Source organism: Ambystoma mexicanum, chromosome 6q (assembly GCF_040938575.1).
Source record: "Ambystoma mexicanum isolate Mex_15411 chromosome 6q, UKY_AmexF1_1, whole genome shotgun sequence".
Lineage (NCBI taxonomy): Eukaryota > Metazoa > Chordata > Amphibia > Caudata > Ambystomatidae > Ambystoma > Ambystoma mexicanum.
Genome location: NC_090937.1, coordinates 1,607,670,208 through 1,607,814,386, shown reverse-complemented (window position 1 = coordinate 1,607,814,386; position 144,179 = coordinate 1,607,670,208). Strand labels below are relative to the sequence as shown.

The window sequence follows — 144,179 nt, the reverse complement described above, 5'->3', positions numbered from 1 at the left end:
CACAGAGGACCCCTGCCAAGATTCTCAATATTGGTAAGTGGTCGAGCAATCAAGGCCCAGCTTCTCAGGAGGTGATGTGGGCTGGTTCTTAAGTACAGTGTAGTCCCCTAGCACTCTCAAAGGAACGTCCGCACAGTGTATCAGTTAATACACAGTCTTTATATAATTAATATGCAAGGTTATTTACACTATCATGATAACTCACTTTGTGCTCAAACAATGGTAAATATATACAGTTCTATAGTGGTACCACAAATATTAAAGTGCATCAACTATACTGTCAAGATGTCACACAGATCAACAAAGAGGAAACCAGCAGTAGAGAGGGGAAGGAAAGCAAGATATGAACAATTGGCAGAAATACTGGTCACTACCGTTAAACACAGTTCTGTGTGGAGATCCCCCCACCTGGGCAACCTGTAGAATAAAGATATATCACAAGCCCAGTCCATGGATTGTTCACAAGAGACTTCCCAATAGTTCTGCAACCCCAAAGTACCTGGCGTTGTAGCGTTCCTCGTCGGGAAATCGACAGCCCTTCTTGAGTGTCCTCACTTTAAGCAGGAGTCACAGGTCATCGAAGGTCCGACGGAGAACCGGGTGAGCTACGACGATGAAGTGGCTGCTTCGTTCCTAGCAGTGCTCGTTGACTGGGAAGCGTAAACCTCCTGCAAGGAAGAGGCGTGCGGGGCACCTCGGTGTCGATAGTTCTGGACCGCAAAGACTTTGAAGAACTGTGGCCCAGCAAGGGCGTCGAGTCGACGGCATCTCTGTGGTCTTTGGGTGGCGGGAAACCCACCGGTGGATGCTCCTCGACGTGTCGAGGGTCAGGCCTTCTCTAGCAGGATACAGCAGTGATGATGTGGACGAGAGTGTCCTTGGATCAAATTAAGTTCTTAGGCAACGGGAGCACGGCAGCTCCGGTCGGCGACGGTGGTTATAGACAGTGGCAGAAAACAGTCTGGGCGCTTCTCCTTGTGATTCCGCTGCAGTCCCCGTTTCGGGTCGGCAGCCTTTCGTAGGTCTGTCTACCAGGGAGCTTTGGCAAAGATCAGCTGGAGCACAATGGTCCCTCGTAGCTCGGGAAGAGGGCGCCTTACCAGGTCCTCTCTGGGTCAATCCGTGGAGGCACAGCAGCTTTCAGATTGTGAAGGAGAGCAACAGCAATTCTTCTCGCCCAGCAGGGCTTCAAGGTTAAGCTTCAGTTACTCCAGTTACTCATCGTAGTGGACTTCAGCTTCTGAACATGATTCCTAGCAGTGAGAGGTCCCCAGATATACTGTTGATCTCCCATTCATTCCTCTGGGTCATATTCAAGCATCCAATCACGGCGAAGGGCATTCATGCAGGCAGGCAGCCAATCAGGCACACAGTGCATTCAGGCCATTCACATCTCTCCAGACACTCATATCAAGTTATGTGTATTGGGACAAGTACCCAGCCATCCAACATTCTACACTGCATTCATACCGGTTCCGGGCAGGGCTGTCTCAGTCTTTTTGTCAACCACCAGATACTAGACACCCACAACGCAGAATGCGTATTTGTCACACACTCCATTCACCCTGGTCTCACCCATAGGCATACCCACAACATACGGTCGTTGGGAAGGCTCCAGCCAGTCTGGTCAGCACTTCCCCACACTACCATATAAGGAACTTCCACCCAACAGCCAGTCAGGGGGAAGGGACAGAATCAGGGCTTCCCGGGACTTCGGGAAGATCAAGTTAACAGGCGATGCATGGCAAGAGGCCTTGGGGCCATCTTGTCTCCATCAGGAATCTACCGTTTCAAATGACAGGGCCTGGGCATCCCAAAATGGAGGACGCTCAGGGCACCAGTCAATTCAGCACGGAGCTGCCACCAGCCCATACCCTGCTCGGTGGGCCACCCACAGGTGCCCAAAAACATATACTAGGGGCACAGAGTTGTACCCCCACTCATGGGTGCCATAAGGGTATCCCATGAGTCTGTCCACCAAACCAAAAGAGAGAGAGCTGCACCGCCAGGAGTCCCACATGAACTCCTGCGCGGAAAACACGACAGAACACACAATAAAAAGCAGTAAAGGACAAGGATATGCAGGCCCTGTCCCACCGATGCATTTCCAGCATCACAGTCACCCACTTGTCAGCCAGCCTGGCCAGCTTAAAGGGATCCAAAATGTTCTGGTCACCAACATACTGACGCAGCTCTGGTGAACAGGCTTCAGAAAAATGCTCGAAAAACAAAAGGTGGGACAATGCAACAAAAGTTTTCACCTTGTATCCATCAATCCACCCCATCATGTACATATGTAGAGCACCCGCCCAGTCAAACCAAGACACATTCTCTCTTTTCTTGAAATCCCTGAACCTTTTAAGATATTGGGTAGGTGTCTTGCCAAACTTGGCAATCAAAGCAGACTTCATGCACTCATACTGACCCCTTTCTTCCACACTCAGTTTCAGAATACAGTCATATCCAGTCTTGGCACTCTGCTTAACAAACACTCTCCTATCAACATCATGAATTGCACAAGCCATTTCAAACGCTTCAATCCATTGGGGGATTTCAGAACCCTCCATATACACACCAACCAAATCTTTCATAAACTTGGTGGCTGGGGACTTGACACTCTCAACTGGTTTAGCTGAAGTCTGCACTCTAGCTTTCTCTAGCTAGATTCTCTGGTGCTCAGTGTCCCTATCTTTGAGTGCTACTTGTTGTGCCAACTCCTCCTTCTTTAACTCAGCTTCTGTTTCCAACTTTTTTTTATTGAAAGGCTAACTGTTCCCGTTGTAGCTCGAATTTTAAAAGTTCAATCTTCAGGGCTTCCCCCTGAAGAGCAGTGCTGGGATTCGGAACAGAGGCAGCAGGACTGATGGCATTCCCAGAATCTGATTCAATGGCAACCCCAGGGGCAGGGGCCTCAATGATTGCATCCCCCCCTTCAAGAGATTCACAATCAGACTGGTAGTCCACCAGGGCAGCTATCAGCTCAGCCCTAGACTTATCCTCAAAGTCTTACTCCCTGGCTTCACAAGCAATCTTGAGAGCCTCTAAGCTCATCCTAGTCAATTTGCCATTCACAATAGATTCCATTGCTTGTAATGCAGTTATCTAGCACACAACTAAACCTCAATTCAACAAAGTGTAGATATTTTGTAAGTGGCAAGGTTGAACACTGATTGTCATGAACTACAGAACACACCCCTTTTGGACTTCCTGGTCCATGTCTCAACGGGGCTTACACTCCCTTATACTTCCAACATGGTCGTCCACTGTGAAACACCTTCCTCGCTCTACACCTTAGACGTTCCGTGTTCTATTTATAGACCACGCCTCCCGCAGCTCCGCGTGTCTCAATGCTATTGCAAAGTAGAGACCAGACGTTTGCTCCGTAGCTCGTGGTATTGTTTCCCTTGCTTCTCCCAGCCTACCCCATTCCTAGTCCCTTTCCTTCCTTTCTTGATTCCTGGACTCGTGTGCTAGTTGCGCACTCTGTTAATTTCACGGATTCCTGGATCCTTGCATCCCGGAACTTTGAACGCACGCTGGAGTCGGAAGAGACTCGTGCCGCCTTATTCAAGACTCGATCAGTCCGCAAGAAGACATCGATCAAGAAATCCAGCAAAGATCGAACTCAGGTGAGAAGGGGGGAACTCCTTGACAGTTTGAGACGCCAACCAACCAAACTCGATATGGACATGGAAGCGGCCGTCCAGGACCTGATGCATGGCATGCAAGAGCTTTCAACCGAGGTGCAGAATCTAAAGGCGGAAAACGCCGCTCTCAAACAATTAGTTCTATCCCGTCAATCTGCCACAAATGAAAGTGTGTTGCTGGGCGGCATAGTGGACAAATACGATGGATCGGCAAAAACCCTTCGCGGATTCCTGGATTCATGTTTGGTCCACTTTACTTTTAAGCCCTACTACTTTTCAACTCCCAGGGCTAAGGTGGAGTTCATAATTTCCAACCTTTCAGGAAACGCCTTAACCTGGGCTACACCCCTCCTTAATTCCGGCGATGCTCTTCTAGATGACTATGATGGCTTCATAAAAGCCCTTAAGACCATGTTTGACCGTCCAGAGCAGGTTTATAGTGCCCAGGAACGCCTGTTAGACTTTCAGCAAGGATCCCAGGATATGCTCACCTATGTTACCCAATTCAAGCAATTAGTCAAGGAAGCTGATTGGTCCCCTGAGGCGAGTTTTACCCTTTTCAGGAGAGGACTGAACGAGGAGATTAAGGATGAGTTGGCCAGAGTGCTCGCCCAAACTCATTCCAGGCACTAATGGACCTTGCCATGCAAATAGATTTCCGTATCCAGGAAAGGAAGGCAGAGAAGAAGAAATCCAGGGGTAATCCTTCGAAGTTGTCCTTTGAGAGTACTATCAAGACGGACACAAACCCAGGCTCAGTCTCTGAACCAGAACCCATGCAGATAGGAGCCTTCCGTGGACTTATATCTCCACAAGAAAGAATGAGAAGGATTCATACGGGGTTGTGCATGTATTGTGCCTCAGACAAACACTTGCTTAGGGACTGTCCTCTAGCCCCTCCTCGGTGTTCGGGAAACACCAGCTCCCGATCCTAGATGGAGCAGAGCTTCGGGAGAGAGATGTTTGCTCCACATCAATTCCATCCTTGAACTCTCCTGGACAAAACAATTTGGTGATACTACAGGCCTTCCTGTCGCCCTCCAAGAATAAGACCTATCCCATTCTGGCCTTGGTAGACTGCGTAGCTATGGGAATTTTCATTGATCAAGACTGGGTTGTTAGTCATCATATTCCGTACGAGACACGAAGCATCATGCAGCCGGTGGAAGCAATCGACGGACGACCCCTCACTTCAGGACCCATAAGCCTGCAGACAAAAGAGATCCAACTTTCCATAAACCATCACCAAGAGCGGATTACATTCGACATCATTAAGTCATCTCATTACCCCATGGTATTGGGTATGCCCTGGTTACAGAAGCACAATCTGTATATCAATTGGACAGCAGGATCACTATTCCTTGGCTCAGAGTTTTGTATGTCCCACTGTCTATTCCTGGATCCCTCCTCAACACCCTCTAAAGAACCACTAAGAGACCAGAAAACACCACTCATGGTTTCCAACATCATACAAGTCCCAGAGGCCTATCAGGGATATGCTGATGTATTTTCAACTGCCATAGTCCAGGCCTTAACCCCTCACAGACCTGAAGACTGTGCCATAGATACAGATCCCTCAGCAGTGATTCCTTTCGGCAGAATGTTCATCCTTTCTGAACCAGAGAAATAGGCCCTCCGAGAATACCTGGATACCAACCTTGAAAACGGCACCATAAGACCCTCCAAATCTCCAGCGGGTTTTTCGTTGTTCTTGGTTCCCAAGAAGGACACCAAGGAACTCAGACCTTGCTTCGACTATCGTGGCTTAAATCAATGCACCCTCAAAGATTGGTACCCACTGCCCCTGATCTCGGATATCCTGGAAGCTGTGAGAGGCGTCGTAATAGTCACGAAGTTGGATCTCCGGGGTGCCTATCATTTGATCCGTGTCCGGGAAGGAGACGAATGGAAAACAGCCTTTAGAACACCCTTTGGTCACTATGAATATCTAGTCATGCCCTTTGGACTAGCTAATGCCCCCGCAGTTTTTCAACGTTTTATGGGTAGGGTGTTTTCTGACATGTTATTCCTCTTCGTCATTGTCTATCTGGATGACATATTGATCTTTTCCAAGGATCCTCTAAAACATGAAGAACATGTAAAGGCAGTATTACAACGACTCCGTGAACACAAACTTTTAGCCAAACCCGAAAATTGCTTGTTTCACATTACTTCTGTTCACTGCCTAGGATTCATCCTCAGCCCAGAAGGGATTGGTATGGACCCTTCAAAGGTAAAGGCCATACTAGCATGGCCCGCTCCCACATCTGTGAAACAAGTTCAATCTTTCCTGGGGCTTGCCAACTTCTACCGGAAGTTCATTTCTACCTTTTCCGAGATCGTTCAGCCGATCGTTGCCCTCTTGAAGAAAGACACCCCCTTTATCTGGTCTACACCGCAAGATAAGGCATTTCAACGTTTAAAGACAGAGTTCACGCAAGCCCCCATCTTGGCCCAACCCGACATAAATCGGCCATTCCTAGTGGAAACGGATGCCTCTAACACGCCATAGGAGCGGTCTTGAAGCAGGAACTTGAGGATAAACTGGAACACCCCATTGCTTACCTCTCACGAACCCTGACTCCCAGTGAGACACACTATTCCGTCCTGGAAAAGGAACTGTTAGCCATCCGCCAAGCCTTCACTGAATGGCGACATCTACTTCTGGGTGCTAGATATCCAGTTCAGGTCCCCATGGACCATCGGAATCTTCAAATTCTACAGTCGTTGGAGTGCAGGAACAGTCGTCAGGCACTTTGGGCCTACTTCTTTGCCCAGTAGCAATTCCAAATCGCTCATGTTCCCGGATCACAAAACATGATTGCTGATGCCTTATCTCGACGTCCTGACTATGTAACCACTGAAGACAAGGCCTATCCTAAGATGTTTCCCCACACGATCTTTGTAGCTCAAGCAGTCAACCTCCTGGAAGAAATTTGAGTGCAAACCCAATCCTCTGACCTCTGGAAGGATATTTCAAGGAAGAATCCATGGAACCTAAGACTTAAGGAAGGATATTTATTCAAGGACAATGCTCTGGTCATTCCTACACAGAAATTACAACAAAGAATAATAAACCTCTGTCATGATACCTTTCACTCCGGACATTGTGGCATAACCAACACCCTCCGTTTTATACAAAGACAGTATTGGTGGCCTGGAATGAAGACCAACGTACAGCAGTACATCAAAGCTTTTACTGTCTGCAGTCAAAATAAACATGATAACAAGAGACCGGCGGGTCTTCTACTGCAACCTACACTGCCAACAAGGCCATGGGAATTCATTGCTACAGACTTCATTGTAGAATTACCACCTTCCCGAGGGTACACGACCATCATGGTTACCATTGACTTGTTCACTCATATGGCTCATTTTACACCCCTGTGTAAGCTGCCATCCTCGTCCGAGCTTGCTGGAATCTTCCTGGAACACATATTCCGTTTACATGGACTTCCTTCCAAGATCATATCTGATCGAGGACCTCAATACGTCTCTCAATTCTGGAAACATCTCTGTCACATTTTGGGAATCCAACGCGCCCTCTCTTCTGGTTATCATCCCCAAATCAATGGGGCTACAGAACTTACTAATCAGACCCTCGAGCAGTATCTTCGATGTTTCGCCACCAAGGTTCAGGATGACTGGTCGCTCCTGATACCCGTGGCTGAATTCGCTTACAACAATTCTGATCATTCAGCACTTAAGACCAGTCCCTTTTATTGTAGCCAAGGTTTCCATCCATCGGTTCTACCCTCTGTTCTCCCTCATCCTACACTAGTACCTACTGTCGACTCCTGGATAGAAACCCTCATCAACGTACACCAGGAGGCCAAAGAAAACTTAGAGTGGGCCAGAACACAGACTAAGAGGTATGCAGATTTCAAAAGAAGACCAGGTCCTTTTTATGCAATCGGTGATCAAGTCTGGTTGCCCTCGAAATTACTACCCCGACATCTACGGCCAAACAAGTTGGCCCCTCGGTACTATGGTCCATTTCCCATCAAGGAATTTATCAATCCAGTTTCATACCGGATCAGACTACCAGACTCCTGGAAGAAAATTCACCCAGTATTTCACACATCCTTATTAAAACCCTACACCCAATCCTCCCAGAAATCCTGCCGACCTCCTCCTCTACTGGTCGACAACCAATTGGAATATGAAGTATCCCGAATATGCGATTCCAGGTATAAACGGGGTCAGCTTCAATACCTGGTTGAATGGAAAGGATATCCTCCTAGTGAAAGAACCAGGGAACCACTTTCTAATCTCAAGAACCCCTCGACTACTCAGATGATTTCACCTTATACACCCGGGCAAACCCGGAGGAACGGGCCTTCGGAGGAGGCATGCTGTCATGAACTACAGAACACGCCCCTTTTGGACTTCCTGGCCCTTGTCTCAACGGGGCTTACACTCCCTTATACTTCCAACATGGCCGTCCACTGTGAAACACCTTCCTCGCTCTACACCTTAGACGTAGCGTATTCTATTTATAGACCACGCCGCTCGCGGCTCTGCGCTTCTCAATGATATTGTGAAGTAGCGACCGGACGTGTGCTCCGTAGCTCGCGGTATTGTTTCCCTTGCTTCTCCCAGCCTACCCCATTCCTAGTCCCTTTCCTTCCTTTCTTGATTCCTGGACTCGTGTGCTAGTTGAGCACTCTGTTAATTTCACGGATTCCTGGATCCTTGCATCCCGGAACTTTGAACACACGCTGGAGTCGGAAGAGACTCGTGCCGCCTAATTCAAGACTCGATCAGTCCGCAAGAAGACATCGATCAAGTAATACAGCAAAGATCGAACTCAGGTGAGAAGGGGGGAACTCCTTGACACCGATTCTTAAAACTATAAGCATCCCACCACTGCCACCAGTGTAAAGACTAGAGGGGGGTGTCCATACTCCTGGTCTCCATATGACAGAGGAGAGGGACAGAGAACCCCAGCCAAGATTCTCTATTATTGGTAACGTCGAGCAATCAAGGCCTAGCTTCTCAGGAGTTGATGCAGGCTGGTTTAGTACAGTGTAGTCCCCAAGCACCCACAAAGGAATGTCCACACACTGTATTAGTGAAAACACAGTCTTTATATAATTAAGGTTCAAGGTGGTTATATACACAATCACAATAACTCACTTTGTGCTCAGTTAATCTACAATGGCAAATATATACAGTTCTAAGTGGTACCACAATTATTATCAGATTTCATTAAAGTGCATCAACTGTACTCTGGTCAAATGTCACACAAATCAATTAATAAAGGTAACCAACAAAAGACATAGGAGGAAAGCAGTTGGTTTAGAACAATTGGCAGTATACTGGGCCCCGACCGTTAGACACAGTTCTGTGTGGAGATCCCCCCACCTGGGCAACCTGTAAAATAAAGATATACCGCAAGCCCAGCCCATATATTGTTCAAGTAGTCTTATCCCTTCTAAAATGTTTCTACCACGCCAATGTACCTGGATTAGCAGAGTTCCTCGAGGAGGCATTGATTGATCTTTCTTGAGTGACTCCCTTTAAAGCAGGATCCACGGATCGTCGATGGACCTCGATGAAAGTGAACCCGGCGTCGAGATTCCTCAATGGAAGTTCGGTGGCGTTGAGGCAGCAGCGTCGGTCCTGGCGCTGCTCGTCGACGACGAGTCGAAGACGCCCTGCAATGGAGAGGCGTGCGGGGCACATCGATGTCGATAGTTCAGGACCACAAAGAGTTTGTGAAGAACTTTGGCCCAGAAAGGGCGTTGAGTCGTCTGGCGTCTCTACGATCTTTGGGTTGGCTGGAAATCCACCGGTGAATGCTCTTCGGCGCGTCGATGGTCTGGACTACTTCGGCGGGATAAGGCGGTCGGCGGTGCGGACAAGCACGTCCTGGAATCAAATGTCTTAATCAATGGAGCATTGCTGCTCTGGTTGACGGTGGCACGGCGTCAATCGGTCCCCGATTCTGGGCAACACAGCTTCGACGGGCCTCCAGAGGTTATAGCAAACCTGCATTCCCTGGTTGACGACGGTGGACGGAATGTCCGGTGCTTCTGTTTGTTCTCCTCGGCGGTCCCCATCTCCCATAGGCAGGCTGTTGAGGGTCTGACTTCCAGGGAGCTTCGGCGAAGGCTAGCGGTGCTCAATGGTCCCTCGGAGCTCGGGAAGAGGGCGCTTAACCAGGTCCTCTCTCGGATCAGTCTCGACATCACATCGGCTTTCAGATTGGGGTGAAGGTAACATCAGTCAACCTTCTTCTTCGGGCTCGGCTTTGAGATCAAATATCAGTTTTGACTTTAACCCTCCTTACACCACATATATATGTGGGGGGTATGGGATATCATAGTAGTATGGGAACTGTGAGGGGTCTCCCCACGCATATCTATGTGGTGCAAAGAGGGTTTAATAAAAAAAGAAAGTCGGCATTTTCGAACGTCGCAATTATGTGTGGTCTCAGTGATCACATAGATCCAATTCTAGTAGTGAGAGGCCCCCAGATATACTGTTGATCTCCCATTCATTCTGCTGGGTCACACTCGGGCAACCAATCACTCAGAATGGCTTTCAGCAGTCAGTCAGCCAATCAGGCATACAGTGCATTCAGACCATTCTCCTCCCGCTCAGGCACTCACAACATGGAATGTGTATTGGGACAAGTACCCAGCCATTCAACACTACACACTGCATTCATACCAGTTTCGGGCAGGGCTGTCTCAGTCATTCTGTTTCATACCAGAAACCAGACATCCACAACAAGAAGTGCATATTGGCCACCCACTCCATTCAACCAGGTCCCACCCACCGGGTGTACCCACAACATACAGTCACTGGGAAGGCTCCAGCCAGTGTGGCCTGGACTTCACTACAATACCATATATGGAACTTCCACCCAACAGCCAGTCAGGGGAAAAGGACAGAGTCAGGGCTTCCCAGGTCTTTGGGAAAACAAGGCAACAGGCAATAGAAAGCAATAGGCCACAGGGGCCATCTTGTTTCCTATCAGGAATCAACTGATTCCAATGGCAGGGCCAGGGTATCCCAAAATGGATGATACTCAGAGCACCTGTCAAATACAGCATGGAGCTGCCACCAGCCCATACCCTGCTCTGTGGGCCACACACAAGTGCCCAAAAACATACACTAGGGGTACAGGGTTGTACCCCCAGCCATGGGCACCATGAGAGTATCCCATGGATCTGTACAACAAACTAAAAATAGGAAGAGCTGCTCTGCCAGAAGTCCCACAGGGACTCCTGGGCAGAAAATAATACAGAACACAAATGAAAAAGGACTACAGGACAAGGAAAGGGAGGCCCTGTCCCTCCAATGCATTTCCAGCATCACAATGAGTGATAGAGAAAGAAAGATAGCGATAGAGGGAGAAGTGTAAGAGAGAAACGGAGAGTTAAAGTAAGACAGAGCATGTCTTTGGTAGGGTGTCTAGTCAAATGGTCGACAGCCAAATGGTCGACAGCCAAATGGTCGACACAATTTGGTCGACAGGACAAATGATTGAATTTTTTTATTTATTTATATATATATTTTTTAGGTTTTCGTTTAGGGAAAAAAAGGTGTTTTTAGCAACAAAAAAAGGGGGTTGGAGGAAATGTGAAAAAACAAAAAAAAAAATTCGACCATTTGACCTGTCGACCTTTTGGTGTCGACCATTTGTCCTGTCGACCATTTTGATTCGACCAAATGACCTACAACCCTTTGGTGGTAGAGATGGAGAGAGTACAATGCAGCAGTGGAAGTAGTGTTGAGCGCAGAGTGAAGCAAGAGGGGGATGAAGGTAGTGATGATAGATGGAGAGTGTCTGGCAAGGCATAGAGAATAATAATAATAATTTGTTTTTTATATGTTTGTTTATTCATTTATAATTGGTTATTTATAACATGCTTAATACCCAGAGGTGTCTAAGCGCGGACCCAGGGATGGAACCTGTGTTGCTTCCAAGGCAAGCGTGTTGCCCCTGAGCTATCCTCCCGAGACTAGCACTTTAATCTAAAGAGCTTTACATATGACATATTTACATACATTACTATTATTACCCAATCGAAACTGATACTCATTTATCGACCTCGGAAGAATGCCAAGGCTACGTTGGCATTGCCAGGACTTGAACCTGCAACCTGCAGATCAAACACAGATCACAACAAAAAGCATGTAACCTGCTGAGCCATTTTACCAAGAAGAATGGTATAGTGAGGGGTAAGGAGAGAGGTGTAGTAAGGGATGCCTAGTGGGTGTACTGAGATGTCTGGAAGGGGGGGTGTAGTGAGAGGTGAGGAGAGTGGTGAGGAGAGTGGTGAAATGACGCTAAGGGAGGTAGATGAGAAGAGAGAGTGGAGAGAGCTAGAGGGTGTTAGAAGACTGGGGAAGTAGGAAGGGAGCGTTTCCAATTGGAAAAAAAGAGAGGAAGAAGGTAGTAAAGTCAGAGAGAGGAGTGAAAGGGAGCTACTGAGGGTGGCACTGAATCAGAGCATCTGAGATTGGCACTATTCACATCATGACAATCCTGGGAAGTGTTAATGTAGAACATCACTAAAAAATACCCAGAGGGAGCCGGATAGATAAGGCTGTTCCTTTTAGGCCATCATTATCAACTGGATGTAGATAGTGTTCTCCACACCCATCTCCAGCCGGGTGCATTACTCTGAACAGCTGCTAATTGTAACATCGAACCACCTGAATAACCTGAGCTTCGTAACAGTGAATATTCTGCTCAATTTCTTTTGCTTAAAATTAAAGACCTTTAAACTCTTGAAGATCCAGCAAACTCTTAAGGCTTTCTGTGACATCATGCACATTCAGCCCCTTTCCTCTGAATGAGGTCTCCTCCATAGGTGTAGTGCACGCTCTATTTCCACATATATCTCTTTGTACTAATCCATGTCCAATTGAGCCGGACTCCTCCCTCCACCCCATTCGCCTTCTCTGACATTTGTCCTGCTCTCCTATCCACCCACCACTTCCGAAAAAAAAAAACAATTATCCATCAGCATCACTCTCATGCACTTCCCCAGTATAATCCAGCTGACCGATAGGGTCTAATTATGCTAGCATTTTATTATTATAATGATCTTGCTTTATTAGCTGACCTCTCATTGGGACTACGAGCATTTTATAGGCTATGGGTTTAGACAGACACTGGGAGAAACACATGAAGTGAAAACAAAGAAAAACGTACTGCAGGGAAAAACATGCACTTGCAAGAACCACGAAAAAATGTGGTATTGTCCCATCATTTCCCTGAATACTTTCCGAGTTGGAATGCAGCTCAGGCAGTTCTTTGTAGGTTCAGATATTGGGAACGTTTTCTTTCAACTTGAGCATGAGTTGATGTTGGGTGGGCTATAGCAGCCAATGGCGTGGCACTGTTCTGCCTCAGTCCTGTGTCTGACCCCAACTATCAACTTGGTCTGATCACATTTATGAACGGTCACTTATAACCCAAGCAAGATTCAACTGTCTACCCCTTAGAGCGGTCACAGACATGTGGTTGAGAATAATTGCTGATAATTCCTGTCTGTTGTGTGATGCTGCTAACTATTAGGCATAATCATATGCAGTACCCTTTGGGAACACCACACACAATTAAGACTACAAGTGACAGTACAAATTCACCTTTGGTACAAGCCTTTACTACACAGTAAAGTGGTAGCGATCGCTGAGCAGCCATACTTCTCTCAAGAGTAAAGTGAGCAGTATCAATAGTTATACAAAGGGCAGCAATGACTATGGTTCAAACAAACACTGACTCAAGGTTTCTGAGTTAAAGAATATACATTTATTTACACATCAGTTATAAAACATTTCACTATTATCAAGCAGTTGAAAAATCACAATCTTAATACACTACACCACACCCAATAGATTCTGGACAAGTTAAGCTCAAAATGAAGTGTGAACAAAATGGCACTCCAGTAATTAAAAAGGGAGGGAAAGACAAAGTTAGACAAAAGTTGAGCAGCACCAACAAGTAAGTAAGCAGGGCAATCTAGAAAAAGTAACTACAGTGAGGCAATCAAATCAAGAGGCCAGGGCCAAAGTCAATGGACCAAAGTCTTTGCAGAGGATCACACAGTCAGAGTAGTTCGCGGTGAAGTCTTTGCAAAGAGTTCAGAACGAAGTTGGTTGGATGAAAAGTTACTTTAAAGAATAGAGAAGGACAAGCCCTCAGATTGGCAAAAGATTTCAAGCACTTTTAAATGGTGAAGAAGGCTGTAGCTGAGGCGGACGTTCCTGGCAGGCCCTGCAGGCTCACGGTTCCTGAAGTGACTGTCGAACTGACACGAAGTAGGAAGACTGGAGGCTCCTGCACTGCCCAGGGAAGAAACCAGCAGCAGAGCAAAGCAACGAATGAAAGGTGTGCTCCTTAAAACCCAAGCAGGGTCCGATCCTCCTGGCTATCCGGTTCACTGTAGCTGTGCACAGCAAATTCGACCAGAGGAGGGAGGCCTGGCTTGTAGTTTGGTGAACTGGTTAATCCCACCAGCTCAAGGGGAGAAGATTCCTTGCAGATCTTCCCTGTCGTCGAAGTTTAGAGATTCGGACCCGCAGCACGGCTTCACCGAGAGGTTCAGTCGTGGTAGAGGTCCTCATCTTTCAGCTTCTTAGCTTCATTGTATTCTTGTTTTCCTGGCATTTGCCCATATTAGAGTTACTTCATTAATTCCTCTTCTCGGAAATAAGGTTTTTCTCAATGTCGAGTTGCTCTCTTTTACCTATTGATGGAGGAGACCCTATGATGGGATGGTCAATGTTAACATTCCTGAAACAAGCAGATAAGAGTAGAAGGAACCTCCTGGCATTGCTTTAATTGAAAGTTATCCCTTGATGCTATATATGCATCACCAGCATTTTACCAAAATTGGATATGTAGAATTTGTCGTTATTTGTGACTTGTCTCCTTCAAAGTTTCAAATCTGGGTAAACCTTTTAGGAACTGAGAGTCTTTGCTGCTATATATGTATGCAATACTGGCACTTTACCAATACTGGATTTTCAGAATCTGTACATTATTTATTATTTGTGTGGGTTTAAATCTGTGTTTTCTCTTTATTTTATGTAAACTTTTATGGTGCAGTAGCCAAAATAAAGTATAAGTGACACTATCTCTCTCAGGATTAGTGACCTGGCTCTGTGGAAAGCCAGCAGCTTACACCGCGTGCCAGCAGACAGTGCTGGACGATTCAGCCCAGCTCACAAACATTTGCCAGACTGGCACTACAGCAGGACTCTCAGCAACATGCTGTCTGTAGAGGACTAAGTAATATAGCTATCGTAGGTCAAATATAGGCAGCAAGGAAGATGAGCGGATGTGGATGGTCTCATCATCATGAGGGTGTGATCACCAGGCCAGCACACGACTCCAATAGGATTAAAGTTTATTTGCCAGTGTATTAACACAGAAATAAGGGAGGCTTGTACAGACTGTTTAGGGGCGGGGGGCATACTCTTCAGAGAAGCACATGATATGATACGATATGATTTAGTATTTATAACGTGCCTATACACAAGTGTTTCAAGGTATCACAAGACAAGGAGGGGAGAGAGGGATAACAAGAGAACGATCTTACTAAACCTTGTGACATTCAGATCGTGCAAGTGTAAATGAGAAGTTCATGGGAAGGTGTAAAGGACCGGTAGGGTGTGTCTGTACTTCTACTCTCTATATGGTAGAAGAGAGGCACAGAAGACCCCAGCCAAGATTCTCTATTACGGTAGCAATGGACGAGCAATCAAGGCCTAGCTTCTCAGGAGGTGAGGCTGGTTCTTAAGTACAGTGTAGTCCCCAAGCCCCCACAAAGGAATGTCCACACATTGTATTGGTTAGAACACAGTCTTTATATAATCAATATTCAAGGTTATGTACACTTATCATAATAACTCACTTTGTACTTAGGAAAATCAACAATGGCAAATATATACAATTCTAAAGTGGTACCACCCTTTGTATTAGATCTCTTTAAAGTGCATCAACAATACTATAACAATGTCACACAGATCAATAGAGTGAAACCAGCAATAGAGAGAGGAGAGAAAATAAGATGGTTGAGCAATAGGCAGAATACTGGCCCCTATCACTAAACACAGTTCTGTGTGGAGATCCCCCCACCTGGGCAACCTGTAAAATAAAGATATAGCACAAGCCCAGTCCATATATTGTCCTGCAAGTCTTATTCCCTCCTATAATGTTTTTACCCCCCCAATGTACCTGGTGGAGTCGAGTTCTTCGAAGAGGCGTCAACAGATCCTTCTTGAGCGACCCCCTTTCAAGCGGGAGTCACGGATCGTCGAGAGGCGTCGAGAAGCGTCGAGGAACTCGGCGTTCGGCGGCGGGGAATCGACAGCCCTTCTTGAATGCCTTCCCTTTCAAGCGGGAGACACGGGGCGTAGAATGTCCGTCGACAAACAGGGTAGAACGGCGTCGATGAGGCGGCAGCTTCGTCCGAGCGGTGCTCGTCGGCGTCGGCGTCCTGCAAGGCAGAGGCGTGCGGGGCACCTCGGTGACAATAGTTCTGGACCGCAAAGATTGTGGAGACGGAGGCCCAGCAAGGGCGTCGAGTCGTTCGAGTCTTTGTGGTCTTCGGGTGGCGGGAAACCCACCGGCAGGTTTCTCCTCGGCGCGTTGGTCGTCCTCGACTTTCTCCGGCAGGATAAAGCGGTCGACGGTGCGGACGAGGGAGTCCTTCGATTCAAATGTTCTTAGGCAAAGGAGCGGGCGGCTCCGGTCGTCGGCGGCATGGCGTCAAGTGGTTCCCACGGCTGGGCAACACAACTTCGACGGGCCTCCAGCGGTTACACAAACCTGCGAACCCTGGTCGACGGCAATGGACTTCGACGGCAGCGATGTCTGGGTGCTTCACTTCGATCTCCTCGGCGGTCCCGTCTCGGGTCGGCAGCCTTTCGAGGGTCTGTCTTCCAGGGCGAAGATGGAGCGGTGCTCGATGGTCCGTCGGAGCACGGGAAGAGGGTGCCTTACCAGGTCCTCTCTCGGGTCAGTCTTCGACGATTTCGGCAGCCTTCGGATCGGTCGAAGCAAATACAACAGAAAGTCTTCTTCTTCCAGCTGGACGTCAAGGATCAGCAGTTCCAGTTACTCTTAGAGTGGAGACTCAACTCCAAAACGCTTCTGAACGCTTCTGAACCAATTACCAGTGGTGAGAGGTCCCCAGATATACTATTCTGTCTCTCATCCACACTGCTGGCACACACTCAGCAGCCAATCATACAGGAGGGCATTCATGCAGTCAGTCAGCCAATCAGGCACACAGTGCATTCAGGCCACACTCCTCCCTTTCAGACACTCACAACAAGGAATGTGGATTGGGACAAGTACCCAGCCATTCAACACTACACACTGCATTCAGGCCAGTTTCGGGCAGGGCTGTCTCAGTCTTTGTCTCTCATGCCAGAAACCAGACAACCACAACAAGGAGTGTATATTGGTCACACACTCCATTCACCCAGGTCCCACCCACAGGAGGTACCCACAACATACAGTCACTGGGAAGGCTCCAGTCAGTCTAGCTGGGCCTTCACAACAACACCATATATGGAACTTCCACCCAACAGCCAGTCAGGGGGAAGGGACAGAGTCAGGGCTTCCCAGGACTTTGGGAAACAAGGTAACAGGCAATAGAAAGCAAGAGGCCACATGGGCCATCTTGTTACCTATCAGGAATCAATTGATCCCAATGGCAGGGCCTGGGTATCCCAAAATGGAGGATACCCAGAGCACCTATCAAATTCAGCATGGAGCTGCCACCAGCCCATACCCTGCTCTGTGGGCCACCCACAGGTGCCCAAAAACATACACTAGAGGTACAGGGTTGTACCCCTACCCATGGGTGCCATAAGGGTATCCCATGGGTCTGTTCACCAAACCAAAAGAGAGAGCTGCACTGCCAGGAGTCCCACATGGACTCCTGGGCAGAAAACATGACAGAACACACGATAAAAAGCAGTAAAGGACAAGGATTCAGAGGCCCTGTCCCTCTGATGCATTTCCAGCATCACAGTCGCCCCCCCAGACTGAGGTGGAGGGTGTCTAATCTCCCACGGGATAGACACCCTCATCCAGACGGTCAACATACCTTCTGGAAAGGCCATCTGCATTATCGTGACTCTTCCCTGGTCTGTGCTCTATGGTGAAGTCTAGCCCTTGCAGGCTAATGGACCACCTGAGCAATTTCGTATTCTCACCCTTCATCTGCATAAGCCACTTCAGGGGCTTATGATCTGTTTGGACCTTGAAGGTAGACCCCGTAAGGTAGGGCCTAAAACGCCTAAGGCTCCAAACTATGCTAAAACACTCCTTTTCAACAGTAGCCCACCTAAGTTCTCTACCCTTGAGTTGTCTACTGATGAATATGATAGGATGTTCTCTCCCTTTGTCATCTAACTGGGACAAGACAGCTCCAATTCCGGTGTCGCAGGCATCCGTCTGGACGATAAAGGGTCGGCTGTAGTCAGGCGCACACAACACAGGTGCCCTACACAGACTTTCTTTCAAGCCATCAAAGGCCCTCTGACAGTCTCCGGTCCAATTAACCTTCCTAGGCTGTTTGGGTGAAGTTAGAGCTGTCAGAGGTGCAGCTATGGTTCCATAGTCTGCCATGAAATTGCGATAGTACCCAGTGAGGCCCAAAAAGGCTCTCATCTGGGTTTGAGTAGTGGGAGTCTCCCAGTTCTGTACATCCTGTACTTTACTGGAGAGAGGTTGGATTTGACCCCCTCCTACCTCATGACCAAGATAGGTAACTTTCCCCTGAGCTATCTGGCACTTGGTGGCCTTGATAGTGAGGTTAGCCCTTTTCAAGGCCTGCAACACCTTATCCAGATGTGTCAAATGCTGTTCCCAGGTGGAACTGTAGACGGCAATGTCGTCTAAGTAAGCCACACAAAAGGCTTCCAGCCCACTGAGCGCATGGTTGACCAATCTCTGGAAGGTGGCAGGGGCATTCTTCAACCCAAAAGGCATGACCCTAAACTGGTAGAGTCCCTAAGGTGTTGAGAAGGCCGTCTTTTCCTTGGCATGGTCCGTCAGAGCTATTTGCCAATAGCCTGAGGTAAGGTCAAAGGTGCTCACAAATTTGGCAGCACCTATGGTGTCCACGAGCTCATCAGCCCTGGGCAATGGGTGCGTGTCAGTTTTGGTAACGGCATTGACTCCTCGGTAGTCCACACAGAACCTCCAATCCTTGCTACCCGCCTGGGAACTTGCCTTGGGGACAAGGACCACTGGACTGGACCAGGGACTGGTTGAGGGTTCAATAACACCCAGATCCAACATCTTGGCGACCTCAGCCTGGATGTGGTTCTTGACGGTATCTGACAAACGGTAGCACCTGCTTTTGACAGGCACACTGTCACCAGTGTCAATTTCATGCCTACACCACAGTGTAAGGCCTGGCGTCAGTGAAAACAGAGAGGCATACTGTTGGAGCAAAGCCCTGCAGGCCCTCTGTTGCTCTGTTGTCAAATCCAGAGAGAGATGTACTCCCTCCACTCAGCCATCCTGAGGGTTGCTATGCAGCAAATCAGGAAGGGGCTCACTCTCATCCTCTTCTTGCCCTGAAGCTAGCAAGAGACATGAGACTTCTGCTCGCCGGTGGAAAGGCTTGAGCCTGTTGACATGGAATATCTGAGGGGCTACCCCAGAGGCTCCCATGTCAACCAGATAATTGACTTCGCCCATCTTGGAGATGATCCTGAAGGGTCCAGTCCACTTGTCTGCCAAAGCTCTAGGCTTGGTAGGCTCCATCACAAGGATTTTCTGTCCCGGAGTCCAATCCACTTGCGAGGCTTTAAGGTCATGCCAGTACTTATTCAATTCCTGGCTGGCCTTGAGATTTGCTGTTGCCTGACCCATCATCTGTGTCATCCTCCGTCTGAGGCCTAACACATAGTCCCCCACTTGCTTGGCGGGACCTGGAGGGGTGGCTTCCAAGCCTTCTCTGATCAAGGCGAGGGGCCCCCTCACGGGATGTCCAAAGAGTAACTCAAAGGGGCTGAAACCAACACCCTCTTGAGGTACCTCTCTGTAAGCAAACAGCAGGCATGGCAGGAGGAGATCCCATTTCCTCCTTAGGGGTTCTTCCAAAGCCCCTAGCATGCCCTTGAGAGTTTTATTAAATCTCTCAACCAGACCATTGGTCTGGGGGTGGTAAGAGGTGGAGAACTTGTAGGTTACCCCGCACTCTTTCCACATGGTTTTCATGTAACTAGACATGAAGTTGGATCCTCTGTCAGAGACAACCTCCTTGGGGAATCCAACACGGGTGAAAATGCCCAGGAGAGCCCTGGCAACCACCTTGGCAGTAACAGTCCGAAGGGGTATTGCCTCAGGGTACCTGGTGGTATGATCTACCAAGACCAGGATGAACCGATGTCCACCTGAAGTGGGAGGGTCAAGGGGACCGACGATGTTGATGCCCACCCTCTCAAATGGTGTGCCAACCACTGGCAATGGCTGCAGTGGGGCAATGACACTGCCTCCAGTCTTGCCAGACAACTGACAAGTTGGGCAGGTCCTGCAGTGGGACTCCACCTCTACTCCCATCCGTGGCCAGTAGAAATGGGCAGAGAGCCTCTGCTTAGTCTTCTTGGTCCCAAGATGACCAGCCAAGGGCACCTCATGCGCCAACTGCAGTAGGAAGGGCCTGTAAACCTGGGGTACCACCAACCTCTTGAGGGCACCAGGTTCAGGCTTAGTGGGCTCACTAACAAGGAGCTCACCCTCCCAATAAATCCGGAATGTCCTAGGCACTTCTCCTTGTGCCTGGGACAGGGCCTGTTTCCTCAGTCCCTCGAGAGAGTGGCACTCTCTCTGTCCCTTACAGAAGTCTGCCCGGGAGGGTCCCCCTTCAGCTAACAAGCATTGAAGGTCGGGATGATCCTCCAGGTTGAGAACCTCTCCCACAGGAGAGTCTTCTGTCTCTTCTCCCACAGGAGTTGAGTTTGGGTTTTCCACTGAACCCAGCCCGTCCGGAGCATGGATCCCAATGGGTGCTGTCCGAACAGCAGGAAGAGACGGTGTTCCCTCCACAGAGGTGGACTTCTTGGTCTTCCTTCTTCTTGCCTTATGCCTCGCCTTTTGCTCGGGTACCTGACTCACAGCCAGACCCGGTGTCACCTGTGACCTAGTGACTGCAGCCGCAGTCATGGGAAGACCATCCGAGATCAACCCTAACTCTACTAGATCATTTCCTAACAGAATGTTAGCAGGGACATTGTCCTGAACCAGGACAGGAAGCTTTGCTGTCTTGTCTCCAATCATGAGTGTGACTAAGGCTTCAGGCTTCAGGCGATAATTTGGGAGGCCCACCAGCTAACCTGGTGGTTCTCAGAGGAGCACCTACATAGTCCTCTGGCTTGAGCAGGGTCCTGTCCACCACTGTCATGCTTGCCCCAGTGTCTCTCAAACCAGTAGAAGGCTGGCCATTCACAAGGACACTTCTCAAAAACCTACGGGTGTTCTGTGGGATAGTCGCCAGTACTTCTGCATATTGGTCCCAGGCCCCAAGGGACACTAAGGAAATCTCTACCGGAGCACCAAATGTGATCCCGGTAGAGGAGGGGAGGACAGTGGCCTCCACCTCAGACACGGGGTAAGGGTAGGTCAGGCTGACAGCCTGTACTCCAAGTGCCTTACCTTTACACTTGGAGTCACCCCTTTTGTGATCCAGAGCCCCACAGTCCCAACAAGCGCCAGGAGTGCGGGGTACGGTACTGGAACCACTGGGAGCCTGCTTTGCAGCAGGTGGACCACTACTCTTATTCCCACCCACAGATGACTTATCCCCACTAGATTTTTGGGTCTTGGGAGAGGAAGGTTTAGGTTTACCCGACTGTGACTGCTTGTGGGACTCCTCAGCTTTCTGAGAGGCCCCCTTTTCTTTGTCCTTGTCCTTCCCACTGGAGTCCTTAGGGGACACCCGGTGGGAGACCCACTTGTCAGCCAACCTAGCCAGCTTAAAGGGGTCCAAAATGTTCTGGTCAGCCACATACTGACGCAGCTCTGGTGAACAGGCTTCAGAAAAATGCTCAAAAAACAAGAGGTGGGACAATTCAACAAAAGTCTTAACCTTGTATCCATCGATCCACCCTATCATGTTCATGTGCGCAGCACTAACCCAGTCACTCTCACTGGTTTTAGCTGAAGTCTCCACTCTAGCTTTCTCTAGCTGGATTCTCTGACATTCAGTGTCCTGGCTCTTGAGTTCAAGGTCCTTATTTCTGAGTTCAAGATCCCTATTCTGAGCTCCACTTGTTGAGCCAACTCCTCTTTCTTAAGTTCAGCATCTATTTTCAACTTGCGGTATTCAAAGGCCAATTTCATCCTTAATAACTCAAGCTCCAAGGAATTGCTGGGGTTTGGAACAGAGGCAGCAGGAATGGCGGCATTCCCAGAAACAGATTCAGCAGAAACCCCAGGGGCAGAGTCCTCATTGGTTGCATTCCCCCCCTCATCAAGAGTTTCACCATCAGTCTGGTAGTCCACCAGGGCAGCTATCAGCTCAGCCCTAGACTTATCCACAAAGTCTAACTCCCTGGCTTCACAAGCACTCTGGAGAGCCTCCAAGCTCATCCGAGTCAATTTGCCATTTGCAATAGACTCCATTATTTGTAATGCAGTTATCTTGTACACAACTAAACCTTCATTTAATAAAGTGCAGATATTTTGTAAGTGGCACGGTTATACACTGATTCTTAAAACCATAAGCATCCCACCGCTGCCACCAGTGTAAAGGACCGGTAGGGGGTGTCTGTACTTCTGCTCTCTATATGGTAGAAGAGAGGCACAGAAGACCCCAGCCAAGATTCTCTATTACGGTAGCAATGGACGAGCAATCAAGGCCTAGCTTCTCAGGAGGTGATGCAGGCTGGTTCTTAAGTACAGTGTAGTCCCCAAACCCCCACAAAGGAATGTCCACACACTGTATTGGTTAGAACACAGTCTTTATATAATCAATATTCAAGGTTATGTACACTTATCATAATAACTCACTTTGTACTTAGGAAAATCAACAATGGCAAATATATACAATTCTAAAGTGGTACCACCCTTTGTATTAGATCTCTTTAAAGTGCATCAACAATACTATAACAATGTCACACAGATCAATAGAGTGAAACCAGCAACAGAGAGAGGAGAGAAAATAAGATGGTTGAGCAATAGGCAGTATACTGGCCCCTATCACTAGACACAGTTCTGTGTGGAGAACCCCACCTGGGCAACCTGTAAAATAAAGATATAGCACAAGCCCAGTACATATATTGTCCTGCAAGTCTTATTCCCTCCTATAATGTTTTGACCCCCCCAATGTACCTGGTGGAGTCGAGTTCTTCGAAGAGGCGTCGACAGATCCTTCTTGAGCGACCCCCTTTCAAGCGGGAGTCACAGATCGTCGAGAGGCGTCGAGAAGCGCCGAGGAACTCGGCGTTCGGCGGCGGGGAATCGACGGCCCTTCTTGAATGCCTTCCCTTTCAAGCGGGAGACACGGGGCGTCGAACGTCCGTCGACAAACAGGGTAGAACGGCGTCGATGAGGCGGCAGCTTCGTCCGAGCGGTGCTCGTCGGCGTCGGAGCGTCGGCGTCCTGCAAGGCAGAGGCGTGCGGGGCACCTCGGTGACAATAGTTCTGGACCGCAAAGATTGTGGAGACGGAGGCCCAGCAAGGGCGTCGAGTCGTTCGAGTCTTTGTGGTCTTCGGGTGGCGGGAAACCCACCGGCAGGTTTCTCCTCGGCGCGTTGGTCGTCCTCGACTTTCTCCGGCAGGATAAAGCGGTCGACGGTGCGGACGAGGGAGTCCTTCGATTCAAATGTTCTTAGGCAAAGGAGCGGGCGGCTCCGGTCATCGGCGGCACGGCGTCAAGTGGTTCCCACGGCTGGGCAACACAACTTCGACGGGCCTCCAGCGGTTACACAAACCTGCGAACCCTGGTCGACGGCAATGGACTTCGACGGCGGCGATGTCCGGGTGCTTCTCTTCGATCTCCTCGGCGGTCCTGTCTCGGGTCGGCAGCCTTTCGAGGGTCTGTCTTCCAGGGCGCTTTGGCGAAGATGGAGCGGTGCTCGATGGTCCCTCGGAGCACAGGAAGAGGGCGCCTTACCAGGTCCTCTCTCGGGTCAGTCTTCGACGATTTCGGCAGCCTTCGGATCGGTCGAAGCAAATGCAACAGCAAGTCTTCTTCTTCCAGCTGGACGTCGAGGATCAGCAGTTCCAGTTACTCTTAGAGTGGAGACTCAACTCCAAAACGCTTCTGAACGCTTCTGAACGCTTCTGAACCAATTACCAGTGGTGAGAGGTCCCCAGATATACTATTCTGTCTCTCATCCACACTGCTGGCACACACTCAGCAGCCAATCATACAGGAGGGCATTCATGCAGTCAGTCAGCCAATCGGGCACACAGTGCATTCAGGCCACACTCCTCCCTTTCAGACACTCACAACAAGGAACGTGGATTGGGACAAGTACCCAGCCATTCAACACTACACACTGCATTCAGGCCAGTTTCGGGAATGGCTGTCTCAGTCTTTGTCTCTCATGCCAGAAACCAGACAACCACAACAAGGAGTGTATATTGGTCACACACTCCATTCACCCAGGTCCCACCCACAGGAGGTACCCACAACATACAGTCACTGGGAAGGCTCCAGTCAGTCTAGCTGGGCCTTCACAACAACACCACATATGGAACTTCCACCCAACAGTCAGTCAGGGGGAAGGGGCAGAGTCAGGGCTTCCCAGGACTTTGGGAAACAAGGAAACAGGCAATAGAAAGCAAGAGGCCACAGGGGCCATCTTGTTTCCTATCATGAATCAACTGATCCCAATGGCAGGGCCTGGGTATCCCAAAATGGAGGATACCCAGAGCACCTGTCAAATTCAGCATGGAGCTGCCACCAGCCCATACCCTGCTCTGTGGGCCACCCACAGGTGCCCAAAAACATACACTAGGGGTACAGGGTTGTACCCCTACCCATGGGTGCCATAAGGGTATCCCATGGGACTGTTCACCAAACCAAAAGAGAGAGCTGCACTGCCAGGAGTCTCACATGGACTCCTGGGCAGAAAACATGACAGAACACACGATAAAAAGCAGTAAAGGACAAGGATTCAGAGGCCCTGTCCCTCTGATGCATTTCCAGCATCACAGAAGGGTGCAGGGAGAAGTGCAGGGAAGGGGTGTGAGGGGGAAGTGCAGTCAGGGTAGCAGAGTCCTGAGTAAATGCGAGGACGGCAGAGGACTACACGGGTGCAGTCCCAGACTGTAAGTGCAGGTAGGACAGAAGGCAGTACAGGGTGATTGGTCGAGGGGGGGCTTAGAACCCTAAGTGACTCTGAGGGCAACCACGCCACCAGTGAGGACAGGTAGACAGGAATATTGCAGGGGAGAGGGAGAGAGAAGGAAGAGAAGAGGATTAGTATTGAGCAGTTTCCAGAACTTCAGGTGATTCAGCTAAAGTCTGAGAGGGGCAGGGAGGCCATTCCAGAGAGAGGCACCTGCAGAGGATAGAGATCTACCCCCCACTCTCTGTTTGTGGAAGCGTCTGTCCTGCAGAGAGTTTGAGGTAGCTGAGCAGAGGGCTCTAGAAGGAAGCTATTTAGGCAGAGAGTGTTGGATATGGAGAGGACCACGGCCCCAGAAAGCCTTGTGGATTATGCAGAGGGCCTTGAACTTTATCCTCGCAACTACTGGGAGGGAGAGATTACAGAGCTGGAGAGATGCGTTCCCTGGGCATGAGGCCAAGGATAACTCTTGGAGTCCTGTCATGGATTAATTTAAGAGGGCGAAGAGTAGAGTTAGGAAGATTGAGAATAACACTGTTGCAGTAGGCCAGCCTTTAGAGAACCAGAGCTCTGGAGACAATGAGCTTCTGGAGGAAAGTGCGAAAGGGAAGTGCGCCTTCTTGGCAAGGTCTGTGATGTGAGGAGAAAAGGAGAGAGTGGCGTTGAAGATGACATCAAGGATTTTTGCCTCACAGGTGGGCAAGGGGAGGGGGCCAGGGAGGACGGCCAGAGGGGGAGAGGAAAGGTAGGAGCACGGATCCTAATGAGGAGAATCTCGGTTTTCTGGCATTAAGACAGAGATCATTAGAGTGCACCAATAATGAATAGCGGATAGACAGGAATGAGCGAGGAGGGAGACGAGGCTGAGGGTAGCCTGAAGGAGAGCTGAGTATCATCTGCATAACAATGAAAGTTAGAGGAGAGGGTAGATATCAGGTCGGCCAAGGGGGCCACATAGATATTGAAGAGCCAGGGAGAGAAGATATGGCCCCAGAGAACACCACATGTGGAGAGAGGTGGTGGTGGAGAGAAAAGACCCAAGTTGGACCCGGGAGGGTCAGTCTTAGAGGACGCAGGTCAGCCACGCCAGAGCCTGACCAGTGATACCGAGGTTCATACTGAAGCAATGGATCTGGGTGGTGTGATTGACTGTGTCAAAGGTGGAAGAGAGATCGAGGAGGATAAGGACAGAGTGAGAGCTGGAGTCAAGGTTGGAGAGCAGATCTTCAAAGGTGTTCAGGAGAGCAGTTTCTGTGCCTCTGGCCGATCTGTAGCCAGACTGATGGTCCTGGAGATAACCACAAGATTCAGTGTGGAGGTTGAATTGAGAGATTGGCAGTTTTTCAACGAGATTGCCCAGGAAAGGAGTGATAATGTTCGGGTGATAGTTGGCCAGACAGGAAGGATCAGCAGAAGGCTTTTTCAGGAGCGGGTGCATAAGGGAGTGCTTGAAAGGAGAGGGGAAATTTCCAGTGGCAAAAGAATGATTCCAGAAATCGGCCATGGCTGGAGAGAGGGAAGCAATGATGTCCTTGGTGGTTCTGGAAGAGCAGGGGAGCACTTGTTTGGATGAGACTTTCATAGACAGGACGTGTCGAGAAACATCATCAGGTGTTATAGGAGTGAGAGAGGACAGGAGGGGGAGGGTGGCCTCTCTCACTGCAGAGGGAGCATGAGAGAGGAAAAGGGGAGAAATGAGAAGAGGGGGAAAGTGTGGGCAGGATGTCCTGAGTTTTAGAGGTGAAATGAGAAGCCATGGCCGTGCAGAGAGCTTGGAAAGGAACGGAAGAGGTAGAGGCTGCAGTTGAATCGGCCAGCTCCTTGCAGATTTTAAAAGATTTGGCTGTTGGAGGCCGCAGAGATGCAGTCTTGGAAGTGGACCTTCTTCTTGGAGAAGACGGAGAGTCTGTATTGCCTTTGGAGCAGGCGGCAGGCCAGTTTGTCAGTGGAGGTGCTCGAAGCCCTCCACTTCAACTCAGCCCCTCTGCACTTGCGTTTCAGAGTGTCCAGGTCGGAGTAATACCAAGAATTGCACTTGGAGGCAGGCTTCAGGTGGATCCTCATGACAGGGGCAAGGATAGAGGCAAAAGCGCCAACTGACACACGCTTCATAGATCCAATGATCGAAAAGGAGGGTGGCAGTGCTGGGGTTGGTTTTGCCAGTGGTACAGACAGCTTCAGGTGAGAGGAGAGCAGAAAGTAGTTAGTCCAAGTGAGTGGAGTAGTGAGAGCGTTGGCGAGAGGGATGTCAGTGGAGATGAGAACATCCAAGGTGTGTTCGGCTGAGTGCGTCAGATCAGAGGGAAGAATAGAGAGGGTGAAAGAGTTATAACAATTCGGAAAAGCCAAGAGATGCAGTCAGAGGTGTCCAAGTGGTTGGTGAAGTCCCCAAGGAAGACAAGCTTAGAGGTAGAAGAAAGGCGAGAGTGAGAGAGATTATCCCATTCAAGGAGGAAGAGGGCAACCTGGCTAGGTGGCCTGTAGATAGTGGCCAGAGTCAGAGAGAGGCCCGGAGAGATAGAGAGCCTGCAGACTAGGCATTCAAAGGAGGAGTAGACCTGAGGGGGAATATAGAGACAGGGGTCCACTCAGAAATGATCAGGGCCACTCCACCTCTGGGACGGTTTGTCCAGAATTCGGAGAGGATCTTGAAGTCCTCAGGGAGGAGAGTGTCAAACCTTGTGACTGAGCTTGCCGTGAACCAAGTCTCAGTGAGAGTGAGGGTATACAGGTTAAGGTCTTCGAGGAGGTGGCAAATGTAAGAGGAGTATTTGACAGCAAAGCGAGAGTTGAGAGTAACTACTTGGATCAGGTTTCCACTTTTGAAAGACTTCCGGGGCAGGGTACAGGAGAGAGGTGCACCCAGTGGATGAGGGGCCCGAGAGGGGGCAGAGGTAGAAGGCGGGTGCAGATGGACCAGAGAAGAGGAAGAGGGAGGCGCAAGAGACGAGGCAGCAGAGGAGGAGGTGGCAGAGCCGGTGAGGTAGCAGAGGGAGGTGGCAGAGGAGCCGGAGAGGTGGTAGAGGTAACGCAAGCTGGCACAGGGCCCAGAGAGGAGGCAGATGGGAGAGCCACAGAGGAGGCAATGGAAGTGGGAGTGGCAGAGGAGCCAGAGATGTATCAGCGATAGGTGGGTGAGGGGCCAGAAAGGTGGAAGATGGAGTAGCAGGAGAAGGGAGGAAGTTGATAAGATGTGGGAGGTGCCTATCAAAGAGGAGGAAGTTGGGCTGTGTGCCCTGGACCATGATGGTCCCATTTAGTTAGACATTAATGATAGTTTTGTAGGACAGGAAAGAGGCCAAGAGGACCTCTCATATTGTGCCACCATTAATGGGAGAAGAGGAGAAAGGAGAGAGAACAGCAACCATATGTAGGGGCCATAGGTCGGGAGAGGGAATGACAAAAAGGATATCAGTGAGAGTCTGTCTGAAGGCGGCACTGACGTAGGTATCATCAATGGGAAGGCCTGGATTGGAGACCGGGATGTTCTTCTTGAATGCCTTCCTTCCAGACTTAATGAGAGGAATAAGAAGGTAATAGAGAAACAGTTAGAGAAGATGGTTGAGACCGAGAGCCCCATAGAGGGGTGTAGTCAGAGAGGATAGGGAAAAAGATTAGGGGGAGGAGAGGAGTGGAAACACAGCACAGAACTACACCAAATAGGCTGCACCGGGTGGGGTCTTGGCAGGGGGGTGACACAGAGGGCGGCACAGTAGGGAAGCAACGGAGAAACACAAGCATGTAGACTCAACAGTAGGAACGAGCACGCAGGGGACGGAAATTAGAGAGGGAAAAAGGCCTCAGGGGCACAGCAGAAGCAGAGAGAATACAATTAACAATACCCAGCAATGGACACCGGGGGATGGTGCCTAGAGAGGTAGAAGGCCTAGGGGGCACAGCAGAAGCAGAGAGAAAAACAATCAACTATAAACCAGCAGTAGACACAAGGGACGGAACCTACCGAGAGAAAAGGGCCTAGGGGGCACAACCGGAAGCAGTGTGTAAGTACTCCCTGCAATGGAATGGAAAATAGAGAATGGAGAGGGAAGTAGACAGGATAGGAGAGTAGAGAGGAATGAAGAGTAGAGTGATAAATATCCGATGGCGGGGGGAGAGACAGAAAGAGTGTAAGAACATCAAGGGACAGAGGTAGAGGGTGAGAGGGGGTGAGGAAATCAGAGAATGGGAGGAGTAAAGATTGAGATAGAAGAACGAGGGGAAACATCAGACAGGTACAAGAGAGTGTGGAACAAGGAGATCAAGTGAAACAGGGAGGTTGAAACACATCACGCCTCATAGTGAGACCCAGTCTAGGATCTAACTAGAAAATGCCAGAGGGTGTAAGTGAGAGAATGCTAAGGCCTTTAGGCCCTCACCTCAGTTAATATTCTACCAGGAGAGGGTTACCTCTAGTACCAACCTATGAACCTCGGTTAGGGAGGAGGGAAGCGCATTGGAGATATATGATATGATATGGCATTTATAATGCACCTATACAGAAGTGTGTCAAGGCGTGATGAGGCATGGGAGGGGGAATAGAGGGAAGACAGAGACAACGATCTTACTAGGCGAGGTGACATTGAGATCATGCAAGTGCAGGGGAGGGGGAAAGAGGGAAAAGTGCGTGGGTGAAGGGGGAGCTAAAGTGCAGTACAAGGGATAAACAGTAAATAAATAAAACAATAAATAAAAACAACAAATAAGAAGTTCGGTCAGCTGGTGGCTGGTGCAAGGGTGAGTGCAGACATCAGGTTTCAGGGGCTTTAGGGATACAGAAACCGCCCCAGAGTGCAAGGGTTGCCAGGGGGGTAGAGCAGGTGTCCAACTGGCAGGGAGGGGACCTGGGCTCAAGAATAGAGGGTAGCCAGGTGACCAGTGCAGTTTCAGTCATGAATTCAGCACGGGAGAGGAGGAGAGAAAGCTGAAGCAAAGACAAAGTTCTTGAGTTGCTCAACCAGAGATCACCAGCCTCAATTAAGTTTCGTAAAATAAAAACTCTCAATCCGTTTCTTGAGTATTAGCATTCTCATGACCATCTGTGAAACGTGATGTGAGAAGTGGGATTTGTTAAGACTACGATACAGAGGTCTTTCACAGTCTACGGATAGTTTATCTACTAAGATTGCCCGAGTTCCTTCAAGGACCACCCCTATACAGAGATACAAGAGGTGCTGGCTCCACCTAGGAGCATGCCCTGGTTAAGATCGGTTTACGAGTTGAGGTACCAGGTGGTAGGTATATTCGGATTGTGCAAAGGACTTATAGTGGCATCTTCATGTTTGTTGTATGATGCACGACATGGCTTGTGCTAAATAAATCTGATGGCATAAGCTGAATCCCACGTCCTTGACAGCAAGATTCATCTTATTTTCTGGGTGTAGCAACAGGAGAAAGATAGCAGAGTTATAAAACAGTATCATGAAGGAAAACGGTTTATGCAGCAGTTACATTGAGTATGAGCTATGATTCAGATATTTTATTGCCTCTGCTCTGGCACCTCTCCTGCGTGTTGTATTTTCCTGCGATAGTGTGTAAAAAAATGTGTGTCACACTAGATATGTGACTTGGCAGTTCCGACCCCTTGCCAAACCCATGTCTAGGCTGGCCCCAATCTGCTGTTACATGGACTTTGTCACTAGCACTCCCAGCCTTCCTCAGGCCCACATCCATGGAAGTCAGGAGACACATGTGGGGTGAAACAAGCACAGCACTTTGATAAGAGGACACAATAACCCTGAAAGAATGTGTACTTGACAGGAAAATAGATTTTATAGCAAATTGTAAATCCACTTTATATTTGTTAGGATTTTGGAGCGCAGGGGGTTAACGTGGCTTCTTGAAATATAGTGTAGCCACACTTGGGAGCACACAAAAATGAGTAGTGCATGGAGTTTAATATTCACATTCAGTGCATGCCCGCCTCAAATCTGGTCTATGCCACTCTCTCATACTGCCTGAGTCCTGCTCGGATGGATATGCCACCCCTCCAGGTCGACCTAACGCCTGGTTCCATCAATATGCCAAATAGGATGATTCCAGCCTGTATCAGGTCCATGGGACGCCTACTACCACCCTGGCTCAGGCCTAGTGCCTGGCTAGGCCACGCCTCCTTCCCTGCCTGCCTACCACCACCCTGGCTCAGGCCTAGTGCCTGGCTAGGCCACACCTACTTCACCGCCTGCCTACTACCACCCTGGCTCAGGCCTCGTGCCTGGCTAGGCCACGCCTCCTTCCCTGCCTGCCTACTACCACCCTGGCTCAGGCCTAGTGCCTGGCTATGCCACGCCTACTTCACCGCCTGCCTTCTACCACCCTGGCTCAGGCCTCGTGCATGGCTAGGCCACGCCTCCTTCCCCGCCTGCCTACTACCACTCTGGCTCAGGCCTCGTGCCTGGCTATGCCACACCTACTTCACCGCCTGCCTACTACCACCCTGGCTCAGGCCTAGTGCCTGGCTATGCCATACCTACTTCACCGCCGGCCTACTACCACCCTGGCTCAGGCCTCGTGCCTGGCTATGCCACACCTACTTCACCGCCTGCCTACTACCACCCTGGCTCAGGCCTTGTGCCTGGCTATGCCACACCTACTTCACCGCCTGTCTACTACCACCCTGGCTCAGGCCTCGTGCCTGGCTATACCACACCTACTTCACCGCCTGCCTACTACCACCCTGGCTCAGGCCTCGTGCATGGCTAGGCCACGCCTCCTTCCCACCACCCTGGCTCAGGCCTAGTGCCTGGCTATGCCATACCTACTTCACCGCCGGCCTACTACCACCCTGGCTCAGGCCTCGTGCCTGGCTATGCCACAACCACTTCACCGCCTGCCTACTACCACCCTGGCTCAGGCCTTGTGCCTGGCTATGCCACACCTACTTCACCGCCTGTCTACTACCACCCTGGCTCAGGCCTCGTGCCTGGCTATACCACACCTACTTCACCGCCTGCCTACTACCACCCTGGCTCAGGCCTCGTGCCTGGCTATGCCACACCTACTTCCCCGCCTGCCTACTACCACCCTGGCTCAGGCCTTGTGCCTGGCTATGCCACACCTACTTCACCGCCGGCCTACTACCACCCTGGCTCAGGCCTAGTGCCTAGCTATGCCATACCTACTTCACCGCCGGCCTACTACCACCCTGGCTCAGGCCTCGTGCCTGGCTATGCCACACCTACTTCACCGCCTGCCTACTACCACCCTGGCTCAGGCCTTGTGCCTGGCTATGCCACACCTACTTCACCGCCTGTCTACTACCACCCTGGCTCAGGCCTCGTGCCTGGCTATACCACACCTACTTCACCGCCTGCCTACTACCACCCTGGCTCAGGCCTCGTGCATGGCTAGGCCACGCCTCCTTCCCACCACCCTGGCTCAGGCCTAGTGCCTGGCTATGCCATACCTACTTCACCGCCGGCCTACTACCACCCTGGCTCAGGCCTCGTGCCTGGCTATGCCACAACCACTTCACCGCCTGCCTACTACCACCCTGGCTCAGGCCTTGTGCCTGGCTATGCCACACCTACTTCACCGCCTGTCTACTACCACCCTGGCTCAGGCCTCGTGCCTGGCTATACCACACCTACTTCACCGCCTGCCTACTACCACCCTGGCTCAGGCCTCGTGCCTGGCTATGCCACACCTACTTCCCCGCCTGCCTACTACCACCCTGGCTCAGGCCTTGTGCCTGGCTATGCCACACCTACTTCACCGCCGGCCTACTACCACCCTGGCTCAGGCCTAGTGCCTAGCTAGGCCACGCCTCCTTCTTGTCTTCCTGTGGCCCGAGAGAGCGACCCTGGAGAGGCCACGCCCCCTCTCGGCCTGCCTCTATGGATAGCCACACCCACTCCTAGCGGCATTAGTGAGTGCGACGTTCTCACTCGAGAGGCCTGGTCACATGACGCCACGCGCTCCCAGGCTGCCTCGGCAGGCCTGGTCACATGACGCAACGCGCGCCCAAGCTGCCTCGAGAGGCCTGGTCACATGACACACACATGACACACGCGCTCCGCCACGTGCTCCCAGGTCGCAAGAGGCAGGCGCCATTCCTCTTCCTGTCCGGCATTTGAGAGAGTGATGCTGATTTGCAAAGTATATCGAGGCACAGGTGAGAGAGTGGGTTTCATTTCATGTAGTTTTCAAACAAAGATACGAGGCCTGGCAACCGAAACAAATGATTCCACCCTCGCTCACATCAGAGGTGTGATGCGGCCTCTCAGAACTCCCTCGCGGTCAGGGTGGCCTCGCTTCTACTCACAGGGCCAGGCCTTCACTGCAACAACGCTGTTTTCAATTCTGACAAAAAATGTGCTTTTTATTGTGCGCACGATACAGGCTGTCTTAGCTGGATGGTTTCCCCTTAATTCCAGTCTTTACGTGTGCGTTTTCAAGTGAGCACGCTCAGACTAGCTTTGCGAGGGCCCAGAATCCAGCAGCATTAAGTTATCACTTTGTCACAGTCTCGTCTGTTGACAAATGTTCATCCGGCCCAGGTAGTTATTCCACGTTTGAATTCTTTAAACCTGAGCAGTATGGTTTGTTGCAGTTGCACTTCATGCAATAGAAATAATTGCCTTCACATTTTATATTCTATTTACAAACTTCAAATGGGACAATACATCTAAAATCCAATTGAAATCTCCCCAAAGTATGATGTCCTTTATTTAGAGCGTTCTCTTTGTGCTGGAACATGAAGCCTCAGAGAGAGGGCATCAGCATTGGTGTTAGTGAATCCAAGTCAGTAATGTAAGTTGAAACAGTATTTGGACAATGTGACGAGCCATCTGTGTCTGGCAGCATCCATCCTCTCTGACCTCAAACACCATACATTAGTGGGTTGTTATCCGTCCTGACCGCGAAATTGGTGCTGTAGACGTGATCTTGGAACCTCTCTGTAATAGCGCACTTTAATGCCCAAAACTGCAGCTTGCGGACTGGGCAGTTTTTCACCGGATCCGTTGTTCAACTTCGTGGGCCTTGCCGATGTCCCTGGAGCTGGTGGAGAAAACATGGTATGCTGGGCCAGCTGTTCCCTCCAAGATCGTTGAATCTCCGAAAGTTCAGTGTCTTCAGAACCAGTGGTGCCCCGAATGGGTGTATTACATCACTAGCTGTGACTACAAAAGCAGTCAGGTTCAGCTGTATGATGATTGTGCATCCTGGTAAGTGCACAGTCCGATTGGTCACATTTATGACTGGACCTGTCATCACCAGGATCTACTGTACCTGTAAAACCCCTGGGAGACCCCACGCTCTGGTGTCTCCATCAGCACGTGTCTGTGTCTCTCTCCACTCCCCTCCTGTGGGGTGCATGGACTGCATGCTGGCATATTGCAGTCCAGCCATCTCCCGACATAATGCAGCTATTGCGTCGGACATCGAGGAATTTAATTCTTCCCTCTAGCTGCTGCAGAACAGAGCCAGGTTTTCGATGGGAGGGCACTGACTTCAGCTACATCGTGTGGAAACTTCACTTACTTATTTAGTTGTCATTTGTATAGCGCCTATACACTTAACAAGTGTTTCAAAGTGCTCCAACGCAGGGAGGGTTACAGACTAAACAGAGAATAACATTTTTAATAGGCATTGGTACATTCAGAATGTGCAAATGCAATGTGTTTTAGTGGTACAACATAGGACAGGAGGACTACAAACTGTTACAACATATGACAACAAAAAAGAATCTCTGAACCAAACAAATCTGACCCAGATGCAACCCATTTAGTTTCATGAGCTGTCTCCCATGCTGAGAAAGTACAGCCCAGCGAAGGGTTCTAATGGGCTATGCGCCTAGTGTGTCAAGTATAACGGCTCAGACTTGGTGGGTTACCAACGAGCCACTATCCAGAAGCGCATGTGCCTACTGTCCAGCAGTAGTAGTTGTCGCCTGATTGAACTACATGCCTTTCAGGTACTCTCCAAGATCTTTAAGTGTTGCCCTGGCTGGCAGTGAGATTTCATCATCTCAGGTGGTCTTGGTAGATGGTGGTTCCCAGATTACTTGTCCGCTGGTGGTGTCACTGCAGACCTGGGCTTGTCTGGTTGTGCAGACTTGATGTTCCCTATCTCTACTCAGTCGGAGCATAGTACACAAGACGATTCAGGTTCTTAGCTTCCAGGTCCTTTCTGGCATTTCCTCCTTTTGTGCATGGTGGGGTCTTCAAAGTCTGTAACCTCACAAAAACGATAACATGCCTGCCCACACCTGTCGCAGAACTTCCAGGGCTGGCGCGGGGCGGTTTGCTGATGGCAATGCGGTAAAGGTGCAGATTGGAGCGGGGGGGTGCACCTAGAAATTATGTAACTAATGAGGGGGATGCAGCAGGGAAAGTGAAGGGGCACTCTTGGGAGTGAAGACATCATTGACCACTGCGCTATGTAACTTATGCGCAGGTGCGGGGAAGAATGGTGTGCTCTAGCATCTTGATGCATCTCTTGTGCTAGATGGAATTACCAATAAATATCTCGGACCAAATAACCGGACGACTCGCAGAATAATGCAAATAACTACTTTATTCTCAGTTTAATAAAGCAGGGTCAACTGGCAGACATCAGACAGATGCTTGCACACATACACAAACTTGATTACACGGAGGTCTTATACCACAATATATGTAATCTATGACGTCATCCTACATGGCAAACCATAAAACGTATTAGCGGGAGGGATTGGTATGGGGAACATGTCTACTTATAGAATGTATACCGGTTAGAACTTCATAGGCTGTCTCTTATTTGTAAGACACACCTCGAACTAGCACTACATACATATAATACTGATTGTAGCGAACAAAATGGCCGCAAATTGGTCTATGCAACATTGTATAGCAGGTTGCCCTATAGAGCAACTGATTGGTTGGCATTCTCACCAACTTTGGACTTTCGGCTCGGCTAGCAGCACGTAAGAAAAACGAAACTCAGGTGCTTGAATCACGTCAGATTACTCCCTACTTTCCCAATTAGTCCATCATCTCTCATCAGTCCGACCACATCACTATCTTCATCCAAGGCTTAATAAATAGCCATTGCCTTTGTCTTCCGAGTCACATGTGAAGAGACCACAAATGTTCCATTTTGGCCTCTTATTTCCTGCTTTTTGATTTAATTATACTGAGTGTCATTTCTCCTCATGGCCTCTAGAGACTTGCTCCCTCTACCTTATATAGACTTTAAATACTTTTAGATTGTCCAATAAGTGGCTCTTGCAGATGGTTTCTTCTTCTTTAAAAGAAATATGTCTCGTCCATGGCTTATCTGTCTGCCTCCCTTTGTGCTTTGCAGCTAGTGCTGGCTTTTTTTGACGAGCCAAGTACCTTTCCGCTATCCTCTGCACCTAACTCTCTGGGGGCACCGTTTATTACATCACGGTCCACGTGGGCCTTTTCACAATGGCCGCCAGCCAAAGCAGACCGACCAGCTTATGTGCACTGCTCTGGGCTGCCCTTGCCTGATTGTCTGGCCCTTGTTTATCTCTGCATTAACCCCCGGAGCCGGCAGGCGAACGCCGGGCCCCCTCAAAGGGCCTCTTGTAAGTATTGTCATCTTTTCTGTCCCCTCTCCTGGTCTATGGACTCCACAATTGATGTCCACACTCTCTCCTTCCTCTTCCCCACCCATTAATGGTGGCACTAGATGGGAAGTTGAGGCTGGCTTCTCATCCTTGAGGTGCATCATTATTGTCTATCACAATGGTACTATCATGCTCAGGGCCCTCAAACCAATCTCCTCCTCTTCGATAGATGCCTGTTGTCTATTATTAACTTCCTTCCCGCTCCTACTACCCCACCTTCCTATCTCTCATCTCCTCCTACACCACTTCTGACAGGCATACCACCCCCCTGGTATCCTCCTCGAAAAACCTTGGTGACCGGCTTCACTTAGCCACGCTTAACTCTTGTTCCGCTATCAAACATTCTTCGAACATCTTCCTCCTCCTTGAAGACATTGATCTCGACGTACTCGCTCTCACCGAGATGTGATTCAATGCCAGCTCAGTCACTGCTTTTGACACTATTCTCCCCGACGGCTACAAGATAATCTCAAAGCCTCATCCCAACCGCGGTGGAGTAGCCTTGATCTTCCCTGAGTGGGTCCCTTCTTCCCTCATACCCACACAGCCGCCCTACTCCTCCTTTGAAAGCCTGGTCTGTAAGCTTGTCATCTCTCCTACGTCCTCCTTAACCATTGCCACTATCTACAGGCCCCCAGGCCTTGTCACCTCTTTTCTCTCAGAATGGGCTGTTTTCTCCTCCTCACTCCTGACTTCCTCCTCTAAACTCCTCCTCCTTGGTGACAACATCCACCTGGATTCTTCAATCACTGCCATCACGCTCGTCCGTGACCTCTGCACCTCTCTCGCCCTCTCTATTCTCCCCTCTAGCCCCAGCTACTTGGCTGGTCACTCTCGATGACTTCATCCATACTGATCTCTTGATCCCTACCCCATTCAACTCCCCCCACTCCTGGTCTCACCATGCCCTCTTTTCCTCCCTCTTCTGACTTCTCTGACCTTACTTTCCCCAGCTCTGCCTGCCTCGTTTGCAGACATCTGTCCAATGAAACTAGTGTCAAATATGGCATTGACTTCCACCTTTACCCCCCTCTGCCACAACAACTGACTCAACTATTGACTCTGCTCTCAACAATCCACATCTTGCTATTACATACACGCTCGATATACTTGCACCTGTCATGAGGATCCGCCTGAAACCTGCCACCAAGCATAACATTTGCTAAGAGGCCGATCTAGCAGCCCTTGAATGGAAGTGGCAGACCTCAAGCTTATCCTCTGATAAACTGGCCTGCCACCTTCTCCAAAGGCAATACTGTCTCTCCATTTGCTCCAAGAATAGGGCTCATATTCAGGGCCGCGTCTCTGGATCCTCTAACAACACGGCTGAACTCTTTAAAATATGCAAGGAACTAGCCAATTCTTCTGCATCTTGAAGGGAAGCGCCCCCAATTCAGCACGATCCTCCCCGCAATGAGAGACAATAAGGGACTCTCCCGTAGTGGGAATAAGACCAAGACAGAGTGCGGGTGAGCGTAAGTGGGAGTTTATCCAAGGATAAGGCATGCAAAGAACTCTGCAACCTACGAGAGCGCTCTGCCTGACAATAGCAAAGACAGGCGTATTTCTAATACAAAAAACGTCATCAGCACCTAAACACTATAGGGGGCACAAGTCAATTGGGATTGGGTGGCATCAACTAACTATAGGTGTTGCTGCAGCGGGGTTGGTCCTGGCGGGACGGCGTCACTGGTCAGCCTCGTGGGTTGGGTTGGGCCTGGCAGGCCGGCTTGAGGTCATCCGTGCGGTGTTGATGTGCTGGGGCAGCCTGTGACAATGACGAATACCTTTCCTGTCTCATTTGCCCTAGGCCATGCATACTGCAGTTATTCAGAAAATGACATTTAAGTTCATTGATAAATTGCTTCAGCAGCTTATCTTATAAAAATAAACACAACACATGAGGAATGCACCTTGTGAGAGGTCTGGTGGTCGTCGGTGGGGGTGAGATTTACCTGTGTCCTATTGACCGGTATTTTAGGTCGCGGGACGGGGCTCTGGGGCCTGGGCCGAATGATACATGTCTGTCTGCTGCGTTAGAAGTGATTATATAGATGGGTCTCTGTGTCTTGTCCAAATGATGGGGGTCGTCCTTACACGGGGTCAGGATTCTTGGGGGGTTCGTGGGATTTATGAGAGGGTGCTGGTAGATCAGTGGGTTCATCCGTGGGTTTATTACCGTGCTGTAAATAACACAGGTGGTGGGCTGTGGCCTTGGTTGCGGCGCCGGGGCCTCTGACTCTCTGAAGTAGCGCCAGCTTGGTTGGGGGAGGTGAGGGAGCGCGGCACAAGTCTTAGCTTTTTTATCTGGCAGGCTTGGTGGGGTGGGAGAGGGAATGGCCTTGCATATATCCACAAAGGTATTTTCCTCGTGCGTTGCCGATCAGTAAATGCAGAAGTTCTATACTGATCTGCCTTGTTTTGACGTTATTTAGACACACATATATATATATATTTCAATTTCGTTACACATTTCTTTAATACAGTCGGTTCCAGTACCTTTTCATTAGCTAACATTAAATTCACTACATTGTGTGCATATTGTATGTACATTAGACGTTATACGAGAGATATCTAGGTTATGGCCTACAGAGATTGATGCTCGCCGCTTTGGGTGCATTGAAAAACATATATGAGTTCAAGTTTCTACATACTATTGAAAAACACTTTTACAGATAGAGGTTACACGTTTGGTCAACATCTTTCTCCGTGGTTATAGCAGCATTAGTCCAGACCTGGAGGGATATCATATAACGTTACATTTTTATGGCTTATTCACGTTTTAAACAGAGGTAGTTCATTAATACCAATACTTGAATTGTTTTCTACCTTCTTCAGATAATGATGCTTCAGCTTTTTCCCTCGCTACCCCGGCCTTGTGGTCCGGGTCATACGGGGTGCAATATCACATTGTTACTAATATAATGTTGCCGTGTTGGCGTCTCGGGTTTAGCTCATCTCCGACTTTCTCATGGGAACGCGCTCGCAGCGGATCTGCCAGGGCTGCTGAGGCGACAGAGATGCATGAAAGGCCCTCCAAAGGTGGGGGCCTCGTTACAGTGTGCTGAACTCACACCATGTTTTCTAGGCAAGATGGCGTCTAGGCCTAACTTAATTTTGGTAAATGCAAAGACGGGGCGCGTGTGGGCAATGTCGTCGGCGGGTGAACCCTCCTCCACCTGGGCCCGGGTGGCATGAGGGGGCGCCCACCGAGCCATGGTCCTCACCTGGGGAGGGAGCTGTAGGTGAGGAGGGCCTCATGGCCATTCCTCCCCTACATTTCCCCCCTTTCGTTACTTAAAGTAACGAATTTCTTTAGCTCTTCCAATCTTCTACATTCTTGTTCCTCTAACACTGCACCATCCCATGCAGGGGTTCCTTTTATAGGCATCCATGCTCTGCACACCCCCCTTAAGCTCTCACCTCTCCTAGCATACTCATCTGGTGTACATGTTAAATATATACAGTCGCCAGTTTCTTCCAGATCCACCCAGACCTCCTCATACCATTCCAGTTCTACGTCTCGGGGTTCTTTGATAGTGGTGTGCCATAGTTTATCTACTATGTACTTATCACGGCACATAGGCACTAACTGGTACCTGGGGGTGTTGTCTGCTCCTGTCTGCACATGTACTTCTTGTGTTGCTTTAATTGTACCACCGGAGTTGCCCATTGTCACCATCATCATTGCACCGTTAGGAACTGCATTAGCACAACATCGGAGGCCCACCTGGCACAGGCAGAACATCACAAGGATGATTACCACTATTGGTATCAGGAACTTCATTGTCACTCCAAGCCATGAGGGAACCCAAGAGAAGATATTGTCGAACCACGAGCTATCCTCAGCTCCACCTTCCATTTTCATCTTCTCGCCCAGGTTATGTACTGCTTCAATAACGTGGGACAGGGACCCATTTTCTGCATCTTCGGAAGGTACGAACGTGCAGCACGCACTTCCTATTTTTCGGCAAACACCTCCATCGATTGCTGTTAACAGGTCTAGGACATACCTGTTCTGCATGGTCATTAATCGCAGAGCTCGTAGTTCCACCTTTATTATGTTGAACCCTTCTTCAGTGTCATTGGCCAACTGGATCAGCTCCCACCGTGTGATCTGGAGCCATTTTGCATTTGCTCTTGCTTGGACACTTGATACTAGCGAAGCAAAGAATGTTTCCACGGAGCTGAATAGGCGATACTTGTCTGGGATCTGTGCCAATAAATCAGATGATGCTTGTGATATGTAGTTCGAGGCTCGCTTGTTCCTTGAGAGCCCTTCTTCCTTCCCTCCGGAGGACAGGACATAAAGGTGCGCTTGTGTAGTTGGAGAAGCTGCATTCTGGTTCATCATGTTGCTTCTGTCAATATGGCTTTCTGGAATCACCATTAGTGTTGAGTGCAAAGTGGCCATTGAACAGCTGCCACTCCATGATTGGGGAAGGTGCAGGTACGCCTTGTTTCCGCATACCCAGTAGGTGTCCATTAGTGCTGCTGTTCCTTTTTTCATATCTGGGATGGTGAGAGTTTTGTTACAGTTCTTGTTCGTTCCCATTGCCATTTTCCCTTCTCCCTTGAAACATAGTTCGTTTTGTATTTCACTTTGTAGCTTGAAGGGTTTCTCCATTGCTGTTACCCATGTTAGTTTAGGGATGTGTTCCTTCCATATTGGCAAGCACGTTCTTTCCATCCACCGCAACTTGTCCGGTTGGACACCTTTCAGTGCTTCTGCCTTGCACAGCACTTCTTCGTCTTTCCATTTGTTTTCGGAAAACAGTGTCCCTTGTATTGCAAAGAAAGGTTCTTTAAGACAGATCACTCCAGACGCCTGCGAATAGCACGTTTTGTTGTTCTGTAGCATTCTGAAGGAGACATCGTGTGCTTGGAAGGTGTTCTTTATTCTACACAGCGTGAGATGAAGGAGACATTGGGCATCCACAATGGGCAATTCTCGTGGCAACAATACTTTAGGTGTGCCTGATGCATGGGGAATAAGTGAGCAGACATAACAGCTTTCATTGGTTGTCTGTTTGGCTGTTGTGCTCATATCTGCATACCATTTATTTGCTTGGTGAGGGTGTCGTGGGTCTTCCATTTTGTCTAACCCTAACCCATAATACTCATCATACCCCTTTCCACCAGTCTCTCTTCTCCGCCTACTTTTCTCCCTTCTTCTGTACCTTCTCGTTATAGTAGGCGAAGAACCAGGGCTCTCTTCCTCCCTCCCACCCCCCTTTTCTAATTCTTCATATAGGGACTTGTGTTCTGTCATCATAATCACTCTTCCATCCTCCTTAATAAACAAAAGATCGTTGTTTGAAATTGGGGCGGGAGGGATTGTACGGTTGTTGTATGTTCCAGGTTGGGACATTGTGTCATTATTTACATTTTTGGTTCTCGATTGTGAGAGGACAGCAGTGGGTGGTGTAGTATAGTATCCCCACACAAAGTGTGATCCATCCCAGATCAAGAAATCACCTTCTTTGATCTTTACAGTCGGAATTCCAGGGGCAAGGGTGGTGTTGTTCCCCCCTCCCCCCTCGTTCATCTCGGTAGAGATGAACGCTATAATCCAGTGTAATACCAGACAAAACATTGAGATGAAGAACACGATAGCACACATTGATAAACCACATTCAAATGAATACATTAATCTAGCCACTAACATTTCTCTAAATCTAACATATCTATTAGTTGCAGGCTGCCCATTCGATGCCATGATAAATCCTGTTTGAGACACAAGAGTTCATTAAGTACAAACATGTAAACATTTCCACGTTGTAACGTTTCGGTGATAAAATATAGGGTTGGGTGAGGGAGGGGGTGTGTTGACAGACAAGGTAGCCTTTCAATCATTATTATTCGTACCTTACTATATATATATATAAATAATAAAAAAAAAACATGACATTTTAAAAACAACAACAATAATAAAAAAAAACATTTTTTAAAAAGCACAGGAGGGGAAAAAGAACCCCATGCAAAACTTTCAAAAATCGTAATAAAAAGAGAATTTACATATACATATGTAAATGTTTTAGTCCAGGACATTTGTTGCGCGCTGATTGTGTTCACTGTTCATCTCATAAAGCACACAAAATTCCAATCATTCATTCTGCACAACTTCATCGTCCGCTGTTGCCTGTGCCTCGTCCTGCACCTCACTCTCCGCAGCGCTGTACGCTTTACGTACGTCTGTCAAGTGCACCCAATATCGTAGCCCCTTAACTTTTACTGCTGTAGGCGTGCAAAACACTACCTCATAGGGGCCATGAAAACGCGGTGCGTTCCACCTTCGCACAAAACTTCTAACATATATAAAATCACCAGGCATTAGCTGTAGTGGTGTTTCAGGCAACCTGTTTGGTTCAGTCGTGTTCCCCTCCTCTCTTGTCGAGGGGGGGGCTAGTTGCTTTGCAATTACGCGCGCTGCCCGTGTCAGTTTTCGCAGGTATTCTGTGAACTCCTCCCCCAATATGGCTGCGCTTCTGTGTGCATCAGAACGCTCACGGAGAGGCGAATGCGCTGTGTGCATTCTTCTTCCCGTGACGATCTCGTGTGGGGACAAATGGTGATCCTTACTTGGCTGGTTTCGTAGTTCAAACAAGGCCAAAGGCAGGCAGTACATCCAAGTCTTTTTAAGGGAAAAACAAAGTTTTGATAATCTGCTTTTTAACAGGCCATTTATCTTTTCTACGACGCCATTACTTTGAGGATGATAAATCGAACATAATTTGTGCTTTATTCCCAATAATGTAGTCACTTCTTTAAATAATTCATTAACAAAATGTGTCCCGTTATCTGAGCGAATAACGTCGCAAATTCCCCAGCGCGGAAACACTTCCCGCACTAGGAACTTCGCGGCGCCCTTCGCGTCAGGGCGGGCACAGGGGCCTGCCTCCACCCACCTCGAAAATGGACATACAACCACAATCATGTATCGAGCTCCGTTACACCTTTCTCCCATGTCTACATAATCAATGTGGAGCTCTCTGAATGGACCACTTGGTTTTGGTATCGTACCCCTTAGTGTACGCAAGGTCATACCTGAGTTGTAAATTTGACATGTCGTGCATTCTAGCGCTAACTTTGTGACGTGTTCCTGGAGGCATGGTGCAAACCAATCTTCTTGTATTTCTGCCATTATGTGTTTCTTTGTGTTATGTGCGGGAAAGTGTAGTTGTTGAAATGCTATTTCTAACAACGTAATTGGCATTACCACTTTTCCTGAACTCTCTTGTCGCCACAATAAATCAGTCGGTGACTTGCTGCATCCTCTCTTGGTCCACAGCAATTTTTCCTCTGCACTAACTCCCTCTTGCAGCTCTATTATCTCCTGTGTGGACATCATGTTGTATCCTGTGGGGATCTCTTGGCTTGCTGTGTGGTGCAACATGTACTCTCCTATTTCACCCTTTTGTAGATATGAAGCTGCTTTGGCAGCGGCGTCTGCTGCCGCGTTCCCCAAAGATACAAAATCTGTATTGGTGGTATGAGCTTGACATTTTACGATGGCCACTGCCGTGGGGTCTTGCAGGGCCTCAATCAGTTCTTTCAATAATTCTGCATGCTGGACTGGCGTTCCGTCTGCTCGTCGGAACCCTCTCCGCCCCCACCGGGCCAATCCACCGTGAACTGTTGTTGTCATGTATGCTGAGTCTGTATATATGGTCACTGCGCACCCCTTGGCGGCATGCAATGCTTCTATTAGCGCTATTAGTTCTGCTGCTTGCGCTGAATAGTGTGATGGGAGGCGGTGTTGTACTAGTATCTCATATTCATCTTCCTCTAATCGTACCACTGCCATACCCACATGCTTTTCTCCTGTCTCCATGTCGATTGATGCTGACCCGTCCACAAAATACACCTCACCCTCGGTCAGGGCATTTTCAAAAATCACTGGATCCTTACTTTCGTCACCTGTGTATGTGGCGCAGTTGTGGTTTTGCATGTCCTCTACGGTGCATGCCTCTGTGATAAATGTGGCTGGGTTCACTGTTTTACATCTTACTATATGGATGTTAGCGCTGGACAGTATTATCTCATATGCTGTGGCGCGTTGTGTTGTCAATGTGCTCTTTGTTCGCTCTAATATTGCAAAAAGTGAGTGTTCCACAAACAGTGTCACTGGGCAGCCCATCACTATCGTGGCACTTTTCTCAATTGCGAATGCGGCTGCAGCTAGGGATTGCTCGCACGCGAAATGACCTTGCATTACTGCGTCTAGGGTGCCGCTATAGTAAGCGAGTGGTTTGTGCCCTAAAGATGTTTTCTGTGTCAGTACTGCTGTCATCAGTGTTCCTTTGCAGTGTGAAAATAAGAAGAACTCGCGCCCATAATCTGGGTTTGCTAGTACTGGAGCGCTTGATATGAGCTCTTTTAGTGAGTTAAATGCTGTGTTCATCACCTCCGTCCATTTTATGTGTTTGTGTTCTTGTTGTGCTTCTTTTAGTGCCTGTAGCAAGGGCCTTGTGTACGCCGCATAGTCCAATATCCATGCTCGGCAATAGTTACACATACCCAGAAATTTCTGCATCTCTTTTACTGTTTTGGGCTCTCCAATTGTTCTAATCGCCTGTGCCCTGTCTGGTATAATTCGCTTGCCATCCTTCGATATCAACTGACCCAAGTATAGGACCTCTGTCAGACAGTATTGCAATTTCCCCTTGTCCACCTTGTACCCTTTATTGGCCAATAATGTCAATAGTGTTATCGAGTCCTGTCTACACTCTTCCTCATCCTGTGCACAAACCAATAAATCATCAACGTACTGGATCACTGTGCTTTCTACAGACAAGTTCCCCAGATCTTCATGTAGTACCCTGTTAAATATGCTTGGGCTCTCGCAATATCCTTGTGGTAGTCTGCAGTGTTCGAACCTCCTTCCTCCCAATGTAAATGCTGTCAAGTACCTGCTCTCTTCTGCTAAGGGAATCGAAAAAAATGCATTTTTTAAGTCAATTACTGTGAAGTGTGATGCTGCTTTTGGAATGTTGCACAGTATTGTCGCCGGGTTCGGGACTAAAGGGAACTCCTTCATTACCACATCGTTCAGTGGGCGTAAATCTTGTATCATCCTCCATGAACCCCCCTTCGCTTTTTTGATTGGATAAATGCATGTGTTGCATGGGGAGTTTGAGGGCACTATTATACCCTGTGCTAGCAGTGCTTCTATTGTCTCTCTGATCCCTTCTTCTGCTTCTCGCGACAGTGGATATTGTTTCACCCGGGGTAGTATTGCTCCCTGTTTTACTTTTATCACCACGGGCTGAACTTCATGCAGCAACCCTACATCGTGGGGGCCATTAGTCCATAAGTTAGCAGGCACTGAACTCATGTCTTCATCAAAAAATGTGTGCGGTGCTCCTACTACCGCCATTAGTTCAACTTTAGTTTGTCTGGCTGTAACTACAATGTCGCAGGGCATTGCCAGTTCCATCACTACTTCACCATCTCCCTCAGTGTCAGAAAATAGCTCCTCGTCCGAGAGCTCTCTCAGCGGGATATTTGCATTTGTACACAATACTGTCCTCCACTCACACCCTTCCATGTCAATACCAATCACACATATTCTGTTTGCTGATACATGTATGGCATGCAAATCCAACGATAGTACTGTCCCAAGAGCAGTATCAGGGCTTGCTATGGGACGAAAAAGGAATTCTGCTGGGATCCTCCACTCCACCCTTTTTAGTTCTGGTACTATGAGAGCCAATGTTCTCATACCTTCAACAAACATCTCCTCATTCCTTGGTACCCCTCTGATCTCTTTCATGATTGTGTGGCCGTGTATTACTGCTAATATACGGAGGGGGCATATGCCTGGTGTTGAACATACGATACCGCTCCCTGTGAATGATATTGTCATGTTTAGTTTGCTCAAGAGATCTCTCCCCAGTAAGTTGATGGGAGAGTTTTCATAGTACAGTAAGGGTGCCTTCACTGTTTTACCCCCCACTGTCACATCCAACACCTCTGTGTAAGGAACTTCAATTACAGCCCCAGAGAACCCCTGCGTCTCTAACGTTCTATTAGATAACGGGAACCGGCCCTCTCTAATGCATGATTTCTCCGCTCCCGAATCCACCATGAATATGAATTGCTTGTCTCCTATCTGCGCTCCTATCAATGGTTCCTCTGATGCATTGTGGGTCGTAGACAGTACTGGACACGCAAGTGCTCTCTGTGGGCTGTCCTATGCGGGGTGTCTCATTGCCCCCCCTTGATCGAAAATGTTCCCCGAAACTACTGACACTCCACTGTAAGGTGCAGGGGCGGGTGCCCCGTTAGCTACTGTGGCGAAGGTGTTACCAGGCGTGTAGTGCACATTGTCATTGTTCTGTGGGCTGGTTTGTGTTCGGTACTGATGTCCGTGTAGTTGTGCGTTACTCCTTTGCACTGCATTGTCTGGTTGCTGGTATTGTCCCATGGGGAGGCCGTAGGGGCTTCCTGGATGGGGGTGTCCGTACTGTTCTATCCCTTGGAACCCGTTGTTTTGTCTACTCCTACATTCTCTTGAGTAATGCCCCCACCTCCCACAATTCCAACAGCTCCCCTGTGGACCTCTGGGACCCTGCCACCCATTTCCTCCCATTCCTCCATACCCTTGTCCTCCTCTCCGACCCCTGTACCCACCTCTTCCTCCTCTTGGGGCCCACTCTTGCCACGTTGGACCTCCGTTCTGCTCCTGCTCTGTCCACTGTCGTTGCCCTTGTCCTGCCCAATTCGCTGCTATTCTTCCTTGTATTGCTATTTGCCCCTCCTCTCCTTCCTCTCCCTCCCGTACGAGTGGGAGTCCCGCTACCGCTGCCGCGACCTTCACCAATTTTGATTGCACCAACTTCGCCTCATCCGCCAACCTTTTCTGTGCTACTTCCCTCTCTCTTTCTTTGATCCGTTTACAATGGTGTACTATTATGCTTTGGATCTCCGGCCAGCCTTTTGCCTCAACACCTGCTATTTTATCTAGTGCCTTTTGCACTTCCTTTGGGAGCCCTCTCTTAATGATGAAGTAAAATAGAGATGTGGATTGGTGCCAGGGCGTACCCGTTTCCGCTCTCCACATCTCCTGCACCCGAAGGATGTAATCCATAGCGTCCTCCCCGTCATTCATGGTACATTGCATTACTGACTGCAAATCAGGGGTATCTGGGAAGGTTTCCCGCAGTGCGTCCCACACCCTTGCTCGCACGGTGTTAAAAGAAGCCCCATCATGGCGATCACACTCTAAAGTCACAGCTGGAAAACCCGCTTTAGCCCATACTCTGTCTGCCTGATCCCCTACTGCGGACACTAGTAGGCTTTTCACATCGCCTACTGCCAGTGGTATACCAGCGGTATGTTTCTCAAATGCATATATCCACTTGCTTGCCCCTCCTGACAGCTGTGGTAGTAATTTCATTAAATTAGCCTTGTCCATCTGAGCCCACGGTATGTAGTTTGGCCTCCCACCTCCCCTGTGGAGTAACGGGAGTTGTAACTTCCCTTTTGCCGTTGCAGCTTCCTTTTCCTTAGTCACTGCTGACTCTAATGACGCCATCTTCCCCACCCTATTTCTTAGTCGTCCCATCCATTCATCTTCTATAGTCCCCAGTGAACATGCACCGTCTAGCTCCTCGCCGTCTCCTCCTACTGCCATGCTCAATCTATCACTCTCATCCCCCCTTCCTCTGACATCACATAACAAATCCTCTCTGATCCCTCTCTCTCGCGAGACATCACAAATGCTTCCTTCTGCTGTCCCTACTTCTATTATCCTGGTCGGTTCTTCCTCAATTCTGAACAATATTTCCCCCTTTTTCCATCCCTCCTCAATTTGTCTGCTTTCGCTTGACGCTCTAGATGTGCGTCCTGATTGTGTGGGGGCGCATGCTGTGCGTTCACATATGTCTTTTATTCTCGAGAGTTCATCTCTTGCCACCGTAAGCCTTGACTCTAGGTCACTCGTTAACTTCTCTATGTCCACCCTCTGTGTGTCTCCCTGGGCGCGCTCTCTGGTGTTTTCGTACGGTGGGGGTGCAGTTGGTCTTTGTGGCGTGCTGGTCGAAGGGGGAGGCACATAAATCGGGTCGCTATATCCTGCTGCAGGGGCTGGTTTAGGTAATATTGGGTACAACATAACCACTTCCGCAGGCTGTTCTGTACTTAACTGTTCCTTTTCTTCTCGCGGGATCAGTAGTGGATTGTCTGTAGTGGAGGGTAAATCAATATTTGGCGCTGGAGCTTTGGGTGGGGGTACTTCCTCAAACAATCTCCAAAGATCTAATATCTCCTTCCTGTTCTGCCATTGTTTTCCCTTATACTTGAGGCGAATACATGTACATACCATATCAAGAACGCTTTTGTCAAAAGACCCTCCTTCTGGCCAAATCTGGGGCAACCCCTCCCCTTTCAATTCTGTTAACCATTGATCATGATATTTATTTATGCGTTCAGCATATCCCGGCAGGCTCTTGCAAATGTGTGACAAGGGAGTTTCAGCCCCCATACTTTAAATCGCTAGCGCTACCGCGTTTGCTTTCGTTACTTTTTATTAGGTGCAAATATGCGTATGTATACCTTTATGGCACAGACAAGAGCGGACCTCTCAAAATTATCACCCACTGTTATTCACTGCACAAATCTCTCCTCACTCACCATATCTCATCTCTTTCCCATTCCCAGGCACTCTTGTGTGATCTCACTTGTAATTAATTAAACACTGGTTGTGGCCACACTCTCTGACACCACCTCGCGGCCACTCATCCGTCTCTAACACTCATACGGTGCGCGCACCCTTCGCAATACTTTCCACTCACGCTTTTGTCTTTCTCCTCCCTTTCCTCCCTAGCCAGCTGTCCCTGTTTTCCTGCTACGGTTGCTGTGTTCACGTCTGTACGTGCCACTACTTAGTCCCCACTTTTTAGGATGTTTTAACTTCTTTATACCCTTCTCGTTTTCGCCCCCTACCCCGTGGAAATAGAAAAAGAAAAAAATAGAGAGAGAGAGCACAATCACTAAAAAATATTCCCGGTGTCTCCTTTTGCTAGACACCAATAACTTATTTCTCACTTCTTCATATATTCCCAGTACTAGTCTAGATAGTACTATGCGGCGCCGCCTTCCACCCCCTCTCGGAGCTAGGTTCCCGTCACTTCTACCACTTCACTTATTTCTTACTCCTAATGGCCATATGCAAAAGAAAGAATAGAGAAAGTTTCAAGACCCGTCTGTAGTAGACCCCCGATATTCTTCTCCTCTACCTATTCCCGTTCTTTTTGTTCCCAATTCCCCTTCTTTTCCCCTTGACGATCACTCGCACTCGGTACTCACGTGCCCGTCTTGAACCGATACTCTCCGAAACTGGGTCCGTCCAGGCGGCGTCACCGGTAACTCAACGGTCAGCCCCTGGCTCCGGCGAGCGGCACTCAAAGGGGATTTTTTTCCAATCGGGATCCCGTACCCTTTCTCATTGAGTGCGCACTTCTTAGTGTGCCGGTCGCCGTTGGCGGGCGGCCTCCCGGAGACGGCTCACCGTGCGTATCCCTTCTCGACCGGAGATTCTCGTGCCACAAGGGGGTCGTTAAGAAGGAGTTAGGAAAAATAGCTTGGAGATATCACGCTATCGGGGTCACCACTGAAGGGAAGCGCCCCCAATTCAGCACGATCCTCCCCGCAATGAGAGACAATAAGGGACTCTCCCGTAGTGGGAATAAGACCAAGACAGAGTGCGGGTGAGCGTAAGTGGGAGTTTATCCAAGGATAAGGCATGCAAAGAACTCTGCAACCTACGAGAGCGCTCTGCCTGACAATAGCAAAGACAGGCGTATTTCTAATACAAAAAACGTCATCAGCACCTAAACACTATAGGGGGCACAAGTCAATTGGGATTGGGTGGCATCAACTAACTATAGGTGTTGCTGCAGCGGGGTTGGTCCTGGCGGGACGGCGTCACTGGTCAGCCTCGTGGGTTGGGTTGGGCCTGGCAGGCCGGCTTGAGGTCATCCGTGCGGTGTTGATGTGCTGGGGCAGCCTGTGACAATGACGAATACCTTTCCTGTCTCATTTGCCCTAGGCCATGCATACTGCAGTTATTCAGAAAATGACATTTAAGTTCATTGATAAATTGCTTCAGCAGCTTATCTTATAAAAATAAACACAACACATGAGGAATGCACCTTGTGAGAGGTCTGGTGGTCGTCGGTGGGGGTGAGATTTACCTGTGTCCTATTGACCGGTATTTTAGGTCGCGGGACGGGGCTCTGGGGCCTGGGCCGAATGATACATGTCTGTCTGCTGCGTTAGAAGTGATTATATAGATGGGTCTCTGTGTCTTGTCCAAATGATGGGGGTCGTCCTTACACGGGGTCAGGATTCTTGGGGGGTTCGTGGGATTTATGAGAGGGTGCTGGTAGATCAGTGGGTTCATCCGTGGGTTTATTACCGTGCTGTAAATAACACAGGTGGTGGGCTGTGGCCTTGGTTGCGGCGCCGGGGCCTCTGACTCTCTGAAGTAGCGCCAGCTTGGTTGGGGGAGGTGAGGGAGCGCGGCACAAGTCTTAGCTTTTTTATCTGGCAGGCTTGGTGGGGTGGGAGAGGGAATGGCCTTGCATATATCCACAAAGGTATTTTCCTCGTGCGTTGCCGATCAGTAAATGCAGAAGTTCTATACTGATCTGCCTTGTTTTGACGTTATTTAGACACACATATATATATATATTTCAATTTCGTTACACATTTCTTTAATACAGTCGGTTCCAGTACCTTTTCATTAGCTAACATTAAATTCACTACATTGTGTGCATATTGTATGTACATTAGACGTTATACGAGAGATATCTAGGTTATGGCCTACAGAGATTGATGCTCGCCGCTTTGGGTGCATTGAAAAACATATATGAGTTCAAGTTTCTACATACTATTGAAAAACACTTTTACAGATAGAGGTTACACGTTTGGTCAACATCTTTCTCCGTGGTTATAGCAGCATTAGTCCAGACCTGGAGGGATATCATATAACGTTACATTTTTATGGCTTATTCACGTTTTAAACAGAGGTAGTTCATTAATACCAATACTTGAATTGTTTTCTACCTTCTTCAGATAATGATGCTTCAGCTTTTTCCCTCGCTACCCCGGCCTTGTGGTCCGGGTCATACGGGGTGCAATATCACATTGTTACTAATATAATGTTGCCGTGTTGGCGTCTCGGGTTTAGCTCATCTCCGACTTTCTCATGGGAACGCGCTCGCAGCGGATCTGCCAGGGCTGCTGAGGCGACAGAGATGCATGAAAGGCCCTCCAAAGGTGGGGGCCTCGTTACAGTGTGCTGAACTCACACCATGTTTTCTAGGCAAGATGGCGTCTAGGCCTAACTTAATTTTGGTAAATGCAAAGACGGGGCGCGTGTGGGCAATGTCGTCGGCGGGTGAACCCTCCTCCACCTGGGCCCGGGTGGCATGAGGGGGCGCCCACCGAGTCATGGTCCTCACCTGGGGAGGGAGCTGTAGGTGAGGAGGGCCTCATGGCCATTCCTCCCCTACAATCTCCACCTCTCCTCTTCCCCCTCTGGCCCTCTCCACTGCACTGTCCCACTCACTTGACCGCCGAAACTCAGGACACCCTGAGCTCACTCTCTTCCTCCATCCCTCCATCCCCCTGCCACCCTAGGCCTGTCCTCCTCCCCCATCCACTCGTCCCTCCTTCTCTCATATCACATCGGACGAGGTAGATAGTTGTCTGCTCTATTAAGGTCTCTTCCAAACAGGTCTCTTCCCCTGTTCTTCCAGAACTATTAAGGACAAAATCGGCTCCCTTGCCCCTGCACTTACTGATTTCTGCCATCACTCCCCTGCTACCGGGTCTTTCCCCACCTCCCTCAAGCACTCCCTTGTGCGCCCTTCCTGAAGAACCCTTCCTCTGGCCCCTCGTGTCAGGCTAACTACCACCCCATCTCTATCACTCCCTTCCTTGGGAAACCTCTGCACAAGCTGGCCCTCCCTCCCAACTGACCCAGCATACTGAGCTAGTTGGTTGCCTACATGACCATCGATCTGCATTCCAAGCTTACAGAGGCACGGAAATTGCTCTCGTGAACACCCGTGAGGAACTGCTTGCATCCCTTGACTCAACACACCCGCTGCTCTCATTCTACTTGATCTCTCCTCTGCATTTGATACGGTTAACCACTCCATCCTCACAAAACGGCTCCATGATCCCCTTATATCTCGGAGCAGGCACTGGACTGGCTGACCTCCTTCCTCACTGACCGTTCCTCCGAGGTTATCCTGGGCTCTTGCTCCTCTCCCACTTCTTTCTCCACTTGTAGCGTTCCCCAGGGCTCCAACCTTTCACCCTCGCTCTTTAACGTCCATCTCGCCTGCTTGCTCACCGTAATTCCACTTTCTCCCCCACTTCCATTGTTATACAAACGACACCCAACTCTTCTTCCAACTTCACTCTGATCCTCTCCCTACTTCCTCTTCCATGCCTGACTACCTATCTGCTATCCAGACTTGAATTCATCCCTGTACCTGTGAAAGGATTTCCTCCTGCCACAGTCACATTCCCTAATTTGGGTGCAGGTGCTTTCTGGACTCCTGTAGTTATAATCCATTGTGGTACCATAGTCTGCAGTGTCTGTGCTGGCTGCGTTTGTACCTGTTGTGCTTGCATGGGTACTTGATGTGATTGCCATTGTGGCGATTTAATTTGTAATGGTGCTTGCTGTATTTGCTGTGGTTCCAGCACATATGTCTGAACCTGCATGTGATCTTTGGCATAATATTCCTCTTCCTCTGGTTCTGTATTATATTGCAGAGCATAGCCCAACCACCCTCTTGGAGTTTGCCAATTTTGCTGCATGCCTCCTGTACTTCTTCATGTTCTGGCTATGTGTCCTATTCTTCTCCTATTCCAGCATTGTTGCAATTGTCCTCCATTAAATTCTTCTCCCCTCCATGTATGTAAGGGGTAATGTCTCAGGGTCAACTTGTCAGAGGCCAAAGCAGTCTAGCAAGCAGGACCAAGCTAGGCCAGGGTCTTTACCCAAGCACTTCACCCGGCTGGTGTGGGACACTAGGGCCTCCAACAACTGAAGCACTCGATGGAGGCGTGCACTCCCAGGAGACAGCTCCAAATTCACTGCTTCTGTTTGCAGGGGAACCCCCAGCCCAGTTGACTTCCTGAAGCTGGTCCATAAGGATGGTTTCTGATTGTCTGGTGTGTTGTGAATCTGATATAAATCACAACACAATGATCAAAATACATACACATCAATCCCTATTTAAAATAACTTGTAGATGAATGAATGGAAGCTTACACTAGCAATAAATGCATTAAACCCTAAGATGGCAGATATGAAGGGGACAGGTAAGCAGGGTAGGTATAGGGACACTAAGGGTGATTTCAACAGTGCCTCCAAAAAATGTAGCTGGGGATGGTTTACTGTACACCTCCTGCCAATTGTACTGTAAATGGTCCCTTTCACCACGTTACATAGACATTGGGCCTCATTAGAAGTTTGGCGGTAGCAGGCTGCTGCCAAACTTCCGAAAATTTCCGGCACCTGCGAATGGGCAATTACTGGGTCATTACGGCCCTGCCGGACCCGATAATTGCCCTTTCGCGGGTCTCGGTATGGCATACTCCCCACTCCCATTTGAGCCCCATAGGGCATTGAGCCCCATAGGGCTCAATGGGAATGGGGAGGTCGGATGCACCGGCACCGTTTTTAAACGGTGCCGGTGCATGCGACATGCTGTGCTCGCGGGTGCCGCTCTGCCCGCCAGGTCAGACCTGGCGGGCAGAAAGGCACTTGCGAACAAAACTCGTAGTTTGCCGGTCCGGGAACTACGGTACCGGCAAGCTTATTGGTACCGTTCCCGGACCGGCAAACTTATAATGAGGCCTATTATCTATTTTAGTTGCCTTGTATCTGCTTGTTATGGTTAAGGTAGTAAAGTCAGAGAGAGGAGTGAAAGGGAGCTACTGAGGGTGACACTGAATCAGAGCATCTGAGATTGGCACTATTCACATCATGACAATCCTGGGAAGTGTTAATGTAGAACATCACTAAAAAATACCCAGAGGGAGCCGGATAGATAAGGCTGTTCCTTTTAGGCCATCATTATCAACTGGATGTAGATAGTGTTCTCCACACCCATCTCCAGCCGGGTGCATTACTCTGAACAGCTGCTAATTGTAACATCGAACCACCTGAATAACCTGAGCTTCGTAACAGTGAATATTCTGCTCAATTTCTTTTGCTTAAAATTAAAGACCTTTAAACTCTTGAAGATCCAGCAAACTCTTAAGGCTTTCTGTGACATCATGCACATTCAGCCCCTTTCCTCTGAATGAGGTCTCCTCCATAGGTGTAGTGCACGCTCTATTTCCACATATATCCCTTTGTACTAATCCATGTCCAATTGAGCCGGACTCCTCCCTCCACCCCATTCGCCTTCTCTGACATTTGTCCTGCTCTCCTATCCACCCACCACTTCCGAAAAAAAAAAACAATTATCCATCAGCATCACTCTCATGCACTTCCCCAGTATAATCCAGCTGACCGATAGGGTCTAATTATGCTAGCATTTTATTATTATAATGATCTTGCTTTATTAGCTGACCTCTCATTGGGACTAAGAGCATTGTATAGGCTATGGGTTTAGACAGACACTGGGAGAAACACATGAAGTGAAAACAAAGAAAAACGTACTGCAGGGAAAAACATGCACTTGCAAGAACCACGAAAAAATGTGGTATTGTCCCATCATTTCCCTGAATACTTTCCGAGTTGGAATGCAGCTCAGGCAGTTCTTTGTAGGTTCAGATATTGGGAACGTTTTCTTTCAACTTGAGCATGAGTTGATGTTGGGTGGGCTATAGCAGCCAATGGCGTGGCACTGTTCTGCCTCAGTCCTGTGTCTGACCCCAACTATCAACTTGGTCTGATCACATTTATGAACGGTCACTTATAACCCAAGCAAGATTCAACTGTCTACCCCTTAGAGCGGTCACAGACATGTGGTTGAGAATAATTGCTGATAATTCCTGTCTGTTGTGTGATGCTGCTAACTATTAGGCAGAATCATATGCAGTACCCTTTGGGAACACCACACACAATTAAGACTACAAGTGACAGTACAAATTCACGTTTGGTACAAGCCTTTACTACACAGTAAAGTGGTAGCGATCGCTGAGCAGCCATACTTCTCAAGAGTAAAGTGAGCAGTATCAATAGTTATACAAAGGGCAGCAATGACTATGGTTCAAACAAACACTGACTCAAGGTTTCTGAGTAAAAGAATATACATTTATTTACACATCAGTTATAAAACATTTCACTATTATCAAGCAGTTGAAAAATCACAATCTTAATACTACACCACACCCAATAGATTCTGGACAAGTTAAGCTCAAAATGAAGTGTGAACAAAATGGCACTCCAGTAATTAAAAAGGGAGGGAAAGACAAAGTTAGACAAAAGTTGAGCAGCACCAACAAGTAAGTAAGCAGGGCAATCTAGAAAAAATAACTACAGTGAGGCAATCAAATCAGGAGGCCAGGGCCAAAGTCAATGGACCAAAGTCTTTGCAGAGGATCACACAGTCAGAGTAGTTCGCGGTGAAGTCTTTGCAAAGAGTTCAGAACGAAGTTGGTTGGATGAAAAGTTACTTTAAAGAATAGAGAAGGACAAGCCCTCAGATTGGCAAAAGATTTCAAGCACTTTTAAATGGTGAAGAAGGCTGTAGCTGAGGCGGACGTTCCTGGCAGGCCCTGCAGGCTCACGGTTCCTGAAGCGACTGTCGAGCTGACACGAAGTAGGAAGACTGGAGGCTCCTGCACTGCCCAGGGAAGAAACCAGCAGCAGAGCAAAGCAACGAATGAAAGGTGTGCTCCTTAAAACCCAAGCAGGGTCCGATCCTCCTGGCTATCCAGTTCACTGTAGCTGTGCACAGCAAATTCAACCAGAGGAGGGAGGCCTGGCTTGTAGTTTGGCGAACTGGTTAATCCCACCAGCTCAAGGGGAGAAGATTCCTTGCAGATCTTCCCTGTCGTCGAAGCTTAGAGATTCGGACCCGCAGCACGGCTTCACCGAGAGGTTCAGTCGTGGTAGAGGTCCTCATCTTTCAGCTTCTTAGCTTCATTGTATTCTTGTTTTCCTGGCATTTGCCCATATTAGAGTTACTTCATTAATTCCTCTTCTCGGAAATAAGGTTTTTCTCAATGTCGAGTTGCTCTCTTTTACCTATTGATGGAGGAGACCCTATGATGGGATGGTCAATGCTAACATTCCTGAAACAAGCAGATAAGAGTAGAAGGAACCTCCTGGCATTGCTTTAGTTGAAAGTTATCCCTTGATGCTATATATGCATCACCAGCATTTTACCAAAATTGGATATGTAGAATTTGTCGTTATTTGTGACTTGTCTCCTTCAAAGTTTCAAATCTGGGTAAACCTTTTAGGAACTTAGAGTCTTTGCTGCCATATATGTATGCAATACTGGCACTTTACCAATACTGGATTTTCAGAATCTGTACATTATTTATTATTTGTGTGGGTTTAAATCTGTGTTTTCTCTTTATTTTATGTAAACTTTTATGATGCAGTAGCCGAAATAAAGTATAAGTGACACTATCTCTCTCAGGATTAGTGACCTGGCTCTGTGGAAAGCCAGCAGCTTACACCGCGTGCCAGCAGACAGTGCTGGACGATTCAGCCCAGCTCACAAACATTTTCCAGACTGGCACTACAGCAGGACTCTCAGCAACATGCTGTCTGTAGAGGACTAAGTAATATAGCTATCGTAGGTCAAATATAGGCAGCAAGGAAGATGAGCGGATGTGGATGGTCTCATCATCATGAGGGTGTGATCACCAGACCAGCACACGACTCCAATAGGATTAAAGTTTATTTGCCAGTGTATTAACACAGAAATAAGGGAGGCTTGTACAGACTGTTTAGGGGCGGGGGGCATACTCTTCAGAGAAGCACATGATATGATATGATATGATTTAGTATTTATAACGTGCCTATACGCAAGTGTTTCAAGGTATCACAAGACAAGGAGGGGAGAGAGGGATAACAAGAGAACGATCTTACTAAACCTTGTGACATTCAGATCGTGCAAGTGTAAATGAGAAGTGCATGGGAAGGGTGCAGGGAGAAGTGCAGGGAAGGGGTGTGAGGGGGAAGTGCAGTCAGGGTAGCAGGGTCCTGAGTAAATGCGAGGACGGCAGAGGACTACACAGGTGCAGTCCCAGACTGTAAGTGCAGGTAGGACAGAAGGCAGTACAGGGTGATTGGTCGAGGGGGGGCTTAGAACCCTAAGTGACTCTGAGGGCAACCACGCCACCAGTGAGGACAGGTAGACAGGAAGATTGCAGGGGAGAGGGAGAGAGAAGGAAGAGAAGAGGATTAGTATTGAGCAGTTTCCAGAACTTCAGGTGATTCAGCTAAAGTCTGAGAGGGGCAGGGAGGCCATTCCAGAGAGAGGCACCTGCAGAGGATAGAGATCTACCCCCCACTCTCTGCTTGTGGAAGCGTCTGTCCTGCAGAGAGTTTGAGGTAGCTGAGCAGAGGGCTCTAGAAGGAAGCTATTTAGGCAGAGAGTGTTGGATATGGAGAGGACCACGGCCCCAGAAAGCCTTGTGGATTATGCAGAGGGCCTTGAACTTTATCCTCGCAACTACTGGGAGGGAGAGATTACAGAGCTGGAGAGATGCGTTCCCTGGGCTTGAGGCCAAGGATAACTCTTGGAGTCCTGTCATGGATTAATTTAAGAGGGCGAAGAGTAGAGTTAGGAAGATTGAGAATAACACTGTTGCAGTAGGCCAGCCTTTAGAGAACCAGAGCTCTGGAGACAATGAGCTTCTGGGGGAAAGTGCGAAAGGGAAGTGCGCCTTCTTGGCAAGGTCTGTGATGTGAGGAGAAAAGGAGAGAGTGGCGTTGAAGATGACATCAAGGATTTTTGCCTCACAGGTGGGCAAGGGGAGGGGGCCAGGGAGGACGGCCAGAGGGGGAGAGGAAAGTTAGGAGCACGGATCCTAATGAGGAGAATCTCGGTTTTCTGGCATTAAGACAGAGGTCATTAGAGTGCACCAATAATGAATAGCGGATAGACAGGAATGAGCGAGGAGGGAGACGAGGCTGAGGGTAGCCTGAAGGAGAGCTGAGTATCATCTGCATAACACTGAAAGTTAGAGGAGAGGGTAGATATCAGGTCGGCCAAGGGGGCCACATAGATATTGAAGAGCCAGGGAGAGAAGATATGGCCCCAGAGAACACCACATGTGGAGAGAGGTGGTGGTGGAGAGAAAAGACCCAAGTTGGACCCGGGAGGGTCAGTCTTAGAGGACGCAGGTCAGCCACGCCAGAGCCTGACCAGTGATACCGAGGTTCATACTGAAGCAATGGATCTGGGTGGTGTGATTGACTGTGTCAAAGGTGGAAGAGAGATCGAGGAGGATAAGGACAGAGTGAGAGCTGGAGTCAAGGTTGGAGAGCAGATCTTCAAAGGTGTTCAGGAGAGCAGTTTCTGTGCCTCTGGCCGATCTGTAGCCAGACTGATGGTCCTGGAGATAACCACCAGATTCAGTGTGGAGGTTGAATTGAGAGATGGGCAGTTTTTCAATGAGATTGCCCAGGAAAGGAGTGATAATGTTCGGGTGATAGTTGGCCAGACAGGAAGGATCAGCAGAAGGCTTTTTCAGGAGCGGGTGCACAAGGGAGTGCTTGAGAGGAGAGGGGATATTTCCAGTGGCAAAAGAATGATTCCAGAAATCGGCCATGGCTGGAGAGAGGGAAGCAATGATGTCCTTGGTGGTTCTGGAAGAGCAGGGGAGCACTTGTTTGGATGAGACTTTCATAGACAGGACGTGTCGAGAAACATCATCAGGTGTTATAGGAATAAGAGAGGACAGGAGGGGGAGGGTGGCCTCTCTCACTGCAGAGGGAGCATGAGAGAGGAAAAGGGGAGAAATGAGAAGAGGGGGAAAGTGTGGGCAGGATGTCCTGAGTTTTAGAGGTGAAATGAGAAGCCATGGCCGTGCAGAGAGCTTGGGAAGGAACAGAAGAGGTAGAGGCTGCAGTTGAATTGGCCAACTCCTTGCAGATTTTAAAAGGTTTGGCTGTTGGAGGCCGCAGGGATGCAGTCTTGGAAGTGGACCTTCTTCTTGGAGAAGACGGAGAGTCTGTATTGCCTTTGGAGCAGGCGGCAGGCCAGTTTGTCAGTGGAGGTGCTCGAAGCCCTCCACTTCAACTCAGCCCCTCTGCACTTGCGTTTCAGAGTGTCCAGGTCCGAGTAATACCAAGAATTGCACTTGGAGGCAGGCTTCAGGTGGATCCTCATGACAGGGGCAAGGATAGAGGCAAAAGCGCCAACTGACACATGCTTCATAGATCCAATGAGCGAAAAGGAGGGTGGCAGTGCTGGGGTTGGTTTTGCCAGTGGTACAGATAGCTTCAGGTGAGAGGAGAGCAGAAAGTAGTTAGTCCAAGTGAGTGGAGTAGTGAGAGCGTTGGCGAGAGGGATGTCAGTGGAGATGAGAACATCCAAGGTGTGTTCGGCTGAGTGCGTCAGATCAGAGGGAAGAATAGAGAGGGTGAAAGAGTTATAACAATTCGGAAAAGCCAAGAGATGCAGTCAGAGGTGTCCAAGAGGTTGGTGAAGTCCCCAAGAAAGACAAGCTTAGAGGTAGAAGAAAGGCAAGAGTGAGAGAGATTATCCCATTCAAGGAGGAAGAGGGCAACCTGGCTAGGTGGCCTGTAGATAGTGGCCAGAGTCAGAGAGACGCCCGGAGAGATAGAGAGCCTGCAGACTAGGCATTCAAAGGAGGAGTAGACCTGAGGGGGAATATAGAGACAGGGGTCCACTCAGAAATGATCAGGGCCACTCCACCTCTGGGACGGTTCGTCCGGAATTCGGAGAGGATCTTGAAGTCCTCAGGGAGGAGAGTGTCAAACCTTGTGACAGAGCTTGCCGTGAACCAAGTCTCAGTGAGAGTGAGGGTATCCAGGTTAAGGTCTTCGAGGAGGTGGCAAATGTAAGAGGAGTATTTGACAGCAAAGCGAGAGTTGAGAGTAACTACTTGGATCAGGTTTCCACTTTTGAAAGACTTCCGGGGCAGGGTACAGGAGAGAGGTGCATCCAGTGGATGAGGGGCCCGAGAGGGGGCAGAGGTAGAAGGCGGGTGCAGATGGCCCAGAGAAGAGGAAGAGGGATGCGCAAGAGACGAGGCAGCAGAGGGAGGTGGCAGAGGAGCCGGAGAGGTGGTAGAGGTAACGCAAGCTGGCACAGGGCCCAGAGAGGAGGCAGATGGGAGAGCCACAGAGGAGGCAATGGAAGTGGGAGTGGCAGAGGAGCCAGAGATGTAGCAGCGATAGGTGGCTGAGGGGCCAGAAAGGTGGAAGATGGAGTAGCAGGAGAAGGGAGGAAGTTGATAAGATGTGGGAGGAGGAAGTTGGGCTGTGTGCCCTGGACCATGATGGTCCCATTTAGTTAGACATTAATGATAGTTTTGGAGGACAGGAAAGAGGCCAAGAGGACCTCTCACATTGTGCCACCATTAATGGGAGAAGAGGAGAAAGGAGAGAGAACAGCAACCATATGTAGGGGCCATAGGTCGGGAGAGGGAATGACAAAAATGATATCAGTGAGAGTCTGTCTGAAGGCGGCACTGACGTAGGTATCATCAATGGGAAGGCCTGGATTGGAGACCAGGATGTTCTTCTTGAATGCCTTCCTTCCAGACTTAATGAGAGGAATAAGATAGGTAATAGAGAAGCAGTTAGAGAAGATGGTTGAGACCGAGAGCCCCATAGAGGGGTGTAGTCAGAGAGGATAGGGAAAAAGATGAGGGGGAGGAGAGGAGTGGAAACACAGCACAGAACTACGCCAAATAGGCTGCACCGGGTGGGGTCTTGGCAGGGGGGTGACACAGAGGGCGGCACAGTAGGGAAGCAACGGAGAAACACAAGCATGTAGACTCAACAGTAGGAACGAGCACGCAGGGGACGGAAATTAGAGAGGGAAAAAGGCCTCAGGGGCACAGCAGAAGCAGAGAGAATACAATTAACAATACCCAGCAATGGACACCGGGGGATGGTGCCTAGAGAGGTAGAAGGCCTAGGGGGCACAGCAGAAGCAGAGAGAAAAACAATCAACTATAAACCAGCAGTAGACACAAGGGACGGAACCTACCGAGAGAAAAGGGCCTAGGGGGCACAACCGGAAGCAGTGTGTAAGTACTCCCTGCAATGGAATGGAAAATAGAGAATGGAGAGGGAAGTAGACAGGATAGGAGAGTAGAGAGGAATGAAGAGTAGAGTGATAAATATCCGAGGGCGGGGGGAGAGACAGAAAGAGTGTAAGAACATCAAGGGACAGAGGTAGAGGGTGAGAGGGGGTGAGGAAATCAGAGAATGGGAGGAGTAAAGATTGAGATAGAAGAACGAGGGGAAACATCAGACAGGTACAAGAGAGTGTGGAACAAGGAGATCAAGTGAAACAGGGAGGTTGAAACACATCACGCCTCATAGTGAGACCCAGTCTAGGATCTAACTAGAAAATGCCAGAGGGTGTAAGTGAGAGAATGCTAAGGCCTTTAGGCCCTCACCTCAGTTAATATTCTACCAGGAGAGGGTTACCTCTAGTACCAACCTATGAACCTCGGTTAGGGAGGAGGGAAGCGCATTGGAGATATATGATATGATATGGCATTTATAATGCACCTATACAGAAGTGTGTCAAGGCGTGATGAGGCATGGGAGGGGGAATAGAGGGAAGACAGACTCAACGATCTTACTAGGCGAGGTGACATTGAGATCATGCAAGTGCAGGGGAGGGGGAAAGAGGGAAAAGTGCGAGGGTGAAGGGGGAGCTGAAGTGCAGTACAAGGGATAAACAGTAAATAAATAAAACAATAAATAAAAACAACAAATAAGAAGTGCGGTCAGCTGGTGGCTGGTGCAAGGGTGAGTGCAGACATCAGGTTTCAGGGGCTTTAGGGATACAGAAACCGCCCCAGAGTGCAAGGGTTGCCGGGGGGTAGAGCAGGTGTGCAACTGGCAGGGAGGGGACCTGGGCTCAAGAATAGAGGGTAGCCAGGTGACCAGTGCAGTTTCAGTCATGAATTCAGCACGGGAGAGGAGGAGAGAAAGCTGAAGCAAAGACAAAGTTCTTGAGTTGCTCAACCAGAGATCACCAGCCTCAATTAAGTTTCGTAAAATAAAAACTCTCAATCCGTTTCTTGAGTATTAGCATTCTCATGACCATCTGTGAAACGTGATGTGAGAAGTGGGATTTGTTAAGACTACGATACAGAGGTCTTTCACAGTCTACGGATAGTTTATCTACTAAGACTGCCCGAGTTCCTACAAGGACCACCCCTATACAGAGATACAAGAGGTGCTGGCTCCACCTAGGGGCATGCCCTGGTTAAGATCGGTTTACGAGTTGAGGTACCAGGTGGTAGGTATATTCGGATTGTGCAAAGGGCTTATAGTGGCATCTTCGTGTTTGTTGTATGATGCACAACATGGCTTGTGCTAAATAAACCTGATGGCATAAGCTGAATCCCACGTCCTTGACAGCAAGATTCATCTTATTTTCTGGGTGTAACAACAGGAGAAAGATAGCAGAGCTATAAAACAGTATCATGAAGGAAAACGGTTTATGCAGCAGTTACATTGAGTATGAGCTATGATTCAGATATTTTATTGCCTCTGCTCTGGCACCTCTCCTGCGTGTTGTATTTTCCTGCGATAGTGTGTAAAAAAATGTGTGTCACACTAGATATGTGACTTGGCAGTTCCGACCCCTTGCCAAACCCATGTCTAGGCTGGCCCCAATCTGCTGTTACATGGACTTTGTCACTAGCACTCCCAGCCTTCCTCAGGCCCACATCCATGGAAGTCAGCAGACACATGTGGGGTGAAACAAGCACATCACTTTGATAAGAGGACACAATAACCCTGAAAGAATGTGTACTTGACAGGAAAATAGATTTTATAGCAAATTGTAAATTCACTTTATATTTGTTAGGATTTTGGAGTGCAGGGGATTAACGTGGCTTCTTGAAATATAGTGTAGCCACACTTGGAAGCACACAAAAATGAGTAGTGCATGGAGTTTAATATGCACATTCAGTGCATGCCCGCCTCAAATCTGGTCTATGCCACTCTCTCATACTGCCTGAGTCCTGCTCGGATGGATATGCCACCCCTCCAGGTCGACCTAACGCCTGGTTCCATCAATATGCCACATAGGATGATTCCAGCCTATATCAGGCCCATGGGACGCCTACTACCACCCTGGCTCAGGCCTAGTGCCTGGCTAGGCCACGCCTCCTTCCCTGCCTGCCTACTACCACCCTGGCTCAGGCCTAGTGCCTGGCTAGGCCACACCTACTTCACCGCCTGCCTACTACCACCCTGGCTCAGGCCTCGTGCCTGGCTAGGCCACGCCTCCTTCCCTGCCTGCCTACTACCACCCTGGCTCAGGCCTAGTGCCTGGCTAGGCCGGCCTACTACCACCCTGGCTCAGGCCTCGTGCCTGGCTATGCCACGCCTACTTCACCGCCTGCCTACTACCACCCTGGCTCAGGCCTCGTGCATGGCTAGGCCACGCCTCCTTCCCCGCCTGCCTACTACCACCCTGGCTCAGGCCTCGTGCCTGGCTATGGCACACCTACTTCACCGCCTGCCTACTACCACCCTGGCTCAGGCCTAGTGCCTGGCTATGCCATACCTACTTCACCGCCGGCCTACTACCACCCTGGCTCAGGCCTCGTGCCTGGCTATGCCACACCTACTTCACCGCCTGCCTACTACCACCCTGGCTCAGGCCTAGTGCCTGGCTATACCACACCTACTTCACCGCCTGCCTACTACCACCCTGGCTCAGGCCTCGTGCCTGGCTATGCCACACCTACTTCACCGCCTGCCTACTACCACCCTGGCTCAGGCCTTGTGCCTGGCTATGCCACACCTACTTCACCGCCTGCCTACTACCACCCTGGCTCAGGCCTAGTGCCTAGCTAGGCCACGCCTCCTTCTTGTCTTCTTCTTCTTCTTAATTATCGAACGCGTGGGCGGACCCACGCAGGCGCTTCCACATCCTAAAGGATGATGTGCACCATCCCCACCAATCAACACACAGGCCACACTTCCACACAAACCACCCGCAACCCCACCGCAAACAACCACACCCCACCAATCCAACACCAGCCACCCGCAATCCCACTGCAAACAACCACACCCCATCAATCCACACCAACAGACACAACACCCCAAACTCACACCACCCAGCGAGCCCGGAGACCGGCGCGCAGACCCGCGAGACCCCAGCCCGTACGCCTACACATGCGCTTCAGGCGAGGCACCGCGCGCTGCCGCTCACCCACCGCGACCAACCCGAGCAACACCCACACTACCACATGAACCCCCAACCACCAAACCACAAACAACCACTACCCCCAAATCAACACCAGCCACCTGCAATCCCACCGCAAACAACCACACCCCACCAATCCAACACCAGCCACCCGCAACCCCACCGCAAATAACCACACCCCGCCAACCCACACCAACAGACACAACACCCCAAACACTCACCACCCAGCGAGCCCAGAGACCAGCGCGCAGACCCGCGAGACCCCAGCCCGTATGCCTACACATGCGCTTCAGGCGAGGCACCGCGCGTTGCCGCCCACCCACCGCGACCAACCCGAGCGACACCCACACTACCACACGCACCTCCAGCCACCAAACCACAAACAACCACCACCCCCAATCCAACACCACCAGCCACCCTACTACAAACCACACCCAACCAATCCACACCTACAGCTACCCTACCATAGCTCTCAACCATTTGTGCTGCAAAGGCGGGTGAAATCACCCGATTTTGTTTTTGGCGGGTGAGACACCCATTGTAATGAATGGGCGTGCAGGAGGCTTGGCGGGTGAGTCAGCCCTTTACAAGGCGGGTGACACCCGCCAAAAGCGTGTGAGTTGAGAGCTATGCCCTACCACAAACGCCCCCCACCAACTCACACCCCGACCCCAGCTCCGCTACTCCCGCCACTACCAATCGCATCCGCCATCCGCGCAACACCTCTCAACAGTCCAACCACCGACCCGAAACATGCCGACCACACTTCAAAGTTCAATCCCCAATCCCCCGGGGGCTCGCACTCCGTCTGCCGCCTCCGAAACCCAAGGCCTCGAAGCGCCACGGACTGCGTGCCTCTCTCCTCCCAAACGACTGGCCCCCCTCCACTTCATCCCTTGGGCTGCTCTGTATCTCCTTCTTGTCTTCCTGTGGCCCGAGAGAGCGACCCTGGAGAGGCCACGCCCCCTCTCAGCCTGCCTCTATGGATAGCCACACCCACTCCCAGCGGCATTAGTGAGTGCGACGTTCTCACTCGAGAGGCCTGGTCACATGACGCCACGCACTCCCAGGCTGCCTCGGAAGGCCTGGTCACATGACACCACGCGCGCACAAGCTGCCTCGGGAGGCCTAGTCACATGACGACACGCGCTCCCAGGCTGCCTCGGAAGGCTTGGTCACATGACGCAACGCGCGCCCAAGCTGCCTCGAGAGGCCTGGTCACATGACACACGCGCTCCGCCACGTGCTCCCAGGTCGCAAGAGGCAGGCGCCATTCCTCTTCCTGTCCGGCATTTGAGAGAGTGACGCTCTTGCTGCCAGGCTTCCTCGCTCCGACCAATCGGCTGGTGATTTGCAAAGTATATCGAGGCACAGGTGAGAGAGTGGGTTTCATTTCATGTAGTTTTCAAACAAAGATACGAGGCCTGGCAACCGAAACAAATGATTCCACCCTCGCTCACATCAGAGGTGTGATGCGGCCTCTCAGAACTCCCTCGCGGCCAGGGTGGCCTCGCTTCTACTCACAGGGCCAGGCCTTCACTGCAACAACGCTGTTTTCAATTCTGACAAAAAATGTGCTTTTTATTGTGCGCACGATACAGGCTGTCTTAGCTGGATGGTTTCCCCTTAATTCCAGTCTTTACGTGTGCGTTTTGAAGTGAGCACGCTCAGACTAGCTTTGCTAGGGCCCAGAATCCAGCAGCATTAAGCTTTGTCACAGTCTCGTCTGCTGACAAATGTTCATCCGGCCCAGGTAGTTATTCCACGTTTGAATTCTTTAAACCTGAGCAGTATGGTTTGTTGCAGTTGCACTTCATGCAATAGAAATAATTGCCTTCACATTTTATATTCTATTTACAAACTTCAAATGGGACAATACATCTAAAATCCCATTGAAATCTCCCCAAAGTATGATGTCCTTTATTTAGAGCGTTCTCTTTGTGCTGGAACATGAAGCCTCAGAGAGAGGGCATCAGCATTGGTGTTAGTGAATCCAAGTCAGTAATGTAAGTTGAAACAGTATTTGGACAATGTGACGAGCCATCTGTGTCTGGCAGCATCCATCCTCTCTGACCTCAAACACCATACATTAGTGGGTTGTTATCCGTCCTGACCGCGAAATTGGTGCTGTAGACGTGATCTTGGAACCTCTCTGTAATAGCGCACTTTAATGCCCAAAACTGCAGCTTGCGGACTGGGCAGTTTTTCACCGGATCCGTTGTTCAACTTCGTGGGCCTTGCCGATGTCCCTGGAGCTGGTGGAGAAAAACATGGTATGCTGGGCCAGCTGTTCCCTCCGAGATCGTTGAATCTCCGAAAGTTCAGTGTCTTCAGAACCAGTGGTGCCCCGAATGGGTGGATTACATCACTAGCTGTGACTACAAAAGCAGTCAGGTTCAGCTGTATGATGATTGTGCATCCTGGTAAGTGCACAGTCCGATTGGTCACATTTATGACTGGACCTGTCATCACCAGGATCTACTGTACCTGTAAAACCCCTGGGAGACCCCACGCTCTGTTGTCTCCATCAGCATGTGTCTGTGTCTCTCTCCACTCCCCTCCTGTGGGGTGCATGGACTGCATGCTGGCATATTGCAGTCCAGCCATCTCCCGACATAATGCAGCTATTGCGTCGGACATCGAGGAATTTAATTCTTCCCTCTAGCTGCTGCAGAACAGAGCCAGGTTTTCGATGGGAGGGCACTGACTTCAGCTACATCGTGTGGAAACTTCACTTACTTATTTAGTTGTCATTTGTATAGCGCCTATACACTTAACAAGTGTTTCAAAGTGCTCCAACGCAGGGAGGGTTACAGACTAAACAGAGAATAACATTCTTAATAGGCATTGGTACATTCAGAATGTGCAAATGCAATGTGTTTTAGTGGTACAACATAGGACAGGAGGACTACAAACTGTTACAACATATGACAACAAAAAAGAATCTCTGAACCAAACAAATCTGACCCAGATGCAACCCATTTAGTTTCATGAGCTGTCTCCCATGCTGAGAAAGTACAGCCCAGCGAAGGGTTCTAATGGGCTATGCGCCTAGTGTGTCAAGTATAACGGCTCAGACTTGGTGGGTTACCAACGAGCCACTATCCAGAAGCGCATGTGCCTACTGTCCAGCAGTAGTAGTTGTCGCCTGATTGAACTACATGCCTTTCAGGTACTCTCCAAGATCTTTAAGTGCTGCCCTGGCTGGCAGTGAGATTTCATCATCTCAGGTGGTCTTGGTAGATGGTGGTTCCCAGATTACTTGTCCGCTGGTGGTGTCACTGCAGACCTGGGCTTGTCTGGTTGTGCAGACTTGATGTTCCCTATCTCTACTCAGTCGGAGCATAGTACACAAGACGATTCAGGTTCTTAGCTTCCAGGTCCTTTCTGGCATTTCCTCCTTTTGTGCATGGTGGGGTCTTCAAAGTCTGTAACCTCACAAAAACGATAACATGCCTGCCCACACCTGTCGCAGAACTTCCAGGGCTGGCGCGGGGCGGTTTGCTGATGGCAATGCGGTAAAGGTGCAGATTGGAGCGGGGGGGGGGTGCACCTATAAATTATGTAACTAATGGGGGGATGCAGCAGGGAAAGTGAAGGGGCACTCTTGGGAGTGAAGACATAATTGACAACTGCGCTATGTAACTTATGCGCAGGTGCGGGGAAGAATGGTGTGCTCTAGCATCTTGATGCATCTCTTGTGCTAGATGGAATTACCAATAAATATCTCGGACCAAATAACCGGAGGACTCGCAGAATAATGCAAATAACTACTTTATTCTCAGTTTAATAAAGCAGGGTCAACTGGCAGACATCAGACAGATGCTTGCACACATACACAAACTTGATTACACAGAGGTCTTATACCACAATATACGTAATCTATGACGTCATCCTACATGGCAAACCATAAAACGTATTAGCGGGAGGGATTGCTATGGGGAACATGTCTACTCATACCGGTTAGAACTTCATAGGCTGTCTCTTATTTGTAAGACACATCTCGAACTAGCACTACATACATATAATACTGATTGTAGCGAACAAAATGGCCGCAAATTGGTCTATGCAACATTGTATAGCAGGTTGCCCTATAGAGCAACTGATTGGTTGGCATTCTCACCAACTTTGGGCTTTCGGCTCGGCTAGCAGCACGTAAGAAAAACGAAACTCAGGTGCTTGAATCACGTCAGATTACTCACTACTTTCCCAATTAGTCCATCATCTCTCATCAGTCCGACCACATCACTATCTTCATCCAAGGCTTAATAAATAGCCATTGCCTTTGACTTCCGAGTCACATGTGAAGAGACCACAAATGTTCCATTTTGGCCTCTTATTTCCTGCTTTTTGATTTAATTATACTGAGTGTCATTTCTCCTCTTGGCCTCTAGAGACTTGCTCCCTCTACCTTATATAGACTTTAAATACTTTTAGATTGTCCAATAAGTGGCTCTTGCAGATGGTTTCTTCTTCTTTAAAAGAAATATGTCTCGTCCATGGCTTATCTGTCTGCCTCCCTTTGTGCTTTGCAGCTAGTGCTGGCTTTTTTTGACGAGCCAAGTACCTTTCCGCTATCCGCTGCACCTAACTCTCTGGGGGCACCATTTATTACATCACGGTCCACGTGGGCCTTTTCACAATGGCCGCCAGCCAAAGCAGACCGACCAGCTTATGTGCACTGCTCTGGGCTGCCCTTGCCTAATTGTCTGGCCCTTGCTTATCTCTGCATTAACCCCCGGAGCCGGCAGGCGAACGCCGGGCCCCCTCAAAGGGCCTCTTGTAAGTATTGTCATCTTTTCTGTCCCCTCTCCTGGTCTATGGACTCCACAATTGATGTCCACACTCTCTCCTTCCTCTTCCCCACCCATTAATGGTGGCACTAGATGGGAAGTTGTGGCTGGCTTCTCATCCTTGAGGTGCATCATTATTGTCTATCACAATGGTACTATCATGCTCAGGGCCCTCAAACCAATCTCCTCCTCTTCGATAGATGCCTGTTGTCTATTATTAACTTCCTTCCCGCTCCTACTACCCCACCTTCCTATCTCTCATCTCCTCCTACACCACTTCTGACGGGCATACCACCCCCTGGTATCCTCCTCGAAAAACCTTGGTGACCGGCTTCACTTAGCCACGCTTAATTCTCTTTCCGCTATCAAACATTCTTCGAACATCTTCCTCCTCCTTGAAGACATTGATCTCGACGTACTCTCTCTCACCGAGACGTGATTCAATGCCAGCTCAGTCACTGCTTTTGACACTATTCTCCCCGACGGCTACAAGATAATCTCAAAGCCTCATCCCAACCGCGGTGGAGTAGCCTTGATCTTCCCTGAGTGGGTCCCTTCTTCCCTCATACCCACACAGCCCTACTCCTCCTTTGAAAGCCTGGTCTGTAAGCTTGTCATCTCTCCTACGTCCTCCTTAACCATTGCCACTATCTACAGGCCCCCAGGCCCTGTCACCTCTTTTCTCTCAGAATGGGCTGTTTTCTCCTCCTCACTCCTGACTTCCTCCTCTAAACTCCTCCTCCTTGGTGACAACATCCACCTGGATTCTTCAATCACTGCCATCACGCTCGTCCGTGACCTCTGCACCTCTCTCGCCCTCTCTATTCTCCCCTCTAGCCCCAGCTACTTGGCTGGTCACTCTCGATGACTTCATCCATACTGATCTCTTGATCCCTACCCCATTCAACTCCCCCCACTCCTGGTCTCACCATGCCCTCTTTTCCTCCCTCTTCTGACTTCTCGGACCTCTGACCTTACTTTCCCCAGCTCTGCCTGCCTCGTTTGCAGACATCTGTCCAATGAAACTAGTGTCAAATATGGCATTGACTTCCACCTTTACCCCCCCTCTGCCACAACAACTGACTCAACTATTGACTCTGCTCTCAACAATCCACATCTTGCTATTACATACACGTTCGATATACTTGCACCTGTCATGAGGATCCGCCTGAAACCTGCCGCCAAGCATAACATTTGCTAAGAGGCCGATCTAGCAGCCCTTGAATGGAAGTGGCAGACCTCAAGCTTATCCTCTGATAAACTGGCCTGCCACCTTCTCCAAAGGCAATACTGTCTCTCCATTTGCTCCAAGAATAGGGCTCATATTCAGGGCCGCGTCTCTGGATCCTCTAACAACACGGCTGAACTCTTTAAAATATGCAAGGAACTAGCCAATTCTTCTGCATCTCTACCTCTCCTCTTCCCCCTCTGGCCCTCTCCACTGCACTGTCCCACTCAATTGACCGCCGAAACTCAGGACACCCTGAGCTCACTCTCTTCCTCCATCCCTCCATCCCCCTGCCACCTTAGGCCTGTCCTCCTCCCCCATCCACTCGTCCCTCCTTCTCTCATATCACATCGGACGAGGTAGATAGTTGTCTGCTCTATTAAGGTCTCTTCCAAACAGGTCTCTTCCCCTGTTCTTCCAGAACTATTAAGGACAAAATCGGCTCCCTTGCCCCTGCACTTACTGATTTCTGCCATCACTCCCCTGCTACCGGGTCTTTCCCCACCTCCCTCAAGCACTCCCTTGTGCGCCCTTCCTGAAGAAGCCTTCCTCTGGCCCCTCGTGTCAGGCTAACTACCACCCCATCTCTATCACTCCCTTCCTTGGGAAATCTCTGCACAAGCTGGCCCTCCCTCCCAACTGACCCAGCATACTGAGCTAGTTGGTTGCCTACATGACCATCGATCTGCATTCCAAGCTTACAGAGGCACGGAAATTGCTCTCGTGAACACCCGTGAGGAACTGCTTGCATCCCTTGACTCAACACACCCGCTGCTCTCATTCTACTTGATCTCTCCTCTACATTTGATACGGTTAACCACTCCATCCTCACAAAACGGCTCCATTATCCCCTTATATCTCGGAGCGGGCACTGGACTGGCTGACCTCCTTCCTCACTGACCGTTCCTCCGAGGTTATCCTGGGCTCTTGCTCCTCTCCCACTTCTTTCTCCACTTGTAGCGTTCCCCAGGCCTCCAACCTTTCACCCTCGCTCTTTAACGTCCATCTCGCCTGCTTGCTCACCGTAATTCCACTGTCTCCCCCACTTCCATTGTTATACAAACGGCACCCAACTCTTCTTCCAACTTCACTCTGATCCTCTCCCTACTTCCTCTTCCATGCCTGACTACCTATCTGCTATCCAGACTTGAATTCATCCCTGTACCTGTGAAAGGATTTCCTCCTGCCACAGTCACATTCCCTAATTTGGGTGCAGGTGCTTTCTGGACTCCTGTAGTTATATTCCATTGTGGTACAATAGTCTGCTGTGTCTGTGCTGGCTGCGTTTGTACCTGTTGTGCTTGCATGGGTACTTGTTGTGATTGCCATTGTGGCGATTTAATTTGTAATGGTGCTTGCTGTATTTGCTGTGGTTCCAGCACATATGTCTGAACCTGCATGTGATCTTTGGCATAATATTCCTCTGGTTCTGTATTATATTGCAGAGCATAGCCCAACCTCCCTCTTGGAGTTTGCCAATTTTGCTGCATGCCTCCTGTACTTCTTCATGTTCTGGCTATATGTCCTATTCTTCTCCTATTCCAGCATTGTTGCAATTGTCCTCCATTAAATTCTCCTCCCCTCCATGTATGTAAGGGGTAATGTCTCAGGGTCAACTTGTCAGGGGCCAAAGCAGTCTAGCAAGCAGGACCAAGCTAGGCCAGGGTCTTTACCCAAGCACTTCACCCGGCTGGTGTGGGACACTAGGGCCTCCAACAACTGAAGCACTCGATGGAGGCGTGCACTCCCATGAGACAGCTCCAAATTCACTGCTTGTGTTTGCAGGTGAACCCCCAGCCCAGTTGACTTCCTGAAGCTGGTCCATAAGGATGGTTTCTGATTGTCTGGTGTGTTGTGAATCTGATATAAATCACAACACAATGATCAAAATACGTACACATCAATCCCTATTTAAAATAACTTGTAGATGAATGAATGGAAACTTACACTAGCAATAAATGCATTAAACCCTAAGATGGCAGATAGGAAGGGGACAGGTAAGCAGGGTAGGTATAGGGACACTAAGGGTGATTTCAACAGTGCCTCCAAAAAATGTAGCTGGGGATGGTTTACTGTACACCTCCTGCCAAGTGTACTGTAAATGGTCCCTTTCACCACGTTACATAGACATTGGGCCTCATTAGAAGTTTGGCGGTAGCAGGCTGCTGCCAAACTTCCGAAAATTTCCGGCACCTGCGAATGGGCAATTACTGGGTCATTACGGCCCTGCCGGACCCGATAATTGCCCTTTCGCGGGTCTCGGTATGGCATACTCCCCACTCCCATTTGAGCCCCATAGGGCATTGAGCCCCATAGGGCTCAATGGGAATGGAGAGGTCGGATGCACCGGCACCGTTTTTAAACGGTGCCGGTGCATGCGACATGCTGTGCTCGCGGGTGCCGCTCTGCCCGCCAGGTCAGACCTGGCGGGCAGAAAGGCACTTGCGAACAAAACTCGTAGTTTGCCGGTCCGCGAACTACGGTACCGGCAAGCTTATTGGTACCGTTCCCGGACCGGCAAACTTATAATGAGGCCCATTATCTATTTTAGTTGCCTTGTATCTGCTTGTAATGGTTAAGGTAGTAAAGTCAGAGAGAGGAGTGAAAGGGAGCTACTGAGGGTGGCACTGAATCAGAGCATCTGAGATTGGCACTATTCACATCATGACAATCCTGGGAAGTGTTAATGTAGAACCTCACTAAAAAATACCCAGAGGGAGCCGGATAGATAAGGCTGTTCCTTTTAGGCCATCATTATCAACTGGATGTAGATAGTGTTCTCCACACCCATCTCCAGCCGGGTGCATTACTCTGAACAGCTGCTAATCGTAACATCGAACCACCTGAATAACCTGAGCTTCGTAACAGTGAATATTCTGCTCAATTTCTTTTGCTTAAAATTAAAGACCTTTAAACTCTTGAAGATCCAGCAAACTCTTAAGGCTTTCTGTGACATCATGCACATTCAGCCCCTTTCCTCTGAATGAGGTCTCCTCCATAGGTGTAGTGCAGGCTCTATTTCCACATATATCCCTTTGTACTAATCCATGTCCAATTGAGCCGGACTCCTCCCTCCACCCCATTCGCCTTCTCTGACATTTGTCCTGCTCTCCTATCCACCCACCACTTCCGAAAAAAAACAACAATTATCCATCAGCATCACTCTCATGCACTTCCCCAGTATAATACAGCTGACCGATAGGGTCTAATTATGCTAGCATTTTATTATTATAATGATCTTGCTTTATTAGCTGACCTCTCATTGGGACTAAGAGCATTTTATAGGCTATGGGTTTAGACAGACACTGGGAGAAACACATGAAGTGAAAACAAAGAAAAACGTACTGCAGGGAAAAACATGCACTTGCAAGAACCATGAAAAAATGTGGTACTGTCCCATCATTTCCCTGAATACTTTCCGAGTTGGAATGCAGCTCAGGCAGTTCTTTGTAGGTTCAGATATTGGGAACGTTTTCTTTCAACTTGAGCATGAGTTGATGTTGGGTGGGCTATAGCAGCCAATGGCGTGGCACTGTTCTGCCTCAGTCCTGTGTCTGACCCCAACTATCAACTTGGTCTGATCACATTTATGAACGGTCACTTATAACCCAAGCAAGATTCAATTGTCTACCCCTTAGAGCGGTCACAGACATGCGGTTGAGAATAATTGCTGATAATTCCTGTCTGTTGTGTGATGCTGCTAACTATTAGTAAAAGAATATACATTTATTTACACATCAGTTATAAAACATGTCACTATTATCAAGCAGTTGAAAAATCACAATCTTAATACACTACACCACACCCAATAGATTCTGGACAAGTTAAGCTCAAAATGAAGTGTGAACAAAATGGCACTCCAGTAATTAAAAAGGGAGGGAAAGACAAAGTTAGACAAAAGTTGAGCAGCACCAACAAGTAAGTAAGCAGGGCAATCTAGAAAAAGTAACTACAGTGAGGCAATCAAATCAGGAGGCCAGGGCCAAAGTCAATGGACCAAAGTCTTTGCAGAGGATCACAAAGTCAGAGTAGTTCGCGGTGAAGTCTTTGCAAAGAGTTCAGAACGAAGTTAGTTGGATGAAAAGTTACTTTAAAGAATAGAGAAGGACAGGCCCTCAGATTGGCAAAAGATTTCAAGCACTTTTAAATGGTGAAGAAGGCTGTAGCTGAGGCGGACGTTCCTGGCAGGCCCTGCAGGCTCACGGTTCCTGAAGCGACTGTCGAACTGACACGAAGTAGGAAGACTGGAGGCTCCTGCACTGCCCAGGGAAGAAACCAGCAGCAGAGCAAAGCAACGAATGAAAGGTGTGCTCCTTAAAACCCAAGCAGGGTCCGATCCTCCTGGCTATCCGCTTCACTGTAGCTGTCCACAGCAAATTCGACCAGAGGAGGGAGGCCTGGCTTGTAGTTTGGCGAACTGGTTAATCCCACCAGCTCAAGGGGAGAAGATTCCTTGCAGATCTTCCCTGTCGTCGAAGTTTAGAGATTCGGACCCGCAGCACGGCTTCACCGAGAGGTTCAGTCGTGGTAGAGGTCCTCATCTTTCAGCTTCTTAGCTTCATTGTATTCTTTTTTTCCTGGCATTTGCCCATATTAGAGTTACTTCATTAATTCCTCTTCTCGGAAATAAGGTTTTTCTCAATGTCGAGTTGCTCTCTTTTACCTATTGATGGAGGAGACCCTATGATGGGATGGTCAATGCTAACATTCCTGAAACAAGCAGATAAGAGTAGAAGGAACCTCCTTGCATTGCTTTAGTTGAAAGTTATCCCTTGATGCTATATATGCACCACCAGCATTTTACCAAAATTGGATATGTAGAATTTGTCGTTATTTGTGACTTGTCTCCTTCAAAGTTTCAAATCTGGGTAAACCTTTTAGGAACTTAGAGTCTTTGCTGCTATATATGTATGCAATACTGGCACTTTACCAATACTGGATTTTCAGAATCTGTACATTATTTATTATTTGTGTGGGTTTAAATCTGTGCTTTCTCTTTTTTTATGTAAACTTTTATGGTGCAGTAGCCGAAATAAAGTATAAGTGACACTATCTATCTCAGGATTAGTGACCTGGCTCTGTGGAAAGCCAGCAGCTTACACCGCGTGCCAGCAGACAGTGCTGGACGATTCAGCCCAGCTCACAAACATTTTCCAGACTGGCACTACAGCAGGACTCTCAGCAACATGCTGTCTGTAGAGGACTAAGTAATATAGCTATCGTAGGTCAAATATAGGCAGCAAGGAAGATGAGCGGATGTGGATGGTCTCATCATCATGAGGGTGTGATCACCAGACCAGCACACGACTCCAATAGGATTAAAGTTTATTTGCCAGTGTATTAACACAGAAATAAGGGAGGCTTGTACAGACTGTTTAGGGGCAGGGGGCATACTCTTCAGAGAAGCACATGATATGATATGATATGATTTAGTATTTATAACGTGCCTATAAACAAGTGTTTCAAGGTATCACAAGACAAGGAGGGGAGAGAGGGATAACAAGAGAACGATCTTACTAAATCTTGTGACATTCAGATCGTGCAAGTGTAAATGAGAAGTGCATGGGAAGGGTGCAGGGAGAAGTGCAGGGAAGGGGTGTGAGGGGGAAGTGCAGTCAGGGTAGCAGGGTCCTGAGTAAATGAGAGGACGGCAGAGGACTACACAGGTGCAGTCCCAGACTGTAAGTGCAGGTAGGACAGAAGGCAGTACAGGGTGATTGGTCGAGGGGGGCTTAGAACCCTAAGTGACTCTGAGGGCAACCACGCCACCAGTGAGGACAGGTAGACAGGAAGATTGCAGGGGAGAGGGAGAGAGAAGGAAGAGAAGAGGATTAGTATTGAGCAGTTTCCAGAACTTCAGGTGATTCAGCTAAAGTCTGAGAGGGGCAGGGAGGCCATTCCAGAGAGAGGCACCTGCAGAGGATAGAGATCTACCCCCCACTCTCTGCTTGTGGAAGCGTCTGTCCTGCAGAGAGTTTGAGGTAGCTGAGCAGAGGGCTCTAGAAGGAAGCTATTTAGGCAGAGAGTGTTGGATATGGAGAGGAGCACGGCCCCAGAAAGCCTTGTGGATTATGCAGAGGGCCTTGAACTTTATCCTCGCAACTACTGAGAGGGAGAGATTACAGAGCTGGAGAGATGCGTTCCCTGGGCTTGAGGCCAAGGATAACTCTTGGAGTCCTGTCATGGATTAATTTAAGAGGGCGAAGAGTAGAGTTATGAAGATTGAGAATAACACTGTTGCAGTAGGCCAGCCTTTAGAGAACCAGAGCTCTGGAGACAATGAGCTTCTGGGGGAAAGTGCGAAAGGGAAGTGCGCCTTCTTGGCAAGGTCTGTGATGTGAGGAGAAAAGGAGAGAGTGGCGTTGAAGATGACATCAAGGATTTTTGCCTCACAGGTGGGCAAGGGGAGGGGGCCAGGGAGGACGGCCAGAGGGGGAGAGGAAAGGTAGGAGCACGGATCCTAATGAGGAGAATCTCAGTTTTCTGGCATTAAGACAGAGGTCATGAGAGTGCACCAATAATGAATAGCGGATAGACAGGAATGAGCGAGGAGGGAGACGAGGCTGAGGGTAGCCTGAAGGAGAGCTGAGTATCATCTGCATAACACTGAAAGTTAGAGGAGAGGGTAGATATCAGGTCGGCCAAGGGGGCCACATAGATATTGAAGAGCCAGGGAGAGAAGATATGGCCCCAGAGAACACCACATGTGGAGAGAGGTGGTGGTGGAGAGAAAAGACCCAAGTTGGACCCGGGAGGGTCAGTCTTAGAGGACGCAGGTCAGCCACGCCAGAGCCTGACCAGTGATACCGAGGTTCATACTGAATCAATGGATCTGGGTGGTGTGATTGACTGTGTCAAAGGTGGAAGAGAGATCGAGGAGGATAAGGACAGAGTGAGAGCTGGAGTCAAGGTTGGAGAGCAGATCTTCAAAGGTGTTCAGGAGAGCAGTTTCTGTGCCTCTGGCCGATCTGTAGCCAGACTGATGGTCCTGCAGATAACCACCAGATTCAGTGTGGAGGTTGAATTGAGAGATGGGCAGTTTTTCAATGAGATTGCCCAGGAAAGGAGTGATAATGTTCGGGTGATAGTTGGCCAGACAGGAAGGATCAGCAGAAGGCTTTTTCAGGAACGGGTGCACAAGGGAGTGCTTGAGAGGAGAGGGGATATTTCCAGTGGCAAAAGAATGATTCCAGAAATCGGCCATGGCTGGAGAGAGGGAAGCAATGATGTCCTTGGTGTTTCTGGAAGAGCAGGGGAGCACTTGTTTGGATGAGACTTTCATAGACAGGACGTGACGAGAAACATCATCAGGTGTTATAGGAGTGAGAGAGGACAGGAGGGGGAGGGTGGCCTCTCTCACTGCAGAGGGAGCATGAGAGAGGAAAAGGGGAGAAATGAGAAGAGGGGGAAAGTGTGGGCAGGATGTCCTGAGTTTTAGAGGTGAAATGAGAAGCCATGGCCGTGCAGAGAGCTTGGGAAGGAACAGAAGAGGTACAGGCTGCAGTTGAATTGGCCAGCTCCTTGCAGATTTTAAAAGGTTTGGCTGTTGGAGGCCGCAGAGATGCAGTCTTGGAAGTGGACCTTCTTCTTGGAGAAGACGGAGAGTCTGTATTGCCTTTGGAGCAGGCGGCAGGCCAGTTTGTCAGTGGAGGTGCTCGAAGCCCTCCACTTCAACTCAGCCCCTCTGCACTTGCGTTTCAGAGTGTCCAGGTCCGAGTAATACCAAGAATTGCACTTGGAGGCAGGCTTCAGGTGGATCCTCATGACAGGGGCAAGGATAGAGGCAAAAGCGCCAACTGACACACGCTTCATAGATCCAATGATCGAAAAGGAGGGTGGCAGTGCTGGGGTTGGTTTTGCCAGTGGTACAGACAGCTTCAGGTGAGAGGAGAGCAGAAAGTAGTTAGTCCAAGTGAGTGGAGTAGTGAGAGCGTTGGCGAGAGGGATGTCAGTGGAGATGAGAACATCCAAGGTGTGTTCGGCTGAGTGCGTCAGATCAAAGGGAAGAATAGAGAGGGTGAAAGAGTTATAACAATTCGGAAAAGCCAAGAGATGCAGTCAGAGGTGTCCAAGTGGTTGGTGAAGTCCCCAAGAAAGACAAGCTTAGAGGTAGAAGAAAGACGAGAGTGAGAGAGATTATCCCATTCAAGGAGGAAGAGGGCAACCTGGCTAGGTGGCCTGTAGATAGTGGCCAGAGTCAGAGAGACGCCCGGAGAGATAGAGAGCCTGCAGACTAGGCATTCAAAGGAGGAGTAGACCTGAGGGGGAATATAGAGACAGGGGTCCACTCAGAAATGATCAGGGCCACTCCACCTCTGGGACGGTTCGTCCGGAATTCGGAGAGGATCTTGAAGTCCTCAGGGAGGAGAGTGTCAAACCTTGTGACAGAGCTTGCCGTGAACCAAGTCTCAGTGAGAGTGAGGGTATCCAGGTTAAGGTCTTCGAGGAGGTGGCAAATGTAAGAGGAGTATTTGACAGCAAAGCGAGAGTTGAGAGTAACTACTTGGATCAGGTTTCCACTTTTGAAAGACTTCCGGGGCAGGGTACAGGAGAGAGGTGCACCCAGTGGATGAGGGGCCCGAGAGGGGGCAGAGGTAGAAGGCGAGTGCAGATGGCCCAGAGAAGAGGAAGAGGGAGGCGCAAGAGACGAGGCAGCAGAGGGAGGTGGCAGAGGAGCCGGAGAGGTGGTAGAGGTAACGCAAGCTGGCACAGGGCCCAGAGAGGAGGCAGATGGGAGAGCCACAGAGGAGGCAATGGAAGTGGGAGTGGCAGAGGAGCCAGAGATGTAGCAGCGATAGGTGGCTGAGGGGCCAGAAAGGTGGAAGATGGAGTAGCAGGAGAAGGGAGGAAGTTGATAAGATGTGGGAGGAGGAAGTTGGGCTGTGTGCCCTGGACCATGATGGTCCCATTTAGTTAGACATTAATGATAGTTTTGGAGGACAGGAAAGAGGTCAAGAGGACCTCTCATATTGTGCCACCATTAATGGGAGAAGAGGAGAAAGGAGAGAGAACAGCAACCATATGTAGGGGCCATAGGTCGGGAGAGGGAATGACAAAAAGGATATCAGTGAGAGTCTGTCTGAAGGCGGCACTGACGTAGGTATCATCAATGGGAAGGCCTGGATTGGAGACCAGGATGTTCTTCTTGAATGCCTTCCTTCCAGACTTAATGAGAGGAATAAGATAGGTAATAGAGAAGCAGTTAGAGAAGATGGTTGAGACCGAGAGCCCCATAGAGGGGTGTAGTCAGAGAGGATAGGGAAAAAGATGAGGGGGAGGAGAGGAGTGGAAACACAGCACAGAACTACGCCAAATAGGCTGCACCGGGTGGGGTCTTGGCAGGGGGGTGACACAGAGGGCAGCACAGTAGGGAAGCAACGGAGAAACACAAGCATGTAGACTCAACAGTAGGAACGAGCACGCAGGGGACGGAAATTAGAGAGGGAAAAAGGCCTCAGGGGCACAGCAGAAGCAGAGAGAATACAATTAACAATACCCAGCAATGGACACCGGGGGATGGTGCCTAGAGAGGTAGAAGGCCTAGGGGGCACAGCAGAAGCAGAGAGAAAAACAATCAACTATAAACCAGCAGTAGACACAAGGGACGGAACCTACCGAGAGAAAAGGGCCTAGGGGGCACAACCGGAAGCAGTGTGTAGAGTACTCTCTGCAATGGAATGGAAAATAGAGAATGGAGAGGGAAGTAGAGAGTAGAGGAGAGTAGAGAGGAATGAAGAGTAGAGTGATAAATATCCGAGGGCGGGGGGAGAGACAGAAAGAGTGTAAGAACATCAAGGGACAGAGGTAGAGGGTGAGAGGGGGTGAGGAAATCAGAGAATGGGAGGAGTAAAGATTGAGATAGAAGAACGAGGGGAAACATCAGACAGGTACAAGAGAGTGTGGAACAAGGAGATCAAGTGAAACAGGGAGGTTGAAACACATCACGCCTCATAGTGAGACCCAGTCTAGGATCTAACTAGAAAATGCCAGAGGGTGTAAGTGAGAGAATGCTAAGGCCTTTAGGCCCTCACCTCAGTTAATATTCTACCAGGAGAGGGTTACCTCTAGTACCAACCTATGAACCTCGGTTAGGGAGGAGGGAAGCGCATTGGAGATATATGATATGATATGGCATTTATAATGCACCTATACAGAAGTGTGTCAAGGCGTGATGAGGCATGGGAGGGGGAATAGAGGGAAGACAGACTCAACGATCTTACTAGGCGAGGTGACATTGAGATCATGCAAGTGCAGGGGAGGGGGAAAGAGGGAAAAGTGCGAGGGTGAAGGGGGAGCTGAAGTGCAGTACAAGGGATAAACAGTAAATAAATAAAACAATAAATAAAAACAACAAATAAGAAGTGCGGTCAGCTGGTGGCTGGTGCAAGGGTGAGTGCAGACATCAGGTTTCAGGGGCTTTAGGGATACAGAAACCGCCCCAGAGTGTAAGGGTTGCCGGGGGGTAGAGTAGGTGTGCAACTGGCAGGGAGGGGACCTGGGTTCGAGAATAGAGGGTAGCCAGGTGACCAGTGCAGTTTCAGTCATGAATTCAGCACGGGAGAGGAGGAGAGAAAGCTGAAGCAAAGACAAAGTTCTTGAGTTGCTCAACCAGAGATCACCAGCCTCAATTAAGTTTCGTAAAATAAAAACTCTCAATCCGTTTCTTGAGTATTAGCATTCTCATGACCATCTGTGAAACGTGATGTGAGAAGTGGGATTTGTTAAGACTACGATACAGAGGTCTTTCACAGTCTACGGATAGTTTATCTACTAAGACTGCCCGAGTTCCTACAAGGACCACCCCTATACAGAGATACAAGAGGTGCTGGCTCCACCTAGGGGCATGCCCTGGTTAAGATCGGTTTACGAGTTGAGGTACCAGGTGGTAGGTATATTCGGATTGTGCAAAGGGCTTATAGTGGCATCTTCGTGTTTGTTGTATGATGCACGACATGGCTTGTGCTAAATAAACCTGATGGCATAAGCTGAATCCCACGTCCTTGACAGCAAGATTCATCTTATTTTCTGGGTGTAACAACAGGAGAAAGATAGCAGAGCTATAAAACAGTATCTTGAAGGAAAACGGTTTATGCAGCAGTTACATTGAGTATGAGCTATGATTCAGATATTTTATTGCCTCTGCTCTGGCACCTCTCCTGCGTGTTGTATTTTCCTGCGATAGTGTGTAAAAAAATGTGTGTCACACTAGATATGTGACTTGGCAGTTCCGACCCCTTGCCAAACCCATGTCTAGGCTGGCCCCAATCTGCTGTTACATGGACTTTTTCACTAGCACTCCCAGCCTTCCTCAGGCCCACATCCATGGAAGTCAGCAGACACACGTGGGGTGAAACAAGCACAGCACTTTGATAAGAGGACACAATAACCCTGAAAGAATGTGTACTTGACAGGAAAATAGATTTTATAGCAAATTGTAAATTCACTTTATATTTGTTAGGATTTTGGAGTGCAGGGGGTTAACGTGGCTTCTTGAAATATAGTGTAGCCACACTTGGGAGCACACAAAAATGAGTAGTGCATGGAGTTTAATATGCACATTCAGTGCATGTCCGCCTCAAATCTGGTCTATGCCACTCTCTCATACTGCCTGAGTCCTGCTCGGATGGATATGCCACCCCTCCAGGTCGACCTAACGCCTGGTTCCATCAATATGCCACATAGGATGATTCCAGCCTATATCAGGCCCATGGGCCGCCTACTACCACCCTGGCTCAGGCCTAGTGCCTGGCTAGGCCACGCCTCCTTCCCTGCCTGCCTACTACCACCCTGGCTCAGGCCTAGTGCCTGGCTAGGCCGGCCTACTACCACCCTGGCCTTCACCGCCTGCCTATTACCACCCTGGCTCAGGCCTCGTGCCTGGCTAGGCCACGCCTCCTTCCCCGCCTGCCTACTACCACCCTGGCTCAGGCCTCGTGCCTGGCTATACCACACCTACTTCACCGCCTGCCTACTACCACCCTGGCTCAGGCCTAGTGCCTGGCTATGCCATACCTACTTCACCGCCGGCCTACTACCACCCTGGCTCAGGCCTCGTGCCTGGCTATGCCACACCTACTTCACCGCCTACCTACTACCACCCTGGCTCAGGCCTAGTGCCTGGCTATGCCACACCTACTTCACTGCCTGTCTACTACCACCCTGGCTCAGGCCTCGTGCCTGGCTATGCCACACCTACTTCACCGCCTGCCTACTACCACCCTGGCTCAGGCCTCGTGCCTGGCTATGCCACACCTACTTCACCGCCTGCCTACTACCACCCTGGCTCAGGCCTCGTGTCTGGCTATGCCACACCTACTTCACCGCCTGCCTACTACCACCCTGGCTCAGGCCTAGTGCCTAGCTAGGCCACGCCTCCTTCTTGTCTTCCTGTGGCCCGAGAGAGCGACCCTGGAGAGGCCACGCCCCTCTCGGCCTGCCTCTATGGATAGCCACACCCACTCCCAGCGGCATTAGTGAGTGCGACGTTCTCACTCGAGAGGCCTGGTCACATGACGCCACGCACTCCCAGGCTGCCTCGGAAGGCCTGGTCACATGACACCACGCGTGCACAAGCTGCCTCGAGAGGCCTGGTCACATGACACACGCGCTCCGCCACGTGCTCCCAGGTCGCAAGAGGCAGGCGCCATTCCTCTTCCTGTCCGGCATTTAAGAGAGTGACGCTCTTGCTGCCAGGCTTCCTCGCTCCGACCAATCGGCTGGTGATTTGCAAAGTATATCGAGGCACAGGTGAGAGAGTGGGTTTCATTTCATGTAGTTTTCAAACAAAGATACGAGGCCTGGCAACCGAAACAAATGATTCCACCCTCGCTCACATCAGAGGTGTGATGCGGCCTCTCAGAACTCCCTCGCGGTCAGGGTGGCCTCGCTTCTACTCACAGGGCCAGGCCTTCACTGCAACAACGCTGTTTTCAATTCTGACAAAAAATGTGCTTTTTATTGTGCGCACGATACAGGCTGTCTTAGCTGGATGGTTTCCCCTTAATTCCAGTGTTTACGTGTGCGTTTTGAAGTGAGCACGCTCAGACTAGCTTTGCTAGGGCCCAGAATCCAGCAGCATTAAGCTTTGTCACAGTCTCGTCTGCTGACAAATGTTCATCCGGCCCAGGTAGTTATTCCACGTTCGAATTCTTTAAACCTGAGCAGTATGGTTTGTTGCAGTTGCACTTCATGCAATAGAAATAATTGCCTTCACATTTTATATTCTATTTACAAACTTCAAATGGGACAATACATCTAAAATCCCATTGAAATCTCCCCAAAGTATGATGTCCTTTATTTAGAGCGTTCTCTTTGTGCTGGAACATGAAGCCTCAGAGAGAGGGCATCAGCATTGGTGTTAGTGAATCCAAGTCAGTAATGTAAGTTGAAACAGTATTTGGACAATGTGACGAGCCATCTGTGTCTGGCAGCATCCATCCTCTCTGACCTCAAACACCATACATTAGTGGGTTGTTATCCGTCCTGACCGCGAAATTGGTGCTGTAGACGTGATCTTGGAACCTCTCTGTAATAGCGCACTTTAATGCCCAAAACTGCAGCTTGTGGACTGGGCAGTTTTTCACCGGATCCGTTGTTCAACTTCGTGGGCCTTGCCGATGTCCCTGGAGCTGGTGGAGAAAAACATGGTATGCTGGGCCAGCTGTTCCCTCCGAGATCGTTGAATCTCCGAAAGTTCAGTGTCTTCAGAACCAGTGGTGCCCCGAATGGGTGGATTACATCACTAGCAAAAGCAGTCAGGTTCAGCTGTATGATGATTGTGCATCCTGGTAAGTGCACAGTCCGATTGGTCACATTTATGACTGGACCTGTCATCACCAGGATCTACTGTACCTGTAAAACCCCTGGGAGACCCCACGCTCTGGTGTCTCCATCAGCATGTGTCTGTGTCTCTCTCGACTCCCCTCCTGTGGGGTGCATGGACTGCATGCTGGCATATTGCAGTCCAGCCATCTCCCGACATAATGCAGCTATTGCGTCGAACATCGAGGAATTTAATTCTTCCCTCTAGCTGCTGCAGAACAGAGCCAGGTTTTCGATGGGAGGGCACTGACTTCAGCTACATCGTGTGGAAACTTCACTTACTTATTTAGTTGTCATTTGTATAGCGCCTATACACTTAACAAGTGTTTCAAAGTGCTCCAACGCAGGGAGGGTTACAGACTAAACAGAGAATAACATTCTTAATAGGCATTGGTACATTCAGAATGTGCAAATGCAATGTGTTTTAGTGGTACAACATAGGACAGGAGGACTACAAACTGTTACAACATATGACAACAAAAAAGAATCTCTGAACCAAACAAATCTGACCCAGATGCAACCCATTTAGTTTCATGAGCTGTCTCCCATGCTGAGAAAGTACAGCCCAGCGAAGGGTTCTAATGGGATATGCGCCTAGTGTGTCAAGTATAACGGCTCAGACTTGGAGGGTTACCAACGAGCCACTATCCAGAAGCGCATGTGCCTACTGTCCAGCAGTAGTAGTTGTCGCCTGATTGAACTACATGCCTTTCAGGTACTCTCCAAGATCTTTAAGTGCTGCCCTGGCTGGCAGTGAGATTTCATCATCTCAGGTGGTCTTGGTAGATGGTGGTTCCCAGATTACTTGTCCGCTGGTGGTGTCACTGCAGACCTGGGCTTGTCTGGTTGTGCAGACTTGATGTTCCCTATCTCTACTCAGTCGGAGCATAGTACACAAGACGATTCAGGTTCTTAGCTTCCAGGTCCTTTCTGGCATTTCCTCCTTTTGTGCATGGTGGGGTCTTCAAAGTCTGCAACCTCACAAAAACGATAACATGCCTGCCCACACCTGTCGCAGAACTTCCAGGGCTGGCGCGGGGCGGTTTGCTGATGGGAATGCGGTAAAGGTGCAGATTGGAGCGGGGGGGGGTGCACCTAGAAATTATGTAACTAATGTGGGGGATGCAGCAGGGAAAGTGAAGGGGCACTCTTGGGAGTGAAGACATCATTGACCACTGCGCTATGTAACTTATGCGCAGGTGCGGGGAAGAATGGTGTGCTCTAGCATCTTGATGCATCTCTTGTGCTAGATGGAATTACCAATAAATATCTCGGACCAAATAACCGGACGACTCGCAGAATAATGCAAATAACTACTTTGTTCTCAGTTTAATAAAGCAGGGTCAACTGGCAGACATCAGACAGATGCTTGCACACATACACAAACTTCATTACACAGAGGTCTTATACCACAATATACGTAATCTATGACGTCATCCTACATGGCAAACCATAAAACGTATTAGCGGGAGGGATTGGTATGGGGAACATGTCTACTTATAGAATGTATACCGGTTAGAACTTCATAGGCTGTCTCTTATTTGTAAGACACACCTCGAACTAGCACTACATACATATAATACTGATTGTAGCGAACAAAATGGCCGCAAATTGGTCTATGCAACATTGTATTGCAGGTTGCCCTATAGAGCAACTGATTGGTTGGCATTCTCACCAACTTTGGACTTTCGGCTCGGCTAGCAGCACGTAAGAAAAACGAAACTCAGGTGCTTGAATCACGTCAGATTACTCCCTACTTTCCCAATTAGTCCATCATCTCTCATCAGTCCGACCACATCACTATCTTCATCCAAGGCTTAATAAATAGCCATTGCCTTTGACTTCCGAGTCACATGTGAAGAGACAACAAATGTTCCATTTTGGCCTCTTATTTCCTGCTTTTTGATTTAATTATACTGAGTGTCATTTCTCCTCTTGGCCTCTAGAGACTTGCTCCCTCTACCTTATATAGACTTTAAATACTTTTAGATTGTCCAATAAGTGGCTCTTGCAGATGGTTTCTTCTTCTTTAAAAGAAATATGTCTCGTCCATGGCTTATCTGTCTGCCTCCCTTTGTGCTTTGCAGCTAGTGCTGACTTTTTTTGACGAGCCAAGTACCTTTCCGCTATCCGCTGCACCTAACTCTCTGGGGGCACAGTTTATTACATCACGGTCCACGTGGGCCTTTTCACAATGGCCGCCAGCCAAAGCAGACCGACCAGCTTATGTGCACTGCTCTGGGCTGCCCTTGCCTGATTGTCTGGCCCTTGTTTATCTCTGCATTAACCCCCGGAGCCGGCAGGCGAACGCCGGGCCCCCTCAAAGGGCCTCTTGTAAGTAATGTCATCTTTTCTGTCCCCTCTCCTGGTCTATGGACTCCACAATTGATGTCCACACTCTCTCCTTCCTCTTCCTCACCCATTAATGGTGGCACTAGATGGGAAGTTGTGGCTGGCTTCTCATCCTTGAGGTGCATCATTATTGTCTATCACAATGGTACTATCATGCTCAGGGCCCTCAAACCAATCTCTTCCTCTTCGATAGATGCCTGTTGTCTATTATTAACTTCCTTCCCGCTCCTGCTACCCCACCTTCCTATCTCTCATCTCCTCCTACACCACTTCTGACAGGCATACCACCCCCCTGGTATCCTCCTCGAAAAACCTTGGTGACCGGCTTCACTTAGCCACGCTTAATTCTCGTTCCGCTATCAAACATTCTTCGAACATCTTCCTCCTCCTTGAAGACATTGATCTCGACGTACTCGCTCTCACCGAGACGTGATTCAATGCCAGCTCAGTCACTGCTTTTGACACTATTCTCCCCGACGGCTACAAGATAATCTCAAAGCCTCATCCCAACCGCGGTGGAGTAGCCTTGATCTTCCCTGAGTGGGTCTTTCCCCACCTCCCTCAAGCACTCCCTTGTGCGCCCTTCCTGAAGAAGCCTTCCTCTGACCCCTTGTGTCAGGCTAACTACCACCCCATCTCTATCACTCCCTTCCTTGGGAAACCTCTGCACAAGCTGGTCCTCCCTCCCAACTGACCCAGCATACTGAGCTAGTTGGTTGCCTACATGACCATCGATCTGCATTCCAAGCTTACAGACGCACAGAAATTGCTCTCGTGAACACCCGTGAGGAACTGCTTGCATCCCTTGACTCAACACACCCGCTGCTCTCATTCTACTTGATCTCTCCTCTGCATTTGATACGGTTAACCACTCCATCCTCACAAAACGGCTCCATGATCCCCTTATATCTCGGAACGGGCACTGGACTGGCTGACCTCCTTCCTCACTGACCGTTCCTCCGAGGTTATCCTGGGCTCTTGCTCCTCTCCCACTTCTTTCTCCACTTGTAGCGTTCCCCAGGGCTCCAACCTTTCACCCTCGCTCTTTAACGTCCATCTCGCCTGCTTGCTCACCGTAATTCCACTTTCTCCCCCCACTTCCATTGTTATACAAACGACACCCAACTCTTCTTCCAACTTCACTCTGATCCTCTCCCTACTTCCTCTTCCATGCCTGACTACCTATCTGCTATCCAGACTTGAATTCATCCCTGTACCTGTGAAAGGATTTCCTCCTGCCACAGTCACATTCCCTAATTTGGGTGCAGGTGCTTTCTGGACTCCTGTAGTTATATTCCATTGTGGTACCATAGTCTGCTGTGTCTGTGCTGGCTGCGTTTGTACCTGTTGTGCTTGCATGGGTACTTGTTGTGATTGCCATTGTGGCGATTTAATTTGTAATGGTGCTTGCTGTATTTGCTGTGGTTCCAGCACATATGTCTGAACCTGCATGTGATCTTTGGCATAATATTCCTCTTCCTCTGGTTCTGTATTATATTGCAGAGCATAGCCCAACCACCCTCTTGGAGTTTGCCAATTTTGCTGCATGCCTCCTGTACTTCTTCATGTTCTGGCTATGTGTCCTATTCTTCACCTATTCCAGCATTGTTGCAATTGTCCTCCATTAAATTCTCCTCCCCTCCATGTATGTAAGGGGTAATGTCTCAGGGTCAACTTGTCAGGGGCCAAATCAGTCTAGCAAGCAGGACCAAGCTAGGCCAGGGTCTTTACCCAAGCACTTCACCCGGCTGGTGTGGGACACTAGGGCCTCCAACAACTGAAGCACTCGATGGAGGCGTGCACTCCCATGAGACAGCTCCAAATTCACTGCTTGTGTTTGCAGGTGAACCCCCAGCCCAGTTGACTTCCTGAAGCTGGTCCATAAGGATGGTTTCTGATTGTCTGGCGTGTTGTGAATCTGATATAAATCACAACACAATGATCAAAATACGTACACATCAATCCCTATTTAAAATAACTTGTAGATGAATGAATGGAAGCTTACACTAGCAATAAATGCATTAAACCCTAAGATGGCAGACAGGAAGGGGACAGGTAAGCAGGGTAGGTATAGGGACACTAAGGGTGATTTCAACAGTGCCTCCAAAAAATGTAGCTGGGGATGGTTTACTGTACACCTCCTGCCAAGTGTACTGTAAATGGTCCCTTTCACCACGTTACATAGACATTGGGCCTCATTAGAAGTTTGGCGGTAGCAGGCTGCTGCCAAACTTCCGAAAATTTCCGGCGCCTGCGAATGGGCAATTACTGGGTCATTACGGCCCTGCCGGACCCGATAATTGCCCTTTCGCGGGTCTCGGTATGGCATACTCCCCACTCCCATTTGAGCCCCATAGGGCATTGAGCCCCATAGGGCTCCATGGGAATGGGGAGGTCGGATGCACCGGCACCGTTTTTAAACGGTGCCGGTGCATGCGACATGCTGTGCTCGCGGGTGCCGCTCTGCCCGCCAGGTCAGACCTGGCGGGCAGAAAGGCACTTGCGAACAAAACTCGTAGTTTGCCGGTCCGGGAACTACGGTACCGGCAAGTTTATTGGTACCGTTCCCGGACCGGCAAACTTATAATGAGGCCCATTATCTATTTTAGTTGCCTTGTATCTGCTTGTTATGGTAGGAGTTTCTTTTTTTTTAAATTCTCTTTATTGAATTTTTCAACAACTTTAACAATCCCCATAACTCCCCCCTCCCTCCCTGCCCCCCTCCCCCTGGTGCTGCTTCAAAGTCTCTGTAGCTCCCTGTCACCACAAAGTGTCTGTTCCGGGTCATTCCAGATCCAAAAGCCTTAAATGTTGCGGGCGCCACCCGATCCTGAAATCATCTCTGAGAAAGGAAAGGACCTCACCCCACTCGCCTGCAAAGTTCTGTATTGTATTGTTCATTGCGTAAGAGGCCCATTCCATCGCTACTATCTCCCAGACTTTACGCAACCAGTCTTGAAACATCGGTATGTTCGAGCTCTTCCATCTCTGGGCTATGATTGCCATTGCTGCCAGAGTGAGCATCACCCTCGCTCTTTCCCTGCCCCTTCAACCCGCCGGCCCTTCTGCTGGCCTCAGGCCTAATAGTGACCATTCCGGGGGTATGCCTCCCTCTGCCCCAAACACTTGTTCCATCGGCTGCTTAATGTCTCCCCAGAACAGGGCTATTTTTGGGCATCTCCACCAAATATGTTCCGCAGTGCCCTCCTGGCCGCATCCCCTCTTGCAAATTCCCGACGGATCTGGGTAGATCCTACGCAGCCGAGCTGGAGTATAGTGCCACCCATATAATATCTCATACCAGGCCTCCCGGGTTTGCTAGGCTCTCGCTAGTTTAGGGATCTTCCTCCATAGATTTTCCCACTCCGTCTTCTCTATTTCCCTGCCCAGAATTTTTTCCCACCTTCCCATATATGCCCATTGCGGCCTCGGGGTAGCCTCATCTAGGATCTTATAAAGCTGCGAAATAAGGCATTTCGAGCCGTCGTTGGTCATCAGGAATTTCTCAAAAAGGGTCGGTGATCTAGTAGCCGCCTCCGTGTTTATGGGGTATAGAAGCCAGTGTCGCAGCTGTGAGTATCTCAACCTTTCACCTTCCCCCAGTGCGAAATCCCTTTTACAATCTACAAAAGAGCTGATCTCCCCTCCTATAAACATGTCCCTCATCCAACGGCAGCCTCCCTCCCGCCAGTACCGGAATGCCCCTCTTTCCAACCCCAGGGTAAAGTCTTTATTATTGAAGATGGGGGTGAAGGGGGATGGGTAGGTTGTGATTTCCTTACGTTGGACCAGTCTGTCCCAATTATCTGCAACTAGTTTGGTGATAGGGGCCATGAGTTGAATCCTACTCACCCTTGCCCTTTTTCCCTCCCATATAAACTCGTTTGTTACCACCTGCAGCTTCTGAAAGAAGCTGGCTGGGACTGCTTGAGGGATAGCCTGGAAGAGCTAGAGCAGCCTCGGCAGGGTGACCATTTTAAGTGCCTCTAGCCTCCCCAACCAGGAGATCCGCAAGTTCCGCCATTTAAGGAAGTCTTTTTTAATTCTTTGCAGGAGTGGGGGTAATTTGCTGCATACCATCCTCATAGAGCCGGAGTGATTCTCACCCCCAAGTACGTAATTCCCCCTGGTCGCCAGGCAAAGGGCGTCGTCCCCTTTAACTCCTCCCTCTCTTCCCTTGCCAAGGTCAGGTCCATCAATTCGGACCTATGCATATTAATGCGTAATCCTGATGCTTCCCCAAAGTCTTCTAGTAATAGCCTGCATTGCAAACTCGACTCTATGGGATTGGTCAGGGCAAGCAACATGTCGTCCGCGAAGGCCGCCACCTTGTGCTGCCTACCCCCAAACGGTATTCCCTGTATTCCTTCAGATTCCCGAATGGCCTGCAGGAGGGGCTCCAAGTAAACCGCATAGAGCAGGGGCGATAAGGGACATCCCTGTTTTGTACCTCTTTGGAGTTGGAATGATCTAGACAAAGTCCCATTAACCACCACCCTCGCTCGCGGACCCTCATAGTTCGCCTTGACCATCTGTAAATAAGCGCCGCCTAACCCCATTTTTTCCATGGTTTTGAAAAGGAAGGACCACTCCACCCGGTCGAATGCTTTTTCAGCGTCTAAGGACAGAAGTGCTGCCGGGGTACGAGTCTTTTCCGCCTTTTCCACCAGATGGGCCACCCTTCTAATATTGTCCGCTGTCTGCCTCCCCTTCACGAATCCCGCCTGATCCTGATGGATCAGATCTGGGAGAAGCCCCTCGAGCCTATTCGCCAGGATTTTAGTGTAGATTTTGGCGTCTACATTAATAAGCGCTATTGGCCTATAGGATGATCTTTCGAGAGGGTCCTTGCCCGCTTTCAGAATCAGAGAAATCTTGGCTTCTTTCATGGACGGAGTGATTTGCCCACTACCTAAAAAAGAGTTGAAAAGGTAAGTCAACTATGGAACCAGCACTCCAGCAAAGGTCTTATAAAAGAACGCAGTGTACCCATCAGGGCCAGGGGCCTTCCTTGCGGGCAGCTTCCGAATAACCCCCCTCACTTCCTCCTCCGTTATCTTTTGTTGTAAACCAGTCTGGGCGCCCCCCTCAATTTTACGCAGGTTAACCCTTTCCAGGAATTTCTCCTGGGCCTGGCCGCGTCCCATCTTATATCCTCACCCGTGTCCCCTCTCTTGTTGTTATCAATGAACTCTCTCATCTTACCCTCTATCTCCTCCCTTACCAAAGGGTCCCTCAGCAGGGGTTCCGGGTATTTCCAACCCCACAGCCCCCTCCCCCTCTTTCCCAGTTCCAGCTGCATCGACAATATTTTATGATCTGCTATTCCCATGCGCCCAACCTCTATCTCTTTGACCTTACCCACCAGATTGGCCGAGATCCAGATGTAGTCAATTCTGGACTGGGTCCCATGAACTTCGGAAAGGAATGTGTAGCCCTCCTCGTCCCCTTTCTATTCCCTCCAGACATCCCTCAACCTTACCCTCTCCACTTTGTCCCGCAGTCCCGCCGAGGCTACCGCCCCTCCCCCACGGCTTTTGGTCCCCCCTGACCTGTCTTTAACCTTGTCCCATGCTATATTCAGGTCCTCCATTATGATTATCTGGCCTCTTACCCAGTCACCTATTTTCCCCATGAGATCGCAGAGGAAGGAGTCCTGCCCTGTGTTGGGCGCATAAATCACCCCTATTGTATACATCTCCTCCGCGATTGTGCCTTTTTACCATAACAAACCTACCCCCCTTGTCCTTTACGGTGTCTCCCAAACGGAAGTTCACTGTGCCCCTGATGGCCAGCGCCACCTCCCACCCCGATTTCGTTGGACCAGACGCCTGAAACACCTGATCAAACTCTCTCAACCTTAAGCGACTCTGGTCCTTGCGAAGCAGATGTGTCTCTTGTAATCCCAGAAAGTCCGGTTTTCCCCGCTTCGCAAATTGCTCCAGCTTTTTCCTTTTCAGCGGGGTGTTGAGGCCCCTAACATTATGTGTTACCCATTTGAATTGTGATTAGACACTCGCCGTTCAAGTCCCCCCAGCAACTCCCCACCCCCACCCATTTGCCCTATGTCTGTTACCCGGGTGCGTGGACCACTTCTAATTCGCCCCTCGGGCAGCACCTGAGGATCCCTTCCTCCCTCCTCCCCCTTTCTACCGCCCCCCCCTCCCAACCCCTAATGACCTTAACACTTGGTCTTCCCGCCTCCCCCCCTAGACTTCCTCGCCCTTGGTGATCCCATGATGTTTGCTCTTAGCACCCTCTCTCCTCCTTGTGATCAAAAACAGCCTTTGTGTCCACCACCCCCTGAGATTATTCAAATACCCAATCAGTTCTCCTCTGCTCCGGATCACTCCACTGTCGCGGGCTCCACATCAACTCCCTTCCCGGGGGGGCCTCCGCCGCACAGGCCTCCTCCTTTTCCCCTCGCCGACCAGTGACCATTCCATGGCCTGGTTCGGATCCCACTTCCCGCCTCCGAAGAGCCGCTCGGGCCCGCCACCCTCGATTCCCCGAACAGCTCTTGATCCAGTTCCAGTTGAAGTATGTCCGCTCCTTCCTGCATTGTGGTTATCCGCTTCTGAGAACCAGCCCACTCGAAGACAAGCCCAAAGGGGAAGGTCCACTTATATCTAATCCCCTTTTCTTTAAGCTTCAGGGTGAGGGGGCTCCATTGTCGCCTCTTGAGCAGGGTACACCTGGCGAGATCCTGGTATAGTTCAATACGTTTGTCGTTAAAGGATATCGGCTCTTTTTGTCTAGCGGCCTTGAGTACTGCCTCTTTTTGAGCATATCTTGTGAACGCAGCTAACACGTCCCGTGGCCTAGACTTCGGGTTCCTATTGAGGAAGCCCACTCTGTGAACCCTGTCCAACTCGATCCGATCAGGTGAAGGCTCGCCCAGTAGCTCTGCAAAAAATCCTTGAACCGTTTCCTTCAGGTCCCTATCTTGCCCCGTCTCTGGCAGGAGCTTCAACCTGATGTTGATCCGCCGAGACCTGTTTTTCATGTCTTCCATTCTTATTTCCAAGTTCCGCGTTGCCATGTCGAGCCTCTCGATTGCTTCACTGTTCTCCGTAGCCTCTCTGCCTATCTCCTGCAGGCCTTTTTCGACTATGTCCGTTCTCTCCCCCAATTGACTCACTTCCTGCTTAATTTCGGCCAGCGCCTGGTTGATGTCAGACCTCATTAGTTGAAATTGCTCTTGGAAGGTTTTCCCTAAAGATGATTGAAGTGAGAGCAGCTCCCCATGCAGATCCTGGCGTGAGATTTGTGCAGACGCTTCCGGGGTCTCAACGTGCTCCTGCTCCATACTTCCCCCCCCTGTGCGGCACTGCGTTCCTCGGCTGCGTCCTTGCTTGCCCAGAGGGCTATGATGGGGCCTGGGGCGTCCGCCTGAGACTGACCGCTTTTATTGGCCTTGCTCTTGTTTTTAGCCGCCATAATTGTGGCTTGTATACAGGGAGATCCCCTCTGATCCTGCCCGTGCCTCCCCAGGGAGTTGCTTCTGACCAGGCCTGAATCCCTTGCCTTGCTGTCCCTGACCAGGCCTGAATCCCCAGCCTTGCAGTGCTTAACGTTGCCTTAGGGCCTGTTGAGTTTGCGTGTATTAAGACAGTGCATCAATGAGGCCACGCGGGCCCGGGCCGGTATATGTAGCCCGGCTCCACATCAGATGGGGGGAGCCGATGTTAGCCCAGCAGCCCAGCATACAAGGGAGCCCCAGTCCACTGTGTCGTTGGATGTTGCCGTGGGGAAGAAACCTGAAAACAGGGGGGGTCCTGTCAGTCCTGGTGGAGGTCACCCCTGCCCCCCGAGGCTCCGCTCCACCAGGCTGTGGGGGATCTCCCTCCTGGTGCCCCCCGAGGCCCCTAAGGGCCGATGTCATCCGGCCCCACTCTCCTGCCGCTCACCGCACTGCTCTGGTATTGTCCTCTCGCCGCCCGGGGCTGCACCCCGCTCCACGGGCCGGCGTTCCTGCCCGGAGATCGCCGCCGTTCCAAAGGACTTGCGCGGGCCTCCTGGCGTGCGCCCGGCTCCCGCGGCCCTCCAGTCCGAGGCTCCGCCACAGGACCGACAGCAGCTCTGCCGGTGTGTCTCGAGGGTGCCTCCTTTCCCAGGGACCCGGGTCTCCTCCTCCTCCCCGGCGGGCCCGATCCAGGCAGCCCCCCGAGGGGCGCAGGCTCTGCCAGCCGCACCCATCCGATGGTCGGCGGGAGAGCCCGCTGTGCGGCCAAGAGCACGTCTGCTCCCCCGAAGCCGCACCACTCTGTCCGTTGCCCGGCGGGGGGACAGGAACGGGGCTGCGATCTCGTCCCGCCTGCCGCCGCCCCCTCTCGTGCCCAGCACAGTAGGCCTGATGCATCTCCTTGCGCCGCGGTAGTTTCCCCTTCTCCTACTGGGTGCTATAGCAGCTACTGGTGCTCGAAAGTACGGGGAAGTGCCGGCCGCTGTTTTAATGAGTTCCTCAGCCCATAAGGGGTGGTGGAACCGCTTAAGTGAGTTGGAGGTTCTGGAGTGCCATCGACACACGTCTACCTGGTGTCGGCGGCCATCTTGGAATCCTGGTAGGAGTTTCTTAACCACCATTCCACAAAGTCTCGTGGAGACGAAACACATGTTTTTTGGTCTGCAAACAAGGAAGAACCGATTATTGTAGAAGGAGCTGTCAAGTTGTTATCGCCAACATTAAGCATCAGTTTGGACGTCCTGAAGGTGATTGCTGCATTGTTATCAGAAACACGAAACCGAAAAAGGCCGCCTAAAAACTATTTGGTTGAGGAAGAAGGTTGATATTGCATGGCAGGGCGTCAGTGGGATAATAATCAACTGAGGTGGTTGGGGAGACGTAGGGAAAGAGGCACACCGGGGAGCGCCTGTGAGAACTGTTTAATTTTTTAGCAGTAATTAGTGTGAGATTACTGCTGTAGTTGTCGGGGGATTATCAGGGGAAACTGAGGAAAAAATAAATAGGGGGTCATCTGTTGTGATCATGTGATCCAGACCCCTCATTCTTCACAGTGGTGTCCACTTGCCTTGGAGGATTGATCAGCATTACTCTGCCACTCTTCTTCCCAGTGCACTTGTATTGAAAGTGGTATTACAATAACACACAGTTGTTTCTTCAGTATGTGGCTTCTGAGGCAGTGATTGTCTGCATGGTTTATGAAAGAGTGGGGCAGAGAGTTTCTTCACGGAGCGAGAGTTCTTGTACCCAAAAGGGGAGTCTCTCCCTGTACGGTCCCGCTTACCACCACCCCTTGGGCGAATGTTGTGTAGCGGGCTCACCTCCCTAGCCTCATGGGGAAGGGCTCCCTTTTGGTAAGAAGTGATTCAATCCTGTGAATCGTCACATGAGCATCCCCTTATGAATCTACCGTCCCCTTCAGAAAAGCCCTGATTTCCAAAACAATGACCTATGGTTGGTGGGACTACTTTATTGGTCCCCCAGTCCCATATGGGTTGTTCTGTTCTATTGAAATCCTCCTCCCAGGTATACCCCTTAAGTGCCAGGCTATTATGCAAGTCTATGCAAAAAGGCCAAGCATACTCGTCCATGCCACTTAAGGGGTAGGTGTTTTCAACAATTTATTGAAACTCGGGAAATCTTTATATTTTCCCTATAAAAGTTTTCTCTCTCCAGCTTTTTTAGGAGCCCCTCCTTAATTTCGGCAAACGAGGTAGTCCATTGAGGGTTGAGTGTCGATATGAGGCTTGTCAGTCACCTCTCAGCCAGGGGTGCTAATAACATGTTTTTAAGGCTTTGTTCCACTCAAATTGGTAAGAGTCGCTCAAAGTGTATAAAAACACCTCCAAGCCCTCACCATCTTTATAGGGTTGAAGAATGCAATGCGGAAGGATAGGGTGTTGTTGTCTAACAGTCCTCAGGTCTAGCCCTTCTTGAAACCTTTGAGCTGCCTGGATTTGAATGTTCACCCAGGCATTCCAGTCGACTTTCCAAGGGATTCATTTTGTACTTTGCTTGTAGGTCACGAGAAGAAAATTGAAAATCTCCTTCTGTATCTTCCCCTTCGTTGGATAGATTCCTGCTCCTCTAACTCTGAATCTACAGGGAGTTTAGTATTTAAAGGGATGAACCTATCGGATTTTGGGAGTTATTCAATATCGTTGCCGTTTCCTGGCCTATCACTACCTAATAACCCTCCACTACTATAGGTCTCACTGGCTAATGGTAGTGTGGGTGGGTGGGGGTAGAGAGTGGGGGTTTAGTGGGTGGGGGTAGAAAGTGGTGGAAGGGTTGGTGGGGGTAGAGAGTGGTGGTAGTAAAGGTTGAGAGAGGTGGTAGGGTGGGCGTATAGAGTGGTGGTAGGGTGGGTGTAGAGAGAGGAGGGAGGTGGCAGAGTGGGCGCAGAATTTTGGGTGTAGAGAGAGATGGTACGGTGGGTGGGTAGGTGTAGAGAGGGGAGGGCGGATGGATGTAGAGAGTGAGGGGGTAGTGGTGAGTGCTTATAAATGGAGTGGCTGAAGACAGACCTGGTTAACACATTTTCATCTCACCAGAAGACTGTAAGTCTCAGAAGACTGCTTTAAAAAAAACACTGGCAGGCACTTGGAGTGCAAAGTTTGATGATAATGCTTAATTAATATGAGCGAGAGTCGGTTTTACAACCATTGCTTCATAAATGTATCTCAGGTGGATGCCCCAATCTCAGTGAAATAAATACAATGCGCAACCAAACTTGTTAAGCCAACCTTGGTGAAAATGATTCACTGAAACCATATAGGACAGTGACATGTAGCAAATAATGGCTTGGGGGAGGTGTCCGTCATTGGCAGACCATCTCTGAAATGCTGAGTCACAGAGTTGCAAGGCACTGCGAAACCACATGTTTGTAAAGTTTATTTTTGGGAATACAAAATATTCCCATAAAACATTCCCATGATAATAGCAGTATGAACAACATAATTCCAGATCACAAAAATAAGATTCTAACAACATAAAACCAACATAACAACATAAAACCGTACAAACAATGCAAAAATACACATGGAAACCACTGCAAAAAATGTCAAGCAAACTTCAATAAAAATGTCCTGAAAAAAGGTCTGACAAAAACAGATCAGCTGAAACATAATCCAGGCCTAGGTCCCTATATCCAGCTTGGCATTTTATTGCTGAAAAAACAAGGTTTCCTTCTGTTAAGGATGATGACTGCAAGGGGTCCATGTTTCGTGGTCGTTCAGCAACCACACCCAGCTGACCAATACCATATATCGCGGAATAGTGGGATACCCATGCCTGATCAGAAGCCATAGCCTCTTTGCTGCTTGACCTACATTCATAAAATCGCCCATTATTTGCTATATACCAGAAGAGTTGCGTATCATTTGTGACAGAAGAGTTAACCCACTCCTCCTGTGTCTCTTCTTCGATTTCATTTTTCCTACAGGCAATAACCTTCTTATAGGTGGCCCGGGCAGTAACTATGTCTCGTTTGGTGGAAAGGGGATTCTTCAAGGTAGCAAGCAAATTAGACTTAGATTTTGTACAGTCTGAGTTAAACTAACCTGGTTGCGACTTGGCCTTACCCGTGCCAGTCTCCCACATCATACCAGTGATGTCAAGAATCATGAAGGTAATACATGTCAGCCTTGGTGTCCTCAAATACGTCGTTCGACCAATGCAGAATAAGGACCAAGAATGGACAATCTTACAAAAAATGATGAAAAAAAGAAGGAAGTCCCACTTTTGGCAGAATGGTGACCCTCCTGTGCATTACGGCGGCTGATTTAGCCTGCAAGTAAAAATCACATATGTCATAAAAGTAGATACACTGCCACCAGCCACAATTGTAAGCCTGTCACAGTAACACAAATGTTACTGAAACAGTAGGAAAGGTGATACAGTGTAACTCCCCAGCACTCCACGTAAGGTGGGGTGTGCTCATCTCTCAAAATGTAAAGGGGATGACAATCCCTCTCTACCCTTGGGAAGAGTAGTTCACACAAGGAAAGCCAGAGAAAATAAAAAGGGATTCCAAAGGCCAGCCCAGCAACACTGCAACGAAAGTGCGGTGTGCTGAAACAATAAAATGTAGGTTATCAAAAAGGATAGTTTCAAAAATACAAAATACACTATGGAGAATATAAAACATGGCACCCATTAACAGGAACTGAAAATCCTGGAATCTTAGTATTCTTCATTTGTTCCCCTTCAAATTACTTTGTATAAAAAAAAAATGTACAGATCCTCTTTAGTAGTAATTTCCAGAGTCTGCCTTTCAGTTTATAGAAGAACTGAGGGAGAGTAACAGTACAAAGTTCTCTTCAATTGATAATACCTCACTGCTGGAGCTGTGTTATTCATAAACAGAGTAAAAGTAGGGCGAGTTGGGTAAAATGTTCCCACTCACTCAGGAACAAGGCAAGATAATCCACAAGTCCAGCAAAAAGTTCGGAGAGTCTCACATGTGAGGGAGATTTAGCATACAAATTTAAATCTTACCTGTTATATGCTTTACTTTGTTCATGGTTACGTTATACTCGTTATCACAGTCAAAGTTGCTGGGACGAGTATGATGACCATTTCTATATTTGTGATGGTCTTTAATAATTATAATGATGTGTTATTTATATAGTGCCTTTATCCAAAGCTTTTATTTACTTCTTAGCGTCTCCCTGGGGCCCCGCCTGGTTCTCCTGTCGTTCCTGATACCTGTAGAGGATAGGAGTGCGTCCCCGGTTCTTCGCGAGGGTTCAGGATCATGCCGTGTCAGAAAGCGCTTCCAGCGCCTTCCTTTCCTTCTCTGCTCTATGTGGAGCACTGAATTATAATTAAAATTGGTTATTTATAACACACCTAATACCCAGAGGTTTCTAAGCGCGACCCAGGGATCAAACCTGTGTTGCTCCACGTCGTCTTGCTTCAAAGGTGAGCGATTTGACCCTGAGCTATCTTCCCGAGACAATTACCATACTCTACTCTGCTGGATGGTCTCGGCGTTGTTGTTGGACCACACGGTGCAGCTCCCAGAGGTCACACCACCACCTGCCAGTGCTTGCCACACACAAGCTAGTGCCATTTTCCTTCTTCACTCTTCACGTCCTCTCGGCTGGAGACTTCCCGAAATGCCATGGCTTCTCTCTCCCAGATTTGTACTACCCAGGATTCACCTGCTCAGTGAACGAGGCTCGACTCTAAGGCGAGTCCTTCTTTGCTTTTTAACCACCTGAGTTTGATCCTCCCCAGCAAAGAATCCTTGTCCTTCTCGTTCCCTGAAGTACTCTTTATTACTCCAGAATTACTTGCCATGGATAAATGATCAGCATTACTCTGCCACTCTTCTTCGCAGGGCACCTTTATTGGGTTAGAGTATTGGCAGTGGTATTACAATAACACACAGTGGTTTCTTCTGTATGTGACTTCTGTGGCAGTGATGGTCTGAATGGTTCATGGGAGAGTGGAACAAGAGGGAGTTCCTTCACGGAACGGGAGTCCTTGTCCATAAGAGCAGAGTCTCTCCTTATGAGTTCCCACTTACCGCCACCCCTAAGGGGATGTTGCATAGCGGACTCAACTCCCTAGCCTCACAGGGAAGGGCTCCCCTTTGGGGAGAAGTGACGAGATCCTGTGAATTTACACAGTACACACACACATTTATATAACTTGAGATCACGAAGAACTGACTTTTTTACTATAAGTGGTAACAACATGCAAAGTTAAACATGACCTCTTATCTTCTCCTCATAAAAGCCATGGCAGTATTTGCTTTGATGTGTTTACCTCCAAGAAATTGTAGACCTTTTTTGATTATCTTACTATTGGCGGTTTTTGACTGCCTACTGTGTTAAAGTTGTGTGCATTTAATGATCTCGCCTAATTTTGGGACACTGTGGCACAATGAAATCAGTTAACATTTATTTATTGTACCTTGTCATTTTCAATGACCTGGTAAAATGGTCAGACCATACATTAGTGGTGGAGACGTGATCTGTTTGAGTAAATTACGATCCACGCAATCCATTGCATGGATCGTAATTTTCAATCAATTTACATGGATTGACAATGTGGAGCTGGTTGATGGAGTATGAAGTTTGTTCGTAGATGCAGGAATACCGATGTATTCGACCCATTTGTTTCCTCAGTAAATCCAGTGCGATCTATAATGTTTCATGCTATTGCTGCTCGACACACACATACATGGCGGTGGCATTAGCAATTGTTTTAGGTGACAGATCTAAAAAGGCATTGAGTCATAGGAATTGATGGATTTCTGTCTCATTAACGCCCGGTACCTAATGGGTGTACGTGTTGGCAGACCTGGACCACCTCTGGTTTATTTACAGCTCATACAAAAATGATATAACCTTAATGTCACAGATGCATAACTACATTTAATTTCAATGTTTTACAGGCTACACTCTAATTGTTTGACACCTACACCACCATAAGATGAATAAAAGAAAGCGAGAAAAAGATTGCGATCCAGCTCTAAACACAAGCAGTGACCATGAAGATGTTCTTCCCGCAAGTAAGTGGTCCTTCAACCTTTGTTGTGTTTTTTCTTTTAAAAGGGAACCCAAAAGCCGACCTAATATTCCCATACCCAAAAGGTCTCCTTACTGCTCCAAAACAAATGAAAGCTGATAAGTATGTGGCATACACTTTCAGTGTTTGACACTCTATGCAGTTTTGGTTATGTCTTTCTTGCCCGGGTGGGAACTGAAAATCCTGGAATCTTAAGTATTCTTAATTTTGGCCCATTCAAATTACTTTTTATCAAACAAAATGTACAGAACCTCTTTAGTACTTATTTCCAGAGTCTGCCTTTCAGTTTATAGAAGAACTGAGGGAGAGTAACAGTACAAAGTTCTCTTCAATTGATAATACCTCACTGCTGGAGCTGTGTTATTCATTGCAAAAAAACAATGCTGTCACAGAGAATGAAGTTATCATTACTGATTCAAACAAAAGAAGATGAGAATGTGCTGATGAGGAGATTCCTGCTCCAAGTGCAAGCCAGAAGCTGTCGGCCTCTCCTATTGGAAGTAAGGAATCTGAGCGTATTTGCCTTGAAAGTGAAGAGATTGCTGTACTTCACAGCTACATGACGACTAGATCAGGGGGCTCCCATAAACGAGGCGATATCGCAGAATTCACTCCGGGGACGTTGCCTGATGATGATGCTCCTGGTGAGATTACTATTTCAAATGGTAAAGATAGCCTTAAAAAAGAAAACGAACATTGGAGCGAAACAGAACAGTGTTGGATGTATTGGCAATGCAAAACCTTTATGATGAAATGCTTATTTGCAGAAGAGCTTAGCAAGATCATTAATTGTTAAGATGTATTATACCTGCTGCAATTAATACCACCTATGCGTTTTCTGAATTCAAGAGACTTCAATTTTGTAGAGCCATTGACGTGTGAAAATCCTAATGTCACTCGAGTACATTATAAATCTATGGATACGTTAAAAATTATTCAATCTAATCTAGCCCATTTTTTAAAATAAGGCTATGATTTGGACATTAAAACTGGCCCCCTAATTTCTGAGGTTATGTGGGAAAAAACCAAGACTTGTGAGGAATCTAAAAATAATCACTACTGCAGGAGGGAAGACTATTATGAGAGACGTTTTACAAGAACACATCCGTCATTTTTGGAATTAGCACAGCCATGAATTAGTAAGATATTAATATCCTATATTAATAATTCTCCAAGAATATCTGCATTTCCAACTATACATTCTCAAGCCAATTCTTATCCTGAGACCTGGATTCCACTCTCAAGCCCTCTTGTAAAATTTAGCGCGGCACACCATTATCTCCTGAAATAGGTCTCCGGACTCCAATTGAGTGACAGATATTGCAGCCATGTTATCCTCCCTTCCAAGTACTGCGGCTGCCTCACTTGAGTATATACTGTTCATGGTTACACACCTTTTAATGTTGCAGTAAGTTGTGAAATGAGCAGCAAGCCCACTGTACATTTTGTACTCCGTGACTATCTGGGGCTGGGGCTGTCTGGGGCTTGGGCTTTCTTTATGAGACTGTAACTGATGTACTGAAGTGCCCAAGTGGCAGCATGGCATATGTTCTTTATGAACACTTTGGTTATGCTCAGAAGACTGTCAAGTGCTTGAGTGGATCGCCCCACAAAAGCTCTAGGTAGAGCAACTTCTCTAGCCCATAGCAAGTGCTGATCCAGTGAATCGAGGTTACTGTGGACAACTTCTTGCCTCTGCATTCCACCAGATGTGGTGAACAAGGAACCCACTATCCAAGCCCTATCCTAACTTTATAAGTCTGCAGGGCTCTGGCTACATTCTAAAGGGGGACTCTCTGCCTACCCTTGGAGTCAAGATTGAGATGTGGCAACAGCAGGACCACCTCCTGCTTTACATGTAACTCTGTGCCCACCTTTTGGATAAAAGTCTGATCCATACAGAGGATGACAATGTTGAACCTGAATGCAAAAACTGTTCCACAGCCAGAAAAGCACCAATCTCCCCAATTCCTCAGACTGATGTAATGGCTTCCTGTGTGCCCTCTGAATTTCAAAAATCTTAAAGATGCAAAACCTATTACTCCAGCTCTTTCCACATATCTCCTGGCGTCCCAACAATCCTTAACAGTCGGCCACAGGATTTTTAAGCGTAGCCATAGCTAATTCCATCCAAATAACTTCATAGACGAAGTCCAAAATTACTCATTTGCTACCAGAACAAAGGCATGGTTTACTAGCTGTGCTTCCTAAAGAATAGGAAGGCCAGTGCTTTTTGTATGCTTTTAACATGGAGGTCTATCTCGGTGTCTGTAGTTCTTGCGCCTCTTGTGATGACCTCATGCCCAGGCAACCTTTTAGTTCAGGTTCTCAGCCAAAGACACCCAATGGGAGGTCCCCAGAACCAGGGGCGACTTCATAGGAGATGGAGATATAAGCAGCTGCATTAGACCATCCATGCTTGTCAGTTATAAAAGAGGAAAATGTTGTCTCTTGTTCCAGAAGTGTCTTATCTGTAACCATGTCTGTCATCCTGCCTAACTTTCCTGATAACAGGCTAGGGAATCAGAAATAGAATGAATCATGTGGGAGGGGCAATGTCCATGGATGTGTCAGTGCATCCTTTATCCAGAAGACTGATGGAGAAGGTCCTTCAGTCTCTTTTCTCCCACCCCTCAATTGGTACAAAATGCTTGTGAAGGTCTGTAGTGACCAAGCACAGTCAGGACTGGCATTCTAGATCCATATTCAAACTCTTGTCGTCACTGTGTTAAGATACACTGCATCCTCGCTTCATCCAGCCCACCACGCTTTATTTTTGCGCACATTTTTCCAGGCTCTCTAGCATGTTCTCCACCTTGAAATGAGTAGACCCAGCACAATGCAGACATTCGGAATTGTCCTTCTGTGCAGCCTGACCACTGTCTGATTTACATTGCCTAACATACAGTGGAATCTTCTATCTTAGGTCTACACTACCTGAGTGCTATCCAAAACCACCCTCTCTACCCCTCTGCCGTCTTCTCTCTTTATGTATGCTCACATTTTGAAAACACTATGTTGCTTATGTAGGGGAGCAATGGCCACGAGGCCCTCCTCACCTACAGCTTCCTCCCCAGGTGAGGACCATGACTCGGTGGGCGCCCCCTCATGCCACCCGGGCCCAGGTGGAGGAGGATTCACCCACCGACGACATTGCCCACACGTACCCTGTCCGTACATTTACCAAAAATTAAGTTAGGCCTAGACGCCATCTTGCATAGCAAACATGGTGTGAGTTCAGCACACTGTAACGAGGCCCCCACCTTTGGAGGGCCTTTCATGCATCTCTGCCGCCTCAGCAGCCCTGGCAGATCCGCTGCAAGCGCGTTCCCATGAGAAAGTCGGAGATGAGCTAAACCCGAGATGCCAACACGGCAACATTATATTAGTAACAATGTGATATTGCACCCCGTATGACCCGGACCGCAAGGCCGGGGTAACGGGGAAAAAGCTGAAGCATCACTATCTGAAGAAGGTGGAAAATAATTCAAGTATTGGTATTAATGAACTACCTCTGTTTAAAATGTGAATAAACCATAAAAATGTAACGTTATATGATATCCCTCCAGGTCTGGACTAATGCTGCTATAACCACGGAGAAAGATGTTGACTAAACGTGTAACCTCTATTTTGTAAAAGTGTTTTTCAATAGTATGTAGAAACTTGAACTCATATATGTTTTTGAATCACCCAAAGCGGCGAGCATCAATCTCTGTAGGCCATAACCTAGATATCCCTCGTATAACGTCTAATGTACATACAATACGCACACAATGTAGTGAATATAATGTTAGGTAATGAAAAGGTACTGGAACCGACTGTATTAAAGAAATGTGTAACGAAATTGAAATATATATGTGTGTCTAAATAACGTCAAAATAAGGCAGAACAGTATAGAACTTCTGCATTCATTGATCAGCAACGCACGAGGAAAATACCTTTGTGGATATATGCAAGGCCATTCCCTCTCCCACCCCACCAAGCCTGCCAGATAAAAAAAGCTAAGACTTGTGCCGCGCTCCCTCACCTCCCCCAACCAAGCTGGCGTTACTTCAGAGAGTCAGAGGCCCCGGCACCGCAACCAAGGCCACAGCCCGCCACCTGTGTTATTTACAGCACGGTAATAAACCCACGGTTGAACCCACTGATCTACCAGCACCCTCTCATAAATCCCACGAACCCCCCAAGAATCCTGACCCCGCGCAAGGACGACCCCCATCATTGGGACAAGACACAGAGACCCATCTATATAATAACTTCTAACGCAGCCGACAGACATGTATCATTCGGCCCAGGCCCCAGAGCCCCGTCCCGCGACCTAAAATACCGGTCAATAGGACACAGGTAAATCTCACCCCAACCGACAACCACCAGACCTCTCACGAGGTGCATTCCTCATGTGTTGTGTTTATTTTATAAGATAAGCTGTTGAAGCGATTTATTAATGAACTTAAATGTCATTTTCTGAATAACTACAGTGTGCATGGCCTAGGGCAAATGAGACAGGAAAGGTATTCGTCATTGTCACAGGCTGCCCCAGCACATCAACACCGCGCAGATGACCTCAAGCCGGCCTGCCAGGCCCAACCCAACCCACGAGGCTGACCAGTGACGTCGTCACGCCAGGACCAACCCCACTGCAGCAACACCTATAGTTAGTCGACGCCACCCAATCCCAATTAACTTGTGCCCCCTATAGTGTTTAGGTGTTGATGACGTTTTTTGTATTAGAAATACGCCTGTCTTTGCTATTGTCAGACAGAGCGCTCTCGTAGGTTGCAGAGTTCTTTGCATGCCTTATTTTTGGATAAACTCCCACTTACGCTCACCCGCACTCTGTCTTGGCCTTATTCCCACTACGGGAGAGTCCCTTATTGTCTCTCATTGCGGGGAGGATCGTGCTGAATTGGGGGCGCTTCCTTTCAGTGGTGACCCCGATAGCGTGATATCTCCAAACTCTTTTTCCTAACTCCTTCTTAACGACCCCCTTGTGGCACGAGAATCTCCGGTCGAGAAGGGATACGCACGGTGAGCCGTCTCCGGGAGGCCGCCCGCCAACGGCGACCGGCACAATAAGAAGTGCGCACTCAATGAGAAAGGGTACGGGATACCGATTGGAAAAAAATCCCCTTTGAGTGCCGCTCGCCGGAGTCAGGGGCTGACCGTTGAGTTACCGGTGACGCCGCCTGGACGGACCCAGTTTCGGAGAGTATCGGTTCAAGACGGGCACGTGAGTACCGAGTGCGAGTGATCGTCAAGGGGAGAAGAAGGGGAATTGGGAATAAAAGAACGGGGACAGGTAGAGGAGAAGAATATCGGGGGTCTACTAGAGACGGGTCTTGAAACTTTCTTTATTCTTTCTTTGCATATGGCCATTAGGAGTAAGAAATAAGTGACGTGGTAGAAGTGACGGAAACCTAGCTCCGAAAGGGGGTGGAAGGCGGCGCCGCATAGTGCTATCTAGACTAGTACTGGGAATATATGAAGAAGTGAGAAATAAGTTATTGGTGTCTAGCAAAAGGAGACACCGGGAATATTTTTAGTGATTGTGCTCTCTCTCTCTATTTCTTTTTTTTTCCATTTCCACGGGGTAGGGGGTGAAAATGAGAAGGGTATAAAGTAGTTAGAACATCTTAAAAAGTGGGGACTCAGTAGTGGCACGTACAGACGTGAACACAGTAACCTTAGCAGGGAAACAGGGACAGCTGGCCAGGGAGGAAAGGGAGGAAAAAGACAAAAGTGTGAGTGGAAAGTATTGTGAAGGGTGCGCGCACCGTACGAGTGTTGGAGACGAACGGGTGGCCGCGAGGTGGTGCCAGAGAGTGTGGCCATAACCATTACTTGATCAATTGCAAGTGAGATTACATAAGAGTGCCTGGGAATGGGAAGGAGATGAGATATGGTGAGTGAGAAAAGATTTGCACAGTGAATAACAGTGGGTGATAATTTTGAGAGGTCCGCTCTTGTCTGTGCCATAAGGGTATACATACGCATATCTACACCTAATCAAAAGTAACGAAGGCGAACGCGGTAGCGCTAGCGATTTAGAGGATGGGGGCTGAAACTCCCTTGTCACACATTTGTAAGAGCTTGCCGGGATATGCTGAACGCATAAATAAATATCATGATCAATGGTTAACAGAATTGAAAGGGGAGGGGTTGCCCCAGATTTGGCCAGAAGGAGGGTCTTTTGACAAAAGCGTTCTTGATATGGTATGTACATGTATTCGCCTCAAGTATAAGGGGAAACAATGGCAGAATAGGAAGGAGATATTAGATCTCTGGAGATTGTTTGAGGAAGTACCCCCACCCAAAGCTCCAACACCAAATATTGATTTACCTTCCACCACAGATAATCCACTAATGATCCCGCGAGAGGAAAAGGAACAGCTAAGTACAGAACAACCGGCGGAGGTGATTAAGTTGTACCCAATATTACCTAAACCAGCCCCTGCAGCAGGATATAGCGACCCGATTTATGTGCCTCCCCCTTCGACCAGCACACCACAAAGACCAACTGCACCCCCACCATACGAAAACACCAGAGAGCGCGCCCAGGGAGGCACACAGAGGGTGGATATAGAGAAGTTAACGAGTGACTTAGAGTCGAGGCTTACAGTGGCAAGAGATGAACTCTCAAGAATAAAAGACATATGTGAACGCACAGCCTGCGCCCCCACACAATCTGGACGCACGTCTAGAGCGTCGAGCGAAACTAGACAAATTGAGGAGGGATGGAAAAAGGGGGAAATACTGTTCAGGATTGAGGAAGAACCAACAAGAATAATAGAAGTGGGGACAGCAGAAGGAAGCATTGGTGATGTCTCACGAGAGAGAGGGATCAGAGAGGATTTGTTATGTGATGTCAGAGGAGGGGTGGATGAGAGTGATAGATTGAGCATGGCAGTAGGAGGAGAAGGCGAGGAGCTAGATGGTGCATGTTCACTGGGAACTATAGAAGACGAATGGATGGGACGACTACGAAATAGGGTGGGGAAGATGGCGTCATTGGAGTCAGCAGTGACTAAGGAAAAGGAAGCTGCAACGGCAAAAGGGAAATTACAACTCCCGTTACTCCACAGGGGGGGCGGGAGGCCAAACTATATACCGTGGGCTCAGATGGACAAGGCTAATTTAATGAAATTACTACCACAGCTGTCAGGAGGGGCAAGCAAGTGGATATATGCATTTGAGAAACATACCGCTGGTATACCACTGGCAGTAGGCGATGTGAAGAGCCTACTAGTGTCCGCAGTAGGGGATCAGGCAGACAGAGTATGGGCTAAAGCGGGTTTTCCAGCTGTAACTTTAGAGTGTGATCGCCATGATGGGGCGTCTTTTAACACCGTGCGAGCAAGGGTGTGGGACGCACTGCGGGAAACCTTCCCAGATACCCCTGATTTGCAGTCAGTAATGCAATGTACCATGAATGACGGGGAGGACGCTATGGATTACATTCTCCGGGTGCAGGAGATGTGGAGAGCGGAAACGGGCACGCCCTGGCACCAATCCACATCTCTATTTTATTTCATCATTAAGAGAGGGCTCCCAAAGGAAGTGCAAAAGGCACTAGATAAAATAGCAGGCGTTGAGGCAAAAGGCTGGCCGGAGATCCAAAGCATAATAGTACACCATTGTAAACGGATCAAAGAAAGAGAGAGGGAAGTAGCACAGAAAAGGTTGGCGGACGAGGCGAAGTTGGTGCAATCAAAATTGGTGAAGGTCGCAGCCGCGGTAGCGGGACTCCCACTCATACGGGAGGGAGAGGAAGGAGAGGAGGGGCAAATAGCAATACAAGGAAGAATAGCAGCGAATTGGGCAGGACAAGGGCAACGACAGTGGACAGAGCAGGAGCAGAACGGAGGTCCAACGTGGCAAGAGTGGGCCCCAAGAGGAGGAAGAGGTGGGTACAGGGGTCGAAGAGGAGGACAAGGGTATGGAGGAATGGGAGGAAATGGGTGGCAGGGTCCCAGAGGTCCACAGGGGAGCTGTTGGAATTGTGGGAGATGGGGGCATTACTCAAGAGAATGCAGGAGCAGACAAAACAACGGTTTCCAAGAGATAGAACAGTATGGACACCCCCATCCAGGAAGCCCCTACGGCCTCCCTATGGGACAATACCAGCAACCAGACAATGTAGTACAAAGGAGTAACGCACAACTACACGGACATCAGTACCGAACACAAACCAACCCACAGAATAATGACAATGTGCACTACACGCCTGGTAACACTTTCGCCACAGTAGCTAATGGGGCACCCGCCCCCGCACCTTACAGTGGAGTGTCAGTAGTTTCGGGGAACATTTTCGATCAAGGGGGGGCAATGAGACACCCCGCATAGGACAGCCCACAGAGAGCACTTGCGTGTCCAGTACTGTCTACGACCCACAATGCATCAGAGGAACCATTGATAGGAGCGCAGATAGGAGACAAGCAATTCATATTCATGGTGGATTCGGGAGCGGAGAAATCATGCATTAGAGAGGGCCGGTTCCCGTTATCTAATAGAACGTTAGAGACGCAGGGGTTCTCTGGGGCTGTAATTGAAGTTCCTTACACAGAGGTATTGGATGTGACAGTAGGGGGTAAAACAGTAAAAGCACCCTTACTATACTATGAAAACTCTCCCATCAACTTACTGGGGAGAGATCTCTTGAGCAAACTAAATATGACAATATCATTTACAGGGAGCGGCATCGTATGTTCAACGCCAGGCATATGCCCCCTCCGTATATTAGCAGTAATACACGGCCACACAATCATGAAAGAGATCAGAGGGGTACCAAGAAATGAGGAGATGTTTGTTGAAGGTATGAGAACATTGGCTCTCATAGTACCAGAACTAAAAAGGGTGGAGTGGAGGATCCCAGCAGAATTCCTTTTTCGTCCCATAGCAAGCCCTGACACTGCTCTTGGGGCAGTACTATCGTTGGATTTGCATGCAATACATGTATCAACAAACAGAATATGTGTGATTGGTATTGACATGGAAGGATGCGAGTGGCGGACAGTATTGTGTACAAATGCAAATATCCCGCTGAGAGAGCTCTCGGACGAGGAGCTATTTTCTGACACTGAGGGAGATGGTGAAATAGTGATGGAACTGGCGATGCCCTGCGACATTGTAGTTACAGCCAGACAAACTAAGGTTGAACTAATGGCGGTAGTAGGAGCGCCGCACACATTTTTTGATGAAGACATGAGTTCAGTACCCACTAACTTATGGACTAATGGCCCCCACGATGTAGGGTTGCTGCATGAAGTTCAGCCTGTGGTGATAAAATTAAAACAGGGAGCAATACTACCCCGGGTGAAACAATATCCACTGTCACGAGAAGCAGAAGAAGGGATCAGAGAGACAATCGATGCACTGCTAGCACAGGGTATAATAGTGCCCTCAAACTCCCCATGCAACACATGCATTTACCCAATCAAAAAGGCGAAGGGGGGTTCGTGGAGGATGATACAAGATTTACGCCCACTGAACGATGTAGTAATGAAGGAGTTCCCTTTAGTCCCGAACCCGGCGACAATACTGTGCAACATTCCAAAAGTAGCATCACACTTCACAGTAATTGACTTAAAAAATGCATTTTTCTCGATTCCCTTAGCGGAAGAGAGCAGGTACTTGACAGCATTTACATTGGGAGGAAGGAGGTTCGAACACTGCAGACTACCACAAGGATATTGCGAGAGCCCAAGCATATTTAACAGGGTACTACATGAAGATCTGGGGAATTTGTCTGTAGAAAGCACAGTGATTCAGTATGTTGATGATTTATTGGTTTGTGCACAGGCTGAGGAAGAGTGCCGACAGGACTCGATAACACTTTTGACTTTATTGGCCAATAAAGGATACAAGGTGGACAAGGGGAAGTTACAGTACTGTCTGACAGAGGTCCTATACTTGGGTCAGCTGATATCAAAGGATGGCAAGCGAATTATACCAGACAGGGCACAGGCGATTAGAACAATTGGAGAGCCCAAAACAGTAAAAGAGATGCAGAAATTTCTGGGTATGTGTAACTATTGCCGAGCATGGATATTGGACTATGCGGCGTACACAAGGCCCTTGTTACAGGCACTGAAAGAAGCACAACAAGAACACAAACACATAGAATGGACAGAGGAGATGAACACAGCATTTAACTCACTAAAAGAGCTGATATCAAGCGCTCCAGTACTAGCAAATCCAGATTATGGGCGCGAATTCTTCTTATTTTCACACTGCAAAGGAACACTGATGACAGCAGTATTGACGCAGAAAACATCTTTAGGGCACAAACCACTTGCTTACTATAGCGGCACCCTAGACGCAGTAATGCAAGGTCATTTCGCGTGCGAGCAATCCCTAGCTGCAGCCGCGTTCGCAATTGAAAAAAGTGCCACGATAGTGATGGGCTGCCCGGTGACACTGTTTGTGGAACACTCACTTTTTGCAATATTAGAGCGAACAAAGAGCACATTGACAACACAACGCGCCACAGCATATGAGATAATACTGTCCAGCGCTAACATCCATATAGTAAGATGTAAAACAGTGAACCCAGCCACATTCATCACAGAGGCATGCACCGTAGAGGACATGCAAAACCACAACTGCGCCACGTACACAGGTGACGAAAGTAAGGATCCAGTGATTTTTGAAAATGCCCTGACCGAGGGTGAGGTGTATTTTGTGGACGGGTCAGCATCAATAGACATGGAGACAGGAGAAAAGCATGTGGGTATGGCAGTGGTACGATTAGAGGAAGATGAATATGAGATACTAGTACAACACCGCCTCCCATCACACTATTCAGCGCAAGCAGCAGAACTAATAGCGCTAATAGAAGCATTGCATGCCGCCAAGGGGTGCGCAGTGACCATATATACAGACTCAGCATACATGACAACAACAGTTCACGGTGGGTTGGCCCGGTGGGGGCGGAGAGGGTTTCGGCGAGCAGACGGAACGCCAGTCCAGCATGCAGAATTATTGAAAGAACTGATTGAGGCCCTGCAAGACCCCACGGCAGTGGCCATCGTAAAATGTCAAGCTCATACCGCAAATACAGATTTTATATCTTTGGGGAACGCGGCAGCAGACGCCGCTGCCAAAGCAGCTTCATATTTACAAAAAGGTGAAATAGGGGAGTACATGTTGCACCACACAGCAAGCCAAGAGGTCCCCACAGGATATAACATGATGTCCACACAGGAGATAATAGAGCTGCAAGAGGGAGCTAGTGCAGAGGAAAAATTGCTGTGGACTAAGAGAGGATGCAGCAAATCACCAACTGATTTATTGTGGCGACAAGAGAGTTCAGGAAAAGTGGTAATGCCAATTACGCTGCTAGAAATAGCATTTCAACAACTACACTTTCCCGCACACAACACAAAGAAACACATAATGGCAGAAATACAAGAAGATTGGTTTGCACCTTGCCTCCAGGAACACGTCACAAGGTTAGCTCTAGAATGCACGACATGTCAAATTTACAACTCAGGTATGACATTGCGTACACTAAGGGGTACGATACCAAAACCAAGTGGCCCGTTCAGAGAGCTCCACATTGATTATGTAGACATGGGAGAAAGGTGTAACGGGGCTCGATACATGATTGTGGTTGTATGTCCATTTTCGCGGTGGGTGGAGGCAGGCCCATGTGCCCGCCCTGACGCGAAGGGCGCCGCGAAGTTCCTAGTGCGAGAAGTGTTTCCGCGCTGGGGAATTTGCGACGTTATTCGCTCAGATAACGGGACGCATTTTGTTAATGAATTATTTAAAGAAGTGACTACATTATTGGGAATAAAGCACAAATTATGTTCGATTTATCATCCTCAAAGTAATGGCGTCGTGGAAAAGAAAACTTTGTTTTTCCCTTAAAAAGACTTGGATGTACTGCCTGCCTTTGGCCTTGTTTGAACTACGAAACCAGCCAAGTAAGGACCACCATTTGTCCCCGCACGAGATCGTCACGGGAAGAAGAATGCACACAGCGCATTCGCCTCTCCGTGAGCGTTCTGATGCACACAGAAGCGCAGCTATATTGGGGGAGGAGTTCACAGAATACCTGCGAAAACTGACACGGGCAGCGCGCGTAATTGCAAAGCAACTAGCCCCCCCCTCGACAAGAGAGGAGGGGAACGCGACTGAACCAAACAGGCTGCCTGAAAAACCACTACAGCTAATGCCTGGTGACCTTATATATGTCAGAAGTTTTGTGCGGAGGTGGAATGCACCACGTTTCCATGGCCCCTATGAGGTAGTGTTTTGTACGCCCACAGCAGTAAAGGTGAAGGGCCTGCGATATTGGGTGCATTTGACAGACGTACGTAAAGCTTACAGCGCTGCGGAGAGTGAGGTACAGGACGAGGCACAGGCAACAGCGGACGATGAAGTTGTGCGGAATGAATGATTGGAATTTTGTGTGCATTATGAGATGAACAGTGAACACAATTAGCGCACAACAAATGTCTTGGACTAAAAGATGTACATATGTATATGCAAATTTTCTTTTTATTACAATTTTTGAAAGTTTTGCGTGGGGTTCTTTTTTCCTCTCCTGTGCTCTTTAAGATGTTTTTTTTATTATTGTTGTTTTTAAACTGTCATGTTTTTTATTATTTATATATATATATATATATAAAGTAAGGAACGAATAATGATGATTGAAAGGCTACCTTGTCTGTCAACACACCCCCTCCCTCACCTAACCCTATATTTTATCACCGAAACGTTACAACGTGGAAATGTTTACATGTTTGTATTTAATAAACTCTTGTGTCTCAAACAGGATTTATCATGGCATCGAATGGGCAGCCTGCAACTAATAGATATGTTAGATTTAGAGAAATGTTAGTGGCTAGGTTAACATATTCATTTGAATGTGGTTTATCAATGTGTGCTATCGTGTTCTTCATCTCGATGTTTTGTCTAGTATTACACTGGGTTATAGCGTTCATCTCTACCGAGATGAACGAGGGGGGAGGGGGGAACAACACCACCCTTGCCCCTGGAACGAAAACAATTCCGACTGTAGGTATCAAAGAAGGTGATTTTTTAATATGGGATGGATCACACTTTGTGTGGGGATACTATACTACACCACCCACTGCTGTCCTGTCACAATCAAGAACCAAAAACGTAAATAATGACACAATGTCCCAACCTGGAACATACAACAACCGCACGATCCCTCCCGCCCCAACTTCAAACAACGATCTCTTGTTCATTAAGGAGGATGGAAAAGTGATTATGATGACAGAACACAAGTCCCTATATGAAGAATTAGAAAAGGGGGGTGGGAAGGAGGAAGGGGGGCCTGGTTCTTCACCTACTATAACAAAAAGGTACAGAAGAAGGGAGAAAAGTAGGCGGAGAAGAGAGACTGGTGGACAGGGGTATGATGAGTATTATGGGCTAGGGTTAGACAAAATGGAAGACCCACGACACCCTCACCAAGCAAATAAATGGTATGCAGATATGAGCACAACAGCCAAACAGACAACCAATGAGAGCTGCTATGTCTGCTCGCTTATCCCCCATGCATCAGGCACACCTAAAGTATTGTTGCCACGAGAATTGCCCATTGTGGATGCCCAATGTCTCCTTCATCTCACGCTGTGTAGAATAAAGAACACTTTTCAAGCACACGATGTCTCTTTCAGAATGCTACAGAACAACAAAACGTGCTATTCGCAAGCGTCTGGAGTGATCTGTCTTAAAGAACCTTTCTTTGCAATACAAGGGACACTGTTTTCCGAAAACAAATGGAAAGACGAAGAAGTGCTGTGCAAGGCAGAAGCACTGAAAGGTGTCCAACCGGACAAGTTGCGGTGGATGGAAAGAACGTGCTTGCCAATATGGAAAGAACACATCCCTAAACTAAAAAAGGAACAGCAGCACTAATGGACACATACTGGGTATGCGGAAACAAGGCGTACCTGCACCTTCCCCAATCATGGAGTGGTAGCTGCTCAATGGCCACCTTGCATTCAACACTAATGGTGATTCCAGAAAGCCACATTGACAGAAGTAACATGATGAAAGGAGGCTTGAACCAGGATGTAGCTTCTCCAACTACACAAGCGCACCTTTATGTCCTGTCCTCCGGAGGGAAAGGAGAAGAGCTCTCAAGGAACAAGCGAGCCTCAAACTACATATCGCAAGCATCATCTGATTTATTGGCACAGATCCCAGACAGGTATCGCCTGTTCAGCTCCGTGGAAACATTCTTTGCCTCTCTGGTATCAAGTGTCCAAGCACGAGCAAATGCAAAATGGCTCCAGATCACACGGTGGGAACTGATCCAGTTGGCCAATGACACTGAAGAAGGGTTCAACATAATAAAGGTGGAACTACGAGCTCTGCGACTAATGACCATGCAGAACAGGTATGTTCTAGACCTGTTAACAGCAATCGATGGAGGTGTTTGCCGAAAAATAGGAAGTGCGTGCTGCACGTTCGTACCTTCTGAAGACGCAGAAAATGGGTCCCTGTCCCACGTTATTGAAGCAGTACATAACCTGGGCGAGAAGATGAAAATGGAAGGTGGAGCTGAGGATAGCTCGTGGTTCGACAATATCTTCTCTTGGGTTCCCTCATGGCTTGGAGTGACAATGAAGTTCCTGATACCAATAGTGGTGATCATCCTTGTGATGTTCTGCCTGTGCCAGGTGGGCCTCCGATGTTGTGCTAACGCAGTTCCTAACGGTGCAATGATGATGGTGACAATGGGCAACTCCGGTGGTACAATTAAAGCAACACAAGAAGTACATGTGCAGACAGGAGCAGATAACACCCCCAGGTACCAGTTAGTGCCTATGTGCCGTGATAAGTACATAGTAGATAAACTATGGCACACCACTATCAAAGAACCACGAGACGTAGAACTGGAATGGTATGAGGAGGTCTGGGTAGATCTGGAAGAAACTGGCGACTGTATATATTTAACATGTACACCAGACGAGTATGCTAGGAGAGGTGAGAGTTTAAGGGGGGTGTGCAGAGCATGGATGCCTATAAAAGGAACCCCTGCATGGGATGACGCAGTGATAGAGGAACAAGAATATAGAAGATTGGAAGAGCTAAAGAATTCGTTACTTTAAGTAACGAAAGGGGGGAAATGTAGGGGAGCAATGGCCACGAGGCCCTCCTCACCTACAGCTTCCTCCCCAGGTGAGGACCATGACTCGGTGGGCGCCCCCTCATGCCACCCGGGCCCAGGTGGAGGAGGATTCACCCGCCGACGACATTGCCCACACGTACCCTGTCCGTACATTTACCAAAAATTAAGTTAGGCCTAGACGCCATCTTGCATAGCAAACATGGTGTGAGTTCAGCACACTGTAACGAGGCCCCCACCTTTGGAGGGCCTTTCATGCATCTCTGCCGCCTCAGCAGCCCTGGCAGATCCGCTGCAAGCGCGTTCCCATGAGAAAGTCGGAGATGAGCTAAACCCGAGATGCCAACACGGCAACATTATATTAGTAACAATGTGATATTGCACCCCGTATGACCCGGACCGCAAGGCCGGGGTAACGGGGAAAAAGCTGAAGCATCACTATCTGAAGAAGGTGGAAAATAATTCAAGTATTGGTATTAATGAACTACCTCTGTTTAAAATGTGAATAAACCATAAAAATGTAACGTTATATGATATCCCTCCAGGTCTGGACTAATGCTGCTATAACCACGGAGAAAGATGTTGACTAAACGTGTAACCTCTATTTTGTAAAAGTGTTTTTCAATAGTATGTAGAAACTTGAACTCATATATGTTTTTGAATCACCCAAAGCGGCGAGCATCAATCTCTGTAGGCCATAACCTAGATATCCCTCGTATAACGTCTAATGTACATACAATACGCACACAATGTAGTGAATATAATGTTAGGTAATGAAAAGGTACTGGAACCGACTGTATTAAAGAAATGTGTAACGAAATTGAAATATATATGTGTGTCTAAATAACGTCAAAATAAGGCAGAACAGTATAGAACTTCTGCATTCATTGATCAGCAACGCACGAGGAAAATACCTTTGTGGATATATGCAAGGCCATTCCCTCTCCCACCCCACCAAGCCTGCCAGATAAAAAAAGCTAAGACTTGTGCCGCGCTCCCTCACCTCCCCCAACCAAGCTGGCGTTACTTCAGAGAGTCAGAGGCCCCGGCACCGCAACCAAGGCCACAGCCCGCCACCTGTGTTATTTACAGCACGGTAATAAACCCACGGTTGAACCCACTGATCTACCAGCACCCTCTCATAAATCCCACGAACCCCCCAAGAATCCTGACCCCGCGCAAGGACGACCCCCATCATTGGGACAAGACACAGAGACCCATCTATATAATAACTTCTAACGCAGCCGACAGACATGTATCATTCGGCCCAGGCCCCAGAGCCCCGTCCCGCGACCTAAAATACCGGTCAATAGGACACAGGTAAATCTCACCCCAACCGACAACCACCAGACCTCTCACGAGGTGCATTCCTCATGTGTTGTGTTTATTTTATAAGATAAGCTGTTGAAGCGATTTATTAATGAACTTAAATGTCATTTTCTGAATAACTACAGTGTGCATGGCCTAGGGCAAATGAGACAGGAAAGGTATTCGTCATTGTCACAGGCTGCCCCAGCACATCAACACCGCGCAGATGACCTCAAGCCGGCCTGCCAGGCCCAACCCAACCCACGAGGCTGACCAGTGACGTCGTCACGCCAGGACCAACCCCACTGCAGCAACACCTATAGTTAGTCGACGCCACCCAATCCCAATTAACTTGTGCCCCCTATAGTGTTTAGGTGTTGATGACGTTTTTTGTATTAGAAATACGCCTGTCTTTGCTATTGTCAGACAGAGCGCTCTCGTAGGTTGCAGAGTTCTTTGCATGCCTTATTTTTGGATAAACTCCCACTTACGCTCACCCGCACTCTGTCTTGGCCTTATTCCCACTACGGGAGAGTCCCTTATTGTCTCTCATTGCGGGGAGGATCGTGCTGAATTGGGGGCGCTTCCTTTCACTTACTAGAGGATTAACGCTACACAATTCCCATACATACAATTACTAACTTTAATTCTACCGTGATTTTCTCCTGCTCACTTCATTGTTCTTGTGCATGGTTTGCAAGGTAGCCAGGATAGCACTCACCTTCAGACTAGCCAGCCATCTCAATATCTGGATTTCACAAATTGGGGCTACCTCATTCCCAGTCCTTGTCCTCTTTGTCTAACTGTTAAGAGCAGTGTTTGAAGAAATCTGCATCTGACAGAGTATCTCTAGACTTCTGTTTTCATCCCATCTCCTGCTTGTGTTTCTTGTGAATCAGGCTCATTTCATTTTGATTTCTCGTCTGTTCTCTCCATACCTTTCTACCAGGGACAGTATATGGTTGCCTATCCATCAACAGCACGATTGTACACAAATTAATGTGGCCCGGCATCAATCTGTCTTCCATTTGTGTTTCGGATCCCTGTCCGACTTGTTCCCCTTTTATTCTAGAGATGCTTCCCCTCTCCAGTACATGTATTGCTTGGACCCACCAGCCATCCTCTATGGCTCATGAGTCACTCAGCAGACGTGCACCTCCAGCAAACAGCTTCTGGTATTCCAACATCATCAACAGTGTTGTCTTGCTTCTGACGCAATACACAGACCAGCACACCTGCCTCCCAGCAGCCACAGAAGCCCTATCCACAGTAGCTGTTACATGGGCCAAGCCTAACCAGGCCTGCTGGCTGTACAGCCACATTTTGGAACCTCCGTCCTGCGCAGCATTCGCTGGAAAACAAATTTATCCAACCAAATAACTGACTCCCCCAATCTTGATGTGGCCAGTCAAGAACATTGCAAGTTGCCTGTGGATGTGGGTTTTGCCAAAGCCAGAGTCCACCTTGCTGCTGAGCACAAGCAAAATACACAATTCCAGGCTGCTGTGCAGTAGCTAAATGTTAATGTCACAGGTTGCTTGCAACATTAGTTGTCAACTGTCTTATTAATAATCACTAACTTTGTGATGTGGAGTGATGTCTCATTGGGCTGTTTGAACAGATAGTAAACTGGTATCCCAGGAAATGAAGTTAATTGCAGAGAAAATGTCAATCACTTTATTACAGTGCGTATAGGCAGATATGCCTGATCTTGATTCTAGGTCTAATGGGGTGCCAGTGGTATTCTTTCAGCAGAGAAAACGGAGGTGACTGTCTTTATAACAACCTGCAACATTCTCTGTCTTTTTTAAGTGGTCTAATAATGAGGCAGGCCAGTGTAGAGGGTGTGTTCATGTTGATCATTGTGTAACCCACCATCAGGTGCAAATCAGGGAAAATGTAGTGAGCCCTGCCGGAATGTCTCAGCAAATAGAATATTGGTGGCGCCCTATTTGAAAGTTCACTGTTTTGCATATGTCCTAGTCTAAATGAATGATCTGAGTATGCAAGGTCTTTAGCAGATACAGGTGCACTAGAATCTTAGCTTCCATTTAATCAATGTTAACACAACCATTTTTCTAAAGTAATGGCAATTCTGTTCGCTCTGCGCTAATCAGCTGATCATTACGGGGTGTGAAACTCTCACTTACTCGGGTACCGTAAGGTTTACCCAAACCTTAGACTGGTTAACAAGTATGCAGTTTGGTACCTGTGTATAGCGCTAGTCCGTTAGAATCCACCATCAGGTCTGAATCCTGCCGTAAAACGGGGAGCCCTATCGGAGTTACAGGACTTGAGGGAATTTATCCCAACTTATTGTAAGATCCAGTGAACCCACTCTTCTGATTGACAGGAACCCACAAGATTAATGCCCTGTTTTGATAAAGACCAGCATTAGTCAAAACATGTGTCAACAAAAAGGGAACATTTGGAATAAAGGCACTTTCTTTCAGAATAATGTAGTATGCCTCATTAATCTAATATTATCGGACCGCATACTAATTTTTCTAAAGACTTGAAATAAAAGGTTAATAGTGAGAACACTGAGGATGCGCCTTGCCTACAGTCAGGATAGTAAAGGAAGTCCTCTGTGACAGAATACGAGATAATCAGATTTAGATGGGGGTCGGAGGTTGAGTGCTCCGAATGACTCATAACTACACACACCTCCAATTTCTACCAATTATAGCAGTGACGATGGTGACAGTTCGGGCCCATGCAGAAAAATTGATTTATATCCTTGTTTAGGCCTACTAACAATAGTGGCACAAAACAATCGACACTGCCAGCATTAATCTATGTGTTGTCATTCATCTTTTGTTACTTTGTATGAGAATGATAACACAGAAGTAAAAATACACTCAGTCCTAATGGAAGCCATCAAGAAGAAATTGGGCAATACGTTGAAAGCTACTGAAGTATGTTCCCTTTTTCAGTTGAACCTCAAATCCAACACAGAATGGTGAAATGACTAGGTTGGATTACCTTTACACAGCAGAATAGCGAGTACAGAAGAACCAGCCTCTCCTAGAGAAGCGGTTCCATGTCACTTCCCGGGATTCAGCAGAAAGAGAATTCTAAGCTAATTCTTATGCAATTGGGGACACAAGGCCATGGAAGTGGGAACAGTGCCTCTACTGAAAAAATACCTAACTCTGATAGTGTCCTTACTAGAACCCAATCTAGACAATAGGTCAGACACTACAACAAAAGAAGACAATCTTTAAAACAAAAAAGAACTATAGGAGAAGTCAAGAAAATGCTTGAGGAACATGAAAAAACTGAAATCACTGATTAATGAGAAGTATTTAGTACCGAGGATCACCAAAGTGAATGCAAATGAGCAGCAGTTAAATCATACAGACTTGGTTATCATAAGTGAATATATACTTGCGGATCTGGTGGAGAATCCTGGAAAGAAGGTCCAGGGCAAAATATAAGACAACACAAACAACAAAGGGAAATTTTGGTGCAATCAGTTCAACCAGCGGAAAATCGAATCCCTCAACCATCACAGCGGGTGGACGAGTTCCAGCTCTATAACCAGGGTCGAAAGAAATTCAATCTAAAAGCACAGTTTACAGCATTCCGAGAGGAGCAGGATCAACCTTGTTGTCTTTGGCATCCAACTTACTGAGGTCTATAAGTGATATCAAAACAAGGGAGTGGACAAGAGGCCAATACAAGAGCGGCCACACCTCCTAGACTGTTACTGGAATATATATTCAGATATGAAAGACCTATGAATAGATCGAATATTTCGGCTCTATTCTCAGAGGTTCTCAATTTATGCGCTATATCTTCAATAGACATTAATTTGGTGGAATTTATTGATGTACATTAAACCGACAGGGTCACCTTAGATAATAAGATTGTTTCTGATGCTTGTTAATCTGCTTAGAATCACATGCTGTGCATATAGTCTGACATCCTGTGGTCACTGCGGAGTATTGCATCTTGTCTTTCGAGAATCGAAAGTGGACGTCGACATGGGCGTGACTGTAACACTATCCCTAACGTGATATGTAGTGTACCCAAAATCCCTCACGTGTCGAGGTCCCTCAGATTGTGTTTTACCACCCAGCATACTGGTCGCATTATGCAGAGATCGTCCAGACAAATTGCTTTTGTTTTCTTCGGTAACCTGTGTTTACCCCTCAAACACGACGAGTCGGTTTGTGATGCTTGCAAGCTCCTGTGCCCGAAAACTTTGAAGGAGTGCCGCGTTAAACGGTGGGTGGCCTACGGAATGTCGCAGGCTGAGTCTGGTTCTCCCGCAGCCACAACCACCGATTGTGACGAGGGGTTGAGTGACGAACTAGCCTCTGATTCGGAGGCGATTGACCTCTCAGCAGAGCACTCTCGCTCTGCGTCGTCTATCCCCGGCCCCGCTAGGCAAGACCTACTTCCTGCTATGGGGAATGTACACCCCGGCGACATAGACGCACATGTTCCCAACACTAAAGACACAACCCCAAGGATGTCTTCGACTAAACAGTTGAAGCGGTCCATAGCGCCAACGGGCATACTGAAAGCTTCGGCCCTGCCCGCCGACCGTGAGGGTCGGTAGCCCTCCCCGAAACCGCAGGTGCGCCTTGCGACTGGGTCTACTAAATGAAAGGGCGCTGACCCCAATATCCACCATCCCGTCAAGACGCATCGGAAGAAGGCGTCCACAGCCGAAAAGGCACCAGTTCCGCCGAAAGTAGTCGCGCAACCAGATGCCCAGACTTCAGAACCTCCCGATGATGAAGTGATTACCGAGAGCATCGCCAGGATCATTTTGGCGGATTCTCAGAAACAAAGGTCCATCGAAACCCAAGGACAAGCACAAGGATTTGTCGAAACCCAAGGATAGGCCAAAAGATTTACCGGAACCTACGGAAAGGTTTACAGACATAGAAAAGGACCCATGTCAACCATCAAAACCCCGAAAAGACTTTTCGGAAGCACCTGAAGGGATTTCTTCGGCGTTGAAGAAAACATCTCGACGTTTGCAAACGGAGGATCCACTGGATGAGCCCTTTCCACCTCTGGACCGCTCTGGTTCATCTATTTGGACCAGAGAAAAATGTGAAGGATGTATGGACAGGCTAGTGGAACTCTCTGAGAAGTCCACACCAAAGAGGTCTAGGGACGAAAACCCCCCTCTCCCTGTGGCTAAGCTGCAGAGGGTCTTTGACCCTACTCAAGATGAGGAAGAGGAGGAATACATTTCTCCAGCATGGGGTCTGGCATGAATTCACATGCTCATGAATATTCCGTCGTCAGGCTGGGAATCCTCGGTAAAGAAAAAATCAGTTTCAGTTTAGTTTCTGAACTGTCTTTCTCCTAACAACCAATCACTGGTCTCTGGGTCATACTGGCCCCAGCCAATGACTGCCCTCTACCTAAGCCCCTCCTCTGGCAGCCATCTTCAGATTCTTACTGCACGTTCAAGTGTTGGGAGTCCTCGTGCTATAGCTCTCAAGCTTTTACTGCGTTTGCGATTTTTCTAAGAGTGTGCTCTTATTTTTACGGTCAATCGAGCCTCAAGCTCCATCGATCCATCATCCGACTAACGGGGACACGTTTTTCGGAACATTTTACGCCCCTCAAGGGCGATTTTTCATCGAGTTACCTTCTTGGAGGATTCCAGAAGATTCTTGGAGGCCTATGCTGCGTGGACATGGCTGAAGATAGAGGAGACTCAACGCCTCTGTTCAGGATTTGCCCTGGATGCGGCCTACGGAACATTTTCCTGGACGATGGTCACTCCCTGTGCCTCTAGTGCCTGCATACCGACCAGACGCAGGTGGAGGAGGCCTGTGCGTTCTGCAAGGACATGGTTCCCCGCACCACGAACACCGTCGCGAGCGACTTACCAAGTGGCTCCAGTCAGGTGAGTCCCGGTCACCCAGCCACAAGAAGAAATCCAAGCGGTTTTATAAGACCTATGAGGGCGCCCCGGCGACAGGGGCCCAACAGAAAGCAAAGCACTGTGAGTCCGTGGGCACCGGGAGCGCCGTTGGGATGGGCTCTTCAGCGGCCAGGACGGGCGCAGCATCTCCGGCACCTTCGACCACGAGCCAACGGTCCGGCTGGGCAAAAAAAAGGAAGTCTGAGCATCCGGGTAAACTTCTGGAGAAGTCCCAGTCAGCTCCAATGGAGAAGGCCAAAGGGGAGCGTGGTGCTGACCCTCCCCCCACGGTGAAGGCCCCAAGCACAACCAAGGTCGTTAAGGCCTAGATTCACCCGTCAAAAACGCCATTGAAGGAGTGGTGACATCCCTGGCGAAGGTCGTTGATACGGGTACACAGGACCCAGGCCCCTAAGCGTGAGTTTTCCTGCCGGCCAGGAGGGAATCATCTTTTCAGCCTGTAGAGAAGACGCCGGTGAAGACGATGCCGGTCATCTCCCCGACACCGTCTCCCCTGATCGAGAAGGGGGGGCACAGTAGTCCTACAGGGCACGGACATCTCCTCCGAGGAGGAGCTTGCTGTTCTCAAGACTGTCTTGGACCAAAGATTCGTCGAGGCAGATGTGGCGAGTGACGGAGACACCGACGAAGAGGAGCAGGGCGTTCAGGAGCCGGAGGACACTACGCCTCTGCCGCCGTCCCTCGCACTGCAGCCACCGGCGGACATCTCTGTGGACATCCTCCAGGCACTACACACTCTGTGCTCAGATATTCGGACAAGGAAGCCCCTGTCGCCCGTGGGAGACACCACGGCACCTGGGCCGTCGGGGGAACCCCCGCACAAGAAGAAGAGAATTAATCCTCCACCTCCTTACCATCCATCGCCTCCCTCCCCCGCACTCAGTACTTTCTCGTCAAGAAGAAGACGGGCAGTTGGCGGCCCATCCTGGACCTCAGCCACCTGGAACAAGCACATCAGGTCCCAACAGTTTCGGATGGTAACCCTTCAGCACGTGCTGGGACAACTAGAAGAAGGGGACTTCCTGTTGATGCTGAAATTGGAGGACGCTTACTTTCACATCCCCATCCGCAAAGGGGCACCTCAAGTTCCTGCGCTTCGTGGTTCAAGGGCAGCACTATCAGTTCAAAGCCCTTCCCTTCGGTTTAAAGTCCACACCAAGGGTGTTCCCCAAGTGCTTGCCACCAGTGGCGGCGCAGCTTTGTCTCCGAGGATCCACATTTTACCCCTACCTGGACAACTGGCTCATACGAGTGAAATCGAGGGAGACCGTCGTCGCGCACACGGCAGAAACCGTCCGGCTGCTGACGAAACATAGGTTCTTTGTGAACTATGCAAAGTCTTGCTGGGTGCCATCGCAAGACGCACTGTTCCTGGGGTCCCGGCTCAACACGGTGTCGTGCCTGACATCTCCGTCGGAGGAGAGGATAGCGGCCATCCCGGGCAAGGTGCAAGGCCTGTTGAGCCTGAAGATAGCAAGGGTGAGGTCCATCAAATCTCTTCTCGGCATGATGTCATCATGAATATACCTCGTTTGACTGTGCAGGCTGCCGATGCAGCCACTGCAAGAGTTCCTCGACGGCCGGCGGATCCAGGTATCGGGAAGCTTCGAGAACAAGATCCCTCTCGACGAGACGTACCGTGAAGCGATATGGTTGTGGGGTGTCCGCGCGCCTCTGGCGGCAGGCAGAGACTTCCAGACCCTCGCCATCAGTAGGCGGTCACGACAGACGCCTCCCTGGAAGGACGGGGCGCTCATATCGGAGCTCTCCACCCAAGAAGCCTGCGGCTGCCGCAGGAGAAGTTGTTGCATATCAGCATTCTGAAGCTATGGGCAGTGTTTTGGGCCCTTAAATTGGCAATCCGACCGTTGCCTGGCCGCCCGAGAGCCCATTCGACCAGAGCGATCGCTGCTACTACGGCATTCCTGTCTGGTGTGACCCTGCTGGACATCTGCAGGGCTGCTACGTGGAGGTTGATGCACACCTTCACGAGATTCTAAAGCATCGAGCGGGATTCCAGGGAGGTGTCCAGAGCAATGCTGCGCAACCTGTTCGCTTGAAGGTGAGCCTGGTGAGGAGGTAAGAGATGCTTAATGTTGAGTTGTTGAGATGCTTAATGTTGAGCCTCCCGTGGTTGTGCGTGTGTGTACTGCTATGTATTCTTTATTCATGAACATGTGAATCCATGCCAGATCCCATGCTGGAGAAGGAACAAGTTACTTACCTGTAACTGTTGTTCTCCGGCATTGGTCTAGCATGGATTCACATGCGAACCCTCCGGCCTACCCCTCTGCGGCTCTTCTCTTGGTCCTACTGCAACTTTACGTGCTACCAAATCTGAAGATGGCTGCCAGTGGAGGGGCTTGGGTAGAGGGCAGTCATTGGCTGGGGGCAATATGACCCAGAGACCAGGGATTGGTTGTTAGGAGAAAGACAGTTCAGAAACAACTGATTTTTTCTTTACCAGATTGACGACGGGGAATATTCATTGAATCCATGCCAGACCCATGCTGAAGAACAAGTTACAGGTAAGTAACTTGTTCCTTAAGGAGATCGGGGTGGAGGGGTGCCAAAATGTTATAGATTCTTCTATGCCCACCAGTGCCCTTCCCGTATTAAACCCTAAAGTGTCCTCTAAGTTATGGAAAATGGTGATTCCCAGGTAACGGAATGATTTTGGTTCCCAACGGATGTCTCCTTGTGGGAGCGAGTCCAGTGGTACTGCGCTCATGGCTCCCAGGGGGAACACCAAGGATTTCTCCTAATTGACACTGTAGCCAGACAGATTCCTTAAATTGTGAAGTACCTCTAGTATTACTGGGATATTGGCACTGGAGACATCTGCATACAATATGTTGTGCTTTATACCGCAAATCCTGATTCCCGTCTCGTGTATATAGTGCCGGCAGTACCCTTCCAGGGGTTCTAGTGCCAGGGCGAATAATATTGGGGATGTCGTGCATCCTTGTCGGGTGCCCCTCTCTAGTGTCCATTTCCCTGATATCCACTCTCCCGTTTTCACTCTTGCTCATGGATTGGTGTACAATAGTTGGATCCAGTGCAGCATTATGGGGCATTATGGGGCCCATCCCTATATCCTCTAGCACCTTAAACCTTGGTTGCATCCAGGGCCATCAATGCCAATTCTCCTCCAACTGGCGAGCGTGCTTGTGATGCTGGAAATGCATCAGAGGGACAGGGCCTCCATATCCTTGTCCTTTACTGCTTTTTATTGTGTGTTCTGTCGTGTTTTCCGTGCAGGAGTTCATGTGGGACTCCTGGCGGTGCAGCTCTCTCCTTTTGGTTTGGTGAACAGACCCATGGGATACCCTTATGGCATCCATGGGTAGTGGTGCAACCCTGTTCCCCTAGTGTTTTTGGGCACCTGTGTGTGACCCACAGGGCAGGGTACGGGCTGTTGGCAGCTCCGTGCTGAATTGACGGGTGCCCTGAGCGTCCTCCATTTTTGGATGCCCAGGCCCTGTCATTGGAATTGGTAGATTCCTGATGGAGACAAAATGGCCCCCATGGCCTCTTGTCTTCCATTGCCTGTTACCTTGATCTTCCGAAGTCCCAGGAAGCCCTGACTCTGTCCCTTCCCCCTGACTGGCTGTTGGGTGGAAGTTCCATATATGGTAGTGTGGGGAAGTGCTGACCAGACTGGCTGGAGCCTTCTCAACGACCGTATGTTGTGGGTATGCCTGTGTGTGGGACCTGGGTGAATGGAGTGTATGATGAATACGCATTCTATGTGATGGGTATCTAGTATCTGGTGGTTGACACAATGACTGAGACAGCCCTGCCCGAAACCGGTTTGAATGCAGTATGGAGTGATGAATGGCTCGGTACTTGTCCCAATACACATAACTTGTTGTGAGTGTCTGGAGAGAATTGAATGGCCTGAATGCTCCGTGTGCCTGATTGGCTGCCTGCCTGCATGAATGCCCTTAGTCGTGATTGGATGCTTGAGTGTGACCCAGCGGAATGAATGGGAGATCAACAGTATATCTGGGGACCTCTCACTGCTAGGAATCGTGTTCAGAAGCTGAAGTCCACTACGACGAGTAATTGGAGTAACTGAAGCTTGACCCTGAAGCCCTGCTGGATGAGAAGAATTGCTGTTGCTCTCCTTCACAATCTGAAAGCTGATGTGCCTTCACGGACTGACCCAGAGAGGACCTGGTAAGGCACCCTCTTCCCAAGCTACGAGGGACCATCGTGCACCAGTTGATCTTTGCCAAAGCTCCAGACCTTCGACAGGCTGCCGACCCGATACGGGGACTGCTGCGGAACTCCAAGGAGAAGCGCCCGGACTGTTGTCCGCCACTGTCTACGACCGCCGTGCCGACCGGAGCCGCCGTGCTCCCGTTTTGCCTAAGAACTTTCAAATCCAAGGACGCCCTCGTCCGCATCGTCACCGCTGTATCCTGCTGGAGAAGGCGTGACCGTCGACGCGCCGAGGAGCCTCCACCGGTGGGTTTCCTGCCACCCAACGACCACAGAGACGCCGACAACTCGACACCCTTGCTGGGCCACAGTTCTTCAAACTCTTTCCGGTCCAGAACTATCGACACCGAGGTGCCCCGCACGCCTCTTCCAGGCAGGACGTTTGCGCTTCCCCGCCAACGAGCACCGCTAGGAATGACGCAGCCACTTCACCGTCGTAGCTCGACCTGCTCTCTGTCGGACATTCCACGACCTGTGACTCCTAAAGGTGTGGCACTCAAGAAGGGTTGTTGATTCCCCAACGAGTAACGCTACAACGCCAGGTACTTTGGGGTTGCAGACTATTGGGAAGTCTAGTGTGAACAATATATGGACTGGGCTTGTATCTTTATCCTACAGGTTGCCCAGGTGGGGGGATCTCCACACAGACTGTGTTTAATGGTAGTGACCAGTATTCTGCCACTTGTTCAACCATCTTACTTTCCTTCCTCTCTCTACTGTTGGTTTCCTTTATTTGATCTGTGTGTCATTCTGACCGTATGCACTTTAATGAGATCTAATAACATTTGTGGTACCACTTTAGAACTGTAAATATTTACCATTGTTGATTTTCCGAGTACAAAGTGAGTTATCGTGATACTGTACATAACTTTGAATATTAATTATATAAAGACTTTGTTTTAACCGATACAGTGTGTGGACATTCCTTTGTGGGTGCTTGGGGACTACACTGTACTTAAGAACCAGCCCGCATCACCTCCTGAGAAGCTAGGCCTTGATTGGTCGACCACAGCTACCAAATAGAGAATCTTGGCAGGGGTCCTCTGTGCCTCTCCTCTACCATAGAGAGCGGAAGTACAGGCGCCTCCCACCAGTGCGGTCCTTTACAGTGCTCCATTATAAAGTGTAGCCTTCTGATATTCATAGAGGTGTCCTCCCTCCTATAAAACCGCATCGGTCTGGTGGTACAATGCTGATGGTAGCTTTCTCTAGTCGTAATGCTATTATTTTCCCCAGAAATTTTGTGTCGACATTCAAGAGTGATATGGGTCTATATGACCCACATTGAAGCAGGTCTTTGCATGGTTTCATGATGACTGTGATCAATGCCTTCCTCTTGGATTCAGGGAGAACCCCCTCGGAGAAGGCTCCTTGAAGACTCTCTGCAGAAACGGCAGTAGTGTATCTGCACATTCTAGGTAGTATTCGACCGGTAGGCCGTATATCCCCGGGGACCTCCCCTTCTGCATTGTTTTTAGCGCCCATTCCATTTCCTCAACCTCAATGGGAGATTCCAGTGATTCCCTCTGGAGTGCCATCAATTTGGGCATCTGTGAGATTTCTAGTAGGTCTGAAGTGTGTGTAGTGCCTTATAGTATTTCTGAAAGGGCTCATTAATCTTCTGTTGTGTGGTCACCCTGGAACCCTCACTATCAGTGATCTGTGTAAATGAGCCCCTCGGGTGTTCTTTACGAATCAGCCACGCGAGTAGCCGACCCGCTTTATCCCTCTCCCCATGTACTCACTCGGTATAGCAGCTCCTGTCAAAGTTGTTTAGGGCTTCCTGGTGCGAATTTTGAATCTTGATAGCTCCTGTTAAGTCCTGCCCCCATCTCTTTCCCCTTCCCCAGATCAATTTCCAAGTTCCTAATCGTGCCCTCTGATTCCTTCACTTTGCAGGAGACAGTCTGTTACCTTAAGGGTTTCCCATAGAATACTCACCTCCTCCACTGATCTCTCATTATTACCCAGAAAAGAGACTATCTCCTCCCTTATCGTTGCGTTGAAGGCTCTGTCTTGGAGTTGTTCTGTTACCAGCCTCCAGGTTGGTATCGCTGGGCGACGTCGTCCCATCTGCAGTACTGTGACCAATGGGGTCTGGTCGGAGATTATTTTCCCCAAGTATTCTGTTTGGGAGAATCTGTGTGCGTCCTCTGTGCCTGTAAAGAGATAATCTAGGCAAGAGTGTGACCCATGCACCAGTGAGTAGTATGAGTATTCCCTGTCGTTTCCACGTGATCCCGCCATAATTCTTGTAAGTCCAGTTCCTGCACTATTTCGTTAAGGGATCGTGTTGACCGGGGTCGTTGGTAGGTTCCTGTCCCTGTCCGATCTATGTTTGGATCCAAGTAACAGTTAAAATCCCCCTGCCAGATGAGGATGTCTGGCCTGTGTTTGCCTAGTATTTCACCCATTTTTTCGAAGTAGTCTTCATTGTCTGGGTTAGGTGCATATGAGTTCACGATGCATAGAGCGTGTCCCTCTATTTTGCCTCTTATTATAAATGTACGTCTTTCATCGTCTCCCGTCATAGTCTGCACTTGTATTGGTGTTGAGGGTGTTACCCAGGTGAGAACTCCTATGGAGTATGTCGAGTATGAGGTTCCTACCAGTGTGCCTCCCCAATTCCTTCGTAATTCTTTGAGATTGTCCTCAGTAATGTGTGTCTCTTGTAATGGTGCTACTTTAATACCATGTCTACGTAGAAATTGTTTGATTTGGGCACGCTTAGATCTTCTACCCAGGCCCCGTACATTCCAGGTTCCTATTTTAAGGGACATTCAGCCTGTGGTCGTATATCGGTCCCCCAGATTGTTCCCCCTATTGGAGTTACCTGAGTTTCCAGCTGTTTCCATGTTTGTGCTTCTTTGTCACAAAGTATGGTTATCCCCTCATTCGGGCTGTCTGCCACCCTCCGCTCATGCCAGTCGTGGTGTGTGTTGTTATTCTGGATATGGTCTGTCTTCTGTAGTGTGTTCGTGCTGTATCCACTGCCCTTTCCTTTTATTCCCCTCCCATCCCCTCCCTCCCCCCTTTGCTATCCATGTTCCCCAAACTTTTTTGGCACAGGAGCTAGCTCCTGCCTGAACTGTGACGGGGCTCCGCTACCAAACATTAAGAAAAAAGATACAGGTGGGACTGCTTAGTCCTTCGGTTTGATCTAATGTCGTAGCATCATGTGTCCATAGTAGTCTAGTCCCGCTTATCATTTTCTCTTTTTATTTTCTTTGGCGTTCCGTGCGTTTGAATTGGTGGGTTGGCCATATTTGGATTCTAACCAGTCCCAGGCGTCGTTCGGTGTAAGGAAGAAGTGCGACGGTTGTCTGCTAGCACTTTTAGTTTGGCACGAAAGAACATCATGTACCTCAAGCTATTTTCCCGAAGTTTCCTTTTTATTGAGTCAAAGGTTCGTCTTTGTCTCTGTACCTCTGATGTGAAGTCCTGGAATTTCAGGATCCATGCATCTTCCATCAGAATGTTTCCTTGTTCCCGAGCTTCTTGTAGGATTACATCTGAGTGACCCTAAGTTAAGGAGCTTGGCTATTATGGCCCGTGGAGAGGCTCCCGGAGGCAGGTGGCGGCCTGGAACCCTCTGCGCTCTCGCGAACGTGAACAGTTTGGAGAGGCCACGGCGTCGTAGCGCGTCCAGTATCATCCTCTCCACAAAGAGCTCCGTGCTATCTCCATCCGCTCCGGGACCCCACCAGTCAAATTATGCTTCTCTAAGAACGTCCTTCGGCATCTTCTGCCCTGTCCTCAAGATTCCTCGTGGCTCCCACAAGGCCCTAGATTTTTATTGTGCTTTGTTTCTACAACATCTTCCAGGTTGCTTATCCTTTGTTCGGCTGATGCCACTCTCTCGTTCACCTTTCCCAGGTCTGCACGTACTAATGAAACATCTACTCCTTCTTGGATCCTGGTTTCCAGTACCTTCTGTGCGTCTTGAATTGCCGTCATAAGGTTCTCTGGGGTCACTCCTGATGCTGTCGGTCGGCTGGGTCTCCCTCTGGCTGGTCGGGGACCTGTTTAGCTTTGGGTTTTGCGGCGACATATGTCTCCATCTTCTGTTGGCCTCTCACCATTTTGTGAGCAGCCTTCCCTGTGATTCCAATAGATGTCTCCCTTTCTTCCAGTCGGTGTTGTTGTTGGGTTTACTCTTCCTGCGTCTCTTTAGTTCAACCCCTTCTTAAATCCCTGTTGGTGCGCTTTGTCCATTCACTTGCAGGTGTGTCATAGGTTATTGGGGTTGTGCTTGGTTTCCAAGTTATCTACCTGGCTGCAGTGTGTTATTTGCCTTTGATCTGTGGTGCCAGTTCGCCTCTACTCTTGATGTAATGTTAGAAGTGGTGTAGGCAGATCCCTCTCGGTACTGCATGTTTCCCGGGTATCTCCCAGAGTTGGGGTGGCTGTTTATTGTCCATTTGGCTTATAGTTTATTGAAGTCTGTGCCACCTTTATAGTTGTTCCGTGTGTTGTGTTGTACGTAATAATCTGTGAGGTGAACGCTTGGTAGTTAGTTGTGTGGTTGTCCTCAGTACATTCCTTGCACTCTGTGTAGCAGGGTCAGTTAACAGCAGTGTCACCGTGCCCTACGTGGCACTGTTGGTTTGTCCCGTTCTGCCTCTTAATGTCTGTGAGTAAACTGGGTAGCCTGCTATTTATTAATCCCAATCCCCTCTCTGGCCTCTGGTCAGCGGGGGCTGGTGACAGCGACTTTGCTGTGCCTTGTACGGCATTGATTGTTAATCCGCTCTGTCCTTAGGTATCCATGGTTTACAGCACGCAGCTCTCTGGTCTGGCCGCCAAGTTAGTTTAAAGCTTGTTTTGTCAATATTACGGGAGCAGTTCCCCCCTGTGGTCCGGTTCCCCAAAGTGATATTATACTATATTTGTGTGATTTTTGTAGGTGCAGAGATGGTCCTCCAGTAATGCGTGCCACTGAATCGCATCTCTCCTCAGCTTTGGGAGTGTGTCTTAAGTCGTACCTGGATCGGATCCAAGTACATGTGGCATTTCAGTGTGGTGGGGGACTGCTCCTCGTGGCTTCCCAACCGGTCCTCTCGTGGCGGTGTTCGGAGCACAGTTGCCGACCATGTTGGCGGATTACAATGGTCGGGAATAGGTGGTCGCCTCTGCAACGACGTCCACAGTGGGTCGGTTTCTTCTCCGGTGCCCACAGGGAGCTTCTCGTCCGTCAGGCTGCACGGCCTCCCACCTGTTAGGCAGAATCACCTGCAGTACCCTTTGGGAACAATACAGGCAATTAGGACTACAAGTGTAAGCACAATTTCACCCTTGGTACAAGCCTGTACTACACAGTGAAATGGTAGCGATGGCTGAGCAGCCAGACTTATCTCAAGAGTTTAAATGAGCATTAGAACAAGTTACACAAAGGAGCAACCAATACAGTGATTCAAGTAAACACTTACTCAAGGTTTCTCAGTAAAATAATATACATTTTTTTACTCAATCATGTATAAAACATTACACTAGCACAAGCAGCTCAATATCACACACTAATACACCACAAAACAAGTTTAGCTCAAAAATGAAGTGTGAGCAAAATGACACTTTAGATACTTAGAAAAGGAGGGAAAAGTCAAGGTTATAAGAATAGACAGCCCAAATACAATAATAGTCAGGGCAAAGGGTTCAAGTTAAATACAACCAGCAACTCTTTTCAATAGGCCTGGGCCAAATTCAATGGTTCAGAGTCTTTTGTATAGGATAGCACAGTTCTGGTATGTAACGGTTAAGTCTTTGCCACAGATTTTTAAAGGATTTGGCTAGGCAAAAAGTTTGACGAATGTTTAGGGAAGGACAAACCTTCGTAGTTGAGGAAAGTTTCACGCACTTTCTCGATGGCCGAAAAGATTTCCGGACCGTGTTTGCACAGTACCTTTTTAAATGAAAAAAGTTGTAGCTTAGGCAGTTGTTCCTGGCAGTTCGAGCAGATATCGCTGTTCCTGTGCTTCAGTCGTGGGGACAAGAAGGAGGACGTCGGGAGGTTCCTGCACTGCTCAGGGAAGAGGCCAAAAGCTGTAGCAAGAGGTCGGTTTAAGGTGTGAGTTCCTTAAAGTCCCCCTGGTTTCCTTCCCTCTGGCTATCCGGTTTTCAACAGTACTCTGAAGAAAATTCGACCAGAATAGGACGGTGTCCAGGTGGCTTGCGAGTTGGTTGTTCCCACCAAACTCAAGGGAAGAAGTTAACCTTGAAGGGCTTCTCTGTCGTCAGAGTTTCATGCAATTCGGACCTGCAGCATGGCTTCACCGGTCGTCCAGGAGTTGCAGCAGTCCTCTTCCTTTCTCTCCTCTTCGGTTCTTTCATTCCAGTGGTCGACTCTGCTTTCCAAGTCCCAGAGACCTGCTTTTAAACAGTTTTCCCCCATTCATTCAGCCTGGCTGTCACTCACACAGCAGGGTGGCTGTCCTTGCCGGACAGCCAGCCGGCCAATCACACCAGAGTGTATTCAGGTCTCCTAGGAGACTAAGCACAGGGAGTTTCGGGCACCTCCGTCACATCCTGTCCACCCCAGACACTCTGGCACCAGAGGAGGGCTTCAGCACAGAAGCCCGCCAAAGGGCACAAACAAAGGGACCAAACCTAGTTTGGCGCGCAGAGTTACACACAAGAAGGACTTTTTCTAAAAGAAATGGCAAAAAAAGATAACCAGTGTCTGTTTTTACAGATAGGTCTGGGGCGCCATATTGAAAAACATGGCTTCCTCTGATTTTGAGCTACTGTTGTTAGCAGTCGCGAAAAATAACAGTAGTTGATCTAAACCACTGCCACCAGCCATTTAAAATAGGAAAAGGTAACATTTTACTGTTGCATGAGTGTTTTGACTCAGGGGAAGCTGAGCAACCCCTCCAGCACTCTATAGTAAGATAGGGTGTGCTGGGTCAGTAAATTTAAAAAGAGACTAGTAAAGTCAATTTAACTTTACATGCCCTGGGAGACAGTAGTCAGTCTAAGGGAAGGTATTTAATCCTTGTGGAGTCTGAAAGACACCCCTGTGCCACTGCACTGAAGGTGCTGTGTGACACATAGAAAAAGATGATGCCACTGGAGTTGCTTTAAAAACTCCATAACCAAAGAACACAAAAGTAAAACACATTGAAAATGAAAAGTTCAAAGCCCCAAAATATAGCAAAAGAGCTGGAGGGCTCTAAGGTAGAGGGAATTAAGCACTTGTGTGAGAAATCTCCCTAATGCCACCACTCAGTGATATGTTCAAGATGGCGACCGGCTCTGGGTACTGCTTGTGCCGGGACAGCTTGGTGGGCAATTGTGGCTGTATTTCACGCCATCTGAGTGTGTATTTCACAGAGGAAGTCTTCAGAAGTCGTTTTCATTGTTTTATCTGGTGAACAGCAGCTAATTTCAGGATGTTTCCTCCAGGATATCAAGCGGCCTCAGCGGAGCGACATGGATTAAGACTGCATTCACGCACCGCTCAACAGCACCCCCTCCATGTATATAGTTTTGAAACAGATGTACAGGATGGGCGCTTCACATCATGTGATTCCCGTTTTCAAGTGGGGCATCAGATCCGAGCCTCAACATTACAGGCCACATACGATAATGGAGGCTGATAGCAAAGAAATTGCCTCCAATCTATTAAGAATACTGGAAAAGTGGGCAGAAATCGTTGGGAGACTCAAGAAATTCCAAACTGGGTTTAGGAGGCAACAGGGTACTTCTCTGAACGGGTTTACGAAATGAAATGTCTTGGGATAAACAATATGACTCCATCTTTATTGCTTTAATCGATCTGTCCTCTGCCTTTGATCTGTTGAACCAAAACCTCCTCTGGTCCAGACTCGCTAGATGGGGAATTTCAGAAGGTTCCCGGAAATCTTTATTAGGTTTACATGAAAAATCGAATAGTCAAGTGACAGTGGATTGCACGGGAAACCTCTCTAGGAAAATCTCTATGTGCTCAGGGCTGAGGCAGGGTTTCATTCTTGCACACTGCCTGTTCAAACTTTATGTATCTGACACTGATGAATGGTTGGACATGGTTGCCTTCATTCAACCTAAATTGTCAGATTTTAAAGACACTTAGCATTCGCTGATTTTGTATTATTTGACTGCATGTGGCTTCAGAGATTGATAATGCCTTTCAAACAGATTTGAATTAAATTATTGTTTTTAAAGATTAACCACTTTTAAACGAAAATCATGCAACCCCTTAAGTATCAGGCTATTATGCAAGTCTATGCAAAAAGTACAAGCATACTCGTCCTTGGCACTTACCAACAATCTAAGTTATTTATGTTTTCCCATTATAAGTAAACCAGGCAAGACTTGTATTAATGAATTTGCTGAGGCCTAAGGCTATTGCCTTAGGAGGACAAATGTGTAATATTAATGCCAAATTTGTGAAACGTTCTGTACCGCCGCTGCTAAAATTGTATGATGGAAAGGTCATACCTAAACTAATATATAGGGTAGAAATTATGCAGCCTTGGGTCTTGGGCAAACTAGCTTTGAGACGCTTATCTGGTGTAGGATGCTACGGCTCCCCAAACGACTTACCTGTTTTGGCTTTCTGCTTTGAACTTGGCCTTAAGTCTATTCTTGTAAGAGCTAAATGAACACATTAATTGCTTTTCCGCAAAATGGTCGATCCTCCTAAACACTCCTTATATTGTGATTTAACAATTGTGCACAAAATGAATTTATGAGATTTAGAGCCTCATCAGGGGTTGGACAGTATCCCGGCGCTAATTGCGCTGGATAACGGGTTGCGTTGCCTGGTGGGGTGGGTGGGGCTCGTTAAGTCCCCATGCCCATTGGACCCAATACCTCTGGTAATAGCACCGGAAATGCCTATACCGCCGGCTCATTCACCTCCAGCTATGAGCTGGGTTGAGGTAGGGCCATACTGTGGATTGGGCGGAACAGTAAATGCAGTGGTAATAGCATTACCGCCACATTTTCCCGCTCTGCCCAACTCCTGGTGAGGCTCTTAATCTCCTGCCGACCAGGGACATTTTAACTAGGCGAAGACTGCTTCCAAAGGAACTCTTTCTGCGGTTTCTGGAGTAACAAGAAGGTTGTAGAAAACTTGAAACATCTGATAATCGCATGTCCTGCACTGACTTTTCTCCACACTTTATATTTTAAGAGTCAGACTTGCAGTCTAGAATGTATCGATATCGAAAATGTAGGCAATGTTTGCTTGGAGGTAACTGTTAAGTTGGGTTCCTGGCCAAAGATGACACTGACACCAGTGTAGGAACAGGTAACATCTTTACTCATGTGCCAGCTCCAGGTACAGGGATACATTAGGCCACATCAAGTAAGTTACAAGGACAGAACATCCACCGGCATCCTCTATGTCAACCCATCTTCTCAACTGACATTCTCAGAACCATTCAGATCATAACATTCTCACACACAGCATTCCATGCCAGTCACTCACAGCATTCCTTACAACAGGGCAGGGAAAGACCAGACACAACACATCTCCCCCTTAAACAACACAAGACACACTCAAGAAGCAGAGACATTCATATATACACACACACACAGTCCCAACACGTGTACATCCCTCAACTTCAGAGCAAATCGCTTCAACAATGTACCCAACACAAACCCCATAACCGTCCTCACCTAGTGGGACAAATCTGCACCAAACAATGTCTCTCCCTTTTTCTACCAAGTTAGGGACAGACACCAAACCACTTAAGAACAGGATACTTTATCAAATCTCTCAGACAACGTCAGGCTTCCAACCTCAAACCACATGGCTCGAGTATGTCAGGTGTACCCCAACACGGACCTCTACATGTCTGACAATAAACAATAAAGTATGTTCTTTATGATTTTACCTTAAAACTCGATTTCTAGAGCCACTCTTGTTTCTGTTGATAGATATTCTACCTGTTTCTCTAAAATCATCATATGGTAATGATTGGATCCCGGCTATCAATACAGTGCCTACCCGCTGACGCTTACTTGTCCTAAGTTTGTCCACCGTTTTGTTCTTGGTATTTGTCCAATATACTCCTTCTTAAAACTGTTCATCATACCACTCCCCTCCCTATTGTAAGAGGTACACTGCCTCCCATTTTTCTCCTATATTACCTTTTGTATGCTCTTTTGTGACCAACAGAGCTTGTTTCCCTGTTTATATGAATGCAAATAGTCTCCATTCCCCTACAGATACTAGGTAACATGATTGAGATTTAAAATGGTTCTATAATTTTAAATGAACTAGATTTATTATATTAACATATGAAATTGAATGTGTGTTATCCATCCAATTGTTATTAATTGAATGGGGTAAATAAAACACTAAGCACTTATTTTATTCTACTAAGATTGCTGTTTAAATGATATACAGTCGACAAATGTCATCTATCAGCAGAGCCCTCACAAACTGCATGCCAAGAGTACCAGAGGCACATCCAGACTTGCATCTCTGAGGCCTCTTTGAACACATCCAAAAAAATCTGGTTAACCAGTGAAGCAAATGCAAACATTCAGGGGCTTCTTGCACTGGACAATCTGTGATTGCAGACCAATAAACGCCTGAGGAATTTCAAGGGTTTGACTGAAACGCATACTGCGTTCTCACTTTGGGAACCAAATATTAACCATATGATTCTGAACATACTGATGATTCTGTGAATGTAAAAATAGTGTTGGAACTGCTTAAGACGGTATTTAGTGTATGTGGCACTTCACATCGATAACTTATCTAACAAGAATCACTTGTATAAATGATTGTATAAAACTGTGTACCAGATCCAGCAGTGTATAATACATTCTTCTAAATCTATCAACAGGTCACAAACCGTCAACAGCAAAAGAATTTCTAAAGCATAGTATTCAAATTGAGAATGAAACTGGCAAGCCTTCCGTTCACAAGCTTCAGCTACAAACAAAAAAGCTTGACAGCTATGGAATCCTTCAGAAACACACATTTGGGAAAATAAATACAACATTCAGTGACAAAGTGATCATGTTTGTCGGGGCTACGGGGTCTGGCAAAACCACTTTAATTAATGGAATGGTCAACTATATTCTTGGTGTTAAATGGGAGGATGATTTCCGGTTTAAACTCATTGATGAAGAGACCCATCGTTCGCAAGCGGAGAGTCAAACATCTTCAATCGCTTCATATAATCTTATCCATCAAGAGGGGTTTCAGGTACCATATAGCCTCACCCTAATAGACACGCCAGGATTCGGAGACACCAAAGGAATAGACAGAGACCGAATCCTTATTGAACAAATAAGAGAGTGCTTTTCTACACCCGAAGGTGTGGATCATATTGATGCAGTCTGCTTTTTAGCCCAGTCCTCATTGGCTCGGCTGACACAGTCCCAGAGATATGTATTTGACTCAATTCTCTCTCTCTTTGGAAAGGACATTGCAGACAATATACTGCTAATGGTCACTTTTGCAGATGGCCATAAGCCCCCAGTGCTGGAAGCAATCAAAGTGGCAGAGGTGCCATGTCCCATGGACAATGGTAACCCTGTTAATTTCAAGTTTAACAACTCTGCCTGGTACACATCTAATGGTGTTAAAGGACCCATAGGGAGCACAGAAGAGGATGAGAACTTTGACAGATTGTTTTGGAAGATGGGTGTGAATAGCCTGAAGAAGTTTTTTGTGACACTAACCAATCTCGAAACAAAAAGTCTGTGCTTAACTAAGACAGTTTTAGATGAGCGGAAACAACTTGAGACCATTGTGGAAGGTCTCCAACCCCATATCGGAGCTGGCCTGACTAAGCAAGAGGAGATCAGGAAGACGACAGCCGTTTTGGAGCAAAATTGGGATAAGATGAAAGCAAACGAGAACTTTGAGTATGAAGTGCCCAAAACTGTAGCAAGAAAAGAAGTAGTAAGCCATTTCATAACAAACTGTCAAAAGTGCCACCAAACCTGTCACTATCCTTGCGGTGTTGCTGGTGACCGTCGAAAAAACAAATGTTCAGCAATGGATAAATTGGGGAATTGTCGTGTTTGCCCAGGAAAGTGTCTATGGAGTGTTCACTTCAATCAGAATTATAGATGGATTCATGAAATTGAGATTGAAAAGGGAACGTACCACGAGTTGAAGAAAAACTATGAGAGTGCTCTTGGGGAATCCCTAACAGCTGCCGAAATATTCCTGCAGCTGAATAAGGAACTTTCTAGTGTTGAAGCAGAAGTTGTTGATCTTATTGAGGAAATGTCAGAGAGCATTCAGAGACTAGAAGAAATTGCCTTGAAACCCAACCCGCTCTCAACGCCAGACTACATAGACCTACTAATCATCTCGGAGCGGGAGGAGGCCAAGCCAGGCTTCCTGGAACGCATCCAGTCCCTGATGAAAGTGCGGGAGCGGGCTGTACTTATAGCCAAGGTCTCAAGCAGAGATAAACTGATGGCAAACACCCTGTTGCTATCACATGCTGAAAAAGTAGAAAATAGGTGTTTTTACAGTTGTTTTGATTTCAGGAGCTGGATTGTTCATAAATAGTGTTTGTCCTTCCAGTTGTTGAGCTTTGTGCGGGGAAGTTACTCTGGCTTGCAGTGTTTTTCTAACCATCTTATTAGATACCGAGGAACTGACAGAAGTTAAAACTGTAATGCTGCCTATTCTTTGCAGAAGATGTTTTATTTTCAGGATTCACAAATGTAATATGTCTAGTTGGTTGTCTCATGTTACAAATATCTTTATTTCTGGGCTTTCATTCTTTTGAAACCGCACTGTTTAAGGCCAGATTGTGGTAAGCAATATATATATATATATATATATATATATATATATATATATATATATACTCAATGAACAGTAATCATCCTTGTCAAAAAGGTTTAACTTTTCCACAGGATGCTGTTTATTTATACTTCGTATAGAAAAGAACTTGTTTCGGCTTTCTCAGCATGAACATTTAGTTGCAGTGTTTTATGTAATGCCATGTTATGTTGGATTCGTAAACGGCCAAATATGTCATTGAGATGCCTCAATTTCAAAAGAGATCAGGATTTGTTGAAGAGTTCTATGTCGTCATAGGGATGCCTAGTTCAAGTTCATGTTTTTCTGCCAGTTCATCTGCCTGAACGGAAACTGTGAATAATAAATGTTGTTTTGCCTTGCATGAACACACTTCTGTCTACTGTTTAACCTTGCACAGACGTTGCTAAGAAAGTGATTTTCTATGCATAGTTCGTCCAATTCTGGCACTTGTTGAAAGACCTATGTACTGATCTTGTTAATCTGTGTCAATTTTGAGTAGTTTCTATCTAAATATGCAGGACCCCTCAGTGCTCTCTGGCTAATGCAGCCCTGTTGTGAACTATAAAAGGCTGTGAGGGTTGATTTTGCTTGCCCAACTTGAGACGCCAATTTGGGACCGTGTCACCTGTTTTTCCGATGTTTGGGTGTAGCATACATAATTCCATGATTGGGAAAGCCACTTGACCTGAGTTCCAGCTCCGGTCTCAACTACTGAGACCGTTTTCTTAGGGTGCCATATGTTCTCAAACTCGCCGGAAAATGATTACATTTCTGACTTCTATTTCACTGTAACTTTGAAAAGCTGCAAGATATAGTTTCTTTGGAACTAACTTTATGACAAGTTTGCTTTTTTGTGTTATATGTTAACTCAACCCTGCCCTGACTACATGTTCATAAAGGAAAATTGTGTGCCTATGCATGTTTTAAACTGTGTCTGCAGCCATAATCTGTGCCTCAAAAACAGGCTCTTTTGGTGTAATTTAATTAACTTGGATTCGTGTATGTCCTATTGAAAAAAGTAAGCTCTGGCTTCAGTAACACCTTTATCGCAATGATGGAAACTCAGCCTCTGCCGCTCTTTTTGTCTTTTGTACCTCATTAGTTTGAAAACTGAATACTGGAATATTACCATGATGTCATACAGAGAATGTCTTCTCTAATTACCATAATACAATAAGTACACTGTGAAGCCAGGTTGTCTCAATAACCTATCCTATGCAAGATAACCACACAGCTGCAAGCAGTGAATACATTTAAACTTTGAAGACTATTTTAGCAGTGGTAGTGTGAAAACGACTAGTTTGTGAACTGGTAATATAATTTAGCAGTAAGTATTTTTGTTTTTAATTTTGATGACCCACCAAGTTTTAAACATGTAAATGAATACATATCAGCCCAGATAGATTTAATTTCTTTTCATTTAGATACATGGCAGTCAGGATGGTTTCCCATCCGTAACTTGAAGCCTAGCTTTTCAATGAATAATACTTTCCGTAACATTACAATAACTTACATTCAAATTCTCAGTTGCGTTTTTCCACTGAAGGATTCCTCTCTTTGAGGCCATCTTTGAACAACCTTGCATAACCTTCTTGGACAGTCTGAATGGTAACAACTGGCATTCTCATACTTATATATCTTCATTATCAACCATTCCTGAACCTTCCAAGTGTTTGTGGTGCCTTTACAAAGGTAGTTGAGAGCACATTTGATCAGCAGATATAAGCAATAAAACACCATGAATATAGAAAACACATGCAGAAATATGTGAATGATGGAAGGTTGCAGTGATGCCATTGATTCAGTGAGCCAAGACCATAGAGACCATCCATGCAAAATAGCAGAAGAACTCCTAATATGTGTGATAATATCAGTTCTATTACTTGTGTAATCAGGAATAAAGGTACAGCATTCTGATAGTATATTGGCATGATGGCATGAACACCTCCATTTGAAGCCAGGATTGTATCCTGTGCACAATGCCACCTTTTCATGGGTTATCAGTGGTATGGGCTGTGATGGGTCATAAGCTACATTTCACTAATAAGGACAAATGGAAGATTGTATCTTGATTTAGTTTGATGCTTACTCAAGATGAAAGTGTCTATAAGTAACCGCCCTGCATATAATATACGTTCTTGAAATATGCCATAGCTTAACTCCGTAAAGGAGAAACCTTTGCTAAAAGAAAAAGGCTCACTTTTAATTGTAACATTTCTTTTCAGCGGAAGGAGAATATCTGCAGGTATTGATGTTCATAAATAAGAGTGTGATGATAAGTGTAACGGTAGCGGGGGATAGTTTTGTAGACCTAGAATTAATCTCGAGCCATTACAAATATGTCCCCAATTTAAATGGACATTGGCTATTGGAAGACTAGCGTTAATATCAGGGGCAGGTGTGGGCATATCCAGCATTCTCTACCATGGGTGGGGTCTGGCATGGATTCACATGCTCATGAATATTCCCAGTTGTCAGGTTGAGAATCCTCGGTAAAAGAAAAAACAGTTCCACTTTCACTTTAAAAGTGTATTTCTTCTCTAAACCAAACGCTGAACTCTGGGTCATACTGCCCAAACCAATGACAGTCCTCTCCCTAAGTTCCATCCCTGGAGGCCATCTTCCGATATTTACCACACGCTTCAGTGTTGGGAGTCCTCTTAGTGCTCTCCAAGCTTTTTTCCTTAGTTTTGACCGATTTTTGGAATCCATCGCTCGACCGGAGGTCGACTACCGGCAGCGGGTGCCCATTGTAGGTAAAGATCAAGCTTCATCAAGGAAGCCCCAGGCTTACGCCTAATTCTCACCTTTTCACCATGACAGAGGAGAAGAGATGCCTCTTCAAACTCTGCACAAAATGTTGACTAAGAAATGTTTTCATGGAGGATCGACACCACAAATATCTTTACTACCTGCATACGGCCATGATGCGCAGGGATGCAAGGTCTGCCGTGGGTTTTCAAAGATCAAGAAGGACCTCTACAGCAGGTTGGGAGCTTGGTTAAAGTCGGGTAAGGCCTCTGACGCGGCCTCTGTGCATGATCAGCCTTCCTCCAGGGCCTGCTGGCCCCACGTTCAAACTCCCTCAGGTTCAGCTCCTTTGAGGACGCACCGCCTGAATGGGTACAAAATAAGGCAAGGGCGTAGGCCACAGATCCCACTCGGTTTGGCGCTGTTATGGGTCCCGGCTCGGGTGAGGGCAGCGTTGCCATCACCAACCACGTCCACAGTGAATCTGCCAGCAAGAGACACGCACTCGAAGAGGAAATCCTTGACCC

The 144,179-nt window shown here is 48.4% G+C and overlaps 1 protein-coding gene across 1 annotated transcript; it reads left to right on the top strand.

Annotated features, from left to right (window-relative positions):
• The first annotated feature begins 83,534 nt into the window (after positions 1–83,534).
• Positions 83,535–140,908, top strand: LOC138516897 (uncharacterized). The gene is made up of 3 exons (XM_069632351.1): positions 83,535–83,654; positions 101,453–101,569; positions 138,953–140,908. The coding sequence occupies exons 2-3, from the start codon at positions 101,491–101,493 to the stop codon at positions 140,638–140,640; spliced, it is 1,767 nt and encodes a 588-aa protein (XP_069488452.1). The 5' UTR covers positions 83,535–83,654; positions 101,453–101,490; the 3' UTR covers positions 140,641–140,908.
• Positions 140,909–144,179: the final 3,271 nt, after the last annotated feature.

Bases quoted from the DNA above. Each gene is read 5' to 3' on its own strand.
- LOC138516897 (XM_069632351.1), top strand. From the start codon at position 101,491: ATGAATAAAAGAAAGCGAGAAAAAGATTGCGATCCAGCTCTAAACACA. The intron at 101,570-138,952 runs GTAAGTGGTCCT...ATCTATCAACAG, and splicing joins TGAAGATGTTCTTCCCGCAA to GTCACAAACCGTCAACAGCA.